Below are 115,799 nucleotides of genomic sequence, written 5' to 3'. Positions count from 1 at the left end.
CCCTCTGATGAAGGGTCTAGGCCCAAAACGTCAGCCTCTCTGCTCCTATGATGCTGCTTGGCCTGCTATGCACCTTGTTGTCACAGAAACAGACCTTCTGTCCAACTCATCCATGCCGACCAGGTATCCTAAATTGATCTAGTCTCATTTGCCATCATTTGAACTATATCTCTCTAAACACTTCCTATTCATATACCTGTTCAGAGGCCTTTTAAATGTTCTAACAGTACCCACCTCCACCATTTCCTCTGGCAGCTCGTTCCATACATGCACCACCGTCTACGTGAAAACATTGCACCTCAGGTTCTTTTTAAATCTTTCCCCTATTACCTTAAACCTATGCCCTTTAGTTTTGGACTCCCCTACCCTGGGGAAAAGACCTTGTCTATTCATCCTATCTATGTCCTTCATGATTTTATAAAACTCTATAAGGTCACCCCTCAGCCTCTGATGGTCCAGGGAAAAGAAAACCCCAGCCTATTCAGCCTCTTCCTATAGCTCAACCCTCCAACCCTGGCAACATCCTTGTAAATCTTTTCTGAACTCTTTCAAGTTTCACAACATCTTTCCTATAGCAGGGAGAACAGAATTAAATGTAGTGTTCTAAAAGCAGCGGCACCAATGTCCTGTACAGCTGCAACATGACCTCCCAACTCCTATACTCAATGCAGTGACCACTGAAGATATGCTTCTTAATTACTCTGTCTACCTGTGACTCCACTTTTAAGGAACTATGCATCTGCCTCTCTTGGTCTCTGTTCAGCACCACTCCCCAGGGTCCTATCATTAACTGTACAAGTCCTGCCTGATTTGCCTTACCAAAATGTAATATCTAGCATTTATCTAAACTAAATTCCATCTGCCACTCCTCAGCCCATTGACCTATATTATCAAGGTCCAATTGTATGAAGTAACCTTCTTCACAGTCCACTACTCCACCAATTCTGCTGTCATCTGCAAACTTACTAACCATACCTCCTATATCCATATCCAAATCATTTATCTAAATGATGAAAAGCAGTGGAACCAGCACTGGCCTCCTGGCTTAAAAATAACCGTCCACCACCATCCTCTGTCTCCTACCTTCAAGCCAGTTATGTATCCAATTGGCTAGCTCCCCAAGATTCTATATGATCTAACCTTGTTTGTTTGATATTTAAGAAGATATCATTCATAAAGGTAAACGAATGTTCTCAAACAGAATCTGCAAGAATGTTATTACATTTGGAAAAAAGGACAACCACTGATAGAGTTAACATCGCAAGAACATAGGTACCAGAATAGGCCATTCAGCCCCTCGAGCCTTTTCCACTTTAATTTCTATTTAAAGTTAACCTCGTTGTATTTGTTTGAGATTATTTTGCACTATGCGCACAGCAATTAATAATGTGGTTATAAAGAGGTACCTCATTAAAGCTACACCTTTAATTAAGCTTCTTGTCAACTGTACTAATGTCTGCATCTTTGGTTCAATTTCAACTTTTAAAGATTTACAATTAAAGATAACCTGGCAAATTACCAACCCATCAGTTTACACTTGGCCATCAGTAACCTTATGGAAGGTGTCATTAATACTATCAAGCAGCATTTGCTTAGCAATAGCCTGCTCACTGACATTCAGTTTTGGGTCCAGCAGGGCCAGTCAGCTCTTGACGTCATTACAACCTTGGTTTAAACATGGACAAAGGAGCTGAATTCCAGAGATGAAGTGAGAGTAACTGCCCTTGACATCAAGGCTGCATATGACTGAGTGTGGCATCAAAGAACCCGAGCAAAGTTAAATCAGTCAAAATCAGGGAGAAAGCTTTCTGCTGGTTGGAGTCATACCTGGCAAAAAGGGAGATGGTTGTCAGCTGCTTCATCAATGATCCTTCCTTCATCATAAGGTCAGAAGTGGGGATGTTCAATGATGTCTGCACATCACCATTTATGACTCCTCAGATACCAAAGCAGTCCATGCCCAATTGCAGCAAAACCTGGACAACATCCAGGCTTCAGTTGACAAGTAATACATGAACTACACAAGTACCAGGCAATGACCATCTCTTAGAAGAGAGAATCTAATTATTACCCTTTAGCATACAATGAAATTTCCATCATTGAATCCACCATTATCAACATCCTGGGGGTTACCATTGACAAGAAACTGAATTGGAATACCATATAGGTACTGTGACGACAGGAGCAGGTCAAACATTGCAGCAAGTAACTCACCTCCTGACTCCCTAAAGCCATCCACCATCTACAAGGCTCAAGTCAGGAGTATGATGGAATACTCCCTACTTTCTGGATGAATGTAGCTCCAACAACACTCAAAAAGCTTGACACCACCTAAGACAAAGCAGTCCTCTTGATTAGCATTCACTTCCTTGGTCATCGACACTCAGTAGCAGCAGTATGTACTATTTACAAGAAGCACTGCAGAAATTCATCAAGCCTCCTTAGACAGTACCTTCCACTTCCATGTCAAAGGACAAGGGCAGCAGTTTCATAGGAACACCAACACCTGCAAGTTCCCCTCCAAGCTACTCATCATTCTGACTTGGTAATATATCACTGTTCCTTCAGTGTCACTGAATCAAAATTTCTTCCCTGAGGGCATTGTGGGTCAATCGACAGCAAATGGAGTGCAGCTGTTCAAGAAGGCAGTTCACCACCACCTTCTCAAGGGCAACTAGGGATAGAAACTAAATGCTAGCCCAGTCAATAGTGCCAACATCCTGTGAATGAATTAGAAAACATGTTGGAAAGTTAATTCTCTGAGGTACTCTCCTTTAGGTTAATTATTATCTTTCCTTTATTTATGCATGGAGAGAGAGGGACATTTGATAAATGTTTATCTTGGTAACCCTTTACAGGTAGTACTTGCATCTCCGTGGTGACTGCACTCACAAGCAGAGAACTGTATAGCTATGTCATGTTGTTATTTGTAAGACTGGTAAAAGTTAATAAAGTGTCAGCCTGTATTGTCTTTACAGGATTAACTACAGTATTTAGTCATAAATTGCACACTTAGGCACATTCTAACAGTGCAGGTTCAGATAATAGCAATCTCTTCTCTGAGTCACAAAGTTCCAAATTCAATTTAAATCTCCAGGGCTCGAGTACCAAAAAATCAAGGCCAACACTCCAGTACTGAGGTCGTCCCACGCTGTCAGAGGTGCCATCTTTCAGTTGAGATGTGAGACCCCTGCTCAGAAGAATTTTAAAGATCCACATAACTATCGCAAAGGTAAGCAGGGAAGACATTGTTGTTGTCCAGAGAAATTTTTTACTCAATCAATGTCACACAACAAAAATCTTAATGCTGTTGGTGGGAGTTTTCTTTGTGCATATTGACTGAAATATGTTTACTAACTTAGCAGCGACCACATTTTAGATAGTATCTAATTGATTGGAAAAAGGCACTATGTAAATGCAAGCATTTCTTTCTTCCAAATAGTGTGCAAGGTTATTTGGATAATGTCTCATTAGATTATTCAGCGCAGTGGGGGTGGATTAGCATAATTGATAAGATGGTCAGGCTTTGGTGCAGAGTGATGCCAAAGGTGCTTCTTCAAACCTTGTGCTGACTCAGCTGTTCATGGAGGCGTGCTTCCTTGACCTTGCCCCCTCAAACTATATGTGGCTGTCTAACATAATGTTTTTTGTGGTTTATGACTGATTGAATTGTGTTATATTATTCAATACAATTATGATCTATACCTGTGTAATGATATCATTCGATAAAACTAATGGTTAGTGGCAAGTATTAATCATTAGACTGACTGAGAGACCTCCTAACGGGTTTTTACATTGGAACTTATGATTAGAAAGCCACTTTGACACCACATATCCTACAAGGGACCTAAGACCTGTATGAACAGGGCAAGCAACTGTGTATCACCATAATTACTCAGTGTCAATGAGTTTATGCACTGAACCTACTGGATTGTTAAAAATGGATTTACCTCAGGGTCTTGCCCATTTGTTGTAAGGGCCAAATGCTCCCTGGCCTTTTTTCCAGCATGTCTGTTTGTTTTCGTTCATGGCATATAAGCATCACTGCCTGTGTAAGCATTTATTATCCATCCATAATTATCCCAAGAAGGTGATGGTGAGCTGCCTTTGTAAACAGCTGGAGTTATCTGATGCAGGTAGATCCAAGTGCTGTTGGAGAAGGGATTTCAGGACTCACCCAGTGGCAGGGAAAAAATAGTGACATAGTTCCAAATCAAATTGGCAGATGACTGGGAGAGAAACTTCCAGGTGTTCCCAAGCACCTGATTCTTTGGGGGCATGTCAAGGTAAATGCTAAGAGTTGGAGTCTAGAATCAGAGGACAAAGCACTGCTGCCTCTCAGCGCCAGGGACCCGGGTTCGATTCCACCCTCGGACGACTGCCTGTGTGGAGTTTTCACATTCTCCCCGTATCTGCATGGGTTTCCTAAGGGTGCTCTGGTTTCCTCCCACAGTCCAAAGGTGTGCAGGTTAGGTGGATTGGCCACGCTAAATTTCCCATAGTGTTCAGGGATATGTAGATTAGGTGGGTTATAGGGGAATGGGCCTGGGTGGGATGCTCTGTGGGTCAGTGTGGATTCGTTGGGCCGAAGGACCTCTTTCCACACTGTAGGGGTTCTATGACAATCTCAGAATAAGGGAGCACCTACTTAAGGCAGAGATGGGGAAGAATTTCTTCTCAGTGATCTAATCTACGCTCTAGTAACAGTGAACGTTGAAAGCCTCATTATTGTTACCATAAAATCCAGCCATAACCTGCTTACAGTTCTTAAAACAAATTTTCTCATGACTGACTATCCATTTCGGATGGTCTTCACCTTCTTATCTCAAAGGCAAACATTATAAAAAAAAGATTCTTTCATACTTCCATCTTATCAAACAAGAGCCAGCAGATATGATCTATTTGCATTTCCAGAAGGTCTTCGACAAGGTGCCATACAGGATGCTGCTAAATAAGATGAGTCCATGCTGTTAGGGGCAAAGTGCTGGCATGGTTAGAGGATTGGCTGACTGGCAGAAGGCAGGGAGTAGGGATAAAGGGGTCTTTTTCAGGATGGCAACCAGTGACTAATGGAGTTCTGCAGGGGTCAGTGTTGGGACCACAACTATTCATATTATGCAGAAATGATCTGGACAAAGGAACTGAGGGCATTGTTGCTGAGTTTGCAGATGACACAAAGACAGGTGGAGAGACAGGTAGTGTTGAGGAAGCTGGGATAGGCTAGGAGAGTGGGCAAAGAGTTGGCAGAAGGAATACAATGTGAGAAAGTGTGAGGTTATACACTTTGGTCGGAAGGATAGAGGTGTAAACTATTTTCTAAATGTGGAAAGGCTTTGGAAATCTGAAGCACAGAGACTTAAGGTTAGCATGTAGGTTCAGATGGCAGTTAGGAAGGCAAATGCAATGGTGGCATTCATTTCAGGAGGGCTAGAACACCAGAGCAGGGATATATTGCTGAGGCTGTAAGACTCTGCTCAGACCACATTTGGAATATTGTGAGCGGTTTTAGACCCCATATGTAATGAAGGGTGTACTGACATTGGAGGGGGTCTGAGGTGCTTTACAAGAACGATCTCAAGGATGAAGGACTTGTCATATGAGAAGCAGATGAGGCCTTTGGGTCTAATACTCCATGTAGTTTAGAAGGATGAAAGGGGACCTGATTGAAACTACAGAATACTGAGGGGCCTGGATAGCATGAACATGGAGATGTTTCCATTAGTGGGAAGAGGATAGGATCCAAGGGCACAAGCTCAGGGTGAAAGAACAACCCTTTGGAACTGAAGTGAGGAATTTCTTCAGCCAGAGAGTGATATTTAAGATAGAGATAGTAAGGAGATCAAGAGTTATGGAGAAAAGGCTTGAGAACGGGGTTGAGAAAAATATCCGTTGTGATCAAATGGTGTAATTCTGCTCCTATATCATAGTTTTATCCCTGATATTTTGGCACTAGATCATCATAAAATCAATCTGTCTGTACATCTTATCACATCTGTCTCTTTGTGTTCAGACAGACCTAATTCCATTAATCCTTGCTAATCTAATGATGCAGCTTAATATAATGCTATCTGTTCTACAATGTATTCATTCTTACAAGAGACATCTTCAAACTAAACCTTCACTGCAAGATTTTATTCCAACTATAGACTTGTTTCACAGAATTTATAAAACTACACCATATGACTGGTCAAAATTGAGATTACGTAAGTGCCAAACTAAATCAGTTTCTTTCAGTCACGTTACTCATTACATTTATAGTTATTTACAATATTCATTGCATTTCAAAAAGATAGCTTCGGAGAGTTTACTGGTTAGCGGCCCCTCAGTATACTATGGTTGTAAGACCTTAGACAGTGACCTTTCTCCATTGTGTCCCTGCAGCCACTGCCCCAAACATTAGTGTGTCCCTCAGCATGGAGCCTTGGACATTGAAATGTGTTGGCCTGCAAACTTCCAATGTGGATAAATAGCTCGCATTAGAAGATAAGCAAGGTTTGGGCAGACTAAATAGTGTCTTTCTTTCAGCTGATGGTCCTCTAGCTGTGATTGATATTTGGTTTGTTGCGTAGCCACAGAGCAGAGAGTCCTGTATCACACCACCCGAGATGGATCGCAACAAAATCACTGCATCTCTTTCAGGAACTTCTTTGGTAAACTTGCATTACTGAGTTATAGCTTAGAGTATGTCTGTACATGAGAGAACCAGGACAAGACAGAGTTCCTAATGATTCACCTCTTCACTTTCTACGCACAGTATGCATGTGTTTAAAAACATCCAGTCACTTCAAAGGAAGTCAAGCATTTGCAGGTATTGGGATCCGTTACTGTTCAATCTTTTTCTCTGCGTTAAGAGTGATCTTGCCCTACAATCAGGAAAATGGCTTCATAATGTTGCAAGTTAAAAGAATACTGACTTTGCAAGCAACGTACTTCCCATTCTAGCTTTTCTGCAACTAAAAATGCATAATGCTACTATCTAGATTATATTAGAATGACTTAATCAGTTAACACTTAAGGTGATAATGGACCAAGTGTTTCAGTCGTAAAATGTAAATATGTGACTAGTTGGAATATGGGCATTGCATAGTAAGCAATGCAGCAACTAGAATGAATACTTTGCATTGGTCATTTTTAAATGCATAACATACAACATATTTTAGCTTGCATATTTTTGTTTACCTGCCAAATTACTCATGGGTAACTCTGCAATGACAGCTTTAAGTTTAATATCTGTTCCAAATCTATTTCTAGGTTTCTGTGGTACTGTATACAACATTGCCATTAACGGCTACCACACAAAACGTTGCATTGTTGTCTTCTACACTATGGCAAACAGGACAGTCTTACAAAAAAAAACTTGAACAGGCAATACTTTGCCTATGAAAAAGAATCAAGTGCTATATCTCTCAAAGTTTGCTTCATGCCTATGCATTGTTTGTTGTGATTCACAGCACAACATTTTAGGTCAGCACAGCAATTTTCCATCTTAAAGCTATTTTTGACCTGACACTAATCTTTAAGTAGCTGCTAACACTCATGGGAAGTTCCACTTCCTGCAACGCTTGTACCCTTTGACCATCATAATCAAGAGTCTACCTTTGCCTTGAAGATATTCAAATACCCTGTCTTCTGCTCTCTTCGGGGACAGGGGTTTGAGAGATTCAGGACCTTTGGAGAAAAACAAACCTCTTATTTTAATCCTACTTATTTTAAAACTGCATCTCCTAATACAGGTAACTATAGGCCAGTTAGCCTAATATCGTCTGTTGGAAAAATAGCAGGGTCCGTTATTGTGGAAGAAATAGCAGGATATTTAGAAGAGCTTAACATAACAAAACAGTCTGCATGGTTTTGTTAAAAGCAAAACATGTTTGACAACTGTGTTAGAGTTCTTTGATGATATAACAAACAGTTGATAAAGGGGGACTGGTAAATGTAGTGTATTTGGATTTTCAGACCAAATCATATAGGGGGTCACATAAAAGGTTAATGCACAAAATAGGATCTCAGTATTGAGAGCAATGTATTATAATGGATTAAGGATTGGTTAACATGTGAAAGACAGTTGGGTTAATGGGTCTTTTTCAGGTTGGAACAACAAAACAGCAAACTGCCATAATGATCAGTTCTAGAATCTCAATTATTTATCTTTATCAATTACTGGGGGTGGGGAGCAGAGTGTAATGTATCCAAATTTGCTGATGATACAAACAAAAAGGTGGGAGGGCATGTTAGGATGAGGAGGGAAGAACTGCAAGGTGATAGGAATAGGTTGAATGAATGGGCAATGGAGTTTAATGTCAGGCACTATGAAATCATACACTTTTGTAGGAACAATTAAAAGACAATTACTTAAATGGTGAAAGACTCCAAAGAAATACATTGCAGAGGGATCTGGGTTTTTTTTTTTTGCATGAAACAAAATTAGCTTGCAGATGCAACAAACAATCAGGGTGGCAAAAGGAATTTTGGCCTTATTGCTAGGGGGTTGGAGTTTAAAAACAGCGTAGTCTTGTTCTAACTGTACAAGGAGCTAGTGAAGCTACATCTGGAGTACTCTGTACAGTTTTGGTCACCATATTTAATAAAGGACATACTGGCACTGGATGCAGTTAAAAAAAAATTCACTGGGCTGATTCCCAGGATGAAAAGGTTGACTTATCAAAAACAGCTTTTAATCATTAGAGTTTCGAAGAATGAGGGGTGATGTTAATGAAACACAGGAATCTGAGGAAGTACGACAGAGTAGATGTTTCAATGTTTCCACTCATGGGGTAAATCAAACCAGAAGACAGTTACAGAACATGGGTACACTCATTTAAAAATGAGAAGAAAAGGACTTTTTTTTCCCCCCCCCGAGGGTACAGAAGGTATGGAATTCTTTATCCCAGAGTGTGTGGGGGCTAGATAAAGTCATTAAAGAGGAGTAAGATATATGTTAGCAATATCAGGAAGTTAATGGCTATGCCGAGTTGGCATGAAAAAGGAGTTGAGGCTTGGGGCAGATCAGCCACAATCTTGTTGAATGGCAGAACAGGTTTCAGGGGCCAAATGGCCTACTTGTGCTCCAGTTAAATTTCTATGTAAAAGACAACATACCATCAGCATTGTACTGAACTTCAATTTCAATAAATGTTTAAAAGCTCAAAACTTAGCAATATAACAATATTGACAGTTTGAAACTGGTTGAATTAGATAAAGGGTGTGCAATTAAAATTCGATAGGGATGCAGCAGATCGACTGCGCTTTATACACTCCATCCAATTTCAACAATGTTATAAATATATGTCAGTTTATTTCTCCAGTTTGGCTTCAGTGAACAGCTGATCTAAAATCACATTGAAACAAAACAGACATATTATTCATTTCAGTTTAATTGGGGCAAATTATTTTTGGATCAATTTAGACTTTGTTTTATGATCAAAGGTATTACATTATAAAATCAATGTAAAACAAAGGTTAGTTTTAAAAAAAAAATCAAAAACTACATGAAAAGAAATGACACTGTCGTCTCTAGAGTACCTGATTTGATCAAAGGACAGTTTTAATCCATGGCTAGTCTGCATATTCAGATTTTATTGTGTTTGATTTATTATAAAATTGTATAAATAAGAAATAGAATTGAAAAAGTAATGCTCAAGTTATTTGTAAAATCTAGAAATATTACTATAAAACAGAATTTGACCAATAATTCCGAATTAGTGTTAATTTAGGATAAATGTAATTGCAAATTTTTTCCAGCAAAACACTGAAAAGTTCTAATCATCCCTTGCAATAAATACCCAAGTCAATAATTCATTTTAGATTCCTTGAATCAGGTGGCTTTTCTATAAAAAATGATATTTGATATTTCATTGTTGGAGATATTTTCTCCAATTGATGCCATGTCACTATAATAATAATTAATTAGACAGTTCAAAGAAAAGCATTTATGACTCAAAGCTAATCCAAGTCATCTTTGCTTTGTAATCATGCACTTTGTTATTTTGTTTTTTCCATGTGAAATTTATCAAAAGGGAACTAAGTGAAAGATGCCAGCATTGTTTAAACATTGAGTACACCACCATAAACAACAGACATGTGCTAGATAAAGCATTTATTTTTAGATGCCAAAACCTTTCACTGAAACCCAGTGACATCACCACAAAATGAAAGAAATATGAAAAATTTAAGGCATCACAGCATATAGTCAAGTACACAATATTGATAAAATGTCCTGTGCAAAAAGTACAAATGAACAATGATACTAACATTCTGAAGTGATTTTCCAAACACAATGGAGCTGACAAACTCAAGTACAGTGAATCATTTCTTAATAAATTGAATAATATCTAATATGAATTAGGTGTTTTTGGCAATGCTGTATTTCTGGTGATCATATACTGTATTTAGGCAATTCAGGTGTACATTCAGTGGCACACACTGAAAACACACGTACAAACATTCACTCACATCTATACAGAGTTTAATTATTCTATGACCCTTCACCCACATTCAATGCATCTCTACAATATGTTGAAAAAAATTTACACCAAGATCCAGACTATAAAAACTATGAAAAATTATGCTTCAAACAGCATATGATAGGACCATAAATTCTCATTTTAATTCTCAGTAGCGACCTCTACCATCATGATTCAAATTAAACAAATTCACTGCCTCAGTAAAGGTATTTCATAATTGATATAATAAAAGAGCACCTTGAAAATTAGATGTTCAGTTCTCTAACATTTGTAATTCCAATTGAGAAATCTCCAACCATAAAATTATCCAGTGTGCATCAAGAATAAATTCAAAAATAAAAGGAAAACCAATGACAAATTTGAAGATGCCATTTTCATAAATGGCTGATTTGGTTTTTGTGCCCTCTGTAACCTCTGCCTTCTCATTGTATACCCCCACCCCTTGCCAAAATTGTCTGGTTCTCAAATGTACACAGCCTATTCGTAATTACTGAGATTGCATTGATGTAAAAAGAACATAGCATTGACAATTTTTTTACATTAGTTATTCGAATTACAAATATCAAATGACATTCATTTTATTAGCTTGTTGTATTTTATGGAGGAAAATACAAATGAAAAAAGGGGATATCAAATTTTAAAATTAATGTCATACATTTTTGGAGAGGGATAGGAAGGCAAACACACACAGCACTTTCCCTCATTTGTAACACTGGCAAGATTCAGGTGCAACAAAGCTGCAGCATACCTTTGATTAAAAAAATTGTCCACCTTTTAAAATTAGCACGTGCAACCCAGACAAAATGGCACAGTAGTAGCACCGCACAATTCGCCTTCACTCGACTTCTTTTGAGAACTTTGTTTATATAAAATACAGTAAAGTTCGCAAAAATAAATGAATGGTTGTTTTAAAAAGGTGGATTAAGCACACACATTTTTCTTCTTAAAAGTGGGGAAGTGAAAGGTATATTGCATCTTTAAATGTTGGCACAGTTTTTAAGTATCGTCAGGCAGAGGCGCAGATGGTAGATATGGTGCAATAACATTCTTCCTGCAGTTGACCCTTAATCAGAACATAACATCAGAAGTCAGTTCAAGACGTGCACAACAGTCAAGTGATGGTGCAAATTGCCATTCCTCCTTGTAGCATCTACTCTTCCAAAAGGACAACTAAATGTATAAGAAAAAAAATCACTCCAACACTTCCCAATGTGCAGCAGATCAGGCAAATCCTCTATTAGGGTTAATGCTTATTTGTTCATTTTACTTGGCAAAAAGGTGAACATTACTGCCAGTCCAGCAGAGCTGGCTTGATATGTTAATGTTTATTAATATACAGAGTGTCATCTTCACTCTCTGTTTCATCCTGAAATTCACTGCTAAGAAGTGATTTCTTTGAGCCCATTGACATCATTCGGATCTCATCTTCGTATTCATCTCGATGCTGCCTCAAACGATGAAAGCCATCTTTTTGGTGATTGGACTTGACAGAGCAAACACACCAAACGATGCAAGCTGTCACAATTATTGCAGAAATGGTTGCACCTAATGGAAAAGGTAAAAACATTCCTTGTTTCATTTCCCTCACTTTGTAGCATTACGAAAGCTAGAATATCAAAGTATTCAACATATACATTCACATATGGAGAACAGACACTGCTACTGTGTCAAAAATAATTTAAACATTAAATGCAGAGATTAATATAATATTGAAATTCCATTGGGTTACAAATTTTAATGTAAGCCAAGGTAAATGCACACAGTTAAGCAAGCAAGTCAAAAATAAAACAATTGGCTTGCTAGCTTCAACTTTGCTATACTTCCACAATAAACACAGTGGAAAAGGTAAGTGTTTCACAGATTTGTTCAAGTTTCAAGGGACTGTGGAATAATTTAGTGTTTAACTAAAAGGATATCACAAAACCCAAGTTAAGTATGATCAAATTATTAATCTTTGATGATTGAAATTTAAAATTAGCAGTCTGTACAAACTATAGCTTACTTTGATAGAAATCTTAGCACAAATAACTCAATGCTGCCTCACATCAATTCTTACCTGCTGCTGTTACCACCAGTTCTCTGGGAAGGCCAAATAATTTATTATCCAGCTCAAAAACTATTAGCACAGAGGTGGCAGCTTCATAAGAGGATACAAACACCTATTATATAAAAATGTAATTAATACAGTGTTAATTTTCAAGCAGAGCAGAAGTGTAAATTATATTGCCTAAAAGTGGAAAAGACCAGAAAGCAAGTCTCTTCTGTAAATCATGAGGTCATTTAAGGTTTGAATAAATTTTAATGTTAGAATATATTGAATGAAAAGGAAAGCAACTACTGTACAGAAAATCTGAAAAGAAACACAATGCATATCTCAAGTCTGTGAAAAAGAGACAGTTTAATATTTCAGGTGCAAATGCTCAGATCCTGACAATCAGCAGTTTAAAAAAACAATTCTGGTCATTAGCATCACTGGCAAGGCCAGTTAACACTCTCAGTGCTGCCAAGCAACCAACTCCAGAAGCACTGATCTTGTGAAGGAAGTGTGATATCGTTCTTAAGTCAAGATGGATTGTGATTCAGAGAGGAATTTGCTGGTGATATACCCATGTGTTTGCTGCCCTTGTTCTTTTAGACAATAAAGATCTAAGTATGGAAAATGCTATTGAAGCAGCTTTGGCAGCTGCTGCAGTGTATCTTTTTCGTGGTATCCATTACTGGCAATGTGCAGCAATGGTGACAGGAGGGTCAATCAAGTGAATTCTGAGGAAGGATCCCTGGATCCAAAATATTAATTATGTTTTGTCTTCACAGATGCTGCCAGACCTGCTGAGTTTTTTTTCCAGGAAGTTCTGTCTTTGTTGTTAATCAAGTGGGCTACTTTGCTCGAATGGTCTCAAGTTGAGTGCCGTTGGAGATGCACTTGATGCAATCACAAGCCAGATTTGCGCATATAGATGCGGGGCAGGCTTAGAGTCTCAAGGTGAATTACTTGCTGTAGAATTTTAAGTATTTGACCTTTCTCATTTACAGTGTTTATATGGCTGGAACCCCCTCCGCTACAACCCGCTGTGGTTCAAGGCAGCCGCTCACTGTCATCTTTGAGGGCGATTAGGGATGGACAATAAATGCTGGCCCTGCAATGAAACCCACATTCCACATATTAAGAAATCTGTAGTCTAAGAGCATAATTAGAGAAAAGGGGAGGTGATGGCTTAGTGGTAGTATTGCTGGACTGTTAATCCAGAGACCCAGATAAAGTTCGGGGACCTGGGTTCAAATCCCACCACAGCAGATGGTGGAATTTGAATTCAATAAAATATCTGGAATTAAGAATCTAAGTCGGGAACACCACCACCTCCAAGTTCCCCTCCAAGTCGCTCGCCATCCTAACTTAGAAATATATCGCTGTTCCTTCACTGTTGCTGGGTCAAAATCCTGGAATTCCCTCCCTAATAGCATTGTGGGTCAACCCACAGCAGGAGGAACGCAACAGTTCAAGAAGACAGCCTCACCATCACCTTCTCAAGGGCACCTAGGGATGGGCAAGAAATGCTGGCCAACCATCGATGCCCACATCCCACAAAATGATTAGAAAAAAAAAATGATGACTGTGAATCCATTGTAGATTGTCAGGAAAAACCCATCTGGTTCCCCAATGTCCTTTAGGGAAGGAAATTGCCATCCTTACCTGGTCTGGCCTACATGTAACGCCAGATCCACAGCAATGTGGCTGACTCTTAACTGCCCTCTGGGCAATTAGGGATGAGCAAGTAAATGCTGCCCAGCCAGTGACACCCTCATCCCATGAATATATAAAAAAAGTGCTTAGATTTTCTACCTGCTTGCGCTGATGCTGGTATCCTGCTGCAAGTGCATCAACATGATGTGGCCCCGGAGACAGGAGAACATGGAAACAGCCCGTCTCCGAAGTCAGAACTTTGACACCCTCATTCAGAATAATATTTGCATTTGAAATTGGATTTCCAGCTTTATCGGTCACCATTCCACGTAAGCCTTTATGAACCTGAGGGAAACAATCTCAGTTTAGAAAATTGACACAAATTACTTAAAATAACCTTCGATTACATTAGGAAAACTGAAAACTAATTGGAAAACAGCTAAACAGACTTTTTCCACAATTGTACTTAAATTTATCATTCTGTCAATTTATATCGATTGAAACTGGAGAATATTTTTTAAAGTGATTGAGGATATTTTGACAATATAATTTCCCTCCACTATATAAAGATGGGAATACCCACCCTTTTTCCTTTACGGACTTCACATTCAGGTGTACAAATTCCATTTTCCTATTAATTTATGTAGATCACAATTGATGCCAATATATTCAGGACGCTTTGGCATGCAATTTAATCAACAGAGACAACTGTGCTAGCATAACATTTTGAGAACTGCCAAGACAACAAATATTGAGCAGAATAGATCAATAAATAAGAAATACCTGCACAAACAGAAGCGAATGTCACGGGTTGAATTGTCAGCGGTTGGGGCAGTATGGCAACAGATACCCCTGAATTCATGAGGTATTGGGCAACAGATGCTTACCTCAACAAGCATACTGAGTAAAGATTTCTTGTTCTCATTCCAAATTGTAGCAAGCTCTTTGACACGTGGGAAGTTACAACAGCCCGTGTAAACTGTGATTTCAGGACAGTGACCGTATGTTACACTAAAATCCTAGCGAGACAAAAATTAGAAAACAAATCCCTATGATAGGTGTTAATGAAAGGATTAAAACGTAACTATTTTATCTGAAAACACAAATTCTAATTATTTCTTGCTGATGAGAATTTTAATCACATACAAGGGAGACACTTGGCCTCAAACCAACAAAACTAAGCTTTGTAGAATATCAAATTTCAAGTGTGCTTTTACTATTGGTTGGACTTCATTTGGATTTTAGCTAGCATCACAATTCCTATTTGGAGAATTAAGTCCATTTTTCTCTTCACAGCTTGTAAGGGAGTCAGCTGAAGGAGCATGGACAATTAGATTGTTGCATTCTATGACTGAGAAAGTCCAAAATATCACTTCCAAAGGTTTACACTTTATGTTGCAGGATTCTGTACAGTTTACTTCATTTTGTGGAGGACCATGCTTTAGTACTTAAAATAATATCATTGACATAGTTTCGACATGCAACCAGCCATAAGAGGGCACTACAGGAAAACAGCACAGCACCTGCTTCTGCTGAACTAATCAGGTGTTGATTTTAAAACTAGAATGTCTGCCAGATCTTCACTTACACTTCTGACATTGGACTCATCACGACACACATTTAATACCCACCTTCATGCTATGCATGTGACCATGCCATTGTGCACCACGTACAATGCCACCTGGGATGTTTTCTTCTGAAAAGAGATTAAACCAATGAATGCTGTAAACTTCAGATGCCAGAAGCAAATTGAAATAAAGTACACAGCTCACCTATCAAATTTGACAACGTGCAGTTTGAAAATTGTTAGAGAATAACTGAAGTGATCAGAAATGAACATTTATAAGATCACTTGGGTTAGGAGCAATTTATTAGCTTGGACAGAGGACTGGCTAATGAACAGAAAGCAGGGAGTTGGGAGAAATGGATCTTATTCTGGTTGGCAAGATGTAACTAATGGAGATTGCAGGATTTGGTTGTCAGGCCTCAACTATTTACGATCTATGTTGATGACTTGGAAGTAGGGATGGAAAGTACTTTACCTAAATTTGAACAGAGTAGAATAGCACTTTGTCAATGTATTTGTACAGAAAAAAGTGAAAAGTTTAATAAGCCACTAGCACGACACCTAAACCAAAGACAGAAGTCATAAGAAGAAAAACAAGTAAAACTTCACCACAGTTCAATTAACAGCTCTTGGGTTCAGGGTACACTGAAAAGCTGGGCTCAAAATGCCATGCAGGGCTGAGCTGAGATCGTCATGCCTATACCATAATTCTGGGCAGCTGGAAGCCACCACAGTGCACCACATTAAAAGCAGGTAGGGTACCATAATAAATGGAAACATTTTTTAAAAAGCATAGAAAGAAAAAAATAGCAAAGTGGACTGAGTAGATTTGCAAATGGCATTAAAGTAGGTAGGAAAGTAAGCTTGGAATAAAGAAATAAGAAATTTACAAATGGATCTGGATCGGTTAGATGAATTGGCCAAAATTTGGCAATGATGTTAACATGGATAAATGCAAGGTTATTCATTTTGGTCAGAGGAATAGAAAGGCAACTTATTATCTAAATGGAGTTAAACTCGAGTGTTTTGGTGCAAAGGGATCTGGATGTCCTCATGCATATTCACAGAAAAGTAGTATGCGGATACAGCAGGTAATAAAGAAGGCAAATGAAGTTTGGCATTTATTGCTAAAGGAATATAGTATAAAAGTGGGGGAGTGTTGCTGCAACTGTGCAAGGCATTCGTGAGATCACACCTGGAGTACTGTGTACAATTTTGGTCCCTTTGAGGAGGGACATAGTTGCACTGAAGACAATTCAGAGGTGGCTCACCAGACTGATTCCAGAGATTGATTGGCTTGCCTTATAAAAGAGAAATCAAAGAGCTTAGTCCTATATTTTTTGAAGTTTAGAAGAATTGAGAGATGTAATTGTGGAATATAAGATGCTAAAGGGATTTATGAAGTTGATGTAGAGGGGATGTTTCCTCGTAAGGGAATGTAGAATGAGAGGTCATAGTATTAGGATAGGAGTGGCAGATTTAAGAGATGCGGAGGAATTCTCTCAACGAGTCATTAATCTGTCCAATTCACTAGCCCAGAGTGTCGGGGATGCTGGGATGCAGTAAATTTAAGGAGGATACAAACAGATTTTTGATTTGTAATGGATTGAAGGGTAATGGAGAACAAGCAGGAAAGTGGAATTGGGGCCAAGATGAGATCTGACATGATCGTATTAAATGGATCGGCAGGGTTGAAGGAAAAATTGCCTTCTCCTGCTCCTAGTTCATATTTTCTTGCAGCCTTACTGCAGGAAACTCTTGCTAACAAATAGCCCAGATAATAGCATAAATTTTAGCAATGCAAACCTTCCTATCTGACTCTAATAGGAATTTCCCCTTTGAGTGCATTAGGATTAGCAATCTTACCCTTAATTTAAAAGATATTTCCATGTTTATACAGTTTGTACTAAGCCTCTGATATAGAATGCTTTGTCAAGTTTCCAGATCCATCTCAGAATTGATGTAAAGAAACTCAGCTTGCATCAATTTTATCATCTTTGTCATGTAGGGGAATACGATTAACTCCCTGGCATACATCTTTGAATGTAAAACCATGATGATCGATTTAATTTTTCCTTGGTGTTTATCAACACAAAAAATGCAAACTAATCACATTTTATGTCAATCACCAATGTACTGTGGAAACTGGGATTTGAGGAGTGCATCTAGAGAGAAGTTGACAATGATAACATTTTCTAAATACACTGGGAAATTAGACAGCAATGGAATTCCCTAGTGTTGAAAATGCTGCAATTATTCTTCTCCCATGGCATAGTGACACATTTCAACAGTCAGACTTTGTTGGCCAACAGATATCAAATTTTATACCCATACTGTTTTTTGACTATCATATACAATACTAAGAAGAGCTCTTGTGGCACAATGGTAGTATCCTTTGCTTTGAGTCAGAAGACACTGGTTCAAGTCCCAGCTGTTCTGGAGATGTTATATGACTGGGAAAATTATACACACAGCACAAGGTAAAAAGATTCCAATCATCTTTAAAAAAAAAAAAAAAAATCAATGACACCATCAAAAATCATCACTTTTTGAAACATGGAATCAAAATATTCTTTAGATTTTAAGTCCAGATTTTCAGCATCTGCAACATGTTGCTTTCGGTTTATGTCAATTTAATTTCACTTCTACAGCCTCCTAGCACATATCATAAAATACTGTATTTTATCCATATGACCATAAGAAATAGGACAGGAGTAAGCCATTCAGTTCCTCAAGCCTGCTCTGTCATTCAATAAGATCATAAATGATCTGACATTCCTCACTTTCATGTCTTCTCCATAACCCTTGATTCTCCAACTGATCAAGAATTTCTCAGTTTTAAACACACACAAAGACTCTATCCCCACAGCTGTCTACGGCAAGGAGTTCCAAAGACACTCAACCCTCAGAAGAAATTCTTCCTCATCTCAGTCTTAAGTTGGCGCTCTGTTATTCTGAGACTATGCCCTCCAGGTCCTAGCCTCTCCCATAAGGGGAAATCATCCTCTTGGCATTTACCCTGCCGAGCCCCATAAGAGCCTATGCATTTCAATGAGATCACCTCTCATTCTTCTAAATGTCAGTGAATAGAGTCAAAGTCATACAGCATGGAATCAGACCTTTCAGTCTAACTAGTCCACACCAACCATGCTCCCAGACTAAACTAGACACACCTGTCCACATATTCCTCCAAACCTTTCCTATTCATACACTTATCAAATGTCTTTTAAACGTTGTAATCATACCTGCATCCACCACTTCCTCTGCCAGTTCATTCCATAAACAAACTGTGAAAAAAAAGTTGCCTCTCATATCCTTTTAAAATCTTTCTCCTCTCACCTTAAAAACATACCCCCTAGTTTTGAACCCGCCCCCCCAGGTGAATTTTCTATTCACCTTATCTACACCCCCCATGATTTTATAAATCGCTATAAAGGTCACCCCCAAAGTCCCAATCAACTTAGCCGTTGCTCATAAGACAATCCTTCCACACCAAGGATCATACTAGTTAATCCTCTCTGAACTATTTAAATAATGCTTTGTTCTCCCTTCCTAATGAACAACTTCACATTATATACTCCATTTGCCACCTTTTTGCCCACTTACTTAACATATCAATATCTCTCTAGACGGTTTCTATTCCGGTTGCATCTTGTCTTTGTATTTTTGTGTTGTCTGCAAATTTGGCTACAGTGCATTCACTTCCTTCCTCTAAGTCATCAATCTGCATTGTAAACAGTTGTGGTCTCAGCACTGATCCCTGTGGGACCCCACTGGTCACAGGTCAGCAACCTGAAAAGCTTATGTTCTAGTGCATTACTTTCATTTCACACATTTTTACTGATTCTTTGTGGAATTTCCTTTTGTGCTGTCGATTTACCTACAATATTAGGCTGCTATATTAGATCCCAAATCTTGCTAGTTGGATGTAGGCCAGGAAACCACAGTGAACAGGAAGGCTGACAGGGTTCAGTAGCCAAAGGGAAAAAAAACAGGAGAGGTGAGGAAACAAGCTGGATAGGATATCCAGAATTCATACAGACATATAAACGAGGAGCAGGCCGCTCTGATGATGGTTTCAAACCAATTTTTTTGCCTACCCCTGATAATCTTTGACTCCCTGGTTAACCTTAAAAGCATTCAATGGCCTTACCTCCACTGCTCCAAAAAAAAGTTCCAAAGCCTCACAACCCTCAGAAAAGAATCCCTTCTCATCTCAGCCCTAAATAAGGCATCCCTTATTTTTAAAAGGTTGCTTCCTAGATCTAGACTTTCCCACGAGGAAAAGTGTCCTGTTCAATTCCACCAGATTAAAACATCTTTAGATTGTAGGCAGGAAATCGGACTTAGTCAAAAAACTTTACCTGAAAACTTGATGTGGGGTTACAAAATACATGATGGCTTGTCAAAATTTCCAATGTTAATGCAATTTTTTTGATTTAATTTGTGCTAAATGAAAGTAATAGTGAAACCAAACAGCGTTAGATATTATTGTAAATTCTCACCTGTGTTATTAGGACAACCTGGATGACCCAAATGCATTTTGGGGTGATTGTCAGAATACACAGTTGCCAAATATTTCAGAGTTTCCTCATTTGCAACTATTGAAAAAACAGATCAGGTCATATGCAAGTATTAGAGGAACAATGAGGTAGTTTTCTACTTTTACAATACACAGCAAAACATTACTGATAAAACAAGAATTTTTGCTTTTTGTCACAACAGCCCTTCAAATGAATTTTTATTGCAAATAACTTATGAATATGTCATAATAAACAATTACTGATTACAGATTTTTCTGAATGCAAAAGATGTCAAATCTCCCATTTATAACCAGATTTGGCTCTTTGCGCCTCACTGTTTTTTATTATCACACATTCAACAATGAACCATCAAAAGAAAATAGGTAATATCGTGTGCCTCATGCCTTCATAATTTCTTTTATTCAAATGTAATACCCTTGCTAAAGATTGGTTGGGGTTTTGTAGAAAAGAAATAAAAAAAGTTACAAATTATAAATGAAATGGTAAATAGTTATGTAGATGGGAAAAGACATTCTGGAACAGAAACTCCAGGACTCCAGCTCTGACATCTTTGCAGCTTCTAATACATACACTTCAGGAGGAAATTTGGCGCTGCATTCAAAGTCGCCATACTTCATTTACTCTTCTCACCTTCCATCCATGTAATTTAATTGCGATGACTAGATGAACCCCAGCCAATACTTTTTTTTTTTAAAAACTCATTAGCTTGTAGATATTAAAACTAATTGCAACTTTCCTCTACTTCAAACTACCGTAAGAGCTTTACCAAACTCCAACATAGTAACCAAACCCAGAACCACCCCGTTTAGTAACAAAATAACTTTACAGAGTCTACACGAAAATAGTATTCAAATTTTCACTAGTTGGACAAAGTAAGTTGAATTTGATGTAGAATAAACATGGGGTATAATAAATACATACCTGTTTGTACAGGCTTATCGTAAGGATATGTGGTGAGAAGAGAGCCACCATCCAAAGCAACAGACAATGTAAATCCTTGGTTGAGGATCAGTTTCTTGACTATCGCTTTAGTCTCAGGTTGCATCTCTGAGAACTGCTCAGAGGAGTTTCCTGGTAAAATACAAATCTTCTACTTTTAATATTTGCAATGCAGTCTTAAAGATATCCAATTCCTAACCAGTCGGAGAGAAAATGCCACTAGCACTAGTATTTGATTTGAAAAGAAATAATGGAAGAATCGTAGTACCCCATGTATAATATTCAAAATGATGTACTATGAACTAAAGAATGATTTAAAATATATAGTGAATTTAGCATATTAATTTTTAAATAACACAAATGAAAAGCTATGTTAAAATCCAGGATTATTCAGGGAGTTGAAAACAGCAAGATAATTCATTTGGGTGATGTGTCGAGTTTAAAATTGAAAATTATCTGGGTACATAACTTAAGTATTTCTAACAATTTAAACTAAATGTATTGAAAAAGCCATCAATTCAGGACTCAGCCTTCATAATTTTTTCCCTTCAATATGTTAACCCAACCTGTTCAGATATGTTATGATAATAGTTGTGGCTTGAAACGGACCTTGTGGTTCAGAAGTAGGGACTGTACTACTGTGCCACAAGCTCCCATTCTTCAGTTTTGTTGCAATACTAAAATGTTAATTAATAACTTTGCCGAATGACAGAAAACATCATTAGGTTAAACAATTTCTCCCTTGGCTGAACTCAAGTTAGTCAGGGTAGCGTAGTGATGAGCAATGATCCGAAAACAAAACACATCTCCATTCTAAGGCAATGAGCTAACTTTGCTACTTGCTAAACACAAAATGTACACAGCATGGATGCGTTACAACAATATGGTTATGACAGGGTCAAAATATGGTTTGAAACTTTAGTTTCTACACAGAAAGTGATCCGAAAATCAGTACTCTGGGTCAGTGTTGGAAGTAAAACAGCTGCCAGCGCTAATACATTACCCATGAAATCACTGTCCAAATCTTTTCCATTTACATTGGTCAGCCCAATTTTGGACGTACACTGCCCCTCTTGGGCAACTTCTCTACCATCTGGGTTCACTGATGGTACAATCACAATCTTTGTCTCTTCAATCAACTGGAGAGAAAAAAAGTTTTAATTTAGCTTTCACTTGCTTAGACAATAAGTCTTGAAGTACAAAGCTTAATTAACAAGCATACTTTACAACAATCATACTTGAAATATGAACAAACTGCAGTTAACTTGTGTTCAAAATTTTACATCAATAATTGAAAGACAAAAGCCAAGAAATTAAATGTGAAAAATATTTGTGACTGCAACAGGAAGTCACATTACATTCTTAAAAGTTAATACAAACTTGAAATTAAATATATAAACCATCTTTAAATGTTTTCAGAGCTGAACTTTACTTATGCGCACGAACATCCAAGATTCCACTATCTGGTGCTTACAGTTATGATGTGATTCAGAAACCACAGATAGAATCTAATGGTTTTCATCTTTCACACAATCTTGAATGCACCTGCATTGGCTGCATGGATTTTGATTGCTAAACTCAGCTTTAGCTCCTTATATCAAAACTACCAAACTTTCTTTTGATGTACACTGGGCAATGGGAGTTGCCAAATGGATTGTGCTTGAAAGGGCAATTATAAACAATAGTATTACATACCATTTTTTATATGTTGGGTTCATTAGCACTTTCACCATCAGGGAATATGACAGCAATGGTCACATGTTAAATGATACGACTGTCATATTGCCACCGTATACTTCATGTTATCCAGAATTATAAAATTTTACAGCACAGGAAGAGACTCTTTTGTCTGGACTGACTTATTAATGCAATTAAGGGTCTGGATCTACCATCCTTAGGGGCAGCAAATCCAAGATTGTCAACATCCTACAAATGAAAAGATTACTCTTCAGCGTCCCTTCTTTTGTGCTTCAACCTAATGTGGTCTGTGTTGACAGATGGATTGTTGTGATCCAGTGCATCCAAGCCTCTCAATTTTTGATTAGAGTGTATCTCTCCTAAGCCTTAACGTTCCAAAAAAATACAGCCCCAGCCTATTCAATGTTTTCTCCGGACTAAAACTTTCCTGTTCTGGCAATATCCTCCCAAAATCCCATGTACCACATTTCTAATTGTAATCACATCCTTCCTGTAACATGGCAATCAGAAGCACACACATTGTGCTCTAGCATTATCTAACTAGTGCTTTATGCAGTTCTGGTATACTTCCTTACTCTTGTGTTGTATGTTTCAGCTAATAAAGGAAAGTACCTTCAGCAACCTTATCTATGAGAGATCTATGGACATGAAAGGTAACACTGCAGTGCTCCTTTACAATTCTACTGCTCCACTACTTTTGTGTATTCCTGCCCGGTTTTCCTTCCTCAAATGCATTCGTTCAGTTCTCAAGTTTTCTGTCCACCCGACCCAGCCTATTGATATCTTCCTTGAGTCTAGAGGTTCCTAAATGCAACAGTGCCAATTTTTTTTACTGTCTGCAAACTTTTTAATCAGGCCCTGACACTTATGTCTAAACCACGGATAGAAACTTTGAAAAACGAGCAATTCAGTGCAGAATCCCACCGTAAAAGAACCTTTCAATCACAGAAATACCCATTAATGCTCTTTGCTTTCTGCCACTGAGCCAACTGTGTATCCAATTTGTCACCTACTCATTAATCCTCTGTACTTTTATTTATCTCACTGGCTTTAACAAACCCAAATAAAAGCCTACCTGGATTTTAGTACGGCTGTGTATCAAAGGGATTCTCATCAGGCAGCCTCAATTCTTCCCTCCTGTACCCATTTATCATTACTAGGGGCAGCACAGTGACTCAGTGGTTAGCACTGCTGCCTCACAGCGCCAGGGACCTGGGTTTGATTCCACCCTCGGATGACTGCGTGTGGAGTTTGCACATTCTCCCCGTGTCTGCGTGGGTTTCCTCCCACAGTCCAAAGATGTGCAGGTTAGGTGGGTTGGCTGGCCATGTTAAATTGCCTGTAGTGTTCAGGGATGTGTAGCTTAGGTGGGTTATAGGGGGATGGGTCTGGGTGGGATGCTCCAAGGGTCGGTGTGGACTTGTTGGGATTGTAGGGATTCTATGATCTTATCACTATTAATGAGTTCGTTAAAGTGAACACACAACAGCAACACGAGAAAGAGGGAAAACTGACAATGCTGGAATTAAAAAGAATTAATGTACTGCATCAGGAAAAGAAAACTAACATCAGAAACGTGATAACAAAGTGTAGAGCTGGATGAACACAGCATCAGAGGAGCAGGAAAGCTGACGTTTTGGATCTGGACCCTTCTTCAGAAAAGTTTTTCTGAAGAAGGATCCAGACCCAAAACGTCAACTTTGCTGCTCCTCTGATGCTGCCTGGCCTGCTGTGTTCATCCAGCTCAACACCTTGTTATCTCAGACTCCAGCATCAGCAGTTCCTACTATCTCTAACATCAGAAATGGGCCTTCCGATGCTTCAAAAAATATTTGTAAAGAAAAGAATTAAAATGTTGGCAAGCAAACCCTATAGAGAGAGAGCAAGCGAACCCGAGAGCTATGTTCATTGCACATCATTCTGATCGTTGCTGCACTAATATAGTTATGAAATCTGGCCAAATGGAGAGAGACAGAACTCTGCTTGGTCATATCATCAATACCTGACATTTCAGTATATTTGTCTAGGTTGGATTCTGTAGCATCACAACCACGAGAATTTGCAAATGACATAAGGGTAATTTGGAGGGTGAACTGTGAGGAGGTTGCAGAGTGTGATTTGGACAATTTGGATGAATGTGCAAAGGCAGGGGAGATGAAGTATAATTTGGACAAATGTGAAGTTATCCAATTAGGGAGCATAAACAGGAAAGCAGATTATCTAAAGGTGGATAGATTGGGAAAGAGGAGGTGCATAGACCTGGGTGGCCTTGTATATCAGCCACTGAAAGTAAGGATGCAGGTTCAGAAGGCAGCAAAATGTATGTTGACATTCATTGCGAGAGGATTTGAGTACAGGAGCAGGGATATCTTGCTGCAATTGTGCAGAGCCTGGGTGAGATAGCATTGTGTGCAATTTTTGTCTCTACTGAGGACAGATGTTCTGTCTATGGAGGGAGTGCAACAGAGGCTTATCAGACTGACTCCTGGGATGGAAGGACTGACACATGGAGACACTGGATTGCTTAGGATTATACTCACTGGAGTTTAGGAAAATGAGGGGGATCTCAGAAAAAGTATAGAATTCTAATAGGACTAGACAGGGTAAATGGAGGAAGGAGGTTCCTGATGACCTAAGAGTCCATGACCAGTGGTTACAGTTTAAGGATTAGGGTAGGCCATTTAGGACTGAGTTGAGGTGAAATTTCTTCACCCAGGATGGTGAGCCTGTGGAATTCTCTGTCATAGAAAATGGTTGAGACCAAACCATCAAATATTTTCAAGAATTAGTTAGACGCTAGTGGTGGTAGTAGTAGTACTTCTTACTGCTAAAGGGATCAAAGAGAATGGGGAGAAAGCAGGAACAGGGCACTGAGTTGGAGAATCAGCCATGATCATTTTGAATGGCGGAACAAACGTAGAGGAACGATTGGCCTACTCCTGTTCCTGTTGTGTGTTTCTGATTATAGTAACACAGATAAACAAATTCCAATGATACTGGTATTCACAGATAAGTACAACTTGAGCAAAGTGACAATTGTGTAAAAACCAAACATCTTAACTATGCACATCTTCCACAGAAGATGCACATTAATGGACAGTTTTTCTTGCATATTGGGCTCAAAGCAGCAATCAGCCAAGTACCTTCCACATACACCTTAGAAAAAAATTTAACAGAATTTTTTTGCATCGTAGACATTATTCCCAGACAGCATTGTAATAAATTTGTGAATAATTTTAAATTGATAGAACTTTCAACAAATGTCCTGGATCTGCATGTAGTTGTACTTAAGCCTTGAAAGATGCATTGATGAGATTTACCTCCCTTCTATTCATGAAGGAAGCACTTATTGCCCCCTAAAGCATTGTATAAATAATTGGGATATTTGAATTCAATGGGTCAGCTTTGAGAAATTGGATATTACGACGAGCTCTGAAGCACTTCCTTTACAACGAAAATTGGCAATATTAAATTTGTTGCTGAGCCATTAATGGCAACATATAGACACATTAATATCGTGCTATATAACTGCAAAGTTAATGCACATAAAAGAGTTCTTTCCACAAAGGATATGTTGGTATATTAAAGAGGACATTTTTCAGAACATGCAAGTCATGAAACTTGGTAAATAAAGTATTTATAGCTGCAGAAATTTCAGCATTCAATTGCACAGGAAGGTATTTACAGTTTGTAATTGCTGCCAGGAAATGGTATATAAAATTTTAGCAACTCCTGTCAAGATGTTATAGTCACTGGTGGCTATACATGCAAATGGAAAAAAGCAAACATATGATTTTATTTGGTCCAGGGCTTGACTGCCATTGAGCCAATAAAAGAGGGGGTACAGTACAACTGTTAAACATTTATCTAATGCAGAGAAAATACAATTTTTACAACATTCTCAAACAGCAAAATATGCTTAACCAAATCAGTCATTGTTCCATATGTAAAGTAATTACTGTAACCAAGAATTCCTAATCAAAGTCTAAATTCAAATATAAATTGCTGGTGTAAATTCTAAAGTTAATTTTCATTACACGGAGGGCAAATGTCAGACACCAAGTCATGCCAGCCTCACTGATAAGAGGCATTGCCAACATGCTCACCTAGTCTTCAGCAAACTACACAAAAAGATACTTGCAACAACTTGAAATTTAAATAATTGTGGTGCCTTTACTGTAAATTTATTAAAATCTAGCGACGCTAGACAAACACAGCACTGTCCCAGGATTCTTCCGATATGTAGATTGCAGTTGCTTCCTGCTTAAAAATAGGGTGGGAGGAAAGATTCAGTCAGTCTGGAAATGTGAAAACACATTCTTGATTAAAGTAAAATTATGTGGATGGAGGTTAAAAGCAATTCACAAACACTGGCCAAAGATTCCACAGAATAATACGTATACGTAGTTATATAATGTATTACTACTAATTTCAGAAGAAAATGAAACCAAAATTTCTATCAATTATCCATCTTTCATAATAAGTATCTGCTTAAAAATAGATATTGAAGGAAATAGTCGAAATGCATGGCAGAATATTACCTTTGTAATGGCTTGATTTTTCCCATAAAGAATACAAAGAAACTCTGCGAATGCTAAAAGCAACTCTGTTCCGACAGGTGCATTTCCATGAACTCCGGCAACAAATTTAATCTTTGGTTCTGCAGGTTCTTTTATGCCAGGTTTATCTGATATTTCCAGGGCCCAAATATGGCGGACTTCTACACTTTGACCCAAACTTTGTCGACATGTAAAGTAAACAAAAAGTTTAGTTCATTTTGGTACAAATCTATGTAGGTTTCCTTGTTAATAAATATCTCAAATTGTAAACGAATTTCATAAAAATTGTCATAAGAATTCAATTCATAAGAATTGTCATAAAAACCTATTGTTCTTTTGAAAAAGGAAATCTGCCGCCCTTACCTGGAACACTCTACATATGACTTTAGACACACCAATATGGTCATGACTCCTAACTCTCTTCTGCATGTACCTAGCAAGCCACTCAAATCAAGGACAATAAGGAATGGGCAATAAATGCCTCATCAGCAACACATACGTCATGAAATAATAAATAAAACGGGCAATGTAAGTTACACAAACATAACAGAAATTCTGATTTGGCCAAAGATAACAAATTTGAAGACATTTGTGATTCCAAACAAATATGAAGGAATTAAAACTTTACCAGCAGATTAAAGACAAGCAAAAGGATTTATTAAAACATGAATTTAACTGAGGTATTATGACATAAAACATCAGGATCAAATGACTTATTCAACCTTTGGTCATCAACTTTAGGATTTCGATTTTAAGCAAACTGGTAGGAAGGATCGTCCAAAATACCACTCAATCTTCCCAATCACGTGGCATAGAGAAGTACTAACATATTAAGCTGTGCAGGTCATAGTCATACACCCAAATGATCATAGGCATTAGGTCCTCAATATCTCATGCACCAAGTTACATTATTGTGTGTTATGGTCAGTAAGAAGGCGATGAGCATTATTGAGGTAAATTTCCACAGAAACAGAATCTTCAGGCCTGCCTAATAGTTTAATACAGAGTACCTGAAAGAAAAATAATATCCACCTTCTCAATTTGGTAATTGTTGGGTAGTTACTCTGTAATCCATGCAGAACTTCAGTCAGGTCTTTATAGTCGTGGTAACGATCAAGACTGAGATCAACAAGTGCAGATGAAATCATATGGTTCAATCCTTCTTCAGATGACAAAGTCTTTATAAGTTGTTGAAACTCCTTCCCAGGCTCTGCTGAGGAGTTGGTCAGTACTTGATCATTATTGTTGGCATAGCGATCTGCAATACGTGAAAGAGTGAAATTGACTTCTACAGCCTCGTCCACAACAGTCACATTCCTCGTCATCGGGATATACCTGCAATAAATGAGGAGGATGTGGCTATTAAAATTTGGTAGCATCATTTTCCCTGGATTGAATTTTTGAACAATGATTTTGTATATTTTCTTTTAGGCTCAAGAGTCTTTACCCTGCCTTCAGTAAAACAATTATCTTAACAAAAACAGAAATCGCTGGAAAAGTCAACAGTTTTGAAGGATCATTGGACCCAAAACATTAACTCTGCTTCCTCTCCACAGATGCTGCCAGACTTGAGAGTTTTTCCAGCAATTTCTGTTTTTGTTTATTTCGGATTCCCAGCAGCCACAGTTCTTTTGTTTTTGTTTGTTATTTTCTTAAGATGGGAAATCTTGCTAACTCAGTATTAATACACTTTCGTCAAAATTTTTGAGAAACCAAGTTTTGCAAAAAAAATCCAGCTGAATTTACAAATTACGAAAAATTATGTAAAATTAACATATATAGCTCAGAACTACTGAATTAACACCTTTAAAAACAACTTTCCCCACTGCATTATAGCGAGACCAAATTTAGTTTCAGTTATGATATATTGAAGATACTCGCAGTAGATTGGGTACTTTTCCAACTGTTTTTTCTGGAATATGTGCAGATCTCACTCCTAGCATACCACTTCACTTCAATATCAAAAGGTAGATTCCCTTTGAAGCACAATGATAATTGTTTTCCTGCACAAATACTGGCTCAAATGAAGAATTATATAATTTAAAGGAAGAGTAGGCCATCCAGCCCCTCAAGTCTGCCCCACTACTAACTAAGATCAAGGCTGATCATTCTGTAATTAATCACCCATAGTTCTGGATTCACACATAATTGGGAACTTCCTCCCAACATCAAGACCTCTCAAGATCAAGAAGACTAATGCTCACTTTGTTAACTCCTTCCTTTTTAAAATATTTTAAAAATCTCTATCTACTTTTATATTTCTGGCCAGATTTCTCTCAGACTAATATTCCCCGTCTCAATTTTTTAGGACACTTAATTTTTCTTTAAGAATGACCCAAAAATTAAAAAAAAAAAGGAAGAGAAGCATTGGAGAAAGCGAGCTAGATATATTACAGATAGTAAGTTTCTAAAAAAGCACTTTTTGGAAATAAAATTCAAGTGCTATATGATTTCTTATAATTTTAAGTGCTTCATTGCTCACACAATTACATGATTTAAGGACAGTAGCATCTTTTGTGCCAGTCTTGGCGATATGATTCACATGCAGCACATTTCATTGTATCATACCCTCTAGCAGAAGCAGTAATTTTATAGACACCAGGAACAAGCAGGCGCCAATAATCTCCATCTTTAGCAGATCTCACTGGATGGTTCACTTCTGCCACGATAATGGTAGCATTGTATATCCCTTTTCTGTTAGTGGCATCGAGTACAAATCCCTTGACACCCTTATGGACCTAATGTTAAAATATTATTCAAAGAAACGTTAGTTTCAGTTTAAAAAGGTAGCAAGATAGACAGTTACCAAATTAGCTACTTCAGCCACCAGAATAATTTTCACAATAAATGATTTATTAACAGCTAATTAGGGAACACAAGAATATTGTATGTTACAAAATTACTGCTTTTTAGCAAATAAAAATGATTTCAGATATTAATATTGCTGAATTACATGTTTATTTCGAAGAATAATTTCAATATTTATTTGCCCAAATCCTAGGTTAAGCATCTCTGCACGAGAGTCCAGGGTCCCAAAGACAGATGGCTCAAATAATCCAGATGTAGATAGCAACATATTATGTTTTCCATACGTCCTATCCAGGGCGAAACACACTAAGCACCTCACCTCAAATCATGCACCCTGGCTTATAGCATCCGTATTAAGTGTAACAATTTCGAATTCTCAAAGATCAGGACTTGGAATTCATTTTGGTTACGCTCTACATACCATGTTTATCTGCTTAAAAGCAGATAACTCAGTAAATCAGTAACCCATCCTTGTACATATCTAAATCTTTCGTAAGGCAAGGCACATACCCATTAAACTACAGGCCGAGGGAACTTTCAATCTATACTAAGTCAACTGCTACAGTGTACAAGTGATAGAGGGAATGAATAACTATGGTGATGGATGGGGCCCCAAACCAGAAGGAAAACAAAGGGAGCTGGCTGTAGTTGCAGGAAATGAGTACTTTCAGCTCCAGGACACCACTGAAAGAGTTGCTCAAGGTAATACCCTAGGCCCATCATCTCAGCTGCTCCATGAATGAATTTCCCGTTATAAAAGCCAGAAGTGGGCATGTTCACAGAAGATTGCATGAAGTTCAGCACCATTCAGAAATACTTCGGTATCTGACAAGTAATGCAGCAAAGTACAATATCCAAGGTGGCATTTTCCACTCAAGAGCCAGGCAATCTTTAACAATCTAGAGTCACTCCTTGATATTCAACGGCATTCCCATCACAACATCCCCAAGTATCTACATTTTAGGAATACCATTGACCAGGAATTCTACTGGACTAGCCATATGAACACTGTATCTACAGGAAGAATTCAAAGGTTAGGAATATTGCAGCAAGTAACTCATCTCTGGTCCCCGCCAAGGCATGTCCATCATACACAAAGTACAAGTCTGGGTTGTGACTGGATGATTGCAGTTCAACACTATCCAGGACAAAGTAGCTCCTAATCACATTTTCAGCATCAACAGTATTTTGCTTGAATACACAACTGCCTCCTCAGTTGGATGCAAAAAAATCCTGTAACACTGTTTCCAAAAGTCATGATATTATTTGCTCAACATATTCCTACAATAGTTGCCATATTTCCTACATTCCAACAGTGACAACATCCGAAAGCACTTTTTGACATCCTACAATCATAAAATGTACATGTTCTCCGTGTCTGCTTGTGTTTCCACCAGGTGCTTCAGTTTCCCCCCACAGTCCAAAGATGAGCAGATTAGGTGGACTGCCAGTGGTAAATTGCCCTGTAGTGCCAGGGATATGCAGGCTAGGCAGATTAGCCAAGGTAAATATGGGGTTACAGGGATAGGACATTCTTTGGAGAGTTGGTGCAGACCCGAAGGGCCAAATGCCTCTTTCTGCACTGTAGGGAATTCTATAATTCTATTCTATTATTCTAAATGAGAAAAAAACAGTGTATTTATTTTATTTATTTTAACGACAGCATCAGGGAAGGGTGCAACAAGTATTAATCAGCTTCTGACCATTACTTCACATGCATTCATTCAAAAAAAAAGTGATCAGACTCTACCTACCTGTTTTATAAACTGAAGGAGAGACCTTTTATTTTGTTTCCAATACTTGGGCAAATCCTTGGCAAAGGGGAATTTATAACAGCCCAATTCAATAGTAACTTCAAAGCAGTTTGTGTGAAGATAATTCCAGTCTTGCATGCCACCTGGGAAGAAAGTAAATCATTTAACTAAACAGCTCAATAGCTTCCAGAAAGAACGACTCATAAGCAAAATATTTCACAACTAATTTGAAAAGAATGAAGTCCCGATCAACATCTGCAGTCAATTCTTCATCGAATGGAATATTTGTTTAAACCAAAGAAGATGTAACTACTTTAAAAAACTGAACCCACTTTAACTGCTGTATGAATACGCTATACAACATCTGTCTACATTTTAAAAAAATCTAACTGTACCTTTAAACAATGTTTCTTTTAAATTACAAGTTATCACTGCAAATGTTTTTCTAATTACAGCCAATGACACAGGTTATCCTATCTATAATGCACCACTGAATATTAAGCCCTTTCAATGGAGCCAAGATGCATTTTGTCACAGCACAGCAGTCTAGTAGAGGCCAAGGGAATTTGTTTTCCCTCAGGTGGGGTGATATACATCCTAAATACACTATTGTTGACTGCTGTTCCAAGCCGTCTTTCCCCATTTTCAAGACAACATCAACATGCAGCTCTAGAACTTACACCAATGCATAAGCTCATTATTGACTTGAAGCTGAACAATACTAATCAATATCTCTTGCTTACTACATTCAAGGTAGGGAAAAAAAAACTTTAGAGGGATGTAATGAAGGTTCTATGGGCTAACATAGTTTGACAGGTGGGGGAGAGAGAAGGAGGAGTGAACAAGCTCATTGTTATCTAGAATGAAGGGAAATACTGCAGATTATCTGTTTGCTACAGTGAAAATTGCAAAGGCTCAGTGATTGAACACATTTAAGTCAATTTTAAAAAAATATATAGGGAAGCAAGAGGTATGGGGATGTGTACAACCGAAGTAAAAGATCAGCCATTGTCTTGTTGAATGTCACAGTAGGCAGCAAGGAACACGCAGCTTGCTCCTGGCTTTGACTTATTACATGTAAACCGCACCCTTACAGAACCTGTGGGACTGGTGGGAATCGAACCTGGTGACGTGCAATGAGACAGTTTTAATAAATAATGTCAGAATAAACTATCCACTTGAAAACAAAGAATTTTACCATATTATAGTCAGTGTGAAGGGAAGAAATTTGAATAGTACAGGCAGAACAAGCTGAGGCGGAATGGGAAACAAGTTTAGTAGCAATGATGGTCGAGGAAAATTGGCAGACATTTATGAAAATATTTCACTGATTTTAGGGAGGGGTTACACCATGGCTAACCAGGGAAATCAAAGCTAGCATCAAATTGAAAGAAAAAGCAATAGATGTGGCAAAGATTAGTGGTAAGCTAGATGATATCCAGGCTTTTAAAAAGAAAACGACAACCCAAAAAAAAAGATAAAGTTTGAGAGTAAACTTGCAAGTAAGATCAAGATGGACAGTAAGAGCTTCTTTAGCCTTTTGCCCTTCCTGCATATTTAAAATTAACACAAGTCACTGAGAACAAGGCCAGGGAAATAATAATGGGGTACCAGGAAATATCAGGAGTTGAATAAATACTTTGCATCAGACTCCACAGTAGAAACCATTAACAGTATTCCAAAATTACTAAATAATCATTGGCAGATAGGGTTAAGGATAATCCAAAGAGATTGTACAAATACATTAAGAGCAACAGGGGGACTGGGGGGGGGGGGGGGTGGTTGGGCCTGTTAAAGATCAAGATGGTTGTCTTTGTGTTGACCCCCAGGAGATGGGAGAGATACTAAATGAATATTTTCCGTCAGTTTTTACTGTGGAGAAAGAAGTGGAGTCTAGAGAATGCAGAGAAATAAACTTTGATGTTTTTAAAACACAGTTCACATTACAGAAAAGGAAGTTCAGAAGGTCTTAGAGACAATAAAAAGGTGGATAAATCTCTGGGACCTGATCTAATGGGTCTCAGAATATTGTGGGAAATAAGAGAGGAAATTACAAGACCCCTTGCAAAAACATTTACATCATCTATAACTACGGGTAAGGTGCCTGATGACTGGAGGGTGCCTAAAATGTTGGACCTTTGTTTAAGGGAGGTTGTAAGGAGAAACCAGGGAACTGTAGACCCGTGAGCCTTACTTTGGGCCTTGGGTAGTGCTGTATAAGATAGGGTCCCAGAAGTGCAGGTACATAATTCTTTAAAGTTTGTGTCACATATAGACAGGATAGTTAAAAAAGCATTTGGCATGCTTGCTTTCATCACTCAGTCCTTGGAGTATAGGAGTTGGGACATTACGTTGAGGTTGAACAGGACATTGGTGAAGCCTCTTCTGGAATACTGTGTCCAGTTCTGGTCGCCCAGTTACAAGAAGGATATTATCAAGCTGGAGAGGGTTCAGAAGAGATTTACCAGGATGTTGCTGGGTACAGAAGGTTTGAGTTATAAGGAAAGGCTGGAACTTTTTTCACTGAAGTGTGGGAAGTTGAGAAGTGACCTGAAAGAAGTTTACAATGAGAAATATAGATAGAGTTGATGGTAGTTGTCTTTCCCAAAGATGGGGTATTTCGAGAATGGGGGTATATTTTTAAGGTGAGAGAAGAGAGATTTAAAAAAGACACAAGGCAATTTTTTTTTACACTGAGGGCAGTTCGCGTGTGGAATGAACTTCCGGATGAAGTTGTGGATGTGGGTACAGTTATAACGTTTGAGAGAGATTTGGATGGACATATGAATAGGAAAGGTTTGGAGCAGGCAAGTGGGACTAGTTTAGTTTGGGATTATGTTTGGCATGGACTGGTTGGAAGGAAGGGTCTGTTTCCATACTGTATGACTCCAAAATGGGGTAAAGAGTGGAGATAAATATATGATCTATCATTAGACAAAAAATGTGGTAGAGAAACCAACAGGGCTAAAAAGACAATCATGTCCCCAGATCCTGATGGGATGCATCCCAGGGAAGTAAAATAATTAATAGATATAGTCGGTGTTAGTAATCTTCCTAGAATCCTTATATTCTGAAAACAAACCCAGAGCATTAGAAAACTGGGAATGTATAAACAAAGATAGATAAAAATATAGGTAACTCAGCAAGTTAGCTTAACATCTGCTCTTGAAAAAATGTTACAGTCTACTATAAAAGATGTAATAGCAGAGTTTTTAGAAATACGTAATGATCAAGTAGTGTCAGCATAGCTTCATGAAGGGGAAATTATGCCTGACAATTATTAGAATTGTTTTCAGCAAGTAACAAGCAGAGTAGAGAGAGGGGGAAGCATGATGTATTTGGATTTTCAGAATGCATTTGATAAAGGTACCTTACAATAGACTACATAGAGTGTGAGATAGTATATTAACATATTAGTTAGCCAATCTTTTAGCCAAGACAAGAAGTTGGGATGAAGGGTAATTTTCAGAATGACAATCTGTAATTAGTGGGGAGCCACAAGGGTCAGTGCTGGGGACACAATTATTTAGGACACATATTAGCAATTTGGACGAGTAAAGTGACTGCGTTACAGTCAAGTTTGTGGATGACACAAAACAGAAGTGGGAACGCAAGTGCTGAGGAATTTAGGTAAGTTAGGCAAGTGGTCAAAAACTCAGAAGAAATACAAGGTGGGAAAATGTAAAGTTATAACTTTGGCAGGTAGAATAAAAGGAGCTAAATATTATTTAAATGGAGAAAAACTGCAGAAAGCCAAAAGATTTGGGAGTCGGAGCATAAATCTCAAAATGCTAGCACGAACTCAGCAAACAACAGTGAAGCCAAAGGAATGTCGGCCTTATTTTTTACAAAGGAATGCAGTTTAAAAATAGAGAAGTCTTGCTAAAACTATACAAGGCAGTAGTCAGACCAAGGCTGGAAAACTAAACAGCTTCTGTACCCTTGTTAAAGGAAAAGCTACATCCATATGGCAGGCAGTCCAGAGAAAGCTCATCAGGCAGATCCCAATTATGAAGGGATGTCTTATGAGAGGAGGTTGAGTAGGTTGGGCATGTACTTATTGGCATTTAATGAGATTCAACCTACAAGATTGTTAGGTGATTTGACTGGTTAGCTGTGGAGAGCTTGTTCCCCCTTGTGGGAGAGTATAGGACTGGAGGGATCAATCTTAGAATAAGTGGTTGCCCTCTTAAGACACATACAAGGAGGAATTTCTTCTGAAGTTATTGAATGTGTGGAATTCCTTACCGCAGAAGGCTGTAAAGACTGGACTATTAAGTATACTCAAGGCTAATCCAACTTTTTGTTCTGCATCCTCCACAAAAAAAAGCAGTAGAGGATCAAAGGGCCTAGAAGGCCCTCGCCCTCAGGAGTGAACCATCGCAGTCAATTTCACATACTGTAGTTTCTTTTGGCACACTTAAGTGATAAATAGGTGATGAATGCTTTTAGCTTTGCATCTGCTATCAGACAATTGAATGCTGACTAATCATGGCCAGGTGATTAAAGCGATGGATTAGAAATTCACTGAGTCTCCCCACACAGATACAAATCTTTCATGCTGTAACTGCAGAGTCCCTACATCTGGGCCAGTAGGTCCAGGTTCAGATCCCACCTGTCTAAAAGATATGTCAAAACACATCCAAGCAAGTTGATTAAAATAACTAAACATCATGCAGAAAACAGTTGCACAACCTTTTAATTAACCTTACGGCCTCTTCCTGAGGACAGCAGCAGCATAGAATACACAACCTTTGATGCACTTGAAAAATAACTGAGTCACTGGTTTGTAATTGGATAAAATCCAATTATGAAAATACACAGGAAGTACATCAGTATTTATAAAGAGAATAAACAGTTTTAAATTTTTGGATGTGGAACAGGGTCTGCAAACAACTCTGGAATTATTTGGACTCCTGACCTTGGTCAATCAAGTCCATTTTGATGGCACTTAAATGCATTTGGTTTTATTAAACTGTTTACTATTTTGAATTAAAGTATCTGTCAGTTAACAGTTGTATTTTGCAAAATATGTTTAAAATATGAAGTGTCTCTCTTTTTTCATTAGTGTTATCATTTAAGTTATGCCATTGTGGCTGCCAAGGTACTAACATTTTAAGAAACAGATCTTTTGTCCCTGGCGTAGGCCCTTCACAAGGGAACTAGTCACAGGATTTGCTCTGGACCCTTAGACAATAAGTTGTGAATAATTAAAAAGAAAAGTGTTCATGTCGGTATGTATACAACGTGTGAATTAGGTTCTATATCGATACAATAATGTGTAAAACAATAGAATGATTTCTTGATCCAAAGAAAAAGGCCATGCAGCCAAATGAGGGATTTCATCTCCAATTCAGTTTGTCATTTATATAAATGGTTTGTATGAAAATATAGGAGGCATGGTTAGTAAGTTTGCAGATGATACCAAAATTGGTGGTATAGCAGACAGCGAAGGTTATCTAAGATTACAAAGAGATTTTGATCAATTCAGTCAATGGGGCTGAGGAGTGGCAGATGGAATTTAATTTGGATAAATGAGAGGTATTGTATTTTGATAAAACAAACAGGCACAGGATTTATACAATTAATGGTAGGGTCCTGGGTAATGTTGTAAAATAGAGAGATCTAGGAGTTCAGGTGCATAATTTTTTGAAATTTGTATCACAGGTAGACAAGGTGGTTAAGAAGGCATTTAGTACGCGTGCCTTCACAGCTCAGACCTTTCATATAGGAGATGGGATGTCATGTTGGGATTGTATAGGACTGTACAGGACATTGGTGAGGCCTCTTCTGGAATACTGTGCAGTTCTGATTGCCCTGCTGTAGGAAGGATATTATTCAACTGGAGAGAGTTCAGAAAAGATTTACCAAGATGTTGCTGGGAATGGAGGGTTCGAGTTATAAAAATAGACTGGAACCTTTTTCACTGGAGCGGAGGAGGTTGAGGGGTGATCTTACATTTGTTTATAAAATCATGAGGGGCATAGATAAGGTGAATAGCAAAGGTCTTTTTCCTCTGGTGGGGGAGGTCAAATCTAGAGGGTAAATTTTTAACATGAGACTAGAAAAATTTTAAAGAAGGACATAAGGGGCACCTGTTTTCTTAGAAACAGAGTGTGATTAGTGTGTGGAATGAACTGCCAGAGGAAATAGTTACAACGTTTAAAAGACATTTGGAAAAGTTTGGAGGAATATGGGCCAAATGCAGGCAGGTCGGACTAGTTTAGCTTGGGACCATGGTCGGTGTGGACTAGCTGGACCAAAGGGTCTGTTTCCATGCCATATGATTCTATGAAAGCTTCTTACCTGGTACGTTATACCAATAGGCACCGTTTGTGATTCCTTGAGGAAAATATTCTTCCGGATATATATTTTTACAAGGATGACCTTCAAACATTGGACTGTTTTCCTAAACAAAAATAATACTGATTAACTAATTAAACGTACTGCAACTGGATCACAAACTTACCAGCTCATTTCTTCATTAAATTTCTCTTAAAGTTTATTCTTGCCCCAAATAAAACAACCTCTAGGTTGATGGATGGAATTAGACACCAAAGTGAGATGTCTAGCCCATGGGGAATTTCAAGTACCAATTACTGTCAAGTCAAGTAAAAGAAACCTCAAAAAAAAAACACCACCACTATAATTCTTTTATCATTCCCTCATTAGCCAGATGATTGGAATTAATAAAACATTATGTAAAAAATCCAAATATACTCTTTCATAAAGGATAAAAAAAGTTCAACTTTCTAGATAAAACAGAATGTCATTTATTCCAAAAAGCAAAAGCATTACTGCATTCAAAACACTACTATAACCAATGTCAGCTGAAAACTGGAATACACAGTTGACAGGCCTTATGCATTAATGCTTCCTTTCAAATATTTAAAATATTTAGGTGTATTAAAGCAGTATTTTCATGAAAGAGCTGTCCTTTGAAAAATTTCTCAAATAGGACAGCCAAAGCTTTGTTTTATTCAAGTAAATATGCAAAGTCCACAGATATTACGCAAATATCACAAAGGGTCAAATAAAAGGAGCTTTTGTCAAAAGAATTGTGGCAAAGAACTACAGGTTGGCAAATATTACAATTCTATTCAAGGGAAATAAATGAGAAAATTATAAACTGGTTTGGTAAATGGCAAGTTTCTATGAGATCTGCAATCAGCATGTTTAACTAATGCTATACTCAAGTTGAAGTGCAGGGTTGAATAGGTTGGTTAAAAACTTCAATTCAAATTAAATATACACCTCCTTGAGGCTCTGATTATCTGACAGAAAAACAAAAATTATTCAATTTCTAGGAGAGCTTATCTAATGTTGTGGTTGGTTGGTTCCCTGAGCTGGTTCATTGTTCCGCGGACGTTTCACTGCCCCGCTGGGTAACATCATCAAGTGCAGCCTCCGATGAAGCGCTGTTGTGTTTTCCCGCCTGTTATTTAAACTCGGGTGTCCGTTGAATTGGGTTACCTCACTTCTGGTTTTCCTTTGCAATGGAGTGTATACGGGGTCTAGCTCTACATGTTTGTGGATGGCTTTATTAGTGGAGAACCAGGCCTCTAGGAATTCCCGTGCTTGTCTCTGCTTCGCTTGTACCAAGCTCCTGCTGTTGTCCCAATTGAACTGGTGGTTTTCCTTAAATGCGTGGATGGAAGTGAGCGAATATTGGTCGTGTCTTTTTGTTGCCAGTTGATGTTCGTGTACCCTTGTGGTTAATTTCCTTCCTGTCTGCCCAATGTAATGTTTGTCGCACTACTTGCAGGGAATTTTGTACATGACATTGGTACTGTCCATAGTGGGTGGCCGGTCTTTGGTTTGGGTTAGCAGTTGGTGTAGGGTTGATATGGGGTCGTGTGCTACTCTGATGCCCAGTTCAGATGCGTTCTTCATGTACGGTAGTGTGATGAATGCGTCAGGGTGTGCAGTATCTTCCTGGTGTTGTTCGTGTAATAGGCATCTTCTGACCCAGTTTTTCGGTTATCCGGTGTCTTTGAATACTTGGAAGAAGTACTTTTTTTTGGCATAGTTCTGTGCTGCTGCATTGTGTTGTTGCCTATTTAAATATAGTGTTCTCACGCAACTTCGTGTGTGTGTGTTAGGGTCGTGGCTATTGAAATTCAGTACTTGGTCAATGTGGCGGCTTTCCTGTGTACCTTTGTTAGGAATTCCCCATTGGTCCTGCGTTCCACCATAACATCTAGGAATGGGAGCTGTTTGTTTTTTTCCTCTTCCTTGGTGAATCTGATCCTGGTGAGGGTGTTGTTTATTAGTTCGTGTGTCTTCTCTAGTTTGGTCCGTTCAATAACGACGAAGGTGTCGTCCATGTATCACGTGGATAGTTTAGGCTGGATAGCGGAAGGGCCATGCTTTTGAATCTCTGCATCACCACTTCAGCTATTAGTCCGGAGATAGATGATCCCATGGGTGTCCCACTGATCTGTTCATATATTTGGCTGTTAAAGGTGAAGTGGGTGGTGAGTCATAGGTCCAGTAGTTTCAGCATGTCTCTGGACATGGTGTCACTCGGGTCTTGTTCTTGTTTGAGTAGTTTTGACAGTGTTTCTCTTGTTAGTGGTACATCTATCGATATGAATAGGGCAGTAACGTCAAATGATACCACGGTCTCGATGTTGTCTATTCTTAAGACCTTGATGGAACTGAGGAACCCTTGGGTTGAGTGGATTGAATGGGGTGACTTGCTGATGAGGTGCTTCAGTTTCCTTTGTAACACCTTGGCTAATCTATGTGATGGAGTGCCTGGCAGGGAGACTATGGGTCTGAGGAGTACTTCCCGTTTGTGTAGCTTCGGGAGACCATAGAATTGGAAGGTGTTAGTTCCTTCATGTTTCATTCTTAGGTAGTCTGTTTTATTAATTTGTCTGATCTGTTTGAGGCTCTTTAGTGTGTTGAGAATCTTGTTGCCCAGTTGTGGTATCGAGGCTATCTGCACTTGCCGGTATGTGTTCTCGTCTGCTAGTAGTGTCTGTGCTTTGGAGAGGTAGTCCTGTTTGTTTAGTATTACCATCATGAGCCCTTTCTCTGCTGGTAGTATTGTGATGTTTTTCAGTCCTTCTAGGGCCTTCCTTTCTGATGTGTTGAGTGTTAAGTTCACACTTTCTGGTGAGTGTTGGGATCACTGTCTGTCTTATGGCTTGTTGTGTTTCTTCATTCATGCCGTTGGTCTTCAGTGTGGCTTGGAATTCTGTTTTGTTGGTGTCTCTGTGGTTGTAGTGGAGTCCACGAATTAGAACAGCTTTCTCGGTGTCTGTCAGTTTCCGGTCTGAAAGGTTTCTTATCCAGGTGACTGCTCTGTTGTCATTTTGGTGGGTTAGTTTGGCTAGTTTTTCCTGAAGAATCCGTCTTTTCTTGATTCTTGTGGTCTGTTGAGTGATGTCAATAGCTCATTCGAGGTCCGTCATCCAGTCTTGGTTGGTAGTATCTTGGAATAAAGTTTTTTGGTGCGTAATTTCTCTGTCATATCTGTGGAGCCGGTTGTGTGTGTTGTTGATCATTACCTTCACCATCCTGCAGCCATTGTGTTCTGCTGTCCTACGAGCTTGTGAGTTATTGATGGGGGGGGGGTGGGGTTTGTATCTCATGCTGCGTGGTAATACCTGGTTCCTGAGGGATCCGTGTAGAGCTCTGTCATTTGGTGTAGCTTTCCCATTTTCGTGCCAATTTGAGTGTGCTTTGCCCGTAGGTCTCTAAGGTTTTAGATTAGATTTGTAGCTCGAGTTGTGGATGTTGTGGTTGGTTAGCTCACCAAAATGGTTCGTTGTTTGTCTGAACTGACCACAAGACTCCTACAACCAATGGGCATCAGAGTACCACACAAACCCACATCAACTGCTAACCCAAACCAAAGACCCACTACCCACTATGAACAATGCCAACGTCACATACAAAATTCCCCGCAAGGACTGCGACAAACGTTACACGTTGGACAGACAGGAAGGAAATTAACCACAAGGGTACACGAACATTAATTGGCAACAAAACGACACGACCAATACTCACTCATCTCCATCCACACAGACAAGGAAAACCACCAGTTCGATTGGGACAACAGCAGGATCCTGGGGCAGGCGAAGCAGAGATAAGCACGGGAATTCCTAGAGGCCTGGTTCTCCACTAAGAAAGCCATCCGCAAACACGTAGAGCTAGACCCCATTATATACTCCATTGCAAAGGAAAACCGGAAGGAAGTAACCCAGCTCAACGCACACCCGAGTTTAAATAACAGATGGGAAAACACAACAGCGCTTCATCAGAGGCTGCACTTGATGTTACCCAGCAGGGCAATGAAATGTCTGCGGAACAACGAACCAGCGTGGCGAGCCAACCAACCACAACATCCACAATCCGAGCTACAAATCTAGTAGAAAACCTTAGAACTTATCTAAATATAATGACATGATTGTTACATAAATGGGTGTATTCTCAAAGATACAGTTTGTAATTTTAAGCTTTAAGTACAACTTTTGCTCAGCTTTTAGAATTAAATCTCAAAGCACAAACAACTTTTTCAAACGTAAAAACAAGCTAATTAAATTGAGTACCTTAGCAAAAGAAAGTGCCAATTGCCGGAAAATGGCATCATCCGGTGACTTACTGTATACAATAATGCCTTCTGCATCATCATCATAAGGGTAATTCACTACCAGGGAACCTTTACAAAACAAAAGAACATAAAACGTTATTGTTCCTTCTGATATCACAGTTAGTTCAAACTAAAACCTCAAAACAATACAGTTTGCATAAATATTTATGCAAACTGTATTGTTTCGTAGCAAAAACAAAACAGGTTGTATAATAGCCTGGAACTTGTGTTGATAAATGACTTTTCTCTATTCTAACCTCCACGCTAAAAAAAAGACAATTTTCAAAAACTTAAACCAATTATTTCTTTGGAATGGAACATTTTTAATCAAACTAGAAGTAAAGGGTGAAACATTTGTTTTCGCATCTAGCAGCATTTAGTAATTCTGAATTGCTACCATCTGCTATTCTCATTAAAAAAAAACTTGAATTCCACCTTCAAGTAATGGTATTACCACATATTACTGCATTTCCTCTTCACGTTCTCTGTTTTTCTAGACTCAGTGAGATCAAATTGTACACAAATGCTTCTTATCTATAGTTCTACCTTTTTCAGACATTTACAAAGCTTGATAAGATTTTAAAACTTATACACAATCAAGGTTTATGTTAATTAGCTTGATTATGTTAACCTTCAATACATCAAAATGTCATGGTGCCCAGTTAATTCTAGTCTTTTAAACTAACAATTGATACATCAAGGCTACCTTCTATCTGTTAGAGGTAGCAAAAGTGAGATATCAGAGTCAGAGTCCGAGACAACACTGAGCAGTTGGAGGAACACAGCAGGCCAGGCAGCAGAGGAGCAGGGAAGTTGATGTTTCGGGTTGGGACCCTTCTTCAGAAATGGGGAGGGGGAAGGGAGCTGGGAAATAAATACAGAGAGCAGGGATGGGGTTGGGGAAGGTAGATGGGATGGTGATAGGTGAGTGCAGGTAGGAAGTTGGGGTGTTATTGGTCAGTGGGGTGGTGGGGCTGATAAGTGGGAGAGAAGATGGACAAGTTGTGTCAGGTCGAGGAGGTGGGGATGAGACCGAAGGTTAAACATGGGATAAAGGCAGGGCGTGGGGACGTTTTAAAACTGGTGAATTCCATGTTTAGGCCATTGGGTGGTGAGTCCTGAGGCGGAATATGAGGAGTTACTCCTCCAGTTTGCAGGTGGTGTCATTGTGGCATAGGAGGCGGCCCAGGACGGACGTGTCACCCACGGAGTGGGAGTTAAAACGATTGGCGACCAGAAGGTGTTGTTGTTGTCACGTACAGACCGCAGATGCTCTACGAAACAAACAGTCTCAGAGTCTACGCTTGGTCTCACCGATGTAGAGGCGGCCACATCGGGAGCAACGGACACAGTAGACAGAGTTGACGGATGTATAGGTGGACCCCAGTCTGATATGAAAGGTTTGCTTTCTGCCTTGAATGGACGGAGGGGGAAGGCGTTGCACTTCCTGTGGTCACAGGAAAAGGTGCTGGGTGTGGTGGGGTTAGTGGGGAGCGTGGAGAGAGTGGTCCCTACGAAAGGCAGATAGTTCCCTCTCCGTCCCTATCTCTTTGGTCTTGGGGTCGGATTATAGGTAGCAGAGAATGAGATGCTGGATGCAGAGGTTGGTGGGGTGATACGCGAGGACAAGGGGGATTCTGTTTTTATTTTTGTTGGGGGGGTGGGGGCAAGGGGGTTTGAGAGCAGAAGTGTGGGAAATGAAAGCGATGTGCTTGAGGAAATTTTTGATCACCAGAGAAGTTGTGGACCTTGAAATAGGAGGACACCTGGGATGTCCACGAGTGGAACGGTCCATCTTGGGAGCAGATGCAGAACAGGTGGAGGAATTGGGAGTAGGGGATCGCATTCTTGCGGGAAGGTGAGTGAGAGGAGGGGTAGTCCAGGTAGCTGTGGGAATCGGTGGGCTTGAAATAGATGTCAGTTGAGGCGGTTACCAGAGATGGAGGCGGAAAGGGAGGTATCGGAGATGGAATTCACCAGTTTTAAAAATCTCCCCATCCTTGACCTCATCCCATGACCAACCCTCCCTCTCATGCCCGCCTCCTTGACCTGACACAACCTGTCCATCTTCTCTCCCATCTATCCGCCCCTCCTACCTCACTGACCAATCCCCACCACTCCCTTCCTGCACTCATCTATCACCATCCCACCTACCTTCCCCAGCCCCCCCCCCCCCCCCCCCTTTTTTTTTCCCAGCTTCCTTCCCCCCCACCCCAATTCTGAAGAAGGGCCCCGACCTAAAACGTCAACTTTCCTGCTCTTCTGAGGCTGCCCGGCCTGCTGTGTTCCTCCAGCTCAACATTGTTGGCTCTACCTTCCATCTCATCAACTTTTCTAACAGTATTTTAATGTTGCTTCCACATTCCAGCCCAGTCTCCCATTCTTTGACCAGATTATGACCAACTAAAACAGTCATCACCTGAACACATGTACATTGCGGTTTAGGAGTACAGCACTTGTGTTTGGTGAGTCTGATAGCATCAATTCTAAGAATTATTTTCTCAGTGGTAAACAAGAGCTGTTTGGACAGAGAACCAAATAAACAGAAAGACAGACAAAAGAGCAGAGTGGGCCACCAGTGATCAAGGACAATTTTAAGACAATTGCAATAATTTTTCCCGAGTTTTGACGTATACTAATAAATTGTCTAATAAATCTGGTAGAAACTAATCATGCTCCCAACACCAGACAAGAAAACAAGTACCTACCGCCATGTAAATTAGCAGACAACACAAAGGGAATATCTTGTAGCCAATGCATCACAGCTAATGTTTCTGGCTGTCGTGGGTCACGGATTGGAAAGAATTGGTCAGGGAAGTTGCGATTGAGATCAAAATTGTTACTATTGTTTCTACCAACCACACCATTCATATCCCCTGCAAGTTGAAGCAGAATTTTTATTATAAGAGATGTGCAAGACACATTTCATCTTTAGTATAATATAATCTGAAATGAAGGCACTAACATTATTGGTTGACTACTGGAACTCAGACCATTTGGGAAAACAAAGTTAAAATTAATCTTTCCCTGGGCATGGGAAACCACGATATTAAAATTACCAGAACAGAAAGCTGTTTCCAGATTTGCCAAGAAATGTGAAGTTAACAGCAACTGATTTGTGCTCAATATTTTGGATATGTTTTTATGTTTTGAAAGCGCAAGCTAGTCATATTTTATACATGATAATACCAGAATTAAAATGAGTTGAAAAGTTGTTCACCACTTTCAATAATCTATGCTCTTAAATACATTTTACAGATACAGGAGTCTTTTGAATAAAAATCATTTGCCACAGAAAGTGTTACCTGAAAATCCTGACAAGGAAAGATGGCATAGTTTTCTTGAGAGAAAAAGAAATAGTAAAGAAAGCTCAAGTGGGAGCTAGTAAAAACACTTGTATGAAAACAACTAGGGAGGAAATAGTCTTATTCCAATTCCGAAATCAGAATTAAACATCAACAGTATCATGAACATATATGCAGTTCTTTTAAAACAAAACTTTATTGGAGGACGTGGCAAAGTAACAAAAAAGGTGAACACTGTAGGTCAGACGTTGGAACTCATTACTGAAATACTAGAGATTGATTGTTTTAATAAATTCAGGCAAAATACATTTAACTGAACATTCCTCCTTTCCCACCCTCCCCCAAGAACTATTGTTTCAAAATCAAAGTATCACCTTCTGTTGCCATCTCATATCCATCAGGATTCATGGAAGGCATGATATGGATTCTTGTATTAGTCACCAAACTGGTCACTTCAGGATCAGTTCCAAAGTTGTTACAAAGGTACTCAATAAGATTCAGGAGGAGCTCTCGGCCTACAACCTCATTTCCATGCATATTTCCGATATATTTGAATTCAGGCTCACCTAAATTAAATAAAGCATTTATGCACTTTGCATGATTTATTCTTAAGATCACATTTTAAATATATACAGATGTGACAAACATCCTCGCTATAAAAAAATCTTTGCTGAACACTGCAAATCCACTATTAAAACAGTGCAAATTTGACCCATTCACAAAGGGTACTTTTAAAATTACAACCCAATCATGAATGGTAGCAAGTAGTCTGGTTGGGAAGTATTAGCCAACTGTGGGGACAGGCTATCCTAGTTTCTCCTCAAATAGCTGCTAAATTGCACATGTAAAACCCAAGTTAGCAGGGCAGGTGGGTAATTAAGCACAAAATATAGCACTTATGCAGATGCAATTAAAAATTGTGCAAAATAATCTTGGGCTCTTCATCAAATTTCTCTTGACAAAGTACATTCAGCAAAACAAGATAAACCTCACGAAATGATCATTTATCCTTGGCACAGGACTTGTCAGATTATGCTGACACCTTCTGTTAGAATATAAAATAATTTTATGTAATTACTAAGCAGCTTTCATTTCCAGGTCTAAATAGGATAATGCAATCTTACTTAAAACACATAAGCCAATAGGTATGATGTCAGACAGAGTGGGGGTATGGCTTGTTGACTGGACTAGAACAAATGTTAAAAATAAAACAAACATTCTGAACTTTTATAGTAGGCAAGGAAAGATTCTTCAGCCAGCTTCACTTCACCAGACAGATAAGGAACTCCATTTTTAAACTTGAATTTGCAGGCAACTAATTTAAAAAAAAAACACATAGGCCTGTGACTTGCTACCAATGGTTTTGTTGTTGGAAGAACTTTTTTTTTCAAAACAGTACTCATTGAGCTTTGCAATCTAGGTACATTTAAATCAAATTTTGTACAATTTTCTTGCAACTATACCCATTTCATGTTTGCCTGGATTGTCTGATATTTCCATGACATATAAATTCCTTTGCTCCACTGATTTCCCAACTGTATACAGATGTGTGATCGTTGGATAGTCCGTGGAGTATTTCCTTAGCAGGATCTCCATATCTGCATAATTATGGTGCCTGAAGTTTGAAGGTTCGATGGGTCTGGTTTGAGGGTCCTCTTCCATTTCTGATACATTTTGTGTCCTGAATACAGTGGAGGTAGTTGTTTCAATGGTATGATTATCCACGACTCCTAAACGGAGGAGCGTGAAATTAAGTTGTGTGGCTGGGCCCTCAAGCACCTCAATATCGAAGATGGTAACAGGCATATATCTGTGAAGATATAAGCAATACCGCTAGCATTCTTTTTCAAATTTTTAAATTAATGACTCAATTATCTTGCATTATTCCACTTCCAAAAAAGTAACCATAAAGACCATATATTTATTTCTGGACAGTCGATTAAAAAAGGGAGATATGATTTTAAACCAAGGAGACTATACAAAGAGACAGTAAGAACTGCCGATGCTGGAGTCGGAGATAACAGTGTGGAGCAGGAAGAGCACAGCAGGCCAGGCAGCATCAGAGGAACAGGAAAGTTGACATTTCGGGTCGGAACCCTTCAGAAAAATTTAGTAAGAATTTAGTAAAAATTTAGAATTTTTCTGAAGGGTCCCAAGCCGAAACGTCAACTTTCCTGCTCCTCTGATGCTGCCTGGCCCACTGTGCTCCTCCAGCTCCAGACTATACAAAGAGATGGCTGCAGTTTAAAAAGAAAATGTTCACCGGAGTACATTGATGCTGGCTTTTTCCTGAAAGAGAATACACTAAAACAGGTAGAACGCAGCCGATGTTCTCTGATCTAGGGGGCAATTGCTTGACAACAACCGTTTGATTTAGTCCTGACCAGGTGGAATGTGGTTTGTGTAGAAAATATCTAGCCTACAAAGAGAAAGCATCAAAAAATCACTCTTTCCTGTGTGGAAGTCGAGTCTCCAATAATAGCTAACTGGCTTTCACTAACATCGCTTTGCAAATTCTCTTGTTGAAAGCAAAAAGAGAAAATTATCTTTAAAGATTCTGAAAGGAGCAAATTCTCAACTAGTAGATGAAAGACAGCATTAGTGTGCAAACAATCTTATGGCAACAGGAAAGAACTAAACAAATGAGGGAACTAAAAAAAACTCAACTTGTGTGGTCTGGATCGCTGTTATCAAACTATCTTACTTTTTTGTGTTTGCCATATCCTTAATGACCATATCTTATGTCTTTTTGTGAAGGGTGTGTTTAAGGGACAGAGTTTAAGCTATATAGTTACAAGGTAGCAATTTCCATTTCCTTTTCGCCACCGGTTAAGAACAAGTCTTTCATATTAATATTACTTAAGTACAGAAAACTAGTGAGTGTTTTCACTGGTGTTAGTCAGACAATAAGTTGGCAATTTTGATAACTTGACTACATGTTTCCCATTTGTGACACCACACAACATTGGGGTATGATTCTGAGTGCTGTATCTGGTGGGTCATGACAGTAACCAAACAAAAATGGACGAGGATTTGGAATCAAGTTTCCTGATCCGGCCTTGGAGATACATTATTGTACCTTTGTTACCATTAGGTCAATATCCTGGTGCTCCGTCCTTAATACTGTTGTAGATATCCCTGCAACACAGACTGTAGTAGTTCACAAAAGTGGCTTTCCATTACTTTTCAGTGTGAATTATGGTTGGGCAATGAATGGTCTCTCACTAAAAGTCTAGCTTTGTTTGGATTATAGCTTGATTAATGGATCAAAAGGAGAGAATCATTTGCCTGGCTTTCAACTTTTCTTACCCTTGTGCAACAACTGTTATGTTGTAAGTCCCTGGTACAAGCAGTCTGTGGAAATCACCAAATTTGCCTGTTGTAATATTATGATCAATGTCAGCAACTGCAATTGTTGCCTGAGAAATCCCCAAGCCAATAGCATCCGTGACAAATCCTGCGACACCAATATGAACCTGCAAAATACAAATTAAACATTTTATTTTTTAACTAACTATTCTCATTTGATAGAAGTGATAAGCAGCTAAACAGATTATATCACACTGCAGTAAATGCATAAAATACTTCAAAATCCAAAATTATCTAGAACTAAATAATTAGTTTTCACTTTTTTTTTCTTTTTATCAGGTGGCATTGAGTAAAGAGAGTTTGTAATGTCAATTACATTCCCATCTTTGTATCGCGTACTTCAAATACAGGCTGTGGGTACTGGGTCAATTGGAGCGCTCAGGCTGAAACTGACAAAGCAAGGGCAAGAAGATATGGAATAATGGAGGTAAAATGGGTTTATGAAGGATCAAGGGCATGTATGGCTATTCCTATACATGTAACAATCATTAATATATTAGAATGCCTCATTAATTTGAGGAATATTTTGGGGCATCTGGGAGATGAAAGGCACTACAGAATCAAAACCTTAGCACTGAAGAATACCATTCAGATAGTCATATTTGTGCTGTCTCTTTGAAATACCCTTTATTCTCAGATCTACGTTTTGTCTGCAATCCTATGCTTCCAGCCACTTACCATCTTGTCTGGTATCCTGAAGTCCTGGTAACCATCCTTACCACGATCTTTATCTGAAGATTTGATAATGCACCCTGCACCATCAACTTCAAAATCACAGAAACATTTTACAGAAAGAGACCATTCAGCCCACTGTATCTGCACCAGCTCTTCAGATGAGTATCATTACCTAGTGCCAATTTCCTGCTTTTTATTTCCCCATACCCTTGCACATGATTTCTATTCAAATAAACATCCAATATCCTCTTGAATCCTTAACTGAACCTGCCTCAACCACGCTTTCAGGCAATGCATTCCATAACCATAGTTATTTGCTTTGTGAAAAGGTTTCCCACATTACACTTGCTCCTTTTGCAAATTACTTTAAATTTGTGCCCGCTGATACTAGATGCTTTTCCAAGCAGGAATACTTTCCCTTCACCTACTCTGAGCCAAACCACTCACTGTTTTGAAAACCTCCTTTAGCCTTCTCCTTTACACGAGAACAGTTTCAATATCTTCAATATATCCCTAACTCAAATTTGATTTTGATTTTGTCATTTGCATTTTACAGTAAGACAATAATACAGCACATATCGAATAATTTTCGAAGGTGAAAAAAAAGAAAGATATTGCTTAGGAGAGAGTCCATCAGTCCTGTGTCAGCTCATCATCAACGATGCCCGAGCCACCATCCCTCTGCCACAGTTTGCTGCTGTTTACAAAGGACCCAACCAACATCGAAGTTGCTGATTCTCAGGCTCCACCTTTGCTGCTGGGCCTATTTTGCTCTACCAATGCCTCTCCACTGACTGTGCCGGACCAATCACGTATGTCACCACTGCGCCCGCCGTATTGATGTTGCCATGATGCCCCATTGCCTCTGCCAGTGCTGGGCCCAATCAACAATGTTCAGGTGCTATCTTTTCCCGGTGGGCCTACCTTGCTGACGTTGTCCCTGCCAATTACTCAGAATTGCGACAGTGTGGAAACAGGCCTTTTGGCCCAACAAGTCCACACCAACCCTTGGAGCATCCCACCCAGATCCATCCCACTATAACCCACCTACATGTCCCTGAAGACTACAGGGCAATTTAGCATGGCCAATCCACCTAGCCTGCACATCTTTGGACTGTGGGAGGAAACCGGCACCCGGAGGAAACCCACGCAGACATGGGGAGAATGTGCAAACTCTACACAGACAGTCGCCCGAGGGTGGAATTGAACCCAGGGCCCAGGCACTGTGAGGCAGCAGTGCTAACCAGTGAGCCACCGTGCCGCCCTGTGTAGCAACACTGATTCCAGGGCTCACTCGAGGTCCATGCAGAGTCTGCAGTAGGCCTGCCCGAGATCCGTGCCTCTGGGCCCAGCAACTATCTTGGAATTTCCCATCCCTGGAACCGTTCTCTTAAGTCACATCTGTACTCTCTCCAATGCATTCATTCTCCCTCTAATATGGTGCCCCGAACTATACACACATTCCAAAGTGTCTTACACAGGTCCAACATCACTTCCTTGCTCTTGTATTCTATTCTCCTATTAATAAAATATAGGCTACATTCTGCTTTATTAAATGTGTCAATCTGCCTTGCCGCATTCAGTGATCTGTACACAGACATCAAGATCCCTCTGCTCCTGCACCCCTTTCAGAACTGTACACCCTATTTTATAGTCTTTCAATATTCTTCCTATCAAAATATATTGCCATATGCTTCTCTACATTGAACCTCGTCTGTCACCTATCCACAACTCCAACATCTTGTCTATGCTTTTTTTGAGGTTCTCCTTTTGGAAATTGAAAGTTTTGAATTCGCTCCAAAACTTACTCTGGGAGAACAACCCTCAGTTTGAAAAACATTTATCTATTGCCATCTTTTGTTTCCTATCAGGAAGTCAATTTTATTTCCATACCATGTCTAGTTCTTAATTCTGTGGACTTTCATTTCCTTAACAAGCTTTCAATATGGCACTTTATGCAAAGCTTCACAAAAGGCCTCATCTCACATATTCCTACACTATTTACCTCCACCATTATTTGAATTAATTGAATTAAGTTAACCATAAGTGACTTGTCATTAATAAATCCATGTTGGTTTTCAAATGCAAGTTAATTTGGTCTTTAAATAATAGATTATAATAGGCCCTCAGCCAGTGATGCTGGCCTGACCCAGCCCATAGTTTCCACCTTTATTACCCCTCTCTCTTCTCAATTGTTATATAACAGCAATCCTCTAGGCCTCTTGCATGAGAAGTATCCAACAAGGATTAAAAGAAATGACGACAATACCTCCGACATTACTAAATTTTCAGCAACCCACAAGATGCTGTCCACCTGGATCAGGCAACTTGCCAACATTAGGCAGTATAAATAAGTCTTCAATATCTACAACCATTTTATTAAATTAACTTATCCATTTTAGTATAAACTTTACATTATTCAGTTCCTTTTAAATAATTAAACCTTTGCAATGTCCTCTACATTTACATGACTATTTCCCTTTGGGTCCAATTCTTTTCTTGGCTAACTGTTTACACTTTCTGTTTCAAGGTTCGATTTAATGTGACCTCCTGTATCAACGCGGTTAACTCCTGGTGCACTTTTTTATTCTACCTCATTATTACCTGGATCTTTCTTAAAACATGTCTGTCCTTAATTTCTACTTTCTTTACCAGTCAGGTTGCATTAACTATGGTTACACCATTCCCCTTCAATGGAGTACTTTGTACTTGCACTCTCTGCTATGCATGCCCCTCCACAGCTCTGTAATTGCCTTGCCCAATTTTTTGTGCAAGATCTCTTTTTAAATGAATTACATATAAATTTAAATGTGGTCTTTTTCTCATCATGTTCCCTTAAAGTACCTGCTCCATTAGGTTTAGCAGAGAATCACGATTTTTCTCCCATTCCTCACTAAGGTTAGAGGCCATCGGGTGTTTGCAGCAGGTAAGTTCCAGTGTGATTTCAAAACAGTCTCCCTGCAAGTAGTTGTAGTCTTGCATCCCGCCTGTAAAATAATTAAAATTATATGTCATACAATTACTGGCAATAACAGTATTTTACTTCCCATTCACCACAGTCTCAAAGTATGTCTAAAAGTTCATAGCTTCACCAATTTCAATGTTACACTTAAAAATTAAGTTATGACATAATCAAGTACAACTTTTTCACTGTATTTTTGGCATTTCAAAAAGTTTCAGTATTGGCTCAGTAGTGGTGTTCATTGCAGCCAGGAGACTGCTAATAGATTTATTCCTAAAGTAAAAAAGCATGATGTAAATTTGGTGCATCCTGCAATTTGTCTACAATCCTTTCTGCTATTACGTGTCTTTCGTCAACACAAATGGGTTGTGACACGACTGATGAATAGGTGAACGGTGTTTGTAAAACGTGAACTTTCAGATGTGTGTGTTGGCTATTATACAATTCCATCCCCAACACTTAGGAATACAATGTTTACACCAGAGACTCTGCATCGATGTCACACGTTCAGTTGACTCACATGCTTTGTAGAAAAGTGTTTTTTAAGAGGTACTCTGTAATTTTCAGGTTTTTTGGCAAATTTTGCTGTGTTACCCATAAATATGGGAGGACAAAGTAACAAGAATGTTTACAAGCAGCGTCCTGATGATAAAATTGTGGGTGGTGGACGTAAAAGAAACGCTATAATACTTGGAGAAGCTAGATGTTATAAAGCATTTTGAACATAATGAAAGAACATGTGAAATTGTTTGTGCAATAGGAATAAAAGGGGTCTACGTTACACACGAGTCGAGACAATGCCCAAAAAATTAAAGCAAGCTGCATTGCTGGAACAAGCCCAAGTGCTAGCAAAGAGATCACAGCCAAAGGAACTTGAGGAGATGAAGCAGCTAAGTGCTTGGATAGAAGATCAAACGAAAAAGCGATCTGGGCACCAGCTTTCTCACCATACAACAGAAAGCCTTATTAATTTATGAATGTCTAAAGAAAAAAAGCTGAAAATCCTGCAAATGGGCCTGCCTTTCGTGTTAGTACTGGTTGGTTTGCTGGTTTTAAGGACCCCTATGCTTTTCATAACGTAAAATTATGTGGCAAGCTGCCAATGCAGACAAGGAACGTGTGATGACATTTCCTCCCATAATGGAAAAAAAATTGATTGAGGAAGGCTATAACTTAGATCAAATTTTCAATTTTGATGAGATACGTTTAAAACGGAAGCACATGCCATCAAGAACCCACATTTCTAAGAATGAAGCACACGATCCAGGGCTTTAAGGTTGCAAAGGATCGTATGACCGTGCTATCGGTGGAGACTTAAAGCTTAAGCTTGTGGTAGTGTACCACTCTGCCAACCCACGAGCCTTGAAAGGTCACCTTAAGTCTACTCAAGTTGCCTACTTTAGGTCAGTCAAGGGAGGTTGGATGACAGGGCAATTTTTTCCTGACTTTATTATTGATGTTTTTGAAGACTTTTTAGAAACTATTGCAAGAAAAAAATTGGATTTCAAGATTTTTCTCATTCTGGATAATGCGCTCAGCCATCCTCCCACCATTGATGTTTTCAGAAAGCTCAGCAAAGTCCTACCTCCAAACACAACCTCTCTCCTTCAACCCATGGACCATGGTGTAACAGCAGCTTTTAAAGCTTATTATTTAAGGCACACATTTAAGAGCTACTGAGGGGGATAATAATGACCGTGTTCTTCAATTTCGGAAAAGCGTTAATATCAAAAATGCTACTGATGTTACTGGGGAGGCCTAGGGCGATGTCAGTAAGGACTGCTTGCATGCAGTTTGGCAGAAGCTTCTCCCAGATTTTATGCATGATTTTAAAAGCTTTGAACCGTCAAAAGAGTTCTGAGAATCAAAGAATATTGTGTGGCTCTTGCAAAGCAAGTTTGATATGAAAAAGGGTAGAGTGAGGGTGTTGAAGAGCTGCTTAAGTCACATTGTGAAAACCTCTCTACAGCTGTAAGGGAAATGGAAGCTGGAGATGAAGATGAAGTCCAGGATGCAGCACCACAAGGACTTTCCACTTCCTTTGTCTTCTGTCCTGAGGGAAGTTGAGAAGCAGTTGCAGCTCTTAGAAGACAATGATCATCACGCAGAATGCAGTAGGATAACAGTTTATGGAATAAGGTCATATTTGGCACCCTATGAACATCATCTTTGTGAGAGAAGAAAAATGGCACAGCAGCAAAAACTAGATGTCTTTTTGAAGCCAAGCCCCAAGAAACACAGCCATTCACTTCTGGATTACCTGGTGTTCATCCCAATCCTGCAACCACATATGATGTTGATGACGATGACTCTCAGCCCTTGTTTTGACAACTTAGCAACCTCAAAATCACCCTCCTCCCCCATCAAGTTATCTTCAAATTTTTTCAAGGTAAAATGTTAAATTTATTGTATTATTTCATTATTAGATATGAATTTAATATTTAAACTGTGCTATCTTGTGTTAGGCTAACTACTGTATTTGTTTCAATTTTGAGTAATATTTTTGGTGGTCTGCCCCAACCCTATTTTTTCCATAAGCCCTGTTAGTTTTATTGCGCAATTTTTTATTGTGCAAGGTCGTACAAAAGCACAACTATCGCATTAAAGCAAAAGGGACTGTATTTCAAAAAACGTGATTTTACATTTTCAAGTATTGAAAATAAGCAAGCGTCAAATCAAGCCATCTATAATATGAAGCTAACTAGCTTACCAAACCAATTGAAGATTTGTAATGAGTTTTTTTAAAAAATACAAAAATAGTTCATTTTGTTTTCAAAAAAAAAGGGTCAATCCCAAAATTATAGAAACCAAGGTTTCCTAGGCAAACTACTTGCATGTTTTATCAAAGCTTGAAAAGACTACTGTCCAAACATTTTAACTTGAAATTTGCCACAAGAAACTGACTTCAGTCACTGTGCCACAGAATTGCAAAATGTGACTTATAACGAAGATACAAGCAGTGCAAACACCAACCAGAAGCTGATTTCTCACCAAGGCTATAGCTAATAGCTAGAGAAACACCAGAGCATTTCAGTTTGAAAAGGAAACTTCCAGCAATTAATAAGAAAAATAACTGAAAAGAAAAATAAAGTCTGTTATCCAGAGATTCTTTTTCATGCAAGGAATAACCCATGGAACACACTTCTAGACAGAATGGTAGAGGCAACAGTACTGACACGATCTTAGAACAAAATGGGAGGAATCTGGAGTCTGTCTAGGTGAATTAATTAATGCTAATTTCATTAAAAATTCCTTTGTGAACACTGTGCTCACAAACCATTGGCTCTGATGACCTGCTGTTTCAATAAATGATACAGTTGGCTCTTGTAACAATTGTTGTGACTGCCTGCCAAGATTTGGGAGCTTGTTTTCAGCTGAAGCAATAAAGCTCTACATTCTGTACTCTGAAATTCATTATTTGTAGGTTAAAAAAACTTAATCTGCTCTACAGCTAATGTATAACTTTATCTAACTAAATCTATTAGTCTCTGAAGTAAATAATTTGTACCTTGGTAAAATTCGCAAAGAAAAACACATCAAGCAATTAAAATACAGCCAAAGGCAAGTATTAAACTACAACAACCATTCATGCATAAAGTGAAGTGAAAAAACTCTTAAGGTGGAATGCATCAATCAATATCGTAACACGCAACTATGTACCACCTAGATCCAGGTAGTATTTTAAAAACGGCGATCCTCAATTTAATGGGCTTTAAACATCCATAAACACAAAGGCTATAGATTACATTCCATAATTTTGGCTGCATATACAACTGTTCATAGAAAGTGACAAACGCCAAAGCACAGGCTCTTTCAGCAGGAGTTTGCCCTCTGGTATTATTTTTAATTAACGAGGGAATGGCAAGAATAATTTTACACCCGTTCAACAATTGAGTGAACCAGAACCACCATAGGTGGAATTCCATTATACTTTCTTTCATTCCCTGGTGCAGTCTCATTATGTTTTTTTTAAAATGTTTGGTGACTCTAATCAAAATGACTGCAGGTATTTTTTTCCACCCTTGAAACAAAGAATAAATGGTCATTTACTGTTTTGGGATCTTGTGAACACAAATCACCTGCCACATTTGCCAACATGATCAGCCAAGGTTACTACAAATTATGAACTTACATATAATAGAGCCATAAAACTAAGCAAACAGCTTGCTGAAAAGGAGAAGCAAATTATTTTTAATCAATTTGCTTCAGGTCCATTGAAATGGAGGATAACTTTCAAACTGAATTGACAGATACTGCATAACATACAGAAGTAACAAGCCAAACTCTCAGAGCTATACATGATGCTGCGCACAAAGTGTTTCATACAACTTGCAGAATTATAGTCATCCACAGCTTAATGATTATTTATGAAGCATGTAGAAAGTTTTAAATATGGCAATCTGCTTGACCGAAAGGTTTGAAACTAAAGATCAAGGAATGTCACTATACATTGGTCAAAATTCCCAAATGTTACATAAGGGCCAATGGAGAAGTAAATATAGTGCAAAAGAAAATAGTGATTTTAAAACAGTTCTAAACTATATTTCCCCTTTCCATTTGTGATTTGTTGTACCTCTATTCCAGGTCTCTTATGTCCCACACGATTTTAAATGTGTTTGGGTAAAAACCTGCTGCAGATACATGACACAGTCGGTCAATTTCTCATCCTTCATTGAAAAATCAAATGCAAAATTTCTTATCTTGCCTCATTCTCACCCGTACATTCCTTCAGGAACAACGTGGGATAAGCGTCTAGTGTCTTCTGGAACACTCCTTTCAAGCACATGGCCAAGCATGGCATTGAATCACAGGAATGAAAATATTGTTTTCCACCATCAACACTGATGCAGACAATTGCGCCTGGCCTTCACACTTAGTATAAAATTTGTTGGCATTGTCCATTGCACTTCCTTTACATTGGATGCTGATAATTAGGACTGGCGTCAAAAGCATCAGTTCATAAATTGTGGTGAGACATAACTGATAAAAATAATGCAAGATTACGTTTGATTCTAGTTTAATGATGAATAATGATGCAATTTGCCTCTCTGAACAATGATACAAAGAAGAAAGCTTACAAGGTTTTTTTGTGCGTCTATTTGCAATCAAACGTAACTATCTGAAAATAGAAATCAGTTGGCTCTCCACTGATCGAACTTGGACAGGCTACCCAGCTCTGTGTAATCTAATGCAATGTTTTCTATTTTGAACAGTGTATTTACTTTAATTAATTGCTCATTTAACCAGGAACAGACTTAATACTTTACTACTCTAATACTCAACAAGTCAGCTTCCTCTACTCCAAACTCTAACTTTCAGCTCAACAAAATGGCCAAAGCATTCTATATTAAATCAAGTCCCAGCCATCACTCACCCTTGCTGATAATACAGTAGATCCTGCTCCACGTATTGGAAGTTTAAAAATCTTATCCACTGATTTTTAACCCTTGCAGTGGACTTGCCCTTCTCAAATGGTCAGCACTATAAAATTCCCTCTAGCTTCTGTTCTTCTCAACTTTCTCTTGTGTTGATTGTTTTAAAACCTCCCCCTCACAAAAGCTTATTTCCTACCTTTCTGAAAGCACCAATTCATGCCAAAATCAATGAACACAGTCTTTTGTATCTTCTTCCAAAAGCAAGCCTGCTTGCATGATCTTTGTGCCAAAATACATATCAGGTCAAGTTGGGGAAAAGTAGACAAGGAGGCATCACTGTTAACCCAGTACTTATCTTATGCACAGATTGTCTACCTGCAATAGTTAAAATTTTTCGTAACATTGACGTTTGCGCAGTTTGAACATATTGTGTCTCTAGACTCAGAGTCAGACAGCATGGAAACAGACCCTTTGGGCCAACTTGTCCACATTGACCAGACACTCGCATTTACCAGCACTTGACCCATATCCCTCTAAACTTTTCCTATTCATGTACCCAACTAGATGCCTTTTAAGTGTTGTAATTGTACCCATCTCCACCATCCTCCGATTTGTTTGATTTATTACAGTCACACTTAATGAAGTACAGTGAAAAGTTTTGATGTGTGCGCAGTACAGGCAGCTCATAACACACAAAGATCTTAGGGGGATTTAACAGAGTGAGGAATACAAAGTTTCCTCTGGCAGGTCATTCCAAGCACACATCACCTGCTGCATGAAAAAAAAAGTTACCCCTCAGATCCTTTTTAAATCTTTCCCTTCTCACCTTAAACCTCCGCCCTCTAGTTTTGGACTTCCCAACTCTGGCGAAAAGACCTTGGCTATTCACCCTATCCATGCCCCTCAGCCTCCGATGCTCCAGGGGAACAGAGCCCCAGCCTATTCAGCCTTGCCCCAAAACTCAAACCCTCTAGTCCGAGCAACATCCTTGTAAATCTTTTCTCCACCCTCAAGTTTAACAATATCCTTCCTACAGAAGGGAGACCAGAATGTGGCCTCACCAATGTCCTGCACAGCTGCAACATGACATCACAGCTCCTACAATCAGTGTTCTAACCAATGAAGGCAAGTGTGTCAAATGCCTTCTTCACAACCCAGTCTACCAGCACCTCTACTTTCAAGGAACTATGCACCTGCACCTCTGGGTCTGCTTGCCTTACCAAAAATGCAACACCTCATGTATCTAAATTAAACTCCATCTGCCACTTGAAACATCAGCCCTTCTGATCATGGTTCTGCTGTACTCGGAGGTAACCTCCTTCACTGTCCACTACACCTCCAAGACATCTTTGATTTTAGTTGCTATTTTACTTATGCCCAAAGCATTGTTTTTACATTATACACAAGCACAGGGGGAAGCTAGCCAGCTGTACCTCCATCAACTCTCTGCAAAACCAATCCAGCTAGTCCTACTCTTCTGTGATAATCCTGTAGCCCTACAACTCTCTTCCCTTGTGGTGCTTACACAACCCTCCTTTGAAAGTATAACTGAATACCCCTGCACCACACTCTCAAGTAGCGGCTTCTAGATTGTACCTAACTGCTACATAAAAGGAAATCTTTCATCACATCATTATTGGTTTTTCTGCTTATCGCTTCAAATCTATTTCCTCTGGCTCACAGCCCTTCTGCGAATGGGAACTGTTTCTCTATATCTATCCTATTCAGATCCCTAAGGATTCTCAAGGCCTGTATCAAATCTCTTTGTTTAGGATACATGCATTTTTACACTTTGGAAGTCGATTTTTAAATGAGATCAATTTCCTACTACTGAAGCATTATCTATACTTCAAGAAAACAAAGTAAAAAAAAATGCAAGATGCTGCTTGGCTTGCTGTGTTCATCCAGCTCTACACCTTGTTATCTTATAAAAGACTGCAAAACGCTCGAAGTTTAAATGTTTTAGAGAAAGCATTCAGACAACAGTAGATCACTTCAATTTCTAACTACACAAGCTCAGCCACTTTCAAGACAGAGATCTAGTAGAAGATATTGAAACAGAGCTTTAATATTATTTCAGCACAGGACTAAATTTCTTTTGCTCATTCCCTCGATATCTCCCTATCTAATCTAAGCATCAGAACCTTAGTGGCTTTTCCCTAGGGTGCGGGATTTCAAGACAAGGAAGGCATATTTATAAGGCAAGAGGAGAAAGATTTAAGAGACAAGATGGACTCTTCTTTTAAAAAAAACAGTGGTTTGTCTGTGTAATGAATTTCCAGAGGAAGTGGTGGATGTGGGTACAGTGACAACATTTAAAAGACATTTGGATAAATACATGAATAAGAAATGTTTGGAACGGTATGGGTAAGTGCAGGCAGGTGTAAATAGTCTGGTTTGGGATTATGGTTGGTATGGACCGGTTGGATCGAAGGGTCTGTTTCCGAGCTGTATGACTATTTAAGACGTTTGTAACAAAAAGAGGAGAAAAAAGTATCACCACTTTTTGATACTTGGCTACTTTTATTCCAAGCTGCATAGAGGTGATAGATGGATTTAATGAAGAATGGTACTCAAAAAGAGAACCAAAAAATTATGTTGCAGCATCATAAAACTTCAAAATCAATTGCACAGTTGAGAGGTGTACTCTAGCGAACACTCAAAAATTAAACAAATCAAGGCTTGGGTTTCTTATGAATGTGCTGTAGTTGGAAACCTTACATTTTATAGAACCACAACTCTGTAGCTCCATTCTTCTTTGAAAGCATGTTTTTTGGGGGAGTGGTCAGAAAGGTAGAATTGAGAGTGAACTCAAAATTATAAATAACAATTTCCATCATTAACCTTCATTTTCAAGTGTGACATTAATATAGATGTTAATCATTAAACTTTTAAGAATTAAGCATGAACAGGAAAAGGAAGAAAATCAGTTGGCATGAAATAAGATATTAACTTTTACATTTCAAATTCTAACCAATTTTTATAGCATGTCTATGCTTCTGCACTAGAGACTTGGGGAAATTAATCTAAATCATTACTAATTTCGTCAGTAAGATGAGTGTCTCACTCTTCCAAACTGGCCCATTTTTGAAAGAAGGGTCTAGGCCCGAAACGTCAGCCTTCCTGCTCCTCTGATTCTGCTTGGCCTGCTGTGTTCATCCAGCTCTACACCTTATTATCTCAGATTCTCCAGCATCTGCAGTTCCCATCATCTCTGGCCCATTTTTGAAAATAGGCTCAGGCTCAGAGGTTGGGCCATGGTACAGGGTATTCTCAAGTGGATGGTGCCAAGAAAAGAAAAAGGTAAATCAGACTTAGCAATTGAGTAATCCCAGGTATGGCTTTTAAAGACTAGGTTTTTGAACACAAGACAGGCAGATGACAAAAAATCAGTTCTAAATTTCCAGATTTAGTCGACAGTATTTAATTCAAGGATTCTAAGAGTGTTGATTTCAATTAAGTAACATGTTAGAAGAACATAGAATAATGTCCTGGAGCCACAGGCCCTCTACCTGCCTACTCCTGGGAGGAAAACCAACCATTGGAGTATTGTTCAAATGAAGAAACCTTGTAACGGAAGTGGGCAACAATAAGAAAGACAAAAGGGATAAAACAATAGATATTTATTATTTGGAGGTTTGCCTTTTAGATTGCAAGATCGTTGCCCAAGAGTTTGAGCGCGATCCCTGGTTTTGGGCATGGCCTTAATGTTCTACGAAGGCCAAACTCAGCCAACAGTCATTGAATGGTGAAGATTTGTGAGACAGACAAAAGAGATGACAATTAGCAACTTTAATAATATAGGAAATGGGGGAAGATCTATTTGAATTCACAGAATAAGGCAAAGAATATCTATAGTGAAGAATGGTTGAATGAACACACAAGAAAAGTTGACCTTTCAAGGGACAAGAAATTTTTTTTTAGATTTAAAAAAAATTTCACTGCTTTGGGAAAGGTCACAAGAGATCAAGATAACATAATACAGGAAATAGATGAGTCACAAAGAATTAAATAAATCAGGAGCTGTCAGTATAATGGATATTGGGTGTGCCAATGTATATACTTGCATAATATTTCTCTAGGACTTGAAGATGCCTGCTGTTCACTGTCCACATTTTTGATGCACACAGAAAAGTAACAGCACTGCCCTGTAGATTTTGTGCTTGGTGCTGGGTTTGGAGGTCTTTGACATCAAAAACTTCGTTCCTCAGTTGGCTGAAGACTGCACAAGCACACTGGAGCTTATGATCAATTTCATCATTAACTCTTGCCCTCACTGAAAGAGATGAGAATTGATCAATGCAGTTCAGTGGCTCCCAATGGATCTTGATAGTTGGGAGACAGCACTGCAGGAGTAAGCAGGTCGAGGGCCTGTGCCTTCAGGACATTTAACCCAAGGTCCATTCTCTTTCAGGCCTCCATCAGAGCCAAATGGTTCAGAGGTCAGTTTTTGAGTATTTACACCAAAATGTCATCCTTGTGCTGCAGCTTAATGACGAAGATTGGTGTGGTTTTGGTTCTGGTTCTGGAAAAAAAGTGATACAAATTGAACAGTTCCGGGTTCGTTGTGTAGAGAAGCTCTACACCAGTGGGGAGCTTCATGCGATACCTCTACAAAATCCTACGAGTTCAATTGCAGTATAGGCATTCCAAAATCCCCTCTCAAGCCAATATTGATGCACTGGGCAGTGCACATAGTGTGCAAGCCTGACCTGGCTTCCAAAACAAGTTCTCTACTCAGTTTTGTCACAGCAAGTAGTTAATTTGAGTGCAGAGAGGACTTCAAGGGTGCCCTCAAAGCCTGCCCGAAAAAGTGTAATATCCTCACCAACTCATGAGAACATCTTCTCCAAAAACACCCATAATAGAGCCCAAGTATGCAAAAAATGCTCAAGAAGATTAGCACCTGAAATAGGCCCAAGTGGAAGCCAAGCGTAAACAGCAAAAGCAGTCTATGAAAAACTGAGCATCTCAACCACTCGCCTCCTCCTCACCTGTGGTAGGGTTTGCAGATCCTGTACCTCAGGACCCACAAGTCTGAAGATGACATTTTTTCCAATCTAGCCTTGAACAACTGCTTAAGGAACAAAAACAAATTTCTGGAAAAAAATACTCAACAGTCTGGCAGCATCGGTGGAGGGAAAAAACTAGGTTAACATTTTGGTCCAGTGACCCTTCTTGAGAACTGACTGTAGCTAGTAAATCATTGATTTGTGTTGAAGATGGGGGCTAAGTTAATGCAAAGGTGGAGATAGAGCCCAGAGAGAGACAGGACAGCAATTGGGCAGAGTGGTGCTCAGGCCCTAACATTATTGAACTCTATATTGAGGTACTCACATTCCAGCTGAAGATAACTAATCAGATTTAATAATTTTAGTTTAAGATGCACTGCCATCCATGTGGATTCAAACAATCTTAGAAATCACTTGAACAGAAATGAGCTTCCACTGTTTACACCGTTAGTTAAATTGCAAACACCCTTCAAAGAGTTGCACCCAGCTGAACTGTTGCTTAAATCTTAATCTATGCCTTTATTATTTCAAGACTTGACAATTCCAATACTGCAGAGATAGTAGGAACTGCAGATGCTGGAGAATCTGAGATAACAAGGTGTAGAGCTGGATGAACACAGCAGGCCAAGCAGCATCAGAGCAGAAGGAAGGCTGACATTTTGGGCCTAGACCCTTCCATGGCCAGCCTGTCACCTTCTACTGCCATGTGCAACCCTGAGTTTAAGTTCAGGGAGAGAAAAGAAAGGCTTAGACCCTTGACAGTTTAAGGCAAAGCAGTCAAAGGTATTAATTAAACCAGAATGTGTACACAAGAGGCCAGAATTGGAAGCGCACCGAGATCGGAGATTAAAAGAACTGGAGGAATTTGATTACAGGTGAGGTCATGCAGGGATTTCAAAACAAGGAAGGGAATTTACAGTTCATTAACTATTACCCTAGTATATGCACTAACATTTGACCAAGAATACAGATTCTCATTCTTAGCATCTGTTGAAGGTACTCATCAACCCATCCCTCAAATGATAATACACATACATGCATTAACATTCCTTCACCTTCGCTCTGCCTTTATTCCTAATTAAAGTAGATACCGAGAGGAAACTGGAGGGGAAGAAACTGACTTTCAACTAGAGGGAAGAATGGAAGGAAATACCAAAGTTACAGACTAACCTGTATAGAAATTGACAAAGTTACAGCTGTGGCAACAACCACCAAGGGCTTCTGATAGCTCCATTTAAACCTAAAGTTTCTGTACATATTTCAGCCAAAGCAGATTAGCTAGATTTTAAGGAAGAACTAAAGTTCCAACTTATATCCCAATATTTCAACTACAAATGACCCATGGTTCCTCATTTTCTCTCTCCCTCCTTTCTTGAATTATGTTTGCTACTTTCCAATAAAGGATCATTCTAAAGTCTAAAATTCTGCGAGATGAAAACCATTGCATCTACTATTTCGGTAGCCATCTCAAAAGTTTAGAATGTAGGCCATTGCTTCAACAGATTTGTCAGCTTTAGCCCAATTTATTTCCCCAGCTCTTTCTTCAAATTTCTTAATTCTAGAGGTCCGTGGTTCTCCTATTAAGTTTTGTAATGTTTAGTTTTCTACCACAAAGGCTAATGCAAAACACTGTTCATGGCTTTGCCATTTCCTTATTTCCTTCAAAATGACTCATGGCTACTTTCAGTACTTTCTTCCTTTACATTTGCCTAAAGAAGCTTTGACAATATGCTTGTGTTTCTTGCTAGTTTATTCTCACATCCTATTTTCCCTGTTTTAGGTGTTGTTGGTTGAAGAATAAATACAGTGCACTTCAGGGTAGTGAACACCTCTGCTCTTCTTCAAAAAGTCCTGTAGAATCCTTTGCATCCACTTGAGTTTTAAAATGTTAACCAAAAGTTCACCAACAATAGAAGGCACAACGAGCACTAAGTGGAGTGTCAGCATAGAGTGATCAATTTACTGAAAATAAAACAAAGTACAGGAAAAGTTCAGTGCTTTAGACAGCATTTGAAAAGAGAAAAGACAAGTTACAACTATGGGTGTTCCCTCCCCTTATCTTTCAGTTGTGATGTTTTCAATTCTGACAAACATATGCAGATAATTTGTCTTTTTTTTGAAAAATGGCAATTGGCTTGTCTATTTCCATTTACAGAGATAACAGCAACCTCACATACAGATTTCCCAGAAGTGCATCAAGAATCCTGCCTAAGCACAAAGCACATTCTATGTATTTTCAACAGGATATCCTGCAACAGTTGTGTGGAAATATAAATGACTCAACTCGCCTCAAGTCTTTTATCTTTGCCCACAATGTACTGTTGTAACTTTGATAATATTTGTTCTCAGATTCTTAAGACTCATTACATACCAAATTACAGTTTAAGCTAGGTATTAGCTCTGGGTTTCAGAAAGTTAATTATTCACTCAAAAGGGAACAAGAATGAATTTTAAAAACAACCTGCTACAATTACTGGCAGGAAAACTGATAGGAGGTGTAAAAATGCATAAAACTTAACTGACTACATTTTAAAGATGTTTTTGTACAGTACCTGTGACACTCGCGGAATATTCCTAAGGAGTTTATAGCAATGATTGAGTTGTGCCAGTGCTGCTACATAATTTTGGAACAAATATTTTTAAAGTATGCATTTTTTGGGGTAGAAAGAGATAAACTCCTACAAAAAAAAATCAAAAAAGCTTGGTCTCCTAGAAATTCAAACAGACAGTTGAAATGACGTTTACTTTTACAAGTCAATGCAACAGATGTAGAATTGATCTGCATATTTGATTCACCAGCAATCCAGTAAAGTAAATCTTGAATTATCTTTTGGCTACTCTTAAGTAAACTTAAAGTAAACTGCGGTAAAAAGGATGTAGGATGACTCAGTCAGACCAATGACGGAGTTCCACACATTACAAGTGATTACTAGACTTTTCACTTCAGAATAGTGAATTCCCCTGCTCTTCTTCAAAAAGGCCTGTGGAATCCTTTACATCCCCTTGTTATTTAAAACCAAAAGTTCACCAACAATAGAAGACACAATGTGCAGTAAGTGGAGTGTCAGCATAGAGTGATCAATTTAAAGTTTAATAATATCACAAATCTAAGAACAGTTTAGGGATAAATCACCATATTGGAGCACGTAGTTACTAACAAATATTGTGAAGGCTCAAAATCCTTTAAATTTAAAAATTAAACCACCTCTCTGGTAACATTCTAAAATCATTGCGTTTCCTAACAGTGAGCACACCTCATCCAATGGAAGAGGAACTAAACTCCAGGTAGTGAAGGTTTTATTTCCCCAGATTTGCAAGTTGCCAATTATTTCCAATTACTTGGCAATTGTTCCAGTGATATAAAGATTAAGAAGCTAAAATGAGAGCATGAAATCCCATTTTTTGTTTTTTTTTCCCCTCATCTTGAGAGTTTCACTTCTTTCATGAACAGCAGATGTACAAATCTTATGCCTTTTCTACGGTGATTGCTAGAAAGCTACAGCACCATATTCACATCCAAAGAGATGCATACACTTTCCAGCAAAAATCAATGGATAATATTTAGAATTGGATATCTCTAAGCTGTGGTGGCATCACGACTAACCTTGGAACTCACTAAATATCAATGTACCTAACCACCACGCCTGCAGCCAAAGAGGCAGCTCACCATCACCTTCTCAAGAGCAATAAATAAATGTTGGCCTAATCAGCAACACCCACATCCCATGTACAAACATAAAAACCAATATGTCTGTTGTTGTTCCAATAGAAGGCAGCAAGTTCAAACTGTAGGAATCAATCCATGAAAATTTTCATCAATTGAGTCACTCGAATTTTTAGATAGCTTTAAGTGGGAGCTAAATAATCCAGTTCTTACGTTCCAGTTACTATAGAAAACGTATCAATAAACGACAGCATTCCTGGCAAACTGATTACTGAGTGTTCACAGTGCACTTCCTATGGATATAAGAATTTGGAATACAATCAAAAACAGTGGGAAAATTTAGCAGAACACATACTTTTACGAAGATCCACTGAAAATAACATGACAGTATTGCAAGCACCATACCACAGCCTAAATTTCCCCTCCGTTTATCAGCACATTATAGATTGAAGTACAGCTCTGCTTTCAACTGCAGCTGTTTAACACCCCTCACATTTCAATGATATGTGCAATACTGCTATCAATTTAGTTTTTTTTTAAACCAAGGGTAAGTGTATAACTATTAAAATAAAGTAAACTCTACAATCATCACCAGTTCACCTCAGCCTCCAGCAAAGAGATACCAAAACCAACTGTACAGTTAGTGTCAGTCTCCAAATAACCATCACAGAAGAGACCACGAATCTCAACCTTCCTAGACCAGGCCAGTAGCACAGTCATTACTTTATCCACTGATCAATCAGAAAAGGTAGTGTAGAACCTATTGAGGTTCCCATGAAGTTCAGAAAAATGCATATATAAATGGCATTGCCTGCTTTTGTATTTCCTTTTCTCTTCCTGAAGGAAGTCCTTGCAAGACAACACATGTACCACGCAGCACCACAGTACTTTAATATTATAACAGTTGTCGAAACTTTAAGAAAACTTGTCAGATGTCACAATCAATTGTATAATTAAGCTGCTTTTTAATCAGCACATCAATATGCTTCACCTAAGGAGAGTTACTATTCAGTAGAATCGAAACTGCATATGAAAGATAATTTTTTTTAATCAATGCCTCTTCATAAACATTACAGTTGGTATAAGAGAGGAAGGCACATCTAATCAATATTTGGGGTGCACAATGTTTAAAATGCAGCACATTAAGACCTGGCTCATTTATCTCTTAGTTTTCTGTTTATAAATGTTCTGTAAACCAGTCAGCCATATATGCAGACGAATTGCAAAACATCAGTTAAACTGCCTTTTAGAATGCAAGCAGCAGCAATACATGACTGTGGGAAGCTTGCAGATGACACAGCAGGTTTCAAAACCTACACTAATGATCGACTAATCATCAGCCTGATTTTGTGATTGGACAACCAAAAACACTCAGATTCCAACTGTTGGTCTGTTGCAGTTGATGCTTTGGATTTTTGTTTAAAAAAAATCCCCAGAACAGCTGTCACTACAGCTCCCTACTATTGAACAATTAAGCCATTGCTTCTTAAATAAAATTTAACAGCTTTCTGGCTTTGCAGCCTTGCTGCACTTTGCTCCTTAGCTTAGAAAATGCCTTGCTAAAAGCTTAGGACAAAAGGAAATCAGCAAGTAGTCTATTAATAGCTGCTCTCACCTGGTTCTGTTAAAAGCTTTCACAATACAAGCATTCTAGTTTTTCCCCAATGGATTCTTCTCTTTAGCTTGCACAGCTATGTACTCAATTTACAAGCCACACATTGACTATTATCTGAAAGCACAGGGTCTGTGCCCACTTTGTTTTGATGGCACACAGCAGTATCTCACTTTCTTCTCCATTGATGAAAAGCTAATTACTACACTTACAAAACTGTTTGTTTGACATTGCAGTTTGAATGAACCATGTCCAAAAAAAAAACCAGAATTAGATTATCCAAACTCATTTCACACAAGACTTTTAGTACAACTTCTACATCATCAATCTGAACTGAATTTGAACAAAGAACACAGTTTGAACTCAGCTGAAAGGCCAGTAGCTAATTTAATGTAACATCAAGTTTTTAACCTGTTGCACTCGAATATATACAGGCGTGTAAACATTTAGCAACACAATAGATGAAAAAGTGTAAGTCGAACGGAAATCAACGTCAACAGAAGAGAAAACTAGCACAGGAGTGCACAATTTAACAGGGGTAACAAAGGAAAAGCAATTCTTCTGGTCCAACATACTTTGAAATGGTTTTAATGTTCACAATTCTGGGCAAACTGCATAAGACAGTTCAGCACTTTAGTGGCAGTTCTTCACTGGGGAAGAAAAGGGAAAAGGCACCCATGATCACTTAAGCACAAGTATACTGGCTGAGATTTGCTGGCCCTGCTGGGAGATTTGTTCACTCAAACTCAAATAGGAGAAAGACAAGACTGCAAGTAGCAATGCAGCACGTGCAAGCACCTTTATCCTTTCACATCCAAAATCTAGACATTATAGCCCAGAATCTAAATTGAACTGAGGATTGGATCAATACAGAAATTGTCAAGGAATTTACGTGTGCAGTAAACTACAAAAAAAAAGGTCTTTCACCTTGGGTTTCAATGCAAAGTTATAAGGACAGCCATGAAATCACTTCCAGGTTTGAGATTTACATGAACAGCTAGAGTTCAGCATAGGAGATCTAACTTTCACAAAACTAGTTCCACTTTGCATTAAAGTTGAACAGAATATGGTTTACCAGTTGGTCAATTGTCTTCCACTTACATAGGATCAAGAGAAAAATTAGGGATGTAAAACATTCCCCAAGGGAACTGCACTGTTTCGATCGGCCACTGTCTCTGCACAAAAACATGAAAAGATGCCATGACATTACTACTTTAATCGGCAGTGAATCTGTGTTTTTTTAAAAACTATTTTCCATTTCGTTTTGGCACAAAAGCTCCATGGTGTAAACAGGAAAGAAAATAAATCTGCTCATTAGAGCTAATTAGCTGATACTGTTACACCAGGATCCTGTGCAATACTTGACTTAATCCTTCTGCCTAATAAACTTTGATCCATACTGCAAATGTGTGTAAATACTGTGACAATAATTCCAACGCTTTTCAATTCTTTCTCCCTTCCCTCCTAAACAGATGGAGTTTGTAGTTCCATTGGCACTAGCAGCCTTTGAATATTAGTGAACTAGCAAAAAAATGAGCAGGCTCTGCAACCACAGGTGTATCACAACAAATTCCAAAAACCTGACACACACACACACAGTTATGGGTAGTGATGAGCAGCAAATTAGTTTCTTTCACCTTCCTCACAACGGGGAGTACAGAATGTTCCTCCTATATGGTACAGCACAAGTGTATTCTTGTCCAGTGAAGCTAACAAGCTTGCTTTGAATACCCTCCTGCCACTCTAGCTCTCAGGACGGTATTCACGAATAAGCAGTGAACTCCAAATAATTTGAGAACAGCAGTGGAATACTAACTGCACTATAGTTATTGTACTTCTGCCCAATAATAACCAGAGAGTTTGGAGCTGAATACATCAGTACAAACATTTTACAGGGTGGTTCTTTTTCTACAAGTTCAGCTGAACCATATTAGAACCATGAAGCACATCAAATAATCCTCTGTACAGAAATCAGTACTGAACTCACCTGTCACATCATACCATTTGGCTCCATTTGTGATCCCATCCTCAAAGGTTTCTCCAGGAGGGTCAATGAGGCAATGTGTCTTGCCAGTTTTCATCACCGGATGCTTGGAAGAGTAACTTTTTGCCAGGTATTTAAAAACATCATCATCAGGGCTCTTACTGTAGTATCCTACTGACTTGTGAGTTTTGGAATTGTCATATGGATAGCTGGCAACAACAGATCCACCATGGAGATTCCCAGAAGCCACAAACTTGTTTTCTATACGAATGAAAAATTATAAAACAAAATTTTAAAAAAGTAGTAAAAGCACCTGCAGATGTGTTAAGTCAATTGCACTGCATTTCAGGGAGTTCAAAACATAATAGGCAATTGTAAGTGATTTTACTGCTGAATAACAACTACTTTACCAGATAGCATGTTCCTGTGCAAAACATTTTTGCTGTTTGCCTTGCATGTTTTCTCCCTGGATTTTTTTCTTTTCATAAGTCTGCTGGGACTTTTACTTGCATTTCCTCAAGTATTTTTCTATTAGCTTGATACCATCTCGTACCTCCTATCCCAAGTACACCTGTCACATACTGCTTCACCTTTGACAGGCAAACCTTAGAATAGAGTCATGTTGATTCAGTAGGATTCAGACATTCGTATCCAAAGTGAACAGCAATAAGAAAGTGCATTCTCTTCACAGGTAAATTATCAGTACACTCTAATCTTTGTTCAACCTCTTGAAATATCTTTTGCAGTTTTGTTACCTCTTCTACAATCTAAATTCTATATGGTTGAATAATAGTAAAGATGTACTGGATTTTATCTTGACTATGGTTAAATTTAGCATATTTCCACAATTTACTTACATTTCCAAAACCTACAAGACTATAAACATACAAGAATGTAATATGAAATTTCAGACAGGACTTCCTAGTCTAGGTAGTCAGGATTTGGCTCTTCATGTCTAAGATACAAACCTCCAGAATATACTTAATCACTCCATAACTACTGGCGTGCTTTCACCCACGTCCCTTTCAGAGTTGACAGTTCAAGTGATCAACAGCAGCCTTCAAACTGTCAGAATTCCACAGCCATTCCCATCTATATACATTTGCATATATCCTGGTCAAACTCTACAGGCTTCCTGTGCCATAGATAAAAGAATTCAAAAATCCTTTTAGGAATTGTAATGAATATGCCAATAATCTCATCTGCACATTCTTCCCCCTATACTTTCTCTGCTGCAAGAGACTACTTTCCTGATCCTCATACTACAAGGTCCTCTGGAGTGGTCTCCAAAACCAGCTTACTTTATTCTATTACTAACCTGTTCCTGGATTCCTAAAGACTCAGAAAAAAAATCCAATGTCGGGAGTAATACAGTAGTGATGAAACATTGCTGCACAATTAAAACCAAAAGTGGACATTCATAATACAGCACAAGACAGTCAAAACTCAAACTCCTTTTGTTTGTGTAACACAATGTGCTACTACATTTTGTTGATACTATAACAAGAAAGAAATGATCACCTTAAGTGGTATTACTTAACTGGGTCACAAAAACAGTCAACAACTAAAGTTTTGGAATATTTCATGTACTCTTCGCAACAGATGGCACACAGCATGGGCTGAGTGTGCATAATCAAGGGTAATTTCAGTGACTGGAACAAGATTTATATTCACCCAACTTCATTTTATTAAATTACTGTACTATGTGCACATATAAAGAGAGCCCGTATCAAGTTGCTAAAGCCTTCCTCATCATTATTATTCATTCGATCACACTACTGTCTTCTTGTGATAGTAATCTGAGGACGTTCAATATTTTACACTGGAGCCTGCCATAAACAGAAATAGAATAACCCATTCAAATCTAGATAAACAAAAACGTCAGCATGCTTACGATAATGATCCAAAAACCAGAGAAGCATTGAGAGAATACAGGCAAGCCACATTATAAAGTGCGGCCAGGAGACTTTGAAATGGGCTGCACCTTATGACCCAATTTGTCTCATCAGCATTATGTACCCATATAACTGTGCATATTTTTTTTAAATTCAAAGGATGTTGGTGTTGCTGGCAAGTGTTGCCAGCATTTACTGTCCATCTGTAATTGCCCAGAGGGCAGTTGAGAGTCAACCACTTTGCTGTGGGCTTGGAGCCATATGTAGGCCAGACAGGCGATTTCCTACCCTAAAGGAGATTAGTGAACCAATAGACCTTTTTCCTGACAATCAGTTGTTTCAGAGTCATTAGACTTTAAATCCAGATTGTTATTGAATTCAAATTCTACCATCTGTTGTGGCAGGACTCGAACCTGAGACTCCAGACTAATCATCTAGTGATAATGCCACTCAACCATCACATGCCCACCATATACTCGCACATTACACTACATGTGGAAACTTCCAAGTGTAGCAAATCATTAATATTAAACTTCAAAACAGTGTAACTCAGTTGGATGTTTATCCCATTCAGAGAAATCTAATCTGTTGCTTGTATCATTCAAGATGAACTATGCATTGGCTTGGTGCCAAATTTTCGTGAAGTGCCTTGGACAAAAAAAGTGGTCTCTACAAATGCAAGTTGCTACAGTGACCCCAGATCTAATCAGTGTGACAGCTTCAAATACATGTTTTATATAACATAAATAATAGGATACCGGGTGAGACAGAAAGAGTTTATCCTGACGTGGAGGATAGGTGGTGAGGAGAAAGCTTACCCCCATATTTAAAGAATGAGAGTGAGAAAAAAAAGAGAATGTACACATTTATCAGGGTATCACCCCTTCAGTCTGGAGTTGACCCCCACAATTAAAAGGATGGGGTAGGGGAAAGAGTTTAGAACCAGGACAGGTGGGGGGAGACAGTTTCGCAAGCAATTCCAGTACCAGGGAGTTGGGAGGGCTAAGGGCTGACTCCCGAAATTACAGTATTGGGAGGGGGGGGGGGGGGGTAAGCGTTTACCTACCCGCCCCCCCCAACAAACACACACACCTTTAATCCACTTTTCCATCGCGATGACTTCGGGCACATCCTCCTCGTCCACGACCACCGACGCGAACTGATCCAAGAAGCTCCTGTTGAGGTCTCGGTCCCTGGCGTTGTTCCTGCCGCCGTGCTCGCCTCTGCAGTCGCCCTCCACCGACTTCTCGAAGCCGTCGGGGTTCATGCTGGGCATGATGTAGATGTCGGTGGTGTTGATCAGCCGGTCGACCCGCTCGTCCTGCCCGTAGCTCTCCAGCAGGTACTCGATCAGGTAGACCAGCACCTGGCGGGACACCGTCTCGTCGCCGTGCATGTTGCCCACGTACTTGAACTTAGGTTTTCCCGGACTGTCCACACCCGGCGTGGTCGAAATCTCCATGACCCAAAGGGAACGGTTCTGGACGCTCTGGCCGATGCTGAAGAGCCTGGTAAGGGAGCCGTGAGCGGCCGCCAGAGCCTTCAGCAGCTCGGTCAGGCTCTCGTAGTTGTAATAACGGGACGTGTCAATGGCGACCGGAGCCGTCCCTCCGCCACCCGGCAAGAAGGCAGAAAGCAAAGCCAAAACGCATAGACATTCCAGGCACAGAAGCCCGTCGAAACGCCGCCGGTCACTCGCCATCTTCTCGAACCGTCGCCTAAAACGAAGGGAACAACCGCCCCAACCCGGCCGAAGACACGCAGCCACAACCTAACGCGGGTGGCCTGATTGACATCCCATCCGACCAATCCTGTCTCCGCTCGCCACCGGGAGCCGATTCCTATTGGATGGAAGACCCGCATCGCGCTGCGTCATGTTTAGCTGCACCCGCACACGTTCGACGCTGACGTTAGTGCGTCCCCGCTCCACCCCCGAGTCGGACCTTTCAAAAGGTGTTCGTACGCATGCGTGTTCCTCCTCGCCTTTCCTCTCAGATAGGTGTCAGGGATACACCTGGGGTTCGTAGGTCCCTGCGCTGCTCGAAACTGGGTCTCATTTATCAGCCCAGGGATTAGTTCCCAGCATGGTTTCTTTCACCATCTTATGGCTCTTATGCCAAGGGAGCAGGCGGAAGCCAATTCCATCAGTCAATGGATTACAGGATTGAATTAAGTACCTGGTAAAACTTGACATGTGCCAAATGTGTGGCTGGCAATGTGGCTGTAGGATCCAGCTCATCAACCACCCACAAAACCCCTAACTGATGACACAGAATTCCCTAGGGATAATCATGCTCGTTAGCCAGTGATCACCGGCGACAACTTTGATAGATGATTATGAGAAATGTTGTACTCTCAGGTGATTAAAATTTTAGCTCACAGGTAATCATATATTTTATTTCTGGCAGATGTTGTCAATGCCTGACACCTCTTAACCTAAAGAACTGCATTATCATTTGGGGCAAATTACTGAGATGAGGTGACTCGGAGTATTGAGTATATGTTTCTGGGAAAATGTTCAGTATGTGTTTTAGAGATGTTGAAGCAAAGGCGTTTTGAAAGGTAAAATAATCACAAGAGACAACAGACCACCTCTCTATATTACAGAGTGGCAAGTGGTTATATAGTACGAGGGGAACCACTCTGCATCGAGAACAGGGCAAAGCAAGGAGGCAGCCCTCCATAAACTACCCCAACTGGCACAAGAATTGAATCCGCAACATTGATGTCATTCTGCACCACACTGTTGCCATCTCACCAACTTACTAAATCATTCCCTGCAAAAGAGTTTGTGCTGGGATAATTAAGTGCTGGGTATTGACAAACAATACTAACACAAATGTCAAAAAATATGTTGGAGCGAATTAATATGTTTTTCAGTAGAGTATCACACTGTAGCTTTATAATTTCTATTTGAAGCTCCTCTGCTATCTCATGTACAACGATAGAAAATGGCATACTGAATATTGCAAACTTTCCTTCACAGTTCCTGAAGCCATAGAATCATTCTTTTAATTCCTTTCGTGCAGGGATAGGACATTCTTTGGAGAGTTGGTGCAGACCCGAAGGGCCAAATGCCTCTTTCTGCACTGTAGGGAATTCTATAATTCTATAATTCTGTTTCAATCTCATGGAAATTTTAGATTTGCTTTCAAAACCAAAAGCCTATCTGATGACATGTCAAACAAGTAATTATGCCAAGCATGCAGTCGGACATGAATCTATTGCAACTCAGGTTGCAGATAGTCCTATGTGTATCATCACAAATATGTCAGGGAGGAAAATAATTTAAACAAGTAGTTTTTGCAGTTGTGGAGCTAGTAATGTTCTGTAAGTCATGTGGTGATAGAGACTGAATCTCTCTCTCTCTCTCTGCTTTTTTTGATCTTTGAACAGTGAGGATGTCCTCTTTGCTCCTGATGCCCAGGTATTAAATGTTTTGATTTTCCTCTACTTTCTTGTATTTTGTAACCTTTTAATTTACTAAAACCTTGTCTTTGAAACTGATAACATACTACTGTTGCAAAGTTCATGGCTATTTAAATAATGAATACTTTGTAGATTGAAATTAATATAATTTTTGCATTACCAAAATGCCAAGTAGAAAACATATTGAGTAAAACACAACTATTTCTTACAGCCTGTCCAACTCATGAGCAATGCAGTCTGTGAATTTGTTCACTAAAAGTGACTGATTTCTGCCATATGATTCAGTAACTACTTATTTAGACTTATACAGTTACATTTGATGTGGGCCCTCATTGACACCGAAGTCATTCACTTCTTCTTTTGTGGATCATGGGAGGAGGAGATTTCAAACTTCAAAGTTGATGAAGTTCACAATTCCTTATGAGTTTGCCACCAGATGCCGATCACGAGACAGAGCAGGACCTCCATGTTAATGTTGCTGCTTACATGAATTACAGGGTAATCTGGAGGAACCCAAAGACAGAGAGAGACCCAAAGACAGATCTTTTTTATTTGAAAAGCACTGATATGTCAGTGGCACACGGAAAATATGAATGGACCATCACAAATGTTGCTGTGTGGAGTTGGTTTTCTTTCCAGGATGTTTCACTGCACCATGCACAGAGGTTTGAGGCCGAGTTTCACTCATACCCCTCTGTACAATATCACTTAGTAATTTGGGGCGAGTCCGTCCCCAATTGTGCCTCCCTTCCAAATGTAATGTTGGCAGTTGATCCTGCTTTGGGCTGAGCAATCCAACTTTGAAGTGGCCTTTACCAACATGTTTTAAAATACAGATTTGACACCGAGGGCAGGACTTTGCGTTTGTAGGTTGGAATCCGACTGTTGGGGTTCAATGTGGGTCCCAGGCCAACGCAGTGTCTGGAGCAGTGAACAGACATCAGCATTGCCTCTGGATGGGTCAATTAACGCTGGTCAGCACCCTAGAGGACAGTGAGAGTGTTTTCACAGCATCAATAGGAGGCCCTCCAAAGTGGAAGGATCTGCAACTTGCGGGTAAAGGAGGGGGGGAAGAGGGGGTCGTTTCATTTTGATGTACCCTCTCTGTACTTTGAAAACTTCTAAGAAAATAAACAACCAGAGTTTCTGGACCACCAAGGAGAAGGAGGACCCTACCACATGACAATCCAGGGCCACAAGTTTCTAAGTCTGTTGCAGTGTTCTTTTAATTTTCTTAACAAACTAGGGGTGACTTTATAGAAGCCTATAAAATCATGAGAGGCATAGATAAGGTAGATAGTCAACAGCTTTTTCCCATGGTAAGGGAGTCTAAAATTAGAAGGCATAGGTTTAACTGAGAGGGGAGAGATACAAAAGATCCAGTGGAGCAATGTTTTCACACAGAAGGTGGTAAGTGCCAGAGGTAGTGGTAGAAGTGAATACAACTTTATTTATTTAATTAATATATTGTCACTTGTACGTAGGTACAATGCAAAGTGGATAATGTCTGCATGTTTCAGCACCATCTTGGTCTTTTATCATTTAAGAAACACTTAGACAAGTATATGGATGGGATAGGCATGGAGCAATATAGAAGAAATGCAGGCAAGTGGGACTAGTTTAATTGTGAAAACAGGCAGCGTGGGCTAAAGGGCCTGTTTCCATGCTGTAGACCTCTATGACTCTATAACTCATGTAGATATTTTAATCAACCTGTTCAGACAAGTTACGGCGCACCTCTGGTGCAGGTGGGACATGAACCTGGCCCTTCTGGTCCAGAGGTAGGGGCACTGCCCTGGTGCCACAAGCACACTAACAAGCTCCTGTATCTGCCCCCTGTAGGTGGATAGCAATTCCACCCTCATTCTGGCTGGCAGGGTGATGCTGGCAAACCAGTGCACTGTCTGGTGGCATATGCTCCATTGGCCTTTCTGCCCTGCTATTTGGCAAAGGTCATTGCCTCAATCTACTACTTTGCACCATTTCTTTTGTGAATCACTTTTTTTTATAATTAATGTTTTTGATTACTTTTCAGGAGCAATGTAGAAAACAGCAGAACTCAAGTCACCATCTCACCCTCTTGTGTGTTTATTTTGCCCTGTTCTGATTTAGACAAAGCATAACATACCTGAATGCAAAGTACTTTCTTTCTTGCTTAACAATGCAGTTTAATATAGAAAACCCATATGCAAACTGCATCCCAGTACTCCACCTACATATTTAGATCTCAGTCAATATTTCACATTTTCCTCAGACATCAAAAGTCAAAAGCATGCTTTTAAATTTTCAAAACTTTGTGGTGTAATCCAGAAATCATGAAAATATTTGTATATTAGCTTAATGTCTTAAAAAAATTCCCGTGAATTTTTGAGATCTGCAGATAACGTATGTATCACAATGTGAAAAGAAGTAGCTTACCCGGAATAAAGTGACAGTTTTGTCATGATCTGTCTATTTTTAGACAATTGCTGATTTACTACAGTTGGGCATATGAGAGCTATCTCAAGATTAAACTTACATCTTGGTTTCACAAGTGGTAATTCGCTGTTTAAAAATAGGAGAGTTCCTGATGCTGCATTGTATAGGAAGCGATTTATCAAAGTAGATGAGTCATGACAAGGTGATATAAGGTTTCTCAACCAATGGGATATTATGCAAATTTTTTTTTAATAAAAGGTTATTGAATAGCAGTAGAGTACCTCATCTGTTCTGAGCACAATTTTGGATGGAAGTCGGCGAAATTATCTCTGATCAAATTCCACAAAAAGTTGATAGTTGCCTGGTTTTTGTGATGTTGAAGGTCCCAATGTGAATGAATTTAGGCAGCCTTAAAACAGTGTTAAACCCAGGTAAATGGAATTGAAGTACGGGACAATCATGGTCTGATTAAGTAGCAGAACAGACTTGGGGAATTAAATGGACTGCTGTTGTTCCTATATTCCTTGACTTACGTTTAGAACTAAAGTGTAACACCCAAACTAGCATTACTAGATTGGTAAAAAGAAAAATACCACCCAGCTGCTGGTTGAAACATATTGAGAAAGGATAAATCAGAAGTGTTTCACCCTATACCTCACCACACTGGTCTTGGCTTTTGGGATTTAATGCTGAAAGACATTAAGACATTAATATCCATCGGCGTTATGGTGACACACTCCACAAAAAATGTTTATAAGATTGTGCAGTTTTATTACAGCTAATAAGCTCAATGTGAGAGTACCTTTTCCAATTTATACACCAGTTAATTTTGAAAAAAGGACTTAATGTATCTGTTAGAAAACTTCTGTAATCTATAATCTCAAGAGCGATTATATACACATATTTATCGTGATGAAAGTCCATGATTGTATATTGTTATTTAGAAATTGGTTTTAGAGTTGAACCATGTAAAGCTTTAACTTTGATTTGCATTTTTATGTTGTGTGCATTCAGAAAGGGAGAGATGTTTTAGTTTCCTTCAGAGTTTTTTTAAAGATTATTTTCAAGGTGTCTGAAGTTTGTTATCATTTTTAATGAAGGTTTACAGGCTTTGGAGTAGAGCTACAGGTAAACAATTCAATGCATTAGAAACAATGGTGAAAGTGAAAAATTATATCTGTTTCCATGCTGCCACTAACAATGTCAGTTTTGAATCATTAGTTATTAAAATTTATCAAAAATAGTATTGATATGATTGAAACAGTCATGATGCTTGTTCACACATTTTTGTTGTCCTTCTTGATTCAGTATGATGCCAGACTGGTGTTACTTTGACAATAAGAACTAACCTACAGTCACAACTCAATTGCAACTTAACAGTATGAATTTCTCCATTAAAGTGGGTTGAGTTGTGGATAGTCTGGACGGCTGTTCTAGGTTACAAAGGGACATTGACAGGATGCAGAGCTGGGCTGAGAAGTGGCACATGAAGTTTAATCCTGAAAAGTGTGAGGTGATTCATTTTGGAAGGACAAAATTGAAAGCAGAATACAGGGTTAACGGAAAGATTCTTGGCAGTGTGGAGGAGCAGAGGGATCTTGGGGTTCATGTCCACAGTTCCCTAAAAGCTGCCACCCAGGTGGATAGAGTTGTTAAGAAGGCGTATGGTGTGTTAGCTTTCATTAATAGAGAGATCCAGTTCAAGAGCTGTGAAGTTATGCTGCAGCTATACAAAAGCCTGGTTCAGCCACATCTGGAGTATTGTGTCCAGTTATGGTTGCCTCATTACAGAAAAGATGTGGAAGTATTGGAAAAGGTGCAGAGGAGATTTACCAGGATGTTGCCTGGAATGAAGGGAAGGTCTTGCGAGGAAAGGTTGAGAGAGCTAGGGCTTTTCTCTTTAGAACGACGAAGGATGAGAGGTGACTTGATAGGGGTGTACAAAATGATCAGAGGTATAGATAGAATAGACAGCCAGAGACTTTTTCCTAGGGTGGAGGTAGCTATTACGAGGGGGCATAGTTTTAAAGTGAGTGGAGGTAGATATAGGGAAGATGTCAGAGGTAGGTTCTTTACTCAGAGAGTGGTAGGGGCGTGGAATGCATTGCCGGAGAGGGTAGTGGAGTCGGCCTAATTAGGGGCATTTAAGCGGCTTTTTTTACATACGGATGATAGTATAAGGTAAGGGTGGAGGTTAGATAGACCTTAGGTTTAGGGTAAAAGTTCGGCACAACATCGTGGGCGGAGGGGCCTGTACTGTGCTGTACTGTTCTATGTTCTATGTTTTAAAATGCGATAGGACACTTCTTACTGGAAACAATTATGCCATTAGATTGCTAAGACATAAAAAATAGCCAGAGGCAAGCTACTGTTTCTCTGACTCCGAAGAATGATACTCAAGAAATTATTACAAGCAAACGCTATGCCTTATTGAGTTGGCATAGATGTTAGTGTAATTTTAAAAATGGAAGGATTGAAATCGGAATTGGGAAATGCACCAAGAGCTTTCAAAATTATATGCTACAGTTTCAATCTTCATTCCCTTTTACTGAAGTAAAGGGAGTGGCCAAGAATTTAGGAACAAGATGCTCTTTTTTTTCCTTTCAGCTGAATATTTCTAACTCTGCATCAGAATTAGGGGTTAGCCGATAAAACAAAGTACCAGTTCTTTGCTGGTTGATGTATTGTGGTGATAAGTACATCTGCATGTATGTATTGGCACTGGTTCAGAGCACCCTCATTTGGATGTTACGTCTATTTTTTGTTATTGCAGTAAGTTTTATTGCAGCTCTTACTTGAATAAACCTGATTCCGTAATAGGTTGTGCAAGCTGTGAAACAAAATTAAATAGTTTTCGTAGTGTATTGGGTATTACAAGGAAAAATAGCTATAAAATCTGTTGTTTTTTTTAAAATCCTTAAATGGATTGCAAGCATACGGGGCAAGACCAGAATTTGTTGCCCATCACTGTTGCCTTGAACTCAATGGCTCTCTATGCCATTTCAAAGGGCACTTAAGAGTTAACCACATTGCTGGTTAACTGGACATGGCTAGGAGTTTCTGGGATTTCCACCACTGGTGTCACGTTTAAATCTCAGGCCAGGAGTTGCTCTCCACTGTTGCAGTGTGGGAAGGTTGCCCCTGAAATGGCCAGCAGGGTTAAGTTGGCACTCCCATTTGCTGACAGGAATCTAGATAGAGATCCTGGTGAATGGGATGGTGGAGAGAAGGGCTGTTCTCTTTCCTTGGGACCACCAGTGGAGACCACTGCACCAGGCCCTGCCAGCCTGCTCAGAGGTTGCCACCTGCATCAGTGCAATGGTGCACACAGCCCAGCAATGTCACAAGAAGGTTAATGACCATCTGTTCTCTAAGGGTAAATGTCAATATCTTCTTTTTAATACCTCACACTCGCTTAAACATTACTACTTCAACAATCTCCCACTGAGGCTCATGCTCTGCTACATTCACTATTGTATACAGCCTTTTCCCTCACTCTCTCTCTGTGGCCCCAGCCCCACAGACTAGTAAGCTGAAAACCCTTTGATCTACTTGTACACTCACTCAGGATATCTCACTAACATTCCTCCATCTGCACTGGCACCAACAGCTGTGCCAGCAACCTTCATCTCACTTAGTGCCACCATTTGTCTCATTCCAGAAGAACACATCCCACAATAAAGCCGAGAGTACTGTCTCCTCATTCCTAACAAAGAGAGAATCCTTGACCTCACAGGAGAGGACACTGACTGCTGATGTGGAGATGCAGAAAACTCGAGGGAAGCAAGTAAGTTTAATTGTCAAATACCAAGCTGTTCTCCTATTACTGTCACTGTGAATGTAGTCAAGGTGGAATTGAGGATTATCAGATCAGCCATAACCTCATTGAATAGCAGAGCAGATGCAATAGGCTGAATCATTATTCAGGATTGTGTACTGTTTAAGTAGCAACTTTATTACTTTATACTTATTTGAAAGTTATGGGTGTGCTAACTTACATATCTTCTAAAACTAAAGAAGCCTTTAATCCTATCCATTCAGTAAAAGCAAGAAATGTGTGCTTTCACACTTTTAAGGGGCTTTCAATGAACTGTATGAAATTTCTAAGCATAACTGGATCACCACATTCCATTCCACCTCAGCAGTATATTGTTCTGTCTGTATCTCCCTCCTTTTACTAGTTTTTCAAGTGTTTCCCATTCCTCACCCTTGATTTCTTAGATAATTTATGATTTTATTTAATTATTATGACAGAACATGGTTAAAAGCTGGGGCAGGAAAGAAAAGGGAGTCTACAGGATAGGGCAGAAATATAAACAAATTATGAAAAACTAAAGAAGGAACAAATCATGTTTTAATAAAGAGCTACAATGCATTAGATTCTAGGAGGAGAGTAAATATTTGTGTACAATCAAAAGGTTTGCACATGATTTAACGACATTAAATTTTACAGTGAAAGCAATGTAAAATTAATATGAGTATTTATGTCAGATAGTTACATAAATTATTTAGATTTGTAGCCTGACTCATTGGTAGTGCTTTCGAGTATGTTGGAAGGTTGTGGGTCAAAATTCTCTCTAGGGAGATATGCAACTAACCTGGGCTGATAGTTGAGTATATTATGGGGGGAATGCAGCATTGTTGGAAGGAACAACCTTGTTCCACTTTGGATCGATTTTGCAGGTTTGCATTGACTTTTTAAATGTTTTTGAGCTGCCTGTTGATGGTTACAAATGATAGCGACTGCCTGATGGCATAATAATAAGGAAGAATTTTTGCTGCAACATTTTCATCTGGGTTGGTCAGTTCCTTCAGTTGCTGCTACAGGGTGATAGAATGATTGTAAGTATGGAATACTTCTACTGTAAGTCTGTGCATTAGTTTCCGGAGATGTGTGTTAAGTGTTGAAGTATTGAGTCAGTCAATGTTAAACGCAGACGCTAATGTTTGCTCAGGTGTATGTGAGAGATGGCTGGCACCAACTGAAGAAGAAGAGTGGGGTATTCTGGCCAATGCTACTAAAAAAGATTATCTTATCGTTCCCATAAACAGAAAAAATGTGACTTACTGTGCATAACATGGCTGCCTTGTTTATCTACAGAACAACAACATCTGCACTTCAGAAGTATTCTGTTGACTGTGAAATGCTTTCACAATGTTCTGAGGACATGAACGGTTTTATATGAAAGGAAACTCTTTTGTCCATTTTCATAAACTTGGAGTAACACAAATGTTGGCACCTTCCACTTAAGGGGCCTAGTTCATGCCATCGCCTCCATTTTTATTTAGCTACCATGACTTGCACATGAATACTGACATGCAATAAACTATATCTTGTTTAACATTCAGTAAAGACTTGCTCGTGGTTGTCCCTCTGCCACTGTAAACCAAATAGGCTCTTACACCCAGTGAGGATTAGCGGGTACATTTTACCTACAATTTCACGGACCCAGAGCTGTTAACTTGGATGGATGCCAGGTAGAAGTCAGTTTTAGGGCTTCAACATCCTGTACCTGGCCATGTTCAACAATTTGCTAGGAGCTTTCCTCACCGTACACTTTCCGCCAACTATTAGCACCAAGGGCCTGCCTGACAGATAGCTGTGGCAAATTGAATCATTCTCGCTCTTGTAATAAGGGATGTGTAATGATTGCAACAGGATTAACCAGCTGGCCGTCATAGAATATGAGTTCCCTGTTTGGGACCGTTAATCTGGTGCACTCAGGGAGCCCTGGCAGATGGATATAAGCAGAAGTGTCAGGGGTTCTGTTCACTCAGAGCTGGCTCTGAGAAAGCTGGACCAGTGTCAAGTACTACACACATGTAAATAAAGGGTGACTTTGTGACGGGGTACCGGCCTCTCTGGAATTATTTCAGGATGCTTCACCAGTATTGAGATTAAGGTACATCATTAGAATAAAAAAACTACTCTAAACCTGACTTGTGCAAAATACCTGCTCTGATTTACATTCAAGGCACTGATAGTATCTGCCATAATGAGGAGTACCAAATTCACTGGAATTTTTTTCAAAATTGACCTTGCATTATTAAACACTTTATGAAATCACAATATTTGATAGAATCCAAAGTTAAAAATTATTAGCAAATGTTTTACATTATGAATTCCAAGCCATCCCTTTTAACTGGGTAAAAATAAAAACGTCACCACTATCTAGGTCAGAAAACTAGTTTTCAAGTAAGCACTTGGCATTTAGGAACATATTAACTTCAGTGGTTGAATTCAAGTTGCATCGCCATAGCAACACAACTTTTTACAGAGATTATACATAACTAAAGCCTGACCTAGTTTCAGTAATAACATTTGGTAAGAGGCCACAGTTAATAACACGACTGGTATTCCAATGGAATCTGTGTTCATAGAATGTTTTATTTACAATTGTCATGCATTGCAATGGTTATGTTATAGCTGTTCCAAATGAATGGTTGTACACTAGTATCTGCATCACACCTTTTTTCATTTTTTTAAATGGTGTGGATATTCTTTATTTTTATAAGGTAAACCCAAGATTTTGTACTGTGTATCTTTGTACCTAGCTTTATAACGACTGTAATGCTGATGTTTTAACTTAATTTCTTCATTTTCTAATTAATTCCAAAGATTTTGTATCTAGATATCTTTGCACCTAAGATGGCACTGGAAACAGTGACTTTGTACACTTTTCATTGTGCTCATGTATCCCTGTACTAGAGTACATGTGACAATAAATCTAATTTTAGTTATATTGTATGGTATACATAGTTTAACTGATGCTACTCATAAGTCTAGCTTTCAAGCACAAGATTTGCTGCATGCATGAGCAGTCCCGACCCAGGTGCATAAGCAGTTTTCTGGTTTTTGTTTAAAAAAGTTACTTAAATTCTTTCATTCATGCTGATTTACAAAAATCTTGATAAAAATTTGTTAATTGAGTGACATGTAAGCCAACTATAACCTGGTTGGAACACCAGTGTTTATCCTCACGGGACTCTTGTCAAGGATTGCAACTCTGCGTCTCTATCTCCCAAGATTTTTTTTAAAAGAGCTGAGATGGGGATTGTCGCTGACTTAAAATAAAAGTAAATTCTTCATTCTTGTTGATGTCAGGGGACACAGGACAATGGATGCAGCCAGGCAGTAATCCACTGCAAAATTGAGTGAGAGAGGGCAGTAAGCAAGATGGTTGAACAGTCAAAATACTTGAACAGGCACTCAGTTAACTCACTCAGAGATAGTAGGAACTGCTGATGCTGGAGTCTGAGATAACAAGGTGTAGAGGCGGATGAGCACAGCAGGCCAAGCAGCATCAGAGGAGCAGGAAAGCTGACGTTTCAGGTCTGGACCCTTCTTCAGAAAATCCGCTCCTCCCACCTCACTGACCAACCCCTACCCCCACTTCCTACCTACTGGCCTCATCCCCGCCTCCTTGACCTGTCCGTCTTCCCTCCCACCTACCCGCCCCTCCCTCCTCACTGATCAACCCCCATCCCAACTCCCTACCTACACTCACCTTACTGGCTTCATCCCCGCCTCCTTGACCTGTCCGTCTTCTCTCCACCTATCTGCTCCTCTATCATCGCCTCCCCCTCTCTCAATTATCTTGGAGCCCCCTTCCCCTCCCCCATTTCTGAAGAAGGGTCCAGACTCGAAACGTCAGCCTTCCTGCTCCTCTGATGCTGCCTGGCCTGCTGTGTTCATCCAGTTCTGCACCTTGTTATCTCAAAGTTAACTGATTGTCCACTGAAAAGAAGTGCATGAAGAAATATTTTCAGATCTCATGATCCAACAATCAATGGAAAAAAGCAACTGGACATTTTGTTTGAAATTTATTTTAGCCCTCATTATTGTACTCCTCTAGATTATTTCTGGCCAGCTGGTTAGCTCAGTTGCTTGGATAACTAGTGTCTTGGTAAGATGAATGTCAACAGCATAGGGTCTGATTCTCATTTTAGCAGAGGTAGTCTCGGGGATTGCCTTTGCACCCAACTTGTAATCAAATAAATCATTACCTTGGAACACAATCACAAATGATCTGCCTTCAGGCAGAGAACATAAGAAAGAAGTTTCTTTTTGAAGCTTTTTGCTTTTATATATAAGTAAATTAGCCTTTTGTCATTGAACCGTGAATGTCATTTCTCACATTTAGAGGTGAACATTAAAGGAAAACACAATGAGTGTTCGATGGATAAATGTGAACAATTTAAATACATGTAAGCCAGTTTCTTTGTTGTTTGCTGCTAATGGACACTCAAGCTCAGCAATATACAGAAAGGGCTGATTAAATTTCCTGAGCTCTGAATCTACATTAAGGATGAAATGACTTGAATGTATTAGATTTCATGACACATTCAGGTGATCCAACTATTGTAGCAATTTTTGCATTTGTCACTTTTGTCACACTGAAAACAGCGTTACTGACACATGCTACTAACACTTACCAAATTTTTGTAGCGTCTTATGACAAAACTATCAATGGTCTTTAGACAGGGCAGATATACATCCAAACTGTCTTTCTCCTTCCCTCTGAGCTCAAGTAAGCTACAATAGAGTTTTTGAAATGCAGAAAAGTCACATTTGCAAATAACGCAAACTGCTGGATGGAGACCGCAACACTTTTGGAGAGGGGTCACATGACTAAGTTTGTGGATAAACAAGGATATTAGATTGGAGCAGCAGGTTTGTCTGCTTTCTCTCTGAAACTTTTCTCATCAAAGTTGAGAGTTGTAAACCCATTGGAATACCTCATCATTGCAAGAGGAACATTTTAATCGAAGAAGTCTTCATTGATACACCCTGAGAGTTCTTGAGGCATAATTTGAAATCTACAGCCATTGTCTCCACGCAACCTTGATTTAGCCAACCAAACCTGAACTAGGACAAAATCGTTGTGCCAATAGCTCGTGAGAAAAGTGACTTTGGGCTAGAGACCAACATTTGAATAGTCTGTGAATAATTCCTTCTTCTGAATGTAACTGTTTCTTGGCATTTTGTTTACGATTACACTGTGTAAAATTTTAATTTTTTTTTCCTTATTTGGAGGTTGTGTGTGTCAGGTTTCAAAGTTGGGAGGGTAGGAGTGGTAATTGTATATGTTTACATGGTTTAAACATTTTGTTAATCACCTTTGCATCAACACTGAAGTAAATTTTATTTACAATAAACTAATTCTTTATTTGTTTCTAAAGGAACCTCATTGTCTTGTTTCTGTTACTGAGCTATTCACTTTTTTTCTTAACTTGCAAAATTATCTCTCTTTTTAAGTTCAAACTTTGTTATGACCATCGGAGACAAGTATCAAGGAACAATGCAGTTCACCCTCCTAACCTAGTTGTAACAAATATTTGGGTGTTGACGAATGCCAATGAACTGATAGGTAAATGGGTGCAATTAGAACTGCGGGCATCCTTGTGCACTCAAATGCAATTATATTTTCCAAAATAAAAATGTTTCAAGGCAAGTGTGTTTTTATATCAGAGTGGGATAAATCTGAGTTTTTAAACTCATTGCACACTAACAAAGTGAAAAGTGTTGCTGATCATTTGATGGTGGAATTTAGATCAAAGCTGGTAAACAAGAGGTGCTAAAACTAATGGTTAATAATCTGGGCATTGATTTGGGAGAACCAGAATACATTGTAGAACTGTTTCAGAGACAGTAGGAACTGCAGATGCTGGAGAATCTGAGATAACAAGGTGCAGAGCTGGATGAACACAGCAGGCCAAGCAGCATCAGAGGAGCAGGAAAGCTGACGTTTCGGAAGGGTCTAGGCCTAGGGTCTAGTCTTGTGATTGTCCACAAGTCATTAAGCCAAGGCAAACCCTTTTCTCCATCACCCCCTCGAACTCATAAAAGATGGAAGGGAGAATGAAAAGAAGGTAATCAGCCAGCAGTGAGAAGGGTCTGTGGGGAATGCAAAGAGGTGCCATTCTCAGGTCAGAAAGGAAGTCACTGAGTGTTGGAGTGAAGCCAGGAAGCCATCCATTTCCAATGCAACAAGAAATCTTTGTGCTGATTATTGGAAATTAAATGGTACAACAGTGGCAGTGGTACAAATGAATCATATTCCCTTTGAGCCTACTAGAATGGGGAATGTGGCTCATGATAGTCAAGGGAATTCTTCCATGAGCACTGCTCAAGTCTGTCAGGTTACACAGGCTTTGTCTCTAAGGGTGAAGTATTCCCTTCTACAAAACAAATATATAAATTCACTTGTTCAGAGACAATGGGGTAGTACTGTCATTGATGGGGGTGATAATACAATTTATTTTCCACATGGTCTGATGAAAAAAAAATTAATAGGGGCTAATCATAGAATTGATGAATCTGCTCCCTTGCACAAAAATTAGTTACAAAGCAATGCAAAAGTGGGGTAGAGGGGAAATTGTTCCTAGCTAACCAGCTGAAGAGGTGGATTCTAAATTGGGTTATGATTTAGCCAGTGTAGACAGTAATAGAATGATGACAGTGTTGCAGCAGTTGCTTGATCATACTGATCTTGCCAAACTCTCCAAAATTACTGTGGCTAAACAGGAGAAACCTTTTGCTGATGATAAGCAATTGAAAGAAAAATCTCATCAATGAGGAGAAGCAGCTTTCGTGGATAGACGTATTATGTAATCAAACTAATCAGGGAGGTAGTGACACATGTCTGGAGCAGGTAGAATTTGAACCCATTAGATGTTTCAGATCCTCTTTAAAGTGTTTTACATCCCTTCACTGATATGCAGGTGTTTTCACCAGTTTTCATGAACAAATTCATCTACAAATGAAGAGGCTTTTCTGGTACATTAGTAAGGCCTGTATGTCTGAATTAGATGTTAATGAGTAGAACACGTTGTACTGTCAAAGTTATTGTAAAGAAATGTTCACTATAATGAGCCTGTATTTTCTCTAAGGGTGGGGGTTACCTAAAATATTAATTTATCACATCATTGGCTGGACGTATGCATGCCTTGATTTTTTTGAAGAGGAGACTGGCTACAGTAGCAGCAATGTTACATTTGCAAATATGGATATATAGAGTCTGCAAAACCTGCAGAGAGGTCACATGACCTCGTGTATATGTGAAAAATGATATTGGACTCGAACACAGAGTCAGAGAGAGAGTTTCCTCCGAACAACGGCCCTTGCCATCTCTTGCTTCTCTCTTATCTCTGAAATCCTTCTCATAAAGTTTGAAAGTTGTGATTTGATAAAGAAGACGTATTCGTTACTGTGACCTGAGAGTTCTGAAAGTAGAATCCAGAACCTACTCCCTCTGTTTCCAAATAAAAAGAAGTCTGTCATCAAGGAAGAAATCCCAAAGCCAATTAACTTGTAAGAAATGGGACTTTGGCCATAGACCAACATTTGGGCATTCTGTGAATAATTCTCTCCCAAATTTAACTGTTAATTGGCCAAAGTACTCTAAAGATATCACTCTGCAGAGTTTTTGTTTTCTTCTCCTAGACCCTGAGGCTGTTGGTGTGTATGAAATAAGGGACGGGCAATAAATGCTGGCCAGCCAGAAAAACCCATGTCCCCCTAGTGAATAAAAAGAAGTGTGAATGTGTGTGTGTTAATTTTCAAGGAGAGTAGATCTTTACATTTACACAGTTTAAATATTTTCTAAATTGCCTTTGCATCTTCACTTGAGTAATTTTTGTTTGCAATTGACTAGTTCTTTGTTTGCTAGCAAGGGAACCTGGCTGACTTGTTTCTGATACTGAGCTACATACAGCCTGATATATTTATAAATGGCAACGTCAGTCACCTTTCAGGTTCAAACACTGTTGTTATCAATGGAGGAATGCGACATGGAAAGAAATCAGTTCATTCCCCCTAATTTGGCTGTAACAGATTAAAGTCATATCTTGAGATAATCTGGACAGATTTGGGGAACTTCTGAATATGAATCAGATGTTCAGTTATCGTGTTGAGCTGCACATCACAACTCGGCAATATAGATTGGTGCTCCAGTGGTAGAAGGTCTCAGTGCACGGACTCTTCAGAGAAGGTTGAGGAGAGGGCACTGGCAGTGGTACATAATTGCTACATGGGTTAGACTGAAGCAGTGAACCCAAATGCCAACCAAACTGTGAACCCATTTAACCCCAATTCCCCCAACACAAAACACCCTACAAATAACAATTCAACCATTTCACAGAATCCCATTGCTCATCTTCATTTAAAACATAGAACATAGAACAGAACAGCACAGTACAGGCCCTTCGGCCCCTGATGTTGTGCCGACCTATTATCCTACTAAGATCAAAATACGCTGCATACATTACATTATACTATCATCCATGTGCCTATCCAAGAGTCGCTTAAAAGTCTCTAAAGTATCTGACTCCACTACCACCGTTGGCAGCGCATCTCACACGCCCACCACTCTCTGTGTAAAGGACCTACCTCTGACATCTCCCCTTTACGTTCCTCCAATCACCTTAAAATTATGCTCCCTTGTAATAGTCATTTCCACCCTGGGAAAAAGTCTCTGACTATCCACTCTATCTATGCCTCTCATCATCTTGTATACCTCTATCAAGTCACCTCTCATCCTTATTTTCTCCAATGAGAAAAGCCCTAGCTCCCTCAACCTTTCCTCATAAAACCTGCCCTCCAGCCCAGGCAGCATCCTGGTAAATCTCCTCTCCACCCTCTCTAAAGCTTCCACATCCTTCCTATAATGAGGTGACCAGAACCGAATACAATATTCCAAGTATGGTCTAACCAGAGTTTCATAGAGCTGCAGCATAACCTCGTGGCTCCTAAACTCAATTCCCCTGCCAATGAAAGCCAACACACCATACGCCTTCTTTACAACCCTATCAGCTTGGGTAGCAACTTTGAGGGATCTATGGACTGGACCCCAAGATCTCTATGTTCCTCCACACTGCCAAGAATCCTGCCATTAACCCTGTATTCTGCATTCAAATTCAACCTTTCAAAATGAATCACTTCACACTTTTCTGGGTTGAATTCCATCTGCCACTTCTTTGCCCAGCTCTGCATCCTGTCATTGTCCCATTGCAACCTACAACAGCCTTCCATGTTATCCACAACTCCACCAACCTTCGTGTCATCAGCAAACTTACTAACCCACCCTTCCACTTCTTCATCCAAGTCATTTATAAAGATCACAAAGAGCAGAGGTGCCAGAACAGATCCATGCGGAACACCACTGGTCACCAAGCTCCATTTCTTGTCTGTATTTTAACTGAATGTGAGAGTGCCAAGCAATGACCAATATACCAAAATCATAGAATCCCCGCAGTGTAGAAGCAGGCCATTTAACCCTTGCCAACCCTCCAAAATGCATCCCACCTAGAGCCAAACTCATTCCTGTAATGCTGTATTTTCTCTTGACCGATCCACCTAACCTGCACATCTTTGGACTGTGGGAGAAAACTCAAGCAACCAGAAGAAACCCACACAGACACAGGGAGAAACTCCACACAGACAATCACCCAAGTGTGGAATTGAACCCAGGTCCCTGGTGCTGTAAGGCAGCAGTGCTAACCACTGAGTCACCATGGCACTCCTGTTGCAAAATGTTGCAAACTGATTATTTTAATCTGAAAGAAAAATTAAGCAGAAACTCAATGATGTAACATGGCATTAAACGCCCATGTTCATCTCATAATGCAACAGTGAATCTTAGTTCCACCACTTTTTACAATCCTACATGTTGCAACAACTAACTTCAGCAGGGGTGAAAGCAGGTTGCTCAATTGCCTGCTCTGATTGCTATTCTCTGAGATTTGGAACCTGCGATGATCCTGCCAAAGATTGTACCTGTACTTGTCCTGCTGCTAGCCAGCAGGTAAAAGAGCAGATGCATTAAACAGGTCATGAATACACTAGGTGATTTTCCTAAACTAACTTTTCCACCCAACCAAGAACAGGTTTGGTTTGTTCTACTCATATCACATGTTACTCATTATTTGTTACAATAACGAGGAGGATTAGAACCAACACCTGAACGAGGATGCAGGCAAACTGTAAAGCACCCTTCAATTTACAGATAGGAACATGTGATCTGAATTCCTTTTGTCTTGAGTATATATCTATTTTAATCGTTTCTGTAAGTTCAGTCTGACATAAGGCATCACGCAGAAATTACAATTAATCAAAGAACTGGATAATTGCAGTATGAGCTCAGGGACATGCAATGTTGAATGGTGAGAAAATTAATTCGGCAGTACATCACACTGTCCAAACCTTTTGCTGCCACATTAAGTGTAAGATAGAAAGTTCAACAAACGGAAAATTGGGGCTGAATTTAATACTGCGCCGTCGAAGGTTTTAAATGTGAAAATGGGAAATGTGTTGAATCCAGTAGATGGCTTGCACATGCCTGCTCCTGTCTCCACTGCAACCTTATCAGTGGCGGAGCTGGCATCTGGTAGTCTGCCTACCAGTGGTTCAATTGGGCACTTAATGTTCATGTAAAAGTCTCTTTCAGTCTGGACCCTAACTTGTCCAGTAGTAATATCAGCTGGGATCATAACAATATGTAAAACAAATACCATGGTTGTGACTTTACGCCTTTGAGCCTGCTCTGCCATTGAATTAGATTGTGCCTGATATTTTACCTTCAACAGCATCATCGTCCACCCTCCTTGTATCACTTGATGTTGTTAACTATCAACCTCAGTCTTAAATGTACTCTTGAATGACTGGGCCTCCACAGTGCGATGGGACAGAGAATTCCAAAGATTCTTAACCCTCTGAGTGACCCAGTTATCCCAGAAGTGGGATTTAATTTGTATACTCTTAAATGTGGGGAAAATTTCACAATGCAAACTCCACACAAACATACATGGAGCTATAGAACTGGAAAAGGTAAATAGAGTATTAGGAATGACTTAAATACAAAACAACCAAGGAATATCAATTTGTCAAAGTCCTTGCTTTTATGATGGAGTCCAAAAGTCTAAAGTTAGGGTTAGCAGTCTGGACTCTTTTTTTTTGTGAGATTGGGTTGATTGGCTAGCCAGCAGCTGAGGAGTTGTAAGCCATCTCTTTGTAAAAATCCCTTTAAATATCTACCAAAGAAGTTTTGCTGAAATGCGACTTCTCCTTTACTGTTTCAATGAAAGGTATTTTTCACTTGCAGATTGTACACATGCAGGTCTATGATACAGCCTAGATTCAGGTTTGTTAACTTTTTTAGTGTGCTGTGGAGCTGTGTTGACTTGTTAAGTGTCGGCTATTTCCAAATTGTGCGGTTAAAATTGGCAGTTAAGCTCAAAATGATGGGAGTCATGTGATCAAGCAGGAGAAACAGTTACCATTTTGACAAAGGCTTGCATTACAGATGGCCAAATGTCTACTGCCTGTTCAAAAGCATTAACCTACATTCCTGTCAGATAGATGTACATTGCAATTCTGTTGTATAAAGGGTTTGCCTTGGAGGCAATCATCTCTGTCGTGGATTGTAGCACAACAGTGAGAGTTCTAGAGAAAGGAAGAACTGCCGATGCTGGAGTCAGAGATAACACAGTGTGGAGCTGGAGGAACACAGCAGGCCAGGCAGCATTGGAGGAGCAGGAAAGTTGACGTTTTGAGTCAGGACCCTTCTTCAGAAATGGTGGGGTGGGGTGGGGTGGGGGAAGGGAGCTCGGAAATAAATAGAGAGAGGGGTGGGGCTGGGGAAGGTAGGTGGGATGGTGATAGGTGAGGGAGTGGTGGGGATTGGTCAGTGAGGTGGGAGGGGCAGATAGGTGGGAGAGATGATGGATAGGTTGTGTCCAATCAAGGAGATGGGGTTGAGAGGGAGGATCAGGAGATTTTGAAACTGGTAAAATCCACATTTGGGCCATTGCGTTGTAGGCTCCCAAGACGGAATATGAGGTGTTGCTCCTCCAGTTTCTGGGTGGTGTCATTGTGACACTGGAGGAGGCCTGGGATGGACATGTCACTCAGGGAGTGGGAGCTGAAATGGTTTGCGACTAGAAGGTGTTGTTGTTTGTTGTGAACAGAGCGCAGGCATTTTATAAAGTGGTCTCAGAGCGTCTTCTTGGTCTCACCGACATAGAGGAGACCACATTGGGAGCAGTAGATGCAATAGACCACATCGATAGATGTGCAGGTGAATCTGTGTATAATGTGGAAGGCTTGTTTGGTGCCTTGAATGGAGGTGAGGGGAGAGGTGTTGGGGTAGGTGTAGCACTTCCTGCTAGACCAGGAAGAGATACTTGGGTGTTGATTTTTCTGGCTGATGTTTGTTTTGGTAAAGGTTCTGGAAGGTTATTGCTAAGTCCAGTCACATGATTATAGCAGCCATTTTTGTTGGGCTGTTTGCCGTGTTTTTAAACACCACAATATATATGTAAAAGTATTTGTTTAGATATTTTTGGCTCCATTTGTGACACTGAAATTAGTTTGGTTGAGCCATCGCACAGCCTCTACGGCAAGTGAACTTCCCTTGAGTAAAGAGCTCAAAGCTGCAGATAATACTCTAGATGTGGTCTCAGAAATTGCTATGTGAAATTGTAGTTAGGCATCTTTACTCCTTTGTTCTTGTAATGAAAGCCAACATATGATTTGCCACCTGCAATGTCTATATTTGTTAGCACAAAGAGGTGAAATCATAGAGTGCAAGTCTAATAATTTTATAACAAGTTTATATCTCAGAATATTGAATTTAATCTTGATCCCTCTATATGGATGAGAAGATGGCAACAACAACAATGTACATTTTTATATCTTAGAAAAGAAATCCCAAGGCACATTACGGAATTGTATTCAGAAATGGACAGTGATTTCAAGAAAGGTAAAGTGAGTGGATTTTAAGAAGGGTCTTCAAGGTGGAGAGGGAGGAGAAAAGTTACACAGTCATCTAGGAATGGAAGTGAATGGGCTAGATAGCTGAAGGCACAGTCAACCAGAAAGAGGGTGGAGGTGTAGGAAGCTAGAGTTCGACAGGAGGGTTCTGGTGCCATTGGAAAATAATGTTAGACAGGGGTGAAGTCATGAAGAGATGAGCATGAGAACTTTAAATTGACAATAGTTAAAGAGAATGACACCATTTATTGACCCATAGAATCATAGAGTTGTACAGCATGGAAACAGACCCTTCGGTCCAACTCGTCCATGTTGACCGGATATCCTAAATTAATCTAGTTCCATTTGCCAGCATTTGGCCCATATCCCTCGAAACCCTTCCTATTCATATACCCATCCAGATGCCTTTTAAATGCTGTTATTGTACCAGCCTCCACCACTTCCTCTGGCATCTTGTTCCAGACACTCACCACCCTCTGTGTGAAAAAATTACCCCTTAGATTCCTTTCAAATCTTTTGCCTCTCTCTAAATCTATGCCCTCTAGTTTTGGACTCCCCCACCCCAGGGAAAGACCTTGTCTATTCAACCTAACCTTGCCCCTCATGATTTTATAAACCTCTGTGATGTCACCCCTCAGCCTCCAACGCTCCAGGGAATATAGCCCCAGTCTAATCAGCCTCTCCCTAAAGCTCAAAGCCTTCGACCCTGGCAACATTCTTGTAAATCTCTTCTGAACCCTTTCAAGTTTCACAACATTTTTCCTGCAACAGGGAGATCAGAATTGTATGCAGTTTTCCAAAAGTGGCCTAACCAATGTCCTGTACAGCTGCAATACGACCTCCCAACTCCTATACTCAATGTACTGACCAATAAAGGTGAGCTTACCAAACGCCTTCTTCACTATCCTGTCCACCTGCGACTCCACTTTCACGAAACTACGAACTTGCGCTCCAAGGTCTCTTTGCTTAGCAACATTCCCGTGGAACTTAAAGTTAAATGGATCAGAGCTTCTAGACTAAAGAAACCAGGTAAGCTATTTTAAAACATTGCAAACAGATACAGGCCAGACTTTATACATTCTTTAGATCCTCTTTAAAACTTTGTTTGAGATCCTCCTTAAAACCCATCTGTTTTAGTTGGGAGACAGCCAAAAGGAAACTGGAGGCTGGCCTGGCCTAATTGATAATTACCTATTTCAGCTGAGAACCACCCAATTGCTCATGATGGGGGTTGGGCCTAAATTACAAGCCCTAACAAAAATACATTTTGTAACACGTTTATATTAAGCATCAATTTCATTTTAATTGTGGTTTTAAATTGGGCATTTAGAAATCTATAAACTATTTAAGGTAAAATGGGCTTTACAATACTTTGTTTTTGGGGGCCGGGGTGTTGATTCATGCATCACTCAAAAGTACTTGGTGCTTAACTGAGGGATGTGGCGTCAGGAAATGGGGGTGCAGGCAGCTCAGAGACGCCATCATGCTCTGGAGACCCTACCTCCCTCAGGATCTACAGAAGTCTCTCCCACTGCGGAAGCTGGAAATCTGAAACAAAAGCATAAATTGCTGGAGAAACAGCGGAGGGAAAGCAGAGTTAGCATTTCGGGTCCAGTGAGCCTTTGTTAGAACTATTAACAGTTAGGGAAAGGTGGTATATGTGTGGAAGACAGGGTGGGGGAGAGAGGCCGGTGAGGAGCAAGCAAACAGGTGGAGATGGACCCTAGAGAGAGAAACTCAGTTAGGCAGAGAAAGGGAGGAATAATGGTAAGAAATTGAGTCCTGAAGGCTGCAGGGTTCCCTAGCAGAAAATGAGGTTCTGTTTTTCCAGTTTGCATTAAATTTCACTGGAGCACTGCAGCAAGCGAGAGATTGAATTGTTGGCCAGGGAACACAGTGGTGTGTTGAAGTGGCAGGTAACTGGAAGCTCAGGGTCATTTTTGTGGGCGCAATATAGACGTCCACAAAATGGTCACCCAGTCTGCATTTCATCTCCACATCGTAGAAGAAACCATATCGTGAGCAGCAAATGCAATAGATTAGATTGAATGAAGTGCATGTAAGTCACTTCTTCACTTGGAAGGTGACTCTGGAGTCTTGGACAGTGAGGAGAGGGGAAGTGAACAGGTAGATGTTGCACTCACCTGTACCTAGGTTCATCAGCAAACCTGGGCCTCGGGTGGATGTAGTACTGACAGCAGCCACCCTGTGGCACTACTGAGCAATGAAGAGCAGCTAGCCTTTGATTGACTAGCAGTTTTCAGTGGGTGGCACTTCTACTTTTGTATCTTTAATCCAGGGAAAGACTAGCCACCCTGAGAGGCACTCAATTCAGCAGATCTTCCCGAATCAAGGTGATGTGAGGATTTGCTGACTTTCCAGCCAATGGCGAGGCTCCCAACAGCTTTCTTAGGTACCACCCTTAGTGTCTTCTTTTGCGCAAACACTTCTCAGGTGCTTTTGGCAGCCTACAAAGACTAAGTTCACCCGCGATGTAAGTACTACTTCCATATCTGGGAAGGGTCACTTAATGTCTTCTCCACATTCTGTTACACGATAGGAGAAAAAGCTCAACCCCACCCCTTCTCATTTTTACTTTCCAACAACTATTACATCTCAGTGGACTTTCTTCTCTGTCTATATGTTAGCTGCAGGCTCTGAGTAGCAATGTTAGATGCTTTTCCACCTCCCTTTATCCTGAATAGAACTTGAAGTATAGCCACATAGAAACATAGGACATGAGGTGCAGGAGAATGCCATTTTGGGCCTGCTCTACCATTCAATAAAATTGAGGTTGATCTGCTTGTGGTCTGAGTTCCACTGTCATGTGCAACCCCCAACCCTACAATAACCCTTGGCTCCCTGGTACATCAAAAATCTGTCTAACGCAGCCTTAAATAAATTAAAAGACCCTGACTCCAATATAAATGATTTGGATGTGAATATAGGAGGTTAAGGTTAGTAAGTTTGCAGATGACACCAAAACTGGTGGTGTAGTGGACAGCGAAGAAGGATACTTCAGAGTACAATTGGTCCTTCATCAGATGAGCAAGTGGGCTGAGGAGTGGCAGACGGAGTTTAATTTAGATAAATGTGAGGTGCTGCATTTTGGTAACGCAAATCAGGACAGGACAGGACAGGACTTACACACTTAATGGTAAGGTGCTGGAGAGTATTGCCAGAGACCTTGGGGTGCAGATGCATAGTTCCTTGAAAATGGCATCACAAGTGGACAGGGTACTGAAGAAGGCATTTGGTACGCTTGCTTTTACTGGCCAGTACGTTGCATATAGGAGTGGTGAGGTCATGTTGCGGCTGTACAGGACATTGGTTAGGCCACTTTTGCAAAACTGTTAAATTACTGCTATAGGAAAGATGTTGTGAAACTTGAAAAGGTTCACAAAAGCTGAACAAAGATATTGCCAGGTTTGGAGGGCTTGAACTATAGGGAGAGGCTGAATAGGCTGGGGCTATTTTCCCTGGAACATTGGAGGCTGAAGGGTGACCTTATAGAGGTTTATAAAATGATGAGGGGCATGGAAAGGGTGAATAACCAATGCCTTTTCCCTAGGGCAGGGGAGTCCAAACTAGATGGCATAGGTTTAAGGTGAGAGGGGAAAGATTTAAATGGGACCCAAGGGGAAAATTTTTCACACAGAAGGTGGTGTGTGTGTGTGGAATGAACTGCCAGAGGAGGTGGTGGAGTCTGATAAAATTACAACATTTAAAAGGCATCTGGATAGGTATATGAATAGGAAGGGTTTAGAGGGATACGGACCAAATGCTGGCAAATGGGATTACATCTATTTAAGATATCTGGTCGGCATGGATGTGTTGGACCAAAGGATCTGTTTCCGTGCTGTATATCTCTGTGACTCTACCTTCCAGAGAATATAATTCTACATATTAATTACCTCCAAAAGTAGAAATTTCTCCCTGCTTTCATTGTAGGAGAAAGACTTCCCTCAGACCCCCATCTCTTATTGTGAAACCATGTCCCCTAATTTTAGTCTCTCCCACAAGAGGAAATACCCTCCTGGTATCCACTATATTCAGTCCACTCAACATTCAGTTCAAGAAGTTCTCTCATTTTTCTAAATTCCAATGGATTTAGGTTTAAATTGTTCAATCACTGCTTTTAAAGAAAATGTATCTTCTTTTCAAATAAAAAGATTGAAATAGTATACGTGTTCTCACCAATGCCCTCTACAGCTGCAGTAAAACGTTTCTACTTTTATATTCCATTTCCTACAGAATAAACAATAATATTCTATTTTCCTTCATAATCACTTGCGGTGCCAGCATAGTAACTTTCTGTGATTCCTGTATCAGGGCACCCAAATCCCTTTGTACCACCAAGTCGTGCAATCAGTTACAAGGTATTCTGCTTTTCAATTCTCACTGTCAAAATGGACAAGCTCATATTTAACCATGTTAAACTACACTAGCCAATTGTATTCTCTCTCTTAACCTATCTAAATCCCTTTGCAGACTCTTTACCTTTACTTGACAACTTACTATCTTACCAACCTTGTTGTTTTAGGCAAATTTAACAACACTACATTTCGTTCCCTCATCCAAATCTTGATATAGATTGTAAATATTGAAGACCAAGCACTGATCCCTGTGATAGTTTGCCAATCTGAGAAAGTTCCACCTATCTCTTCTGTTTGCTTCCTGTTAGCTAACCAATCCTTTTTCCCTACGAATATTTTACCCTACAGCATATGCCCTTAAGTTGTGCAGCAAACTTTGATATGATTATTTATCAATTGTCTTTTGGAAATTCAAGTACTACCAGCTCCCCCCCCTTTATACTGTGAATGTTGCTTCATCAAAAGACTCAATTAAATACAACTTCCTTGTCACAAAGCCACATCGGCTCTGCCTAATGCAATTATGATTTTCACATAATGGACTGTAGCACTTACCCTATGATCAATGTTAGGAATGCTTACCTTTAGTTTTCTGCTTAATTCCTCTTTCCTTTATTGAATACAGATTTAGTATTTGTAAATCTGCTAGAGTCTTTCCAGAACTTAAGGAATTTTGGAAGGTAATAAGCAATGCACTTATTAACTGTACCACCACCTTTTTTAAAACCCCAGAATGCATGCCATCTGGTCATGGGACATGCCAATCTTTAGATTTCCCTCCAACTTTTCTCTGGTGATGACAAGTGTTTTAAGTTCGTTCCTCCATCTCACTTCTTAACTTACAAGTTCCCTAAGTACCATAACAAAATATAACAAATATTTTGTTTATAACAAAATCATATATCAATCAAAAAAGAACAATCCTGAGATTTCAGTACAAACTAAAGAGTAGGAATTTGCCTGTTGTTTCCTTTAGCCTTTTATCCTTTCATAATCTTTAAACTTTAAAAATAATATCTTGTAGACACATTATCATTCCTTCATTACTTAATCTTCCCAATGCCATCTATTATTAGTATCACCCTGCCTTAAGAAACTATATACACTGCTTGGTTAACTGTAGTTTTACTTATCTGACTCATTGAATAATAAAAAATGTCAGAAATAACAGTTGGCCATTCTGTTCATTTATCCTAACCTATCATTTCGTTAAACAACTCTCGTAAGTTTTTAATTTGCAGTCTGTGTTAATATCAACAGGAATGGTTAATGGCTCAGTTTTTCTTTAGTTTAAGCTCCTTGTTACTGATCAGCAATCCCAGCTGGAGGTGCATTGTTAAGTCGTCTGAGTTCAGTCAGGCTCAGGCACAGGTTGCATTCACACGTTGGTCCAACAATCTACAGTCTGCAATCAACGGTGGTCAAATCTAATGAGTAAGCAGTCGCTGTTTAGACACCCATGAACGACCTTCAGTTCTTTTAAGCTTAACAACTTGCAGAGGTAACTGACAGTCGGAGTTTTAACTGGTAAGGGGGTGTGAGTTTGTTTATGGATCCCAGTTACAGCCTCAAGAATGGTGTCAGATTGGAAATCCACATGGTCCTATGCATCTCAGCGTTTAACCCAGGCTGGTTAGCAAATACAAGGGAAACCCTCATAGAACTGTCAGAGAAGTAATTAATATATTTGAATCACCAAGTAACTGAAAATTTCTTCCAAAATTCTAGCTTTAACAGCCGGCATGTGGGGTTGCTTTTTGAACAGAACAGAGTAAGTATACTGCAGGAATACTTGTACAGTGAAACTGACGGAAGATGCCACCTACCCTTCCTGGGCTCCTTGTCTCTCGTGGCACTGTAACCAGTTTTGAGAGACCACACTCTGTCACTCAAACATTATGTTTTGAGTTCCAATCCCATGGCAAGTCCCACTTTAATCACTAATATGCCCCAATTGGTTATCAGCACCCCTACTGTGTGCAGGTCTGTTATGTTAAGATTCTCCCAATCAGCCAGCATAGAGAGACCACCTTGTGTGGAATCTCATCAACCACCTTCAGTATTCACACTCTCCACCATCAGTACATAATGAGTGCAGTGTGTACCAGCTACAAGACACTGTGCAGCTAGTTGATAAGGTACCTTTGGCAGCATCTTCCAAAACTCTGATGTTTACGATGTAGAATAAAAAAAACCAATAGAATGCACAGAATATTACCATCTGTAAGATCCTCCACACTCGCCTGTCCTGGCAAACTGCATACCAACATGTAACCATATTGCTTTTCCTACATTATCAAAATCCTGTATATCTCCTCCTCAAAGCATTGTGGATCTGCATCACATTCTTCAGTTAAAGAACATGGTTCACCTCTAGCTTCTCAAGGACAGTTAGGGATGGGCTATATATCTCGGCCTTGTCAGTATTGGTCATATCTCATGAATGAATAAAAAAAAGCTCTTGAATGGAAATAAATTAATAGTTTTCATGGGAAACCTATGTAATTTGTACGTTGTTGTGAAAAAAACTAAAAGCTTAGTTTGAACACAGTTGTTCATGGTTTAAATAATATATTACAGCCTTTCTGAAGGTAACAGTGATTTCATAAGGTCATAAAACAAAGAAAAAATAAGAAACTAAAAGATTACTCAAACCCATAAGCCAACATAGGAAACTGCCAAAAAAAAAAGAGTGCATTTCACTTTTTTATATAGTTATTGGCAAAATGTCTGCTTATTTTCCTAAAAAATTATGCTTATTGTTTGAAGATAATAGTACTTATTCTCAAAGGTTTTGGTTCTATCTCTGATAATAGCTTTTGCTTGCTGCTCATCACTTGTGAATGTTCATTCCATCTTTATCCTATATTCTTCATTCTAGGTGCTAATCAATTAATCCATAATCCTGGTGTTATTTGAAATATGAGACCTGAGTATTATAGAAAACAGGAGGAGGTTCATGTAGAACAAATATGCTTCTACATTACCTCAGTGAATACACTGCAATGAACTTCACTGGCTGAATAACACTTTGGGATGCTCTGAGGTTATGAAAGGTACAAATAATTCTAAGATTTTCTTTCCTTTCAGAAATCTGGAGGGCCAAATAGCCGGGTTCCGTGCTTAAACTTATTTTAGATAAACTTAGATTGAAACAAGAATGAATTAAAATGAGTTCAATTGGAAGCACGATCTACTGCTGAGGAGCTGCAGGAACACAGCAGGCCAGGCAGCATCAGAGGAGCAGGAAAGTCGACATTTTGGGTCAGGACCCTTCTTCAGAACGGGGGGAGGGGGAAGGGAGCTCTGAAATAAATAGAGAGAGGAAGGGTGGGGCTGGGGAAGGTAGGTGGGATGGTGATAGGTGAGTGCAGGTAGGCAGTGCTGGGGATTGGTCAGTGAAGTTTCTGAAGAAGGGTCCCGACCCAAAATGTCAGCTTTCCTGCTCCTCTGATGTTGCCTGGCCTGCTGTGTTCCTCCATCTCCACACTGTTATCTCTGACTCAAGCATCGGCAGTTCTTACTAACTCTACTGCTGAGGAACTTTTGTAGTAACAGCACTCATATGTATCAGTTACTATGGTATAAAATTTGACTTCAGTAAGTATCATTAGTACTTGCATGTGGTTCACGCTTTCTTTTTTCTTAATTCTTTTATGGAACGTAGGCGTCACTGGCAAGGAAAGCATCTGTTGCTCATTTTTAATTGCGCTTGAATTGAGTGAGTCATTTCAGAGGGCGACTAAGACTCAACCATATGACTCTGAGTCTGGAGTCACAAACAGGCCAGATTTTTTTTATTCATTAATTGGATGAGGGCATCACTAGCTAGACAGCATACCCATCCCTAATTGCCCAGAGGGCTGTTCAGAGTCAACCATATTGCTGTGGGTTTGGAGTCACATGTAGGCCAGACCAGGTAAGGATGGCAGTTTCTTTCCCTAAAGGACATTAGTGAATCAGATGGGTTTTTCTAACAATCAGCAATGGGTTCATTGCCATCATTAGATTCTTCATTCAATCGTTAGTTGTAACCGATAAACATTTTTGAAATGAACATTGAACAACAATGTGTCTTTTATTTGATCCCTTCAAGAATCTATTTCAAATCACATTGCTTCATTTCTGTGCGACAATGCTGAGTATTTTTCTGATCATGAAGTCCAGTGGTCCAGTGTTGAAACCATGATAGATTTTACTTCTCCCTAGCCCGGAAGTAGTAATTAATACTATTCTAACTAAAAGTAATGACGAGTGTCTCCCCGGCACTGCCAAGTGTGGGTAACCTATTGAAAGTCTTTCTTAACAGGAATAAGGAATTGCAAACCATTAGCAAAAACTATACAATAAACTTGTACTTAAGTTTCTTTTATGTTGTACACATCCATAACAAGCAGTGCAACGATACACCAAACATTTACAAACTTTTTTTTTCATGGAATGTGGGCATCACTGGCAAGGCCAACATTTGTTGCTCATCCTTGATTGCACATGCACTGTGTGGCTTTCTAGGTCATTTCAGAGGGAGTTAGAAGGCAGTCTAATTGCTGTGGGTATGGAGACACATGTAGGCCAGACCTGGTCAGGATGGGAGCTTTCCTTTTGAGCATAAGTGAACCACAATGGGCTTTTACAGCAATAAATGATAGTTATGATGGTTACCATTACTGAGTCTAGCTTGTTTAATATTTCAAATTTATCTTAAATTCCACTAGGTGCCAAGGTGGGATTTGAACCTAGCTTGGACCTCCAATTAACTATCCCAATTACTCTGATGCAACACTGAGTAGAAAACTCAGCACACCAGTACGATGCTGGTTTGATTTGGTTTGGGTTTGAATTCTAAATGAAACAGAAAATTAAAATATATAAAACTGAGGTTGTTGACTTGCTCGCCGAGCTGGCTTGCTTTCGTTCAGACGTTTCGTCACCATGCAAGGTAACATCATCAGTGGAGCCTCCGATGAAGCGATGTTATTCTACTCTGCTTGGAATTTGTACTGTCTGGTCTGTTATGGTGAGTAGTGTCATTTCCGATTATGATCTCTATGGGTTTGTATATGGGGTCCAATTCTTTATGTTTGCTGATTGCATTATGAGTGGAGAACCGTGCCTCTAGGAATTCTCGTGCATGTCTATGTTTGTCTTGGGCTACTATGGTTACATTGTCCCAGTTGAACTGATGGCCTTCATTGTCTGAGTGTACCAATATTAAGGAGAGTTTGTCGTGCCATTTTGCTGCGAGCCTGATGTTCATGTATTCTGATGGCTAGTTTCCTTCCTGTCTGTCCAGTGTAATGTTTGTGGCAGTCGTTGCATGGTATTTTGTAAACCACGTTGGTTCCGTATGTTGTGGGAATGGGGTCTTTAATCCTTGTAAGTGTTTGTCATAGCGTGGCTGTGGGCTTATGGGCCACCATGATTCCTAGTAGTCGTAGGAGTCTTGTCAGTTCTGATATGTTCTTGATGTAGGGCAGTGTGGCCAGTGTGTTAGGGTGTACAGTATCCTCCTGTTGCTGTCTGTTTAGTAGGCATCTGTGGATGAAGTTGGAGGGATATCCATTCATAGCGAGGATTTTGTACAGGTGATCTTCCTCTTTCCTCTATAGTTCTGGAGTGTTGCAGTGTGTCCTGGCCCATTTAAATAGTGTCCTAAGACAGCTTTGTTTGTGGACGTTGGGGTGGTTGCTGTGGAAGTTGAGGATTTGATCGGTATGGGTTGCTTTTCTGTATACTGAGGTTTGGAACTCCTTGTTGGTCATACGTTCAACTTTAACATCTAGAAACGAGAGTTGATTGTTGTTTTCTTCTTCCCTCCAGAATTTAATCCCTGCAAATACACTGTTGATGAGGTGGTGGGTCTATTCTAATTTGTTGCATTTACTAATGACAAATGTATCGTCTACATACCGGATCCACAGTTTAGGTTGAATGCGGGGGAGGGTGGTGCTTTCTAGTCTTTGCATGACTGCTTCTGCAATGAGTCCTGAGATAGGTGACCCCCATTGGTATACCATTGATCTGTTTGTATACTTGACGATTAAAGACGAAGTATGTGGTGAGGCGTCTACATTAAAAGTAGGAGACTACATTAAAAGACAACAGACTCACGGACGAAACACAACAAGCCATCTGACAAACTATAATCCGCACTCTACACCGAAGGAACAAAGGGGACAACCTGAACACAGAGAGAAAAGCACTCGATAAACTCAAGACAAAAACATCATAATCCTATCAGCAGACAAAGGGCGCTTGGCTGTCATTATGAACAAACCAGAATACGTTAAGAAAGCACAGGCATTGCTTGCAGACACAACGACTTACCAACAGGTGCCTACTAAACAGACAGCAACAGGAGGACACTGTAAGCCCTAACACACTGGCCACACTGCCCTACATCAAGGACATAATCGGAACTGACAAGACTCCCAGGACCACTACGAATCATGGTAGAACACAAGCCCATAGCTACTCTACAACAAACACCTCACGATGTATAAAACTATCAAAATAGCAGTTCAATTTCCTTGGAGGTAGTAATAACTGCAGATGCTGGAGTCAGAGACAACACAGTGTGGAGCTGGAGGAACACAGCAGGTCAGGCAGCATCAGAGGAGCAGGAAAGTTGACGTTTTGGGTCGGGACCCTTCTTCAGAATTTTCAGACCTGAAACATCAGCTTTCCTGCTCCTCTGATGCTGCCTGGCCTGCTGTGTTCATCCAGCTCCACACTGTGTTATGTCTAGTTCAATTTCCTTGTTTTGGAATTCCAATATGATTGGCTATGATCAAATTAGAAGGTTACATACTCCAATGGTTTAGTAGATTAAGTGAGGGAATAATTAAACTACACAGGCCAAGAAGGTATTAGGTTCAGTCTGGGATTTCTGATGTGTTACCAATTGCTTGGAGGTTGGCTGGTTTGCAATACAGTTTGATTTTCTAAGTGTGAGGTCAATTCCAGTACCAGCTAAGGTTACCATGAAGATCCTGCCTTCCCAACCTTACCCCTCACCTGGGATGTGGTGAGCCTTCAATACTCCCCATGACTAGATCAACTGATACATTATAGGGCCAATCACGGAAAAGATAGTTGAGGAATTTACACAAATTAGCCAGTGTTTTCAGTATAGAAATTGGGAGCAATTGCAACATTTAAAAAAAAGAGTTGCTTTGTACTTATTTCAGACTGATCATCGAGGGTTTTTTTTCTTTGAGGAAAATTTACTGGTTGTGGTTTGTGAACTACATTGATGTTGAAAGTTCGAAATGAGAAAAGAAAATATTTAACCCTTGCATGCATGTATGTAATACCTCCGTTGAAACTGAGATGTTTTTGTCTTAATGTCTTTACAAAGCTTTGCCAAACATTTTATTCATATTTTACTAATATTTCATGGTATTTGCAAGAAGTAATTCCTTCTCGTTTGGCTGAAATATTTGAACAGAAGAACTCCTAGCAAGGAAGTATTTAAACTGAAAGTGTTTTGAAGTTTACATTGAAGAAACCACTCTGCTCTTTCAAACGAAACATCAATATGTTATAGTGAAGATGCCGAGATAACGCAAGCAGCTGCACCTACTGTGAGAGAGATTGTAAATTGTACAAATCCAGCTCAGAATCTTGAAATTTGGTTCTTTCATCTTCATATAATTCTAACATAATATATTCAGTGATACTGTCATATATATTTTGTTTCCAATTTCCACCTCGCTCTCACCTTCACCTGGTCCATCTCTGACTGCTCCCTTCCCTTCCTTGACATCACTGTTTCCATTTCTGGGGATAGGCTGGCTACCAATATACACTGCAAACCCACCGATTCCCATGGCTACGGTAACAATAAATCCTCACACCCCACTTCCTGTAAAGACTCTATTCCATTCTCCCAGTTCGTCCATCGTTTCTGTTCTGATAATGCCACCTTCCACAGAGGTGTCCAGAAATGTCCATCCTTTTCCTCAGCCGAGAATTCCCTGCCACTGTGTTTGACAGGGCCTGTAGCTGCGTCCGACCCATTTCCCTCACTGCTGCCTTCTCCCCTTCCCTTCCACAACAGCGATAGCATCCCCCGGTGCTCGTTTTCTACCTCACCAGCATCCACGTTCAAAGGATTATTATTTGCCATTTCCGCCATCTTCAGACACATATTCCCCTCACCTCCCTTGTTAGCCTTCCACATGGACCGTTCCCTCTGCAACACCCTGGTCCACTCCCAAAACCTCCCCACACCCCCATGGCACCTTCCACTGCAATCACAATGTATAGAACCTGCCCGTTTACTCCCACCCCCATCCCCCAACCTCCTGACTATCCAAGGCCCCAGACACACCTTCCTGGTGTGATCTACCTGCACTTCACACACATGCTTTTAGCACAGCCAACGCATTTTCACCTTTTCATGGTCCCCATTATTAGCTTTTAACATAGAAACATAGAAGATAGGAGCAGGAAGAGGCCATTTGGCCCTTCGAGCCTGCTCTGCCATTCTTCACGATCATGGCTGATCATCCAACTCAATAGCCTAATCCTGCTTTCTCCCCATAACCTTTGATTCCAGTCACCCCAAAGTGCTACATCTAGCTGCCTCTTGAATACATTCAATGTTTTGGCATCAACTACTTCCTGTGGTAATGAATTCCACAGGCTCACCACTCTTTGGGTGAAGAAATGTCTCCTCATCTCCGTGCTAAATCGCCTACCCTGAATCCTCATACTGTGACCCCTGGTTCTGGACACACCCACCATCGGGAACATCCTCCCTGCATCTACACTGTCCAGTCCTGTTAGAATTTTATAAGTCTTTATGAGATCCCCCCTCCTTCGTCTGAACTCTAGTGAAAACAATCCCAACCTAGTCCATCTCTCCTCATATTTCAGACCTGCCATCCCCAGAATCAGCTTGGTAAACCTTCATTGCACTCCATTGATAGTCTGCTTGGCAAACTATCATTCGTTCCTTTTGTCTGTATAACTTTATATAGTTCTTTCTCTCTCTGGGCTCCATTTCCACCTACTTCTCACTTCTTCCACTCCTCCAAACTCTCATACCCCCATCTTCAGCTTATGTAGCACCTTTTATTACAGCTTATATAGCTGCTATCCATTCTGGAGAAGGCTCACTGGTCTTCAAACACTAACTCTGCTTTTTCTGCACTGATGCTGCCAGACCTACTGAGTTTGTCCAGCAATTTCTGTTTTTGTTTTAGATTTCCAGCATCTATAGTTCTTTGTTTTATTTCATATATAGTATTTACAAAATTTGTAGACAAGCAAAACAACATGAAATTCAGTATCATTTTGACTCTGCTACAACGTTGACTGGAATAAATCTTCACTGAGTGATGCCAACAGTAAATAGAGTTATGACTACCCAGTTTTAAAAAGATAGGATAAATGGTGCTTTCAACAACTTTGAGACATTTTCTGAATTGATACAATGAAATAAACAATGACTGCAGTTTTTAAGACAATAAATGCAGTTTTCCAAAAGCATAGAAAAGACCTTCTAATGTATAACTGTGTCTTTAGCTGCCAAATCAAAACTTTGCTTCTATAACTCTCAGCTGCCCTTTGTATTTTTACTGTAGTAACTGTGTTGGCCATTCTATTGACAGATTGTAATAAAAATGTTAAACAATGCTGTCTATATTTCTTGTCTGCTTTCACTTCAAAATGAATTTTTCAGCTATTTCTGTGGCCTTGGCAACCACTGAATGCTGATAACAATTTCATAAGTCTTGCATACTCTTTATTTTATTTACTCACTCATGGAACATAGACTGTACTGGCTATCCAGCACTCATTGTCCGTGTCTTGTTGCCCATGCGAATACGGTGGTGAGCTGCCTTTTTGAGCCACTGCAATCCATGTATTGTAGGTAGACCAACAATGCCCTCAAGGAGAGAATTTCAGGATTTGTACTTGGCTGCATCTTGTTGACACCAGATATAAAGAGGAGCTATCCATATAGCCTCCAGGCATGGATTTTGAGTTGTTATATCTGAGCCTGGGTAAAGTCAGAGCATCAAGTCCCTCCTGAATTGGCAAGCACGCTGTAGAGATAAGCCTTTCAAATGAGGAAGCTCCAATTTGGTGGTGAGTTAGTCAATGTAGTTAAGAGTAACTTAAAAGGAGTTGAATTGGCTTCTGTGCTGTAAGGTGAGAGGCAGGTGACAATCTAAACAAGCAGGGTTCAGTTGCTGATCACTTCCCAATAACTTTAATGGGGAAAAGAATCATTTATAGACGTTTCTGGTGCTTGAATGTGACTTGGCTTTGATGCTTTACATGGATGAATAGTCAGCAATACTTACCATTACTGTCAACAATGAAAAAGGTTAGCAGCAATAAAACTGAGGCAGTGCAGTTTGGAAAGCAAATAGTTCTGGGCACATTATTTCTCAGATTGCTTAACCACATAAGTTGCAATGTCAAAGCCAACAGAAAACAGACTGTTTTTTGGTTTGGACAGCAAGATGGTTCAACTTCCAGAAAGACTGGCTGGGTTCAGTGGAATTCGGCAAATCAAGAGAGAATAATCGATTGGCTTAAAATTTTGCAAGTCACGTGGGTAATCACCTTCTGCATTTCACTGTTGCATTTTTTGAGTGAGAGCCTGGTTACGCTCACACCCAGTAAGCTAGGGAGGATATATAGTTCCTTTGGTTTGCAGATTGGGCAGAGGACCTGCCCAGAAACACTTTGGTTCCCAAAAAAAAATGTTAATTAAAACTGCCTGCAGTGCTAATTTAAAGTGGCCAATAGTTAATGTTTCATGATATATTTTCTTAAGGGCTATATACTTTATACTTTGCAAAAAATTCTTAATGCATGTATGTAATAATTTGCCTTACACCCTTTAAATATTTTAATCTTAGTTTACTCTTCAGTTCCTTAATAATTTTCCTATCTTGTACAGTGATAGTCCATGAGGGGAATGTTTATGAAATGGGGAAAGAACAGAACTATCCTTGCCAAAATCACAGAGAAACCGACTCCACAAACTCCTTTCAAGTTTTCAGCAGCACAGCACGTTCTTAAAATAAGAATGGCTGCCATCATATTTCTGTGACTCCACAAAGACTGTCTACCATTTACATGGCACGAGTCAGGAGTGCGCTAAAATGTTTTCCATTTGACTGAATGATTGCAGCTCCAACAACAGAGTCCAACTTGAGAGGTGGATAAAAGCAGCTTGCTTGATTAGCATCCCACTGCCACTTTCAATATTTACTCCCTCCAACACCCACGCAGTGACAGTGTTGCGTACAATCTACAATATGCATTGTGAAGTTTAACGCAGCATAGAGTTGGCAGGATGTGAGTCTCATTCAAGGTCACGAGTGCCAATTCAGTAGTGTTGGTGTCCTGTTTTCTTGCATCTTATTAAATGTCCTGTCCTCATTATATTGCATAGATCACGGTTGTAGCAGTTCTTTGCAGAAAGACCTTGGTTTGTTTTTCCACAAAGTCAGCAAGGTCACCCAATGGGCTGCGTCTATGAAAGTAGTGGATCTTGTTTTACAAAACAAAAAAAAAAAAAAAATTGGGATCTACTAATGCCAGCATTTATTACCCACTGCTTGTTGCCTTGACAGGATGATGCCAGGCTACTTTCTTAAAGCTCTGCAATCTGCCTGGCAGTGGTACTTTTACAGGGCTTTATATGTGAAGCTCCAGGATTTTAAAAACAGAGTAAGAAACAGTGCCCAGGTCAGAATGGTGAGAGGTTTGGGAGGCTAATGTTCCCATACACATGGTGGCTCTTGACCTTGTAGTTGGTGGAAGTCACTTGTTTGGAAGATTCTGCTGAAGAACCTTCAAAGAGTTCTTATGTGGCAGCCAGTAAATCACTCACTACAGCCCTGTAGCGAGTGGATGATTTATAAATCCATACTTTTAGCTTTTGCTGTGCATTGAAGTGTTATTCTAACCCACTGGCAGACCGTTTTCCAAGAGCAACAAGGGACCAGAGTTATGGTACTACCACAAAATACTTCTAACACAAGGTTGATTGAGAAATCACTATTTGCGTGATTTGGTGTACGGCTGCATGTGTAGCTCAGGGTGGTCTGTAACATCGGTTTCTTTCAGTGACTGACTGCTTTTGCAGTCAAGGATGGCCTGGATTACCTTCACCAAACATTAATGACTTCTGAGATCTGAGCCTATCTCCACTGTGGACCTGTTCTTGTCTATGCAATGCCATCATGCCATATTAACTAGTAGCCCTGTCCTGCATGAAGTTGGAGGATTTAAATTGAATGATGCTCACGAAAGACACCACCTTGCACCTGCTTCTCCCCGACCCCAACATCCCAACCTGCAATACCCCACCATCACATTACTTACTTCTGACTTGGGTCGTACATGATACTGAAACTCTACAAGGTATTCTTCTGACAGAAGCCACAGCCTCCATGTAGCTGCTGAGTGAAAGAGCTACTGGCCTCTGATTGGCCAAAAGCTCTCACTAGATGGACTTTCCATCCGTAAGGAATTAATTGTAGGACGGCTTTTCTCACCAATGACTTTACCATTGCCTGATTGTTGAGTGGTGGCTGACCTTCCTGAAAAGGGCCACAATCGGACTCATCAGCTGGTGAGAACTCTGCCACTGCTATGGGCAAAGTGCTAGAGACTCAACAGACTGAAGGGCTTTTTCCCTGTACTTTGCTACTTTATGGAAAGAGATTCTGCCCATTACTATTAGATTACAAAATATGAACACTGTGCAACTCAGTTCAAAGCTTTAAACTTCCAAAAGGTAAGTGCCTTGTCCAATTAGAGATTGTTTATTAGACCTAAGTCACTACACTCCAAGTTTACATTTAAAGCTGGAAGAGTTTTAATTCTGACTGCAGGAACATTTTGTTCACAAAAATGCAATTAAGTTGAATTACATTACTTTCATAGGCAAAACAATTTGGTAGTGTGACTACATCGAGACTTTGGTCATAAAGTTTACAGCATTATGCATAGTTAGCCATAAAAGAACTGTGAGGTATTGGTATTGGCCAACAAACAGCATATGTGCAGCAGATGCTTTTCCAACTTTTGGATGCACATGTAGTCACATACCTGGTTGGGTGGATTTACCTTGGCAAGGTCTTACAAGAATGGGCAACATAAAGACCAAACTGTTATCTCCCATTCTGTTGACTTCTGTGTAGTTAGTAAGTCAATGTACCCTTTGGGCCTATTTTAACCTGTCCACGGTTACAACCAGGTGAAGGAGTGAACAGGCTCCTCACTTTTTAAACTTCCTGAGTTGGGCACAAACAAGATTTAATGAAGTGAAAACAGAAACTACAGCTGAGTCTTTTATCTCCAGGATATGAAATTTATCATATGGGTAAATCAAAACAGGAGATACAGAACTGATTGACTGATTTCAGTCTCTTGAATTTATTCATTTAACTTGCACAGCTTCTTGTTTATTGACAGTTTCACAAGGCACGGCTCTAACAGCGGCCAGGTATTCACTGCAGCCATTTTTAGAAGGTTTTGTTTTTCCTCTTTAACACCACTTTGGTTTATGAAAAGGTTCCAGATATCAAGGTCAGAGGATGAAAACAAAAATAGACAACAAAAAAGAAAAAAAAAAAATCATATTTAGTCACTACCATCACATTACAAAAATCATTCCATCAATACCCCACAAACATGAATTATAGAGGCAGAGTCATACAGCACTGAAACAGACCCTTCAGTCCAAGCCAACCATGTTCCCAAACTAAATTATTCTCATCTGCCTGCATTTGGCCCATACTCCTCCAAACCTTTCTTATTCATGAACTTATCCAAATATCTTTTAAATGTTGTAACTGTACCTGCATACACCATTTTCTCCAGCAGTTCATTCCACACATGAACTACGTAGTGTAAAAACAGTTGTGTCCTTTTTAAAAATCTTTCTCTTCACCTTAAAAAAGGTATGCCCTCTAGTTTTGAGCTCCCCCACCCTAAGGAAAAGACTGTTGTCATTCACCTTTAACCTCCTCAACCTCCCACATTTCAGGTGAAAAAACATTTCAGATTTTGCAGTCTGTTGTTATATCTCAAACACTTCAGTCCTGGCAATATCCTGCTGACTCTTTTCTGAACCCTCCCTAGTTTAGTGATATCTTTTCTATAAGAAGGTGACCAGAACTGGATATAATATTCCTGAAGAGGTCTCACCAACATCTTGTATGACATCCCAACTCCTATACTCAAAAGGTCTGAGCAGTGAAGGCAAGTGTGCTAAATGCCTTTTTAAACCACCTCATCAACCAGCGACACAAGTTTCAAAACAAAAAAAAAGTCATATACTTGAACCCCTAGGTCTCTCTATACTACAACACTTTCCAGGGCCTTGCCATTAGTTGTCCTTGTTTGTATTACAAAAATATAAATACATCACATTTATCCAAATTAAACTCCATATGCCACTCCTCAGCCTATTGACCCAATTGATCAAGATCTATTTGTAATCTTAGATGACTTTCTTCGTTGTCCATATACCACCAATCTTGGTATTATTCACAAACATACTAACCATACCTCCTATGTTCTCATCCAAATCATTATACAAATGTGAAACAGCACTGATCAGAGGCCTCCAATCCAAAAAAAAACAACTCTTCACCATCCCTCTCTGTCTTCTACCTCCAAGCCAATTTTGTATCCAACTGACAAGTTCCTCCTGAATCCCATATGATCTAACATTACTAATAATTTGAAGTCCTTCATGTCCCAAAGATAGGCTTTGGAAAATTGCTGCAACATGTGTTATAGAAACAGAATTATTACCCTTATTAGTGGTTAATTACTTTTAAGTGGCTGTGCTCCTTCCCAATATCTTTTCACAAGTTCAAGCTTTCAGCTCAGACTCTGTATTGGCTGAGAGCTCACCTGCCTGCAGTTCAATATCTTCCAGACAACAACCACAGGAAACCTCACACACCAGAATTTAAGCAAAGCAGCAGGTGCTGTATTTTCACACCAAGAGCAGAAAATCTGCCCTCAAAGTCTGTAAAGAAGGAAATGTATTGTTTGTTCTTCTACATAGTTGTGTTACATTTCATTATGTTGTGTACATGTCATTATACTGACACAGAGCTTGACTATTTTAATGTCCTTTTAGAATTAATTTTATAAACTGTGCTTTCATTCAGCAAACACTCAATATTAACACACTTTTATTAATGGATTGTCATAACCCCCTTATCATGGTGAGAGATACCTGTGATTGAAAACAATTGTTGAAATGAGGCTGTAGAAATTTTTTTTAAATGATATTTAATAAAAAATACTTAATATGTTGTGCTCATCAAGAATGTTAACATACATTCAGATCACATCCAAACAGGGGAAAAATTTCTAATAAATTTCTATATTACAATTCTGACACCCATTGCAATATTAGCTGGCAGAAACTCCAAAACCAAGGAATGAGACTTTCATTAACTGGGCAACACAAACACTTACTTCCTTCTCAATCAGTGATCAATAAATTATCATTCCTGAAGTCTACAAACGATCCACCTTCTTCGATTGATCTTTTTTTAAAATAAAAGCACTTTTTCAAATCTTAGAGATTGTGTTATGATACAAAAGATCCGTGACCGCCAGGTTCCCCACTTCCGGGACAGCAAGCACCATCGCTGCCGTTGCCACCGACACTGAAGTCGCGACCACCCTCACCGCTACTGCCGCCGCCTACCCCGCTCCTCCTACCTCCGACGCCGGTCCGCCCATCACCGACGCGGACGCAACTCCGCCCACCGCCGACACCGGCACAACTCCGCCCACCGCCGGCGCAACCCCGCCCACCGCCGGCGCAACTCCGCCCACCGCCGACGCCGACACAGCTCCGCCCTCCACCTCCACAGCCAGCACCTCCAGAGGAGACAGCAGCACCCAGCCCTGCCGAGTCTTCACCATCCCCCCAGACCTACCCCTTACTGAGGACGAACGGTTAGTCCTCAGTAAAGGGCTCACCTTTGTCCCCCTCCACCCACAGATCAACGAATACCGCTCACGCTTGGACATAGAGCAGTTTTTCCGCCGCCTCCGCCTCCACGCTTACTTCTTCAACCGTGAACCTAACCCTCCCTCTACTGACCCCTTCTCCCGCTTCCAACACACCCCCTCCTCCTGGACACCACCCCAAGGCCTCCTACCCTCCCTCGACCTCTTCATCTCCAACTGCCGTCGAGACATCAATCGCCTCAACCTCTCCACCCCTCTCACCCACTCCAACCTCTCCCCCGCAGAACGTGCAGCCCTCCGCTCCCTCTGCTCCAATCCCAACCTCACCATAAAACCCGCGGACAAGGGAGGTGC

General features: G+C 39.7%; 1 protein-coding gene and 1 long non-coding RNA gene across 2 annotated transcripts; both read right to left on the bottom strand.

Moving 5' to 3' along the window:
• Positions 1 to 10,079: 10,079 nt before the first annotated feature.
• On the bottom strand, positions 10,080 to 74,269 carry cpda (carboxypeptidase D, a). The gene is made up of 21 exons (XM_020518683.2): positions 73,563 to 74,269; positions 70,579 to 70,836; positions 52,811 to 52,953; positions 49,232 to 49,398; positions 47,386 to 47,732; positions 46,297 to 46,488; positions 45,326 to 45,493; positions 42,577 to 42,686; positions 38,321 to 38,423; positions 32,015 to 32,157; positions 30,021 to 30,190; positions 28,485 to 28,787; positions 27,435 to 27,630; positions 22,199 to 22,334; positions 21,178 to 21,327; positions 20,218 to 20,313; positions 15,777 to 15,841; positions 15,033 to 15,164; positions 14,305 to 14,490; positions 12,520 to 12,622; positions 10,080 to 12,008 (listed from the first exon to the last, which is right to left on the bottom strand). The coding sequence occupies exons 1-21, from the start codon at positions 74,170 to 74,172 to the stop codon at positions 11,782 to 11,784; spliced, it is 4,005 nt and encodes a 1,334-aa protein (XP_020374272.2). The 5' UTR covers positions 74,173 to 74,269; the 3' UTR covers positions 10,080 to 11,781.
• Positions 74,270 to 112,791: 38,522 nt separating this feature from the next.
• Positions 112,792 to 115,145, bottom strand: LOC125486197. The gene is made up of 3 exons (XR_007264888.1): positions 114,942 to 115,145; positions 114,366 to 114,483; positions 112,792 to 112,998 (listed from the first exon to the last, which is right to left on the bottom strand). It is a non-coding gene; the product is annotated as an uncharacterized LOC125486197 (long non-coding RNA).
• Positions 115,146 to 115,799: the final 654 nt, after the last annotated feature.

Source organism: Rhincodon typus, chromosome 26, assembly GCF_021869965.1.
Source record: "Rhincodon typus isolate 14 chromosome 26, sRhiTyp1.1, whole genome shotgun sequence".
NCBI lineage: Eukaryota > Metazoa > Chordata > Chondrichthyes > Orectolobiformes > Rhincodontidae > Rhincodon > Rhincodon typus.
Note: the sequence above shows the minus strand (reverse complement) of the source record. Positions and strands in the feature narration are given on the sequence as shown.

Bases quoted from the DNA above. Each gene is read 5' to 3' on its own strand.
- cpda (XM_020518683.2), bottom strand. From the start codon at position 74,172: ATGGCGAGTGACCGGCGGCGTTTCGACGGGCTTCTGTGCCTGGAATGT. The intron at 42,687-45,325 runs GTAGGTACTTGT...TGTTTTGTAAAG, and splicing joins GTCTGCTAATTTACATGGCG to GTTCCCTGGTAGTGAATTAC. The intron at 22,335-27,434 runs GTAATATTCTGC...TTTTCTCTCCAG, and splicing joins AAAATCAAGCCATTACAAAG to TTGATTGAAGAGACAAAGAT.